A 144,179-nucleotide genomic window follows, 5' to 3' on the forward strand; every position below is an offset into this window, starting at 1 on the left:
AGGCCAAGAAGTTTGAGGATTGCTCTCTTTTCCTTTGCCCCTATATTCCTTCATTATACTAGATAATAGCTAGCTGACAGTTGGGTTTAATTTTGGGCAAAAACTCTGTGTAAAAGTCACTCAGATTTGGTCACAAAACATAGATCTATATTTAAAAAAAATAGAATTTGGAAGATTTTAACCAGTTCTATGGGTAGAGGAGAAACATATCAAAGCAAAATGTCCCTCGTCTCAGCACCATTGTCCAACTCATCACAGAAAAAATATTTCTGTGTTAAACGGCAGCAACAAATACAGTATGGCCCAAGCAGCACCAGAGCTACGGCCCAAGCAGCACCACAGCTTTTTTCTACCCCCAAAGAAATAGGACATGCTGGTAGAAGGAACCTGGGGATTATTACTGTTGCTCAAAGTAGCAGTAACTCCACTGTGTGCTTTGCAAATTCCTCCCCTAAAAAAGTCACAGAGGGTTAAGATTTGGGAGGGAAGGACTATGCCAGCACATTGATAAGCCTGATCATGCTGCTATGACTGGTGGGACGTGAGAGCCCTTCCATGAAGGTGGCCAGGAGCTGCAAAGCTGGGGACTAGTGTCCCTCAGTTCTCTATTTCTGCAGGCTTTGGGTGCATGTAGTAGGAGTCAGAATTCAACTACTAGTTGTCCCCTCCTCATCATTCTGCTCAAGCCTGATCTAGCCTCGCAGTGACTCTACATCTTCTTTATTGTTTCAAACTATTCTGCGATTTGCTCAATACACTATCAACAAGACTCTTTAGAAAAAGATACCATCTACACTGTTGGAGGATATACATTTTATTCTGTTTCCTGCTGAGAGGCACTCCTTTATCTACTGCCATCTCATGCTACAAAATCAGCCCATTTAATCAACTGGATGAGGAGTATTAGCTAGGAAGGATGGTCTTCCGGTCAAAGCAAAGGAGAAGGAATCCAGTGAACTGGTTTTATTCCAGTGTTGTGTAGCTGACTTGTTTTATGTTGTGGGGCAAGATGATTTATTTCACTGCGCCTCTTTCTGCATGAGGAAAATGAGAATGACTTATCTGACACAAATGCTATGAGAAAAGTTGATTGAAATTCAGTTTCATTTGAAAGGACAAAAGAGTTGGGTTTTTTTAATAATAATGTCAATTTAACTGAGAAATGTCCAATCTCAGAAAAATGGTCTTTTGGCCTTTTGGATTTCACTGAAAAAGGATAAACTTTGGAAGAATAATACATATGACAACTTTCATTTCCATCATTTTTATGAGGAAAATATTCCCTGGCTAGCTGCACTCAGGAAAGTTAATTCACACCTCTGCAGAGGATTCACACACAACTTAGCCCCCTAGCAGAAGACAGAAGAGATAAATAGGGTGCATGTGCGCCCCATGCCCAGGAATGAATTTCAACCTCAAGTTGGCAGGGAGTTTCTACATAAAGATAAAATTGTAATGGAGTGCTGACCTTAACATAGGTGCAGTGCTTGTGCGTTTCTCTGTGCAGGTGGACTACTCTAAGTGTTCTGTGATCCACACGCCTATTCACTTGAAATGTAGTGTGCTTTATAGAGTTTGGAAGTAGGGCTAAGGATCTAAATTTGGGGTCATTTGAGCAAGGGATTCCTTAAGTAGAACTCCTGCCTCAAAACGATAGCTTGGCTAGGGCAAGGCATTCACTGTGCAATACTGACCTGGGGTTTGGATTTATGGAACGGCTTATGATAAACTGCTGCGCTGTAGAGACTGAAGTGGACATGTACCACAAACCTAGGGTTCAAGCGGAGCAAGAGGAGAAGAAGGACTGTTGTAGTCACCTAAGACAGTGATTATGGAAGACATGCTATGGCCATTGAACCTAAGTCAACCACGCACTGTCAGCCTTACCCTTAGCAGTGTTCATCAAATATGACATGGGGTTGAGCCTTGTACCCTCCTTGCATTTTTCAGGGTTCCCACTTGAATTTTTGTCTTATACTTTCTGGATGATGAGAAATCATTCAGAGTGATCTAAAACCCACACAGATTCTGATGATACGTCTCAGAGTACTACTACTGCCCACTCCCACATGGCTTCTCCGAGATTTTCCAGGGAGTGTCAAGTGGGAGTGTGGTACATGTGCTTGAGGAGATTGGAGCAATGTGTGTATGGCTGGATGTGAGCGGATGGCCAGAGCCATGGGTGTGATGAAGAGACTATCAGAGGAACTGGGACCCTGCTGGAGCATGGTGGGGGTCGCTGAGCAGTTGGAGAACCATGGGTGGTGGAGAAATGGTACAAAATACAGTTGCACTGAGAAATATAGGGCCAAGTTGAGCACCTAGTCCAGAGAAGAGCCACACGCGTGATCAGAGGTCAGGAAAACAGACCTTACGACGACAGGCTGAGAGCCATGGGACTCTTCAGCCTGGAAAAGCGCAGGCTCAGGGGCAATCTGATGGCCACCTATAAGTTTATCAGGGGTATCCACCAGGATCTGGGGGAACATTTGTTCAGCAGAGCTCCCCAAGGGATGACAAAGTTGAATGGTTACAAACTCATGCAAGACCGTTTTGGGCTGGACGTAAGGAAGAACTTCTTTACTGTCCGAGCCCCCAAGGTCTGGAATAGCCTGCTGCTGGAGGTGGTTCAAGCACCTACTCTGAACGCCTTCAAGAGACATTTGGATGTTTATCTTGCTGGGATCCTATGCCCCCAGCTGACTTTCTACCCCTGGGGCAGGGGGCTGGACTCGATGATCTTCCGAGGTCCCTTCCAGCCTTAATGTCTATGAAATCTATGAAACCTTTTCTTTGCTACTAAAGAACACAGGTTTAACTCAGGCGCAGCAGAGAAGAGCTATCTGTAACTGGCCTAAATGCAAACTCTGGAGAACATCTGCAGACAACCTACAAAATTTGGCCCTGCAATGAGCTGAACGCGAGCCTTTGAAGTATAGCTCTCTTCAGGCAAGAGTAACAGATCTGTCAAGATGCTCTAACAAACCCCTCCCTTAGTGCCACCTAGCACAATGAAGGGAGCTGGCTAGAGTTCGAATCTGTGGACTGTAACACAAGTAGTAGCACATTTCTTTAGAATTTCCCTGTATCTGTTTACTATGGTATTCCCCTTTCTCATGCACTCCCAAGGGCTATTTGGCAGCTCCCAAAGGCAGAGATAAGGCTGAGTTTTGAGGGTAGTATATATCTTTAACTTACTTGTCCTTGGTTTCAGGAGATTGAGGTTCTCCCCATTCCAGAAGGGAACAAAGCACTACAGAGGAGCCTTTACTCCTTTAGGTTAGTATTATGATCTCTTTTCTAAAACCTTGCGGTCCATGCCAATAACCTGACTCAGCAGTTCTGTCTGTCAAAAACAAGGGAAAAAAACACCAAGCAAAGGAAAAGAACCACACCTTGTTACAGCCTCTCTTAAAAATACCAGGAATGGATCTAAATGATGGCTTTTGGGAGCAGTTTTGCATAGGCATCCAGAAGCGTTCCTCCTATTTACTTGAATACGGTGCCAGTTAATTACCTTTGTCTGAATTACAGCCTTCCCATTCACCTAAATGGGCAAGTCAGGGGGCCCGTTATACTCTGGGAAAGAGATTCCTGAAACATCAAACTTTAGCATTATACTGAATAATAATAATAGTAGTAACAACAATAATATTCCCAAAGTAGCAATTGTATGGTCTGTTCCAACGTGTTGTGAGAAAAATACGTGCAACATTTTTCCTGTTTCAAATACTCTGATTGTTTTAAGAAACTTATTTTTTCATTCCTCTGGCCTGGGATTAGAGAAAAGAGGATGCCTCCTAATGGCCTGTTGGCCTTTATCTGAGCAGATGATGACAGGACTTCAAGAGCCTGCTCCTACCCCCCCATGCTTCCCTAGTGTTATATCTGGAATTTCTATTCCTGGAAACTTTCAAGAGCAGGTTAGACAGACAATTGGCTGGGATAATTTTAGTCAGAGATGATCTTGCCTTGAGCAGGGGGCTGGACTAGATGATCTCATGAGGTCCCTTCTAGCCCTATTTTTCTATAATCTTATATCCCGGAGGAACTGACCTGAGGACACCGCTTCCATTTTGCACGAACTTTCCAAGTTTCAGGATTTTATTTACATTCTGCAGGGGAACAAAACCCAAATGCTTGCGCAAAAATGGAAATGAGCCTTTTCAGAGCAGAGCCTGAACTTGGTGATCTGGAAAGGGATCTGAGCATATGCAGGGAGGCTTCTTGCGGAGGGCAATGGGTCTGGCATCGGGGAGGCATCCCTGGGAAATACTGTAGTTCTGGGTTGACAATTCATTCTTTGGAAAGTTTTCTTCCGGCAGCTGGTTGAAAATGGGAACGTTCGACCAGTGCTAAAGAGTCCTATAGCAGGGGCCATGGGTAGATCCAGGGCAGATGTGAGGGGGGTGCGCACACTGCCCCTTGGCTGTATGGTGCAAGTGCAATGAACTCTCTGAGCTCCCAGCTGGTCAAGCAGGTTCCTGCCAAAGCCACTATTTTCATGCATCTCCAGAGCCCAGTGGGTGAGCACTGCCACCATTTGTCTCTTCTCCCACCCCCCTCTCTGCCCCATGCTGAATTTGGGGGCAGGGGAAAAGGGGGTAAGCAGTGCCCACTCCCTGGGTACCGGAGCTGCACAAAAGCTGTGGATCCAGCACGAGTCCATACTGACTAGCTGGGAGCTCAGCTCATTACATTTTCCATGCCCTGCCCAAGGTAAGTGTCACTGCACCAACTCCCCATGATCCACGGATTTACTCCAGCAGGGACCAGGATCTGGCTATGCATGCTTAACTCGACACATTTTGCCCTGTCTGGTGTGCAAACAGAGGGACAAGTGCTTCCCTTTAACAAACAGAAATCTGACCTAACCGCTGACATCACTATTTTTTCTAGTATTGCTATACTTACAGAATCTGGCACAGTGAATTCAGATTCAGACCAGGCATCGGATTGGGCTCACAGCCAGCACGCACTAAATTGTCTGTGCTTACATTTTGATGCTCTGTATTCCTAACACGTGCTCCAAGCACCTTATTTTGATCTTGCCCTGGAACGCTAAACATTTTTTTTAGTATACACTGGAGTGGGTGACTTAGTGAGACTGTTTCTCCTGACAACATGTTGCTATCTTTGGCGCCCTCTTTTGTCCATGTTTCTTATTCTCTGCAGGAGTTTTGGGACATGCATCACCTGCTGCAAAATTCTCCTCTTTTGGAGCTAACCTATGCATCAGGAGAAATAAATCCAGACTGCAAATGCATGGGACTTGCCTCCGGTTGACATTTGCTTCCTGAGAAAAACAATAATCCAAAAAACTATTAGAATAATAACAGTCTTGGCAAGGACGAAAGGCATCAGCATTATTACTTCCCCTTAGACTAAACATACAAAATTAAGAGCAATTATCTATGAATTGCTGCACAGAAGATTATACTTAATTAACATCCAAGCAGACCTTTTCCAGAGCATTACTTGTTTTTCCTTCTTTACCTTGCTGTTATGGGACGAGCATTTCACTGCCTGCTCTTTACCTGCTGTATGTAGAGCTCACCAGCTCTTGGGGGCACTGCATAACATGCCAGTTTACATCCCTCAGTACAACCAGAATCCTCTACGTAATTTAGGAGGCCTCAGGAGATTGAGTTGCTCAAGAAAGAGTCCAAAATAATTTTATAGTAGCATACATTTATACCCCCTCATATGGCCCTGAAGACTCTTCAAACTCATTACAGGCCTAATTTTACCTTGTGCCCTGAGCACACAAACAAGTTACATGGCTGGGTACAGACATTCAAAAAACCCGAGGGAGAATCGATCTAACCTGCATGGGTTTCTCTAAACTGCGGAGATTGGATTGGGAGCAAACAGAGCGCACGTTCGCACTGGGGCTGCGGGGCACACAAATGCCAGAACCGGACGAGGCCAGAAGGCAGGGGGTGCCTCCCCCACACCGCTCAGTGCAGCTCCTTTCCCCAGCTCTGCCCCTGCCCAGGGGTGGCTGGCAGCAGCAGGGGGGGTTGGGGGGGGGAGAGAAGGAGGGTGCCCCCCCACTGTGCTTGCTTGGGTGGAGTGGGGCAGGGCCAGGCCATGGGGCAGGGGCCTGTGCTCCCCCCCCCAGCATCTGGGGGGGGGGGGGACTTAGGCCAGGCCCACAGGGTGGGGGACTCTGCTCCCTCAATCCCCCACCACTGTGTGGTTCAGCTGACACTGGCAGCCAGGAGGAAAGGCTGAGAGCCGCGCTGAGGGAGAGAGGGAGGCACAGGCCCCCAGTCCTGGCACCCCCAGACCCTAGCAAGCACAGCTGAAGGGGGAGGCCTCCGCTCCCCACCCCCCGCCTCCCTCTCCAGTGCTGCCCAGCTCAGCTGACACAGGACAACTGGCTTTATGTTAAAGAAAACTTACTGAGGGCACAAGAATGAACCATCCTGATGCAAAGGAAGACTAGCAAGTGTGGCAGAAGACCAACTTTGCTTAACAGGGAACTCTTAAGTGAGCTAAAATACCAAAAGGAAGCTTACAATATGTGGAAAACTGAACAAACAACTAGGGAGGAGTATAAGAGTATTGCCTGACCATGCAGGGATGAAATCAGGAAGGCCAAAGTGCAAGTAGAGTTGCAGCTAGCAAGGGACATGAAGGGTAACAAGAAGAGTTTCTAGAAGTATGTCAGCAACAAGAGGAAGACCAGGGAAAGTGCTGGTCCCTTACTAAATGGGAGAAGCAACCTAGTCGCACATGATGTAGAAAAGGCTGAAGTGCTCAATGCCTTTTTCTAGGACTGTCCAAAATGGTACCGTTCTGTTCTGACTTGCATTTCGACGGAACAGCGTTTTGTTTCGAATATTCTTTAGATTCGAAACTGCTGTTGCATTTCATTTTGTCAAAACAGTTTCGCCGTTTCGACGCTTCGCCTATAGGCTATAATGGGGAAGCTTGAAACAGCCTATACCTTTGTCATTTCTGGCCTGATTTGCAGAAATGGTAGTTCCTTTTGAGGGCATGAAGCATGCCAAGTTTCAAGGAGACAGGCGCAGGAGTTTTAGGGAAACTGTGCCTCAAAGTCTTGAAAGCAAACAACTCATGTCACATGTATGTGTTAAGCCACAGCTGGGTCAAATCTGCAGGCGTCCTAGTCCCTGCTGAGGCCACGAAGCCTGCCAAGCTACAAGGAGATAGGTATGGGGGCTTCTGGATTCTGAGGCCCTGCACCTGTGGCTGCTGACGGGCAAAATTCGTGACATGGGTGCTTGCAGGACTGTGTCTGTCTTGGGGCACAGGAGGGTGAAAACTGCAGGCCAGCTAGGCCCTGCTGAGGCCACGAAGCCTGCCAGCTGTGGAGGAGATCAGTGCAGGGGGAGTGTGGGTTCCGGGGCCCTGCACCTCTAGCTGCTGACAGGCAAAACTTGTGACATGGGTGGGTGACACTGTGTGTGTGTTAAGGTGCACCACCACTCACCTGGCACCAAGGCAGAAAGCAGGGCAGTTCAAACAATGCTGCTTTATGCAGTTTTTCCATCCCTCCCCAGAGCACTGGGATTGGAAGAGACTTCAGGGAAGGATGACAGTCACTGGTCAGCTGCACAGTCAATATGGGAGCACTCCTTCCCCCCTCCCTCTCCTTACTGTAGTTTCTGTTTCCCTGCAGGCAAGCCCAGCTTGAGCTTCAAAACTCGAAACGTTTCGAAATTTTCAAAATGTTTTGACTTGCCTCATTTTGTTTCAAGGCTGTTTCGAAGCTCTCTGTTTCATTTTGATGTTGTTGTTTCGAGCTTGAAACAAGTTGAAACAGTGTCGAAATGAAACTGCTGGCGGAATTTCACACAGTCCTACCTTTTTCACTTCAGTCTTCACAGGCAAGGTCAGCTCCTAGACTATCGCACTTGGCACAGTTTGGGGGAAGGTATTTAGAAAAGCTAGACGTGTACAAGTCCATGGGGCTAGATGGGATGCATCCAAGAGTGCTAAGGGAGTTGGCTGATGTGATTGCAGAGCCACTGGCCATCATCTTTGAAAATACATGGTGATCGGAAGATGTCCCAAACGATTGGAAAAAGGCAAATATAGTGCCCATCTTTAAGAAAGGGAAGAAGGAGGATCCAGGGAACTACAGACCAGGCAGCCTCACCTAGCCCCTGGAAAATTCATGGAGCAGATTCTCAAGGAATCTATTTCTAAGCACTTGGAGGAGAAGGAGGTGATTAGGAACAGCCTCATGGATTCACCAGGGGCAAGTCATACCTGACCAACCTGATTGCCTTCTATGACGAGGTGACTGGCTCTGTGGACATGGGGAGACCAGTGGATGTGGTGTACCTTGATTTTAGCAAGGCTTTTGATACATTCTCCCACAACCTGCTGACAGGCGAGCTAAGGAAATACAGGTTGGATGAATGTACTGTAAGGCGGATAAAAAACTTCCTGGATCACTGGGCTCAGAGGGTAGTAAGTCAATGGCTTGACATCTAGTTGGCAGCTGGCATCAAATGGAGTGCCCCAGGGGTTGGTTCTGGTGCTGGTCATCAATGAAATGAAATATGGGATGGAGTGCACCCTCAGCAAGTCTTGTAGCAGAAGGCTAATGGCATACTGGGCTATGTTGGTAGGAGGGTTGGCAGCAGATGGAGGGAAGTGATTATTTCTTCTATTTGGCACTGGTGAGGCTATATCTGGAGTACTGTGTTTAGTTTTAGGACTTTCACTACAGAAAGATGTAGACTAATTTGAGAGAGTTCAGCTGAGGGCAATGAAAATGATTTGGGGGCTGGGGCACATGACTTCTGAGAAGGGGCTGAGAGAACTGGGCTTATTTAGTTTAAAGAAGAGAACACTGAGAGCGTATTTAATAGCAGCCTTCAACTACCCAAAGAGAGGTTCGAAAGAGGATGGAGCTAAACTGTTGGTGACAGATGACAGAATGAGGAGCAATGGTCTCAAGCTGCAGCAAGGGAAGTTTAGGTTAGATATTGTATTAAAACACTGGAAAGTCCATAGAGGTGGTAGATTCTCCGTCCTTGGAAGTTTTTAAGACCCAGGTAGGCAAAGACTTGGCTGGGGTGATCTAGTTGGGGATGGTTCTGCTTTGATCAGGGGGTTGGACTAGATGTGACCTCCTGAGGTCCCTTCCAACTCTCATTTCTGTGATCCTATGATTCTACAACAAGCAGGAGACAGAGCGGAGAGCCGCGCGGGGCTGTCAGCCAAGCCAGGCAGCTCTGGAGGCACCGGGGAGAGTGCAGATCCCCAACCTGCAGCCCAGCCCAGGCCCCCCCAGACCTGACAAACATAGCTGGGGCAGGGCTGTGTGGTGGGGGCCTCCGCTCTCTCATCCCCATCCTGGTGCTGCCACTAGCCGACACAGGCAGGACACAGTGGTAGGAAGCAAAAGCTTTGCTGTCTTGGCTGTATGACAGCCCAGGAGTGGGGCCAGCTAGGTGCTTGGCTGGAGCACCCTAGCAGAGTTCCCTGCCTCCATGCGAGGTGGGCGGAGGGGGGGAGGGAGTGGGCAGGCCCACAATGGCCCTTGAAACTCTGGTGGACAACAACCTAAAATGAATCAATAGGGGATCTGGTGCAGAAATTTGATAGACCACCTAACCTAAACTGATTAAGTTTATCTATCTGGGTCTGTCTTGCACTGGGTTCTGCCATTTTCAAACCAAGCTGTGCGCCCCAAACTTCTGTTCTGTTACAGGTTTACACCAGTTTCCAATCACTTATATTGGTTGATGTGTAATGTCTATACCTGGCCTGCGAGGTCAGCTGGGCTGTGAATTTATAGCACATCAGCTACCCTAAAGCAACTGTCCCTGCGCACTTTCTTACCCAGAGGTGGAATGAGAGACAGTTCGACCCTTTGAGGAGCAAGCTGCTTTTCTCTGGGGGTAAAAGCATACACATGGGTAGATTAGCTAAGGCACTTTCAGTTCACACTGTCCCTGAGTTTGTGCTTATGTGTTTGTGTGCCTGTGCCATGGTATTCACCTATGAAATGAATCTGTTTTTGGGGGTGGAACATGGGAGTTCTTTAACAAGCTCAAGCAACATCATGCAACAGGTTACAAAAGCAAGTGGGAGAAATACTGCATCCTTTTGAAGTGAATGTGGCAATTAAGATAGAATGGAATAAAATTCTCATCACAGACTGTAAACTCCTTGGGTAGGGCCCTTCTTTACACTATACATGTGCATGGTGCCTATCACAATGGAGCCCTGATCTGTGCTGGACTTCTAGTTCTAATGTAATAGAGTTAATGACAGTACTGAGCAGACACTGTGCCATGTACAGAGAAACACCTTGTTAACGAGCTTGTGGGTAATTTTGTGCACCTGGCAGCCCCGGAGGCCATACTTGTGATCTGTCTGCCTGTCTTATATGTTACAATAAATAAAACAAATGGATCTTTTTATCCGCTCTTGGATGCAAAATTCAAGTCTGTATCACCTGGACTCCTTCCCCCTCCCACAACTAAAGAGCACAGGAAGAATATGAAAAATCAGTAATTCAGAAAATTAAAAAGCAAAAACACATGCTTCAATTGCAAAGTTTGCAACATTTCTCTAAGTGCTGTGGGTGCTAACCTAAGCAATCGAAGAAAGTGACTCGATAGAAAACACAAGACGGACGGCTTATTTAAAGCACCCAAAGCAGCCGTTTCCAGGCAGCAGCAGCAAATGTGACCAGAGGTTGGAAGAAATAAAATTCACTGCCAACAAGCCTACTCAGAAGGTTTTAAAAAAAATCACTCTGAATTTTGCAGTGTTTTTGCTTTTTTCAGCTCCCTTTTTCTGGACTCCAGCCTTTGGAGTTTGTTGCAATTATTATTAATATAATCCTTCCTTCAGGTCAGCATAGTTTGGAATATTCCAAACTTCATTAAGATCTCTGCTTGTGTTTTGTTTCTGCTCTTTCTGCATGTGTTAACGTGTCTGTTTTCCTAGATGGCAGAGATCCACATTGCCATGATAGATGAGGTGCCAAGAAAAAGCCAGAACTTGTTGTACAGTTTAGATACCAACCTCCCCCGCACAGCACACACACCTAAAAAAGCCAATTACACAGTAGGATTTTTTAACCATTTGCATAAAATGATCTCCTGTTTTGTGAGACTGGGCTGCAGTCTTGCAAATGGGCAGAAGATGGCGAGCTAAGATCAGATTTCTGATTTGCAATGCTGCAACAGGATCACAGAACACGAAATGGGAAGTGACCTGCTGGGTCAATGAGTGAAGTCCCCTTGCTATTACAGGGCACTGCATTATATGATCTCTGTCCTAAACGTATTGAAGACCATTTTGAAGCAGGTCTTTGAGGTGGTTCCAAGTCCTCTCTGCTCCAGCTGAAAGGCTGTTCCAGAACCGGATTGCTTTAAGAGTTAGATGCTTTCTTCTAATTTCTGGGCTAAATTTATTCATGAGCAGTTTATGCCCATTTGTTCTTGTGCCAACATCCTCATTTATCTCCCTTATGCTTATCTCCCCCCATGTATTAGAGAACAATCTATCCCTGTTCAGCTTTAATTTTGCTAAGCTAAACAAGCCAAGCTCTTATAGTTTCCTCTTGCAGCTTAGATTCACCAGTCCCCTGCTCATTACAGTTGTCCTTCTCTGCACCTGCTCCAGTTTGAACTTGCCTTTCATAATGATATTATTTTTTGCATATCTGAACTGGGATTACCTCTCCTGAACCATAACAGTAGCCTTTTTCATGGTTGCATCGCACTGGTAGTTGAGTCACCTTGTGTTTGACTAGAACACTCTGGTCCTTTCCCTTTCCCCCTTTCTGTTGTTCCCACCTAATGCGCTCTTAGCTTATGGCTGAAGGTCTTTGTTATTAGTTCTCAGCTGTGTGATTTTGCACTTTTCACAACTGAATTCTATCCCTTTTACACCCTTCCAGTCCTCAAAGTCATCCCGTTCTTCATGGATGCACCGTGATACTTGTTTGTATTGATGATGCCTCACAATCATTTGTCATCAGCAAATTTCAGAAGCACTTTCCTGCTACTTTTGCCAAGGCCATTAGTGAAACTATGAAACAAAATGAACTCCAAGACAGATCTCTGAGGAACTGCACCAGGACCTCTCCCAAGGCTGACACTTCCCCTCTGAACAATATTGGTTACCATCTCCCTTTTAGCCAGTTCCTTACTTGCCTCATGAATTTGCTGCTAATCCCTGTTTCCTCTGTCTTAAATAATGGTTCTCCATGGACACAGTGCGCGATGATTTAGTGACAGATCTCATCAATCTAGATTTCACTTTTCCTTGGTCTAGCAAGTCAGTGATTTCCACCCCCCAAGACAGATCTCAGGTTAGTTTGGTATGATCAAACTTTTGTAACCCCACATTGTATTTCACCCCATTTTATTCCACCCCACGTCTTTAATTATGCTTTCCTTAAAGAGTTCTTTGAGAGCCTGTACGCCATTGAGGTCTAGCTTCTAGGTCTGTTGTTGCCCAAATCACAGTCTCCCCCTTCTTAAAAACTAGCACTACACTTGCAATTCTCCAGTCATGCAGTAACAGCCAAGGCTTGAGGTAATTATTAAAATTCCTTGCTATCCGCCCAAGAGTTTCATGGGTTGGTTCTGCCCCCAAGTTTAATATAATCAGTGGTGGTGCCTGTCTCTTCCCGGCGGCAGGGCTGAGGTGGGTTAGACAGAAAATTTAGGGGGCTGCACTATACATTTTCTGTCCTTCCTTCCTTAGACAAAGGCAGGACACAGGCCCCAAGGGCCAGGCCAGGAGCGCCATGCTTCTGCAGGATGTGGCAGGGAGTGGGGCAGGCTCAGCTGTGCGGGGCGGATGGCAGTGGCCCAGAGGGGAGGCAGGGGACTTGGACAGGGGCAGCGCTGGGAGGGGTGGCTATGTAAGGGGTGGCTATGGTGGGGCTAAGGCAAGTTTTGGGGTGGCTACAACTTCCCCCAAGGTTCCCCCTAGCACCGCTCCTGAATATAATCCTCCTAATTGAAAACTAAAGTACTCCTTTGGATTTTGGACTACACCTAGATTATCTTTAACCTCTTTCCTATCTTTACCACAGAGCGAGAGCAGCCCCCTTTTCCCTTTGTGTACTTCTTACTTACAAAGCAAAAGAAGTGTTTGCTATTTGTTAAAGTGTCTTTTGGCACATCTAACACTGCTTGACTTTTGGATGTTCCCATGTTATCCCTATACTTCTTGACCTCTAAGACATAGCTTAATTTACTGGACAGTCCTATTTTCCAGTTCCTGAACATGCTCTGCTTATTTTTGGAGGTGGTTATTCCTCCAGCTAGGCAAGGAGCCCTTTCCTACAAGCTTTGTCCCTCTCTTGGATTCAGAATCCTGATAGTTTTGGTAGCTATGACTTGAAGAAATTCCAGGCCTCCTGCACGTTCGAGCCCATTTGCTTCTCAGTCCAGCTCTCCAGTAATTTAGGACCATTAGTAACAGTTGCCCTTAGCTCATCAAATTTTGCCCTGAGAATACCTGAGATCTTTAGTTACAAATCTAATTTTCTTTCTATTTCTAAGTAATTCAATTTAAATTGAATCAACTCATGATCACATATTCCAAGTTACTGGCTATATCTGGACCTTCTATAATGTCTTTGCTACTTATCCCCAAGCCCAGTCTAAAATGGCATCAGTCCTGTTTAGGTCAGCGACAATTTGCTGAAGACATGTTGGCTATCACATCGAGAAGTATCTAGGCCATCCTATTATCAGTAGCGTTTGCTCTCCACTCTGCAGCTGGGAAGTTAAAATCTCCCCTACTGACACAATTCCTGGTTGCATTTCTCTCTCTAATAACTTTACAGAGTTCTCAATCCATGTCCAACTCCAACCTTAGGAGACCACAGAAGCCTTGCAACTCCCCCCCAGGAGAATCTCTCTTAGCAGTCTTCCCCAAAGGGATTTTGACCCAAACAGGCTCTGTTTTATCTATCCTACCCCTTTTTATTTCCCCCTATAGTCTGCCACAGGGCTGTCCAACTCACAGCCTGTGAGGAGTTCATTTTCTCTGCCACTCTCCACGTGGTCTCAGTTGCAGCAGTAGCCAGGGGCTCCAGGCTTCCTCCCTCCCCTTCAGATCCCAATATCTGCCTCTGTCCCTGGAAGCAGGGTGGCACAGCATAGCTTGTGGGGTGGGGGAGCCTGTAGCCTGGGGTGGCTGCCAGGCACGTGCATCAGAGGAGCCCAGAGTTGGGGACCTGGGGGTAGAGGCTGGAGCAACCACACAGCACGGGTTACCGGGGGTCGGGAGTGCCATGGCATGTGGCCTTGAAGGTCTGTGGCTCCAACTGATGCAACCCACATAGCATGAGGCCCCCCAACCCCTTCAAAGTTGTCCAGGCCTGATCTATCACAATACTGATGTGCAGGGCTTCACCTTCCCCTTTATCTCAGTCTGTCCTGAACACTGCACTCCCTTCAGTACCTATGTCCAGTCATGATTGCTATTCCCTGAGATGGGGGCAACGTGATACAGATACACAAGGGATACACAAGGGATATGGGCTCACAGATACACAAGGGATATGGGCACAGTCTTTTCTTTTGCTGCTCCTTACACATGGACTAGTCTCTAGACCAGTGCTAGATGATTCTCCCCGGTGGTCCAGGTGCCAGTGACCCCAGGCACTTCATCCCTGCTCCCCCTTTGAGCATTACTGCCTGGGAAAGTGGGGAGAAAAACAGAAGCTAGAAGTCCTGCTGCTTCCTAGAGAAACCAGGAGCAGCACTCACTATTGTGAGCAGGCCCATGCAGTCCCTGTAGAGTGGAGGAATCTCCTTGCTTGTGGTTGTGCCAGGAGTTCACTGATAACAACAGCTGGATCCTAACACTTCTGCAGCACTCTTCATCTTTCATCACAAGGAAGGTCAGATGAGGAAACCGGGGCACAAGGAAACAAAATGCCTTGCCCAGGTCATCCAGGAGGAGAACACCAGATGAACAGGGAGCACTACCAGATGCCCTGTCTAATGCTGCACCCACCAGTCAGCAGGCCCCCATAGGTCACCAAAGGACACTGCTTAAGGATACCTTTTGATCTTGGCACCACACTTCAGCAGGGACCAAGGATCTTTCTTTTCCCTTTACTTCTTTAGTAGGGTTCGTAGGAATTTGTGTTGTGTTGTGTTTGTTGTGGGGCAGGGGAGGAACTTTGTGCGTTTTGGGGGAAGGGAGTGGCAACCACAGCCCTTCTATAGGATAGGGGGTGTGGGCTTGGAGGGGATTTTGGGGTGGCAGTGGGGAAATCCCTTGGGGATGAAGTGGGGTGAAGAGACCAGGGTAGGCAGGGAGTGGGGGTGAATGGGTAGAGCCGTCTCTGGATGTGAGTGGCTGGAAGGGTTTGGGCAGGGAGGCCATGGTTGGGTAGAGGGTGAGGATTGTAGTTTTCAGGATTTGGGGGGTGTTTGGGTCAGCGGGCTGTTTGATTTATTGTAAGCCCCCCTGAACCCATCAGAGAGGTTGGTGTATCCATCTCAAATAAATAGATAAGCAGTCCTTGGCTAAAGAAAGCCGGGGCCCTACACGTCTTTCCCATCTGGTCCTTGCACAGCAGCGAGATCAGAGCGGCTATACCTATGACCCTGTAACTTCCCCAACTAAAAGCAAAATGCAAAGCCACTCTCTTTAGCTGTTGCTCCTGTTTGTCCATATGCTAAACCCACATGCCTGAATCACTCCCACGGGCCTGCCTTGAGGGTGTCTATCCAGTAGGGCGCGCTCTGCCTTTATTTTTCAGGATCTCTGTTGGATGGCTCACACTGAAATTTCTACCTTTCAGACAAGGCTGTCACTGAAAGGCTTGTCATAGTGCTACGATGCCAAGGAAGTAGAGAGATCTCCAAGTAAATAACTACAACCATGCACACCAACTTGGTGTTTTCTTGTGGGGCTGTCTGGGGAATACCATCCCATAATGTGAGTTCACTATTTTGATCCATGGGCTGCCGTGCTGCCATTTAATTACACGTTAAACAGCTTTAAATCTTTTTATAGGATTTACTTTTCATAAACTGTAGAAAGTTCTAGCCTAATATGCTTAGGATTCAAATGTATGCAGATAATTGATGCTTCCTGTGGCTTCCAGATGGTCTAAAAGGAAAATTTTATATCCCCCTGATTACTACTGCAAGCAAACAGAGAAAGAGACTTAGGAAGGAAATAAAGCACTTCAACATGATACAAGTGTCTGCCTTCAAGGTGTAGGAATATATTGGGAAATCATATGGCCACTGGATCTAGACAGAGAGGGATGTCCTGGGTCATTTGCTCCATCTTGTCATCAATGTATCAATGCAACTCCATCGTTTTGGTCTACTTCCTTTCACCTGGGCCAGTGTAGTGTGCGACCCAGTCAAAAGTGGCCGGTCACATATGATTTTTTCACAATGAAAGAGAAAAATTGACATCACAATGGTGCTAAATTGCTGCCTGTGATGGGATTTCTACTCCCACTGGTCTCTCCCTGTTACAGGCCACACATCACTTAAACCAGTTGTGGGCTAATGGCCTTGAGTTGTGATCCTGCAGAAAAAGTCTCTCCTTAACTCTGCCTCAAGGAGCTATTGGCAGTGCCTATCACAACACCCACTGGGAGGGCTCCCAGCAAGTGGTCACTTCCTACCCCTTCCCTCAGGACTTCTTTCATTTCCAGACCCAGACCCTAAAACCAAAACAAATCCCTTCTGCAGCTGCTGAATGCTACCTACTCTGAGCTCCTCCAGCCCCAGCCAGCTGCAAGATGAAGACTGCATCTTTTCCCTATGGGAGCCTACTCCAGGCTTAATACTCCAACAGATACTAGTGATACTTCCTAGTTCTTTTGCAACTTCATCCCAGGATCTCCGAGCACTTTGCAGACATTAAGGAAGTCTTCCATTTAAGAGAACAGTGAAAGTAAAATCTCAGCGACAGATCATTTTTTGGACTCAGGCACATCCTTGCAGAATACATTACAGGCCCCTATAAGGTTGTATGATTCCCCCCTATGGTCTAATATATATCTCAAACTATGGGGCAGTTTCCACTGTTGGTTATACCGGTGATAACCCACTGAAGTCGTTGAGAAAGGCAGGCCCATATCCTATGTCACCTCTAAGGCACCATAATCTAAGTCTAAGACTTAAATGTCCAATATCTAAGTCTAAGACTAAACATATCTCACTTCGCTTGGGTCCCTGGAAAAACTTAGTACAAAAGGCAAGTGGATCCTCCCCTTCCTCATTGCTTCCTGTAACATAGTCTTAAGGCTAAGATGGGGCATGTTACAAAAATAAGTATGATAACAGTTTTTCTGGGACTCAGGAAGCATGGAGTAGGACCACCGATTCAGGGGTGAGGGGTGCCTCAGAGCTGAAATAGGATTTGCCTCAAGGACTTAAGGCTAAAGTCTTTTTGGCCCATAGCATTTCTCCTTTCACCAAACCATTCTTTTTTATACAGCTTTATAAATCAGGCCCAGGAGGAGCACTTACATTTGCATTTTTTTCCCTGGAGACAAAAACCAAGGTGGGAGGAATTAGCATCTCTCAGAAGCAGAGGCGCTTTTGCCATGTAATCCACCTGGGTGCCAAGCATCTCCTGATGTCTCAATTAGTTCCATTAATAGGGGTGAATGGAAGTGGTGTTAGAAGGTGAGTCAGGCCACGGAGAAGGATTCCCATCTGTTCCCAGTTGTTATGAAACCAGCCTTTCTGTGTGCATCAGTTAATTTGAGTCTCTCTCTTTTTTCACTAGAGACCTGTCTGAGGTCAGGAGCAAGGCCCCTGCCTTGTAATGTTTAAGCAAGTTCGCTGCTTACTTTTCTAGCTCCCGTGTGACTGAGCAGGAGCCATAGCACAGGACTTCATTAAGATGCTTCTTAATTAAAGAAGCTTGTAGGAGGAGGGTGACTGCTTTGCCAGAGCCTTTGGCCTCAGTCTAGCTCCCAATTTCTATTTGGCCTGTATTGCTGCTTGCCCTCTCTTTTCTCCAACCCTCTCATTTTGTGAGAAAGCAGGAGGCAGGGTCAGTAACTGCCTCTGCTGTTTCGCTGCCTCCTGAGAAAGCTGGGAAGCCCCAGCTCCAGGCTCCGACTGATCCTTTGAAGCACCAGGAGGACGGACAACCTCCACATCCCTCACTCTGTGCCAGAGACAGAGCAAGGAATTGCCCTGGCTGAGTAGTCTGGAGCAAAGCCATCAACCTCAAAGGCACTGCACCGGATCTACACCAACAGGTGCAACTGAGACTGGGATGCAAATGAACTCAAGGGTCGCCCATATTTGTGCAGATTTGCAAACCACAGCCCAGGTGCTGGGCTGGGCCCGCCAGCCCTTCCAGCTCTAATGTCACAAAGGGAGCGAAAAACAGCTGGGTCTGCCCTATTGACCATGTCCCTGAGCATGGGGTACTCCACAATGATCTCGGGTAATCAGCTTCTAGTGCCTTCTGCTGCAGGTCCCCAAATATATCATGTTCAGAGGCAAGGAGGAGCTATGGCTAGAGCATATTGTGGTCTTACACTCCAAGTCTGTGGAGTGGCTTAGCCAGTTCCTCTCACCTCAGAGCTGAAGTTGGACTGTCACAGAGCTGCTAAAGAACGGGCAGCAGGGTCAGAGGGTCTTTGGCATCTCTTTAGTGAGCCCATCCAGCCAAACCCAAAAGAGAGGTGGAAGGCGTGAGAGCCTGCCCACTGCTTATGTGTTGGTCAGGAAGACAGGGAATCTTTGGCCGGTTTAGTGTGTACTAAATTGGCCAGCTTTGTGCAGGGTGATCAAACCATAATGAAACAGCCCCACTACAAGCTTGTTTTCATAAAGGCATGTTAAGGGCCAACTGTCTTCCCAAATATATGCTGATAAGACTCTGATGCCTTGTCACAGAAACTTGGAAGAAAGATGGTGTGAGGTTTGGATGTTAAGCTAGAACTCAACAAGACCCGTGTTCAAGTCTTTCTTCTGTCGCAGACTACTTTTGTGGCACTTATTCGCACTTCATCTCCACTTCCTGTTTATGAAATGGGGATAACAGCTTTTCTTCCCAACCCCTTGTGCTGCTTCACGAAGATAAATACGTTATAGATTGTGGCCTTCATGCACTACAGTAACGGGAGCCACATTGATTCAACAGACAGAGGTTTTGCAGAGAGCCTTTTTCAAATGTTCAAGAGTGAAGAAATGTTCCTGGGAGTAGCCTATGCTCCTGTAAATCTGAAACACAAAATGCCATCAATCCCTGATTCCCTCATTATAAACTATCCCCTCATGAGCGTATTGTGGAGCTCACCAGTAGCCTTTACTGTTGTGCAGTGGTACTCAACCTTTTGGCCAGAAGAGTGGTGTGGGGTCATTCTGTGGGCTGGATCAGGCCCCGCACACCAGCCGTGGTCCCTGCTGCACCCTGGCCCGATGCCTGGATCAGGTCCTGCACTGCCTCTGCTCAGCCCTGTGTGCCCAATCTAGGGTGCAGGACTACGCTATCCTTACTGCAGGGCTTCTCACGGGCCCCGAAGTATGGCAGTAGGAGAGAGGCATTTAATACTGCCATTGCTCCCCCCGTCACCGAATTTGCAGGCCTGTGAGGACTCTGCAAGCCAGATGACATGGCTCCATTGGCTGGATCTGGCCTGTGGGCTGGGACTTGAGCCACCCTGCTATTGTGTATCGTTAAAGATGAGCTGTGCCAACTAATATCTAACCCTACTTTTTGTAAATTTTTCAAAAACCAAAAAACTGAATTTTTTCTGAAGCCTAGACCCCAGCCCAAGAGGTGATTTTAGGCACCATTGGTTCAGCTCCCGTATACAGTCCGATGTGTGTAAGTAGGTGCCAACTGAAATGTGCATACTCGCATAACTCAGTCATTACCGGACCAAGCCTCCACCTTCAATGCCATACTCCTGCTAGCAGTGTACTAAGGACATATATTACTGGATTTCTGGCCTGTTTATTCTTGCTGCCCAAACCTAGCCACATGGAGATGTGCAGGGAGCCTTACCTGTACTTGGCTTATGCTGCTTAAATTATTAGTAAAATTTGAACAAGGGTCTGGCACATTTCGGAAGGCACAAAATCTCAGTGAATTTGACTGGGGACGGAGCAAAGGACTGACTTGGGAAGAATTGCATTTTCTTCTGTTAGCTGGAAGGGATTCTTTCGGTCTCATTACTTGAGAAACTCATGTAATCAAGAGAAGCATCAGCAGTGGCATATGTTTTTTACAAAGCATATGCTAATCAGAATCTTTTAAATCATCAGTATGACTGTTTTAATAAAGAGATAATAAGCTGGCCTCACACTGACTTTCTGACTGTGTGAGGACAGCACGACTTAGAGAAGTCCATGAATTACTAGCCTGGATACTACAGATTGAAACCTGATGATAGTTATTTTTCTCTACTTCTCACTGTAAGAGTTATGGCTGTGGCTGCACCATTTTCACCTAATAACAGTTATTAGATGTTTAGGTTTCCTTAATTAAAGCTGGATCCTGGGGGTTTTATATAGGTTGCATAGCACCAATGTTAATGGGATAACTTATAGAGTAAAATACGACCCAGCATGAGCCTGGCCTTTAAATGATAAGTTACTGGGGTCTAAAGAGCTTCATATTATTTGCCTGTGAAGTGCCTTGGTGTTGTATAAACAATAATAAATATAATTTTTCCTTCTGCTCTTTAATTTTTGCTTTCCTTTCTGACTTGAGTCATGCTTAGGTAAAACAGCCTTTCTTTCTCCCTTTGCTCACTCTCCAAGAGCCAAGCAGACAACATTATGCACCTGATTTAGCTAATTAACTAAAGAGAAACCATGTTGTGCATGTAGTGTTTGCTTCCCACTGGCTTCTGACGTGCTGGGCCCATCAAAAGAGAACAGCAAACATGCGGAAAGCACTGAAAGGAGCCCTTTTGATTGTGTGGACTTTGTAGTAAGTGGCACTTTACATTCAGTAGATCAAGGTCTGGAAATAACACTGGCAGCAATTATGAATGTGCGGGATGTCACCTTGATGCAGGGGTATAGAAGTTACCAGGAGGACAAATTTACATAACTAATCAGTGACAAACAAGACAAAGTGATTGCTATTAGTGAGTTAACTTTTCCTACAGTTACCACCCTGTGGTATCCAAGATACAATATTTTCCCCTTGCTTTAGATATAAGCAGTGCCACTGTTTTTCAGAGGCAATTGTATGGTAACCAAAGAGAGTGCTAACTTTTTTCCTGACAGCATATGTCTTGTTAATGCACTTTGAATCACCGACTGTCAATCCTGGAATCCTTCCCTGGTGAAGAGCAGAGAAAGCAAAGTTGTTGCCTCTGCCAATGTGCGGGCAGATATTAAGCATGAAAACCAGTAGCAAAGACAAAAGTGTGCCGATGACCCTGCAGGCCCTCAAGAGGCACAAGCCAGGCCCCCCCAAGCAAACACCTTTTCATTTGCCTTCAGGTGTTTTGAGCATTTCAGGGTACCATTTTCAAGTTATAAGCCTACTTTTTAAAATAAATGATGCCTGAACTGTTCAGATATATATATTTTTTTAATTCCTGCTCCTGGGGCTCTAGACTCCTGAGACTTGCGCTACATGCATGAGCGAGCTACTGAACCGAGTGAGAACATGAAGACCCTCTGCCCTTAAGGTACAGAGCAGAGGCCAGAAAAGATCAGTGGGTGGAAAACTGGCGCGTCTGAGAGGAATCAAGGATATACGTGATTCCTTGGCTAGACGATGGGGTGCTGAGTACGCGCTGTTTGTTCTCTTTAGCTTACTCCTCCTACTAGGTAGGAATAACTTGTTACTTCAGGTTCACCTTCACTTCCTGTGCTGCTAGCACTCTACTTTGTACTTCTTTGCCTAGTCTGGGCACCTACCCTGAGCAGGATAAAGTCCTATAGCTAACATTTTGCTCTAACAAGGAAGCCTCATTGGGTACTAGAGCCAAATTCTGTGATCTTTTTTGCTTATAACAGGCTTTCCTTCAGAAGCATGTCCCTTACAATTACTGGGAAAGTTACCCTCTTGGACACCAGACGTGTTTGACTCCATGAATAGTTAATAAGCCATTTGGGGGCAAAATGGAGTCCTGATTCAGCAGCAGTCTTCAGCGCAAGGAGCAGGCCAGCCCCTCTGCAGCGAGACGGCTGGAAACACTTGGCTGTGCTGCAAGACCGGAGCAGAACTGAGCTGCGTGATCTAATGAGTCTCTGATCGCTAACACGGGGGCCAGGAAGCTTGCTTACTTCAAACTGCTGTATGTGAGCATGACCCTGAGAAGAAAAGGGAATAGGGAGACTGTTTGCTGCTTGCTTCTGATACAGCCAGGGGCACCAGGCCAGGGGGCCATTCTTTGGAAATGAATAGGATTACATCAGAGACCTGACTTGCATCATCAGTTTTTGGTCCTAACAGGAATGACCCTCAAGGCCCTCAGTGCTGGTTAACTCCAAAGGACAAAGAGCATAATTAGCACAGGCTATACTGAGAAACTACCTACCTACATGAATGAAACCCAGGAATAACAGGAGGGCATGGTGGGAAAGTTTCTATACCTACATTTAACATGGAAAATAAGCAAGGGAGATAGTTGGGCCCTTCCATGACCACTTTTCCCAAGGCTCAGTGACTGAACAGAAAGCCTGCCAGGCTCCAGTAGGCACGGTTCTCCAGGAGGTCCCTGCGCCAGGCTGGTCATTGTTCCACAGCAGAAATACAGAGTCTCTTTTGCAAAAAGTTGTGTTCCCCCACCCTGCACAGACACACAAATACACACCTCTTTTCAGTGTAGAAAATGGCTCGAGTTCTTTTGCTAACATTTTAAAAGAAAACAGAATCACCCCAAGGGTAAAAAGCTTCAGTTTGAAAGGTGACCATCCCAGGAAGCGTGCCAAAAACATAAGCTTCAAGAACACACTTAAATCTATGTCTCTTGCCTGAATTTCAGCTATAAGTGAATAAGCACATACCTGTTTGTGATGTAGTATCTCTCCCAGATGTCCACAAAGGCATGCTCTGTTGGATGCTACCTTAGGATCATCTTTGTCTTGTGTTACATCTATTTCTGCTGTTGGGTCATCTTTCTCAAGCAGGATCTGTATAGCAAAATCCCTGATGTCCACAGAATCTCTAAGACCTGCAGAGGTGAAAAACCACACTCTATGTAGCTGGATGAATTATAGCAGCCTACAACACTAAAAGACATGCCCACCTCTATATTTACTGTAGAGAGGAGAAAAGTATTTAACCAAAATGAATGACTCGAGCTGTGACAGTACATGTTATCTCTGAGTCCTATTATATCCTTTAAAAATAGTCTTTATTATTTCATTCAACCCAGCAAACAAGTTCAACATCTAAAGATACACCCAATCCCCCAAAACTTACACAAAGACAGAGGTTCATCCCCTATCAACAGTGCTACTACAACCCAAATCAGTGTCCACAAAAGTCCCATGCTCCCTACCTCTCCCCCACTCAGTCTGCAACACCAAACACATATCTCCACTGATGTTAAGCGCCCATGTCTCCTCATCTCCACACAATAATTCATCCCCTCCTTTTCCCTACTCTTCTGCACAATTCAGTTCTCATTATGTTCTACTCATCTTTTAACTTTTATTCTAAATTTATTCTTAAGTGTTAGCTCATAGAACTTACACTTCAATATTCAAAAAGGGTTTTCAAATTTGCTGGTTTGGATGAAGGCGAAGATTCTTTTTTTTTAGCAATTTCCAAAAATGTCCATCAGATTTCCAACTAAGCATCATGTTGCCCCCTCCCCTGTAGAACACTGACTTAATAGGACAATGTTTCCATTACAAAAACTTCCCAAACTTTTTGAAACCAGTCAGTGATTGTCGGCGGTATCACTTGTTTTCAGGTTTTTGTAATTGTAATTCTTGCAACCACTAGAAGATGAGTGATTAATTGCCTATGGACGCACCTACATGTCACCCTACGGTGATGTAGCCACGCATTACATCACCATATGGTGCGCTATGGCGACATAGCAATCACACGGGTCTACACGTGATCACCAGCTATGTCGCTGTAATGGTGTGCTCCCCAATTACAGTGCACCGCTACAGCAACATAGCAGAGAAATCTAACGGCTGAGTAACCACCCTATTGCGCTGTGCTTTAGTACTTTCAAAAGGAAGTACTAAAGCAAAGGAAGTGCTAAAGCATGACACTGTAGCAACATCGCCATATGGCGATGTGTAGATGTGCCCTATGACACCTATACATTGCAAAGCTCTCAGGAAGGTTCAACAGGAACATTAAGGGGTTATCTTTTATTTCCCTCACCATGTCTCCAACCTTCTTTCAAAGCTATTTTATTTAATGTGTAAAAATGCTGGATGCTGTATTGACACAAGCAGGGATGTGCCCAAAGATGACTTAATGTGTGGCATGACAGGCAACTGCCCTACCTAGAAAAGGTGTTTTATCACCTGGTGGGCAGACTCCCCAGGCAACCAGGGAGCCAGCAAACAGGGACTGCCAACAGGGGAGTAATTTGCAGGCAGTTGCTGGAGACAAGAGGAGGGAGGAAGAAGGAGGAGAGAAGCCATGCCAGGCACCAGATCCTGCCCAGGAAAGGTAAGTGGTCCAGCTGCCTGTACATTTGGTTTAGCTGACTGTCTGTTTGTTTGGTGGGTGTGTGCTCGGAGAAGCTGGGAGTGAGTCCTGACTGCTGAGTGTTGATTATTGATTGCTGTGGGATTGCTGCCTGGGCCTGAGTCAGCCCAGGCCCAGAAGGGTATACAAGGAGACTTCCCAAGCAACCAGGGAGCCTGTGACCAGGGACTGCTAACAGGGGAGAAGTTCACAGGCTAGTTTGTGGGTAGGAGTACACACCATGTAGGAGTACACGGGAGCGTCTGACAGAGACTTCAGGTAAGTGAATGAGGAGGGGGGCTACTATGAGGGTGGGTCGGCAGTGCCCCTTGGCTGGGTTGGCAGTGCCCTAGCCCCCTGTCTGTGGGGTTGCCTGGTGGGACCCCTGAGGCCTGGGGGTAGTGTGGGGGCCAGGGGTTCCCTTGCCTGTCCCACATGTGCCTGGATTGAGGCCCTGGAGGGGCAGATGAGGGAACTCCAGGCAGAGGTGAGCAGGCTGCGGGGGATCAGGGCTGCAGAGGATGAGACTGATGCATACTTTCATTCTCTGCAGGACCTGACACCTAGCGCAGGACCGTCACCTGCAGAGCTAGAGAGCGTGCGGCTGTGACTACTTCTCCAATGCAACTGGGGAGCAGATACAAAGCCCTGGCTGTACTGGAGGATGATGTAGCAGAGGAAGCCACAGGAGAAGACACATCCGTAACGAACACCAGGGTGGCTGAGCGACAACCGAGCAGCTGGAGGGAGAGATGCTGGGTCATCGTGGTGGGTGACTCCCTCCTGAGAGGCACAGAGGGGCCTACCTAGCATGAGAGGTTTGCTGCCTACCTGGAGCCAGGATCTGGGACATCACTGTGAGGATTCCCGACCTCATCCAGCCCTCTGATTACTATCCCATGGTCCTCGTCCATGTGGGCACGAATGATGCAGCTAGGAGTAATCCAGACCGTGTCTTGAGTGACTACAGGGCTCTGGGGGCCAGGCTTAGGAAGTTGGGGGCACAGGTGGTCTTCTCGTCCATGCTTCCGGTCAGCGGTCGCTGTCAGCATCAGGACGCCTGCATCAGGGAAGTCAACCTGCGGCTCCAGAGTTGGTGCCATAATGTGGGTTTTGGCTTCTACAACCATGATCCGCACTTCCATGAGAGAGGCATCCTGGGATGAGATGCTCTTCTTCTCTCTTCTAAAGGTAAGAGTTGTTCTCTTACAGGTTGGCTGATCTCCAATGAAAGGCTCTAAACTAGGTTCGTTAGGGGATGGGGAAGCAGAGGATATGGCAACCTAGGATCAGTGAGTCATGAGCAATGCACTGGATCAGCCCAGGTAAGCACTAAGGGGCCCGATAGACATCAGGACAGGGGAGTACCAAGGGCACCCGTCAGGGGGCTCAAATGTCTCTGCAGTAATACACTAATGGGGAACAAGCAGGAGGAACTTGCACTCCTGCTTGCAAGCAACAACTTCAACTTGGTTGGACTAAATGAAACCTGGTGGGACCCTACTCACTATTGGGCAGTAGGCATTCAGGGTTACAGGTTGTACAGATGGGATAGGGTGGGGGAAAAAAGGGGGTGGGGGTTGCTCTCTATGTTAAGGAACAATATACATCCTCTATAATCAAGATGGGATCAGAGGAGGGCCAAACTAAGGTACTGTGGGTCAGGATACAAGGGGGTAGAGTCGGGAAAGGGACTTGGTAGTGGGGGTCTGCAATAGTCTGCCACACTAGGAGGATAAGTAGACCAGAAATTCTCCAGACAGCTCTCAAAGGCCATACGGTCGAGAGATATGGTTGTCATGGGTGACCTAAACTACCCAGACATCTGCTGGGAGGAGCAGTCAGCCAAATCTAACCGCTCACGACGTAGGTTCTTAACCTGCAAACAGGACCTCCACCTAACGCAGGAGGTATATGATCTCCCTAGCGGAAATGCCTTGCTGGACTTTATGTTAGCTACATGGGATGACTTAGTGGGGAATCTACAGGTACAAGGTAACCTAAGGGACAGTGACCATCAATTGACTGAATTCACCATCCAGCAAAGGATGGGTAAACTAACCAGCAGGGCTGAAGCGCTAGACTTCAGAAAGGCTAACTTCAGTGTGCTCAGGAGATTAGTTAGTGAGGTGTTAAAGCTCAAGAGCATTGGCGAAATGGGGGTCCAGGAAGGGTGGTCATTCCTCAAGGAAGTGATCCTATGAGCGCAAAAGGAGACAATCCCATTGTGCATAAAAGGGGGCAAATAGGCCAAGAAGCCCCCTTGGCTGAACAGGGAAGTCCAGGAAAACCTAAGGGCAAAGAAAGAGGTATACAGGCTGTGGAAACAGAGAGTAGCTACCAAGGAGGAGTATACCTCCCTGGCTCGCACTTGCAGGGAATCAGTTAGGAAGGCCAAAGCAGGATTAGAATTTAGGCTGGCGGCAAAAATTAAGGACAACAAAAACTCCTTCTTCAGGTATATGGGGAGCAAAGGAAGGCTCAGGGTAGCATAGGACCCCTACAGGACAAACTAGGGCAATTGGTGACAGAGATGGGGGACAAAGCTGAGCTTTTCAGTGAGGTCTTTGCATCTGTATTCCTAGACACAGACCAAGACAAATCTCCCAATTGGATCATAGACAGACACAGGAGGGACACCAGCCCACCATCTGTTAGTGCAGACTTAGTGAAGGGGCACTTGGAGGGGCTGGGTGTGTTCAAATCAGTGGGCCTGGATGAACTTCGTCCAAGGGTGCTGAAAGAAATTGGCCAGTGTCATAGCAAAGCCACTGGCACAGCTGTTTGAGCACTCATGGTGGTCTGGTCGGGTCCCAGAGGACTGGAAAAGGGCCTATATAGTCTCTATTTTCAGGAAGAGGAGAAGGGAGGAACCAGGAAACTATAGCCTCACTTCTATCCTTGGGAAAACTGTGGAAAAAAATCATTAAGGATAACATTTGTGGGAGCCCAGCAGGGGAAATAATACTGAAAGGACATCAGCACAGATTCATTGCAGGTAGATCCTGCCTGACTAACCTTGTTTCTTTTTATGACCACAAAATGCTTTTTTCTTTTAGGTCACAAAATGCTTCGATGCAGGAGTCGATGTAGATGTCATCTACCTTGACTTTGAGAAGGCATTCGATACGGTATCTCATTCTTTTCTCATAAATAAACTGACAGGCTCTGATGTAGATGATTACACAGTCAGGTGGGTGGCAAATTGGCTCAGGGGTCGCACCCAGAGAGCGGTGGTGGACAGGTTGATATCAACCTGGAAAGATGTGGGCAGTGGAGCCCTGCAAGGCTCGGTCCTTGGACTGGTGCTTTTCAATGTCTTCATCAGTGACTTGACCAAAGGCATAGAGGGCACCCTGTCCAAATTCGCAGATGATATGAAATTATGGGGCAAAGTTAATATACCAGAGGGTAGGGAACAGATCCAGGCAGATCTGGACAGGTTGGAAAAGTGGGCAGAACGAAATGGGATGCAGTTCAACAAAAACAAGTGCAAAGTGCTGCATCTGGGCAAAAAGAACACAACACACTTCCAGGCTGGGGGAATGACCTTCTCAGCAGCAGAGCAATGGGATCTTGGAGTCATAGTTAACTCCAAGATGAACACGAGTTGTCCATGTGACTAAGTGATCAACAAGGCTAAATGCACTTTATCATGCATTAGCAGATGCATGACAACAGGTCCAGTGAGGAGATGCTTCCCCTCTATGCGGCACTGGTTAGGCTGCCGTTGGACTACTGGGTCCAGTTTTGAGCGCCGCACTTCAAGAGGGATGTGGAGAATCTTGAGAGGATTCAGAGGGCGGCCACTCGTATGGTCAGAGACCTGCAGGCAAGGCTCTATGAGGAGAGACTGAGGGGCCTAGATCTCTTCAGCCTTCGCAAGAGAAGGCTGAGAGGTGATCTAGTGACTGCCAACAAATTCATCAGGAGAGGGCAGCAGGGAATAGGAGATGCTCTATTTACTAGGGCAGCCCCTGGGGCAACTAGGAACAATGGCCACAAATTGACAGAGAGCAGATTTAGGTTGGACATTAGAAAGAACTTCTTCACAGTAAGGGTTGCCAGAATCTGGAATGGGCTCCCAAGGGAGGTGGTGCTCTCCCCTACCCTGGGCGTCTTCAAGAGGAGACTGGACAAGCACCTAGCTGGGACAGTTTCCTGCCCAGGGCAGGGGTTGGACTCAATGACCTACTGAGGTCCCTTCTGACCCTAAAATCTATGAATCTATAAAATGTGAGTATCCACACATTAAAGCTTGTTAACTCATCCTAAGTGCCCTCTGAGCTTCTTACAGTTATGCCACTTTAGGTGAGGGTTAACTCTTGTGCCATGCTACCTAACTCATGTTAGGGTAACTTCAGTCTGCTCCATGAAGATAAAACAAGTAAACTGCAGCTCTCCTAGCTACCCCCCCCCCTCCCCCCAGCCAGGATAGGGATACACATGCTCCAGGAGGTGGGGGGAAGCACTTTAATTAGAGCGGCTCTCATGAGGTCCCTTCCAGCCCTAATGTCTATGAAATCTATGAAAGTGCTTGCAGTGTCACATGTATCAATGTCCCCGTGCTGAAAAATGGTAGTGGGCGCACTTTAACTAAAGCTTGTCAAACAAGCTTTATTTAAAGTGCCCCTGCCACCATTTTTCAGCATGGGGACCCTGATACATGTGACACTGGAGTCTGCTGGACAGCGGTAATTACTACATTCCAGCAGACTTGATTAATCAAGTCTGCTCCGATGTGCTGTAATTACTGCACGTGTATAGGCACCCCAGGTGTCCTGGCTCCTACCCATGCCCCTGCTCACTATCCCTCCAGTGGCAAATCAGAGCCACTAGAAGTCAAAAAAAGGTATTAAACCATAACGTGTGATTGCTCACAGCTTGTTTTAACTTTAACATATTACTTTACATAACATATTACATAACTTTAACACTTTAGCATTCCACAGATTTGATATGGTCTAAAGTATATTAATCTGAGTGACTGAGAAGGCTCGGGAGATCTGTGGCCCTGGCTTCAAGGTGTGTATGTGGGGGGATGGAGGAGTGGCAGCTCCACATGTCCCATAGGCCTTCATTACTGTAGGCCTATGGGCCTTCATTACCCCATATTCTATGGGGTCTTACAGCTAGAAACAGCATTTTGACTGTACCCAGCATGAGGATTATAACTGGAAGCAAATGAGACCCAGCGGTTGTGTCCATCTGAAACAGACTGGTGACTGCAGAGTGAGGTACTGGGCTAGTTTTTAAGAGAAACACCTTGGCTCAGCAAAAGAGAAGCCCAGCAAGATGAGTTTTATTGGGATTAGACCCCAGAGAATGCGTTTTGCTTAGTGATATCCAGGAAGTAAGGTTCAGGCCCCTACACTGAAGGTAATTATCTAGTAACTGCAGTGTATTTAAAAGTTTTCTGGATGTTGATGATCAGATCTCAACCAGAGGCAAAGGCTGGGAGCAAGAGCTAGCAAAAATCACTTTTGTTATGACCAGGCTTGTTCTCACTGGACCCTGTATACTTGAAGGGCTGAACAGCTCGCTTTTTAGACCTGGAACATCACGAAGGTAGAAACACGCTGTAGTTTAGGAGTGGTTGTCAGCTTCTGGCATGCCTGCTAGACTGAAGCTGTGGGAAGAGGCTGCTGCTATCTACCAAGATGTAGGTTTACTAAGAGATAGATTGGCCTTCTAATAGGTATATAGGAACATTAGACAGGGAGCGGCCTTGAGGGTCCAGTCCCATTCACTCGCTGGCAAGCATTTACCCCAAATCACCACTTGTTTTAACAAGCAACTGTAGGGGAGGTGCTGGCGCCACTCTATGTGGCACCAGTTAGACTTAATCTAGGGTGTTCTGTGTAGCTCTGGGCTCCACATTTAAGAATGATGTGGAGAAGATGGAGACGGTCCAGAGGTGGGAGCAAAAATGATATATATAGAGAGAGAGAATGTGACCACAGTCCATGATTCTTCATAAATTGGGCACATCTATCCTTTCCATTTGGACAATATACTCCAAAAAAACAGTCCTAACATGGCCACCAGTAGTCTGGGCCCTACATACCGAGGAGACTGCTTTATCCCGTATGCTCCATCATAACCCTAATGTCAGCTAAGAGCAAGCTCCTGCACATACCATCAATATACCAAGTTTGCTTTGTAAAAACATGTGGGAGGTTGTTCTCAGCTCTGGATTCCCCCCTCTTGAGACCTGCCAGAGCCAACCCTGGGCATCTTCTGGATATGCTGTAAGACCGTCTTATCTGGGCAGATGTTTAGCATGCAAGGCTAATTGGGGGATTGTTTAGGGAGTTTTGCTATATACATTTTAATATTTTATCTGCTTTTGTAAGTTAGTTTGTCTCTTAATGTTAGCTATTCTGAGCCTTTTTTGGGAAAGCGTGGTATATAAACCTCAGAAGCATATAAATAAATAAAATAGGCTTCACCCAGCTGAGCTATTTCTCATTGCAGGAGAAAGAAACAACAACACTGGTAACATATGAAAGTCAGTGTGACATCCATCTTACCTACACACTTGTGTTCAGCTTCATGATCTTCAATGAGTTTCTCATGCACAAAATGACTAAAATTCAACATGTTAGAATCATGCTTCACTTCATACTTTTTAGCAGGTTGTTTACCCAATACATTATATTCAAACTATTTCAATATTGACAGATTGGCTACAATCCAAATTTGATACACCACTATTAGCACATTTTTGCTGTTTCTGTGCTTACAAAAGAACCAGAATGTTCCCTGGCAGTCAAGTTTAATAAGTATGCAAATCATGATCTGTGCTTATAGTCAAGCTCTTTTTTGTGCATGATTCAGTATGCCAACTTGGCTCTCCGTTCCTGATAGGAGATAAACAGAGCCACAGGAATTAGGATGAGACAGAATTTCTTTTGCAAATGGTTGGGTTTTCAAAACTTATGCAGAATTCAATCTAATCCCCATTACTCTGCACTGTAGATTTGCTAGGGGAAACATTACCCCTTGCACTGCTAATCCACAGGTCAGCATGCCAGAAGATGTGAACCAAACATCTTTCTAATCCTAGGGTCACACTTAACTCTTAAGCTTAAATCCTCAAATAGCTAAGGGGCTGCTTTCTATTGTAATGAAAGAGCTGGAAAATATACCCTGTACTGTATAATGGTTCTGTACTAGCCATGAGCATGTGAAACAACTGCATTTATTTAGTGTGCACAGTTCAAGCAACAATACATCACTGCATATGATACAGTTCTTCACCCTGCTTTTCACTGAGAGGTGTCTAATTTTGTATAGTGGTGAATCCCACTGCACTGGTGACATAAAAGAAAGAATAGGCCCATGAGTAAGGCACATGGAAGATCTAAGTTTGGGGTTTGGCTCTGCCCCAGAAGTACTGTTCAACCGTGGAATAAGACTGCATATCTTCAGGTGCAATTTCAGCTCTCTGTACCTCAGTCTATAAGAAAATCTATAAAAAATGGGGCTAAGACTTCCTTCCCTCACTATCTTGTTGTGAGGATAAATGTTTAGTGCTTGAGAGGCACTCAGATACTACAGTAATGAAGGCCAGAGGAGTACATAAACAGACAAGATTATACTGAATGATAGTAGGAAACATCAAAGAAAAACTAAGACTCTCTTCATATTATAGGCATTTCTTCCCTTCAGTCTGAGCCAGTCCATCACATCTTACTTTCTCTTTGCTACCAGCATCTGACTCCACTCTAGTTACAGGAATAGTCGCTGTTTAAGTCGCATGGCACACATCTTTTATCTCAACTCAGACTCCTCCTTCCTTTGAGTCAGCAAAAAAGAGTTGGTGTCTTTTTTTGTGTGAATGTAAAAGGAGTTTTCTTGTTCTCTCCTGCTTTGAGTATCAGTGCATTTGATCTTGAGGTAGGTTGCAACAGTGGGTGATTTAGGAGACGATTTTTTTTTTTGCTGTGTTACAGATGATTTCTTTCAAATTTTTATTTTTATCTCCCCACTTGGAGAACTTTCATGTGCAATTTGCTCTCCATTGCCTATTTTTGTCTAGGGAAATTAAAATGAATGCACTGTTTCTCGCCCTCCACTGAGCTGACACGCACGTTACTGATATCTTCAGAACTTCTTTAAACTGTCTGGAGAGACCAGAATCCTATAATAGCTTTGGATGAAAAGTCCCATCTCCAAGTGACAATTATTATTATGAAGCTCCAGAAAATGGATTAAAAAGATACTACAGTGCAGACATGCCTGATAACTACTGAACTAGTGGGTACTACAAGTCAGATTGATGAAAAAGACCCTCTTTATACCTGGTTGTTTCTCGCAGGTATCCTGAGCCTTATGCAGAAGTACCTCTCTTTTCCCACCCACCTAGTTATTTTCCCTCTCCAGGGTATAAGCAATAGCTCAAATTAAACAGAAATAGTCACATTAACCCAGGGACATCTGGTTTTTGAATCACAGCCAGCTCCTTGTGAGCACACAGGTGTCTCCCCCAGGCACACTTACTAGGGCTGTGTGAAGCTTCAGGTGCTGATTTGATTTGGAGGAGATTCAGTTTGATTTGATGGCCAAATCTCCAAATCTGAATTGAATCGGGGGACCAATTAAAAGGTCCGAATCGATTTGAAGCTTCCTGAATCGATTTGGAAAAGATTCGGAGAGCTTTGGCAATTTGGGCAGTCCCCGCTGGCTGCAGCAGGGAGCTGGACCCGGACTTTGTGCTGGTAAGTAGGGGGTGGGGGTGAGGGCAGCGGAGGGCTGGAGAAGGGGGGAAGGGACCATGGGGGACCCCTGCCAGACCCCATCCCCCGCCTGCTCCCCCAGCCCCCCCAAGTGCTCCCTGACCCCTGCCCATTCTTCCAGTCTGTCTCAGCTCCTGGTTGTTTAAAAAAAAGCCCCTACTCACTGGGTGCTGCCAGGCAGGAGGGGTGACCTTGGCTGCCCCCCACTGGCCCACGCTGCTCTGCCATGAGTCCCCTAACCCCCACCTGCTCTCCCAACCTCCCCCCATCCCACCATGGCTGCCCTGCCTGCCCCAGCTCCCGGCCCTTTAAAAAAAACAAAAACCCTGAACTCACTGGCTGCTTCAGCAGCCTTGGGGCTTCTGGGGGCCCGTGGGAGAGCACCCCCCCACCCGCAGCACAGAGCAGTGGGGGGCAGTGGAGATCACCTCCCACCAGGCACGAGTTGGTGAGTGGAAGCTTGCTTTTTTCAAAGAGCCAGAAGCTGGGGCTGGGCAGAGCAGCCATTGAGAGCAGGCAGGGGATGTGGCCTGTGTGATTTGGAGATTCGGCTGATTAGGCAGTGGCTGAATCTCTGAATCAGGTTCAGCTGAATCAATTCAGTACAGTGATTCGAATCCCCAAATAGAATCACTGTCCCTCGAATTGGCCGAATCCGAATCCAAAGCGAATACTAGTCGCTTCGCACAGGCCTAACGCTTACTCTACCTATGCAGTTCAGAAGATAGCAGCATTTTTCTACACAAAAGTTTCCAACCATCTTGACCTCACAACTATTTACATTTATTTAAATCATTGCATTTCTACTAAGCAGCCCAGATGGAAAATTGTCCCTCTCTCTCTTAGGTGAAGCAAGGGTCTTTCTGCTAACCACACCAGAAAACGATCCCCATAATACCATCCCTTTCTCAATACAGTCTCAAGTGGTCTAGATCTGAACACCTCTAATTAGGTATTAGGAACCTGCCATTCTTCTAAAGGTTCAGGTTTCTTGAGAAGGCGAACTTTGTCCTGTTGAAACTGCCTCAACAATAGATATTGTGAACATGTGGAATGCAGCTTCCAGTTGTGCTACAGCTTTTTCAGGAGATGGGCAGTGGAATAATTGTCAGAAGGATGATGGAATGGAGGAAAGAAGTATGGGACTACAAGGACATGGTGGTAAGGAGAAGAAGGATGGTCCAAGGTTTAGTCTTCTAGCTTAGGAATCAGGAGATAGGTTCAGCAGTTTGCTTTGCCACAGACTTTCTTTGCAACTTCCAGGAAGTCATTCAATCTCTCTGCACCTTCTTTAAGTGGGCCTAAAAGAACTTTCCTACGTACCTGTTCATACCTTACAGACTAAGAGGTGGCCAGATACTATTGGAGCCATAAAAGTATCTTACATAAAAAAAAAGACGGGAGAGAAGAATTGTTAGAGAAGATAATGAAAGAGAGGGCAAATGCGAGAGAAAAATTATGAACTGCCTCTGTGCAGAGATTCCTATTGTACTTCTGTAAATTTGGATTAATCCCATCACCCCTTACAAAGTGAGATCCATTGGAATGGGACAAAGAAAAGTACATCTTTGGTAGTAGATAGTATGGGCACTATCTACCAAAGCAAAGAGAACAGATGGGTTAGAATCTCCACTATCGAAGCGAGTCAAGGGGAAGAGGCCAACAACTTGGTATATCAAGATTTAGACAACAGAACAAGATACTCTGTAGGGAAGAATACCACGCTTTATGGACCAGGAATGGCATAGGGATCACCAGATTTACTATAGCTATTTTAGAGTCTTTGAATCTGGAAGGAAGTGCCAACGCTAGTGATGAGAAATGTCATCCAGGACATCAGGCAAGAACCACAGTGCACATAAGAGTTACTCAGAACACTGCTATTCTGGTGCATAATCCAAATGTATGGTAGGACACGTGGGGGCAGTTACTATATCAACGTTTCTCATAAAGAGAAAGAGCTAAATGGTGAATCAGACTGTTATGCTATAACACCCTGCTTGTTGAGATCTCTGAAATGTAAATTAACATCTAACCTGTGCTAAAAACAATGCATTTGCAATGGAAATCTCAGTAAGCCTTGAAGTCCTCCCCTGAAGGGCACAGTCCTGGCTGGCAGGCATTTCTTTAAGCATCAAGCAGAAGCAGAATTTAGACAACTAAATGGAGCGAAGAATAATCTCAAACGATGCACTGGCTTTATGCAAAAAAATTCTTAGGCCAAATTTTTGCAGAGCTTGTTGATGATATGCTGTCAGCAAGCATAGATATGTATATGGCGGGATGGGCTGAAAGAGTCTTTTTTATGAGCATATGGAGAAGCAGGAAAGTCTCACAGGAGAACACTATGGATGTTCCTCTATTTTCCTGCAGTACCACTGGGAGCAAAATTTTAGCTCTTCCATTTTCCATTTTGGATGCTAACATAATCAGGGAACTACAGACTGCAAGCTCCTTGGGGCAAGGACTGTCATGGCTTCTGTTTGGAGAGCACCTAGCACAATGGGGGTCCACACTGGTTGTGGCCTGTAGGAGCTACTGCTGTATACATGTTAAAGAATAATACTTTTGAGTGAGGATTGCATAGTCCATAGCTATTTTAACACTACCTTGGGGAAAACTTCTCTTGACCTGACAGCAAAACGGATTACCCTGCATTATGAATGAGGATCTATATTCCAATAGGTAATTTAACTTGTAAAATTGTTAAACATTTTATGACTCAGAGGAATATACCATGCAATGGCAGAAACAGTTAATATTAATATATATTAAAAAATCAATGTTTTACAAGTGATACCACAGTATAAGAGATTTATAGATTTTCTGGCTGGAAGAAACTTCACCTACTAAATGGTGTATCACACCCATAACTTCTACTTTCCTTTCCAAAGGCATCCAGTTTGGATTTAAATTTCAAATGAAGAAGAATCCACCTCATGCCTCTCTCAGTTGCTCTAACAGTTAACTACCCTCAGTGTTAAAAAATTTCCTCTTCCACAAAATGGATATTGTTATGCCTTTTTCTCCTAGATTAAAGACCTGTCTCCTACCAGAAATCTCTATCCCATGTTGGTACTTACAGACTATGATCAAGTGATCCTTTAACCTTCTCTCAGATAAAACTAAGTCTTAAGTCTTAAGTCTCTCATAATAAGGCATGGTTCCCAGACATTGGATTATTCCTGTATCTCTTGTCTAAGCCCATTTCAATTTTTCTATATCTTTTTTGAGTGGGGATGGAGACTTGGAGGACAGCATATCAGTAATTGTCTCACCACTGACATTCACAGAGAAAATAACAATGCTTAATATTTTCGGCTAGAGTTCAAACACTTAGTAACAGCATTTCATTAAGAGCTCACGTCTATCTCGTATCTGATGCTATCCAAGTCTTTGTCACGGTCACTACATTCTAGCTTATAGCCAAATAGACCTTGTAAACACATCTGTGTCCCTACTTGTATAACTTTACACATGGCTAGGTTAAAACACATGTTCACAGAGGCCCACCTCACTATGCAATGCAGGTTGGCTGGTAGAATTGGCCTGTCTCAATCATTGTTTCATGCTCCAAACATCTGTGTCACTTGCATATTTTTCCAGTAACTATGTTCTTCCATATCTTTAATAAACACACTGAGTAGCACCAAGCCAACAACAAAACACTGCAGGTCCCCACTAGAAATACCTTCACTGAATGACATTCCCCATTTACTTTGACAATGGTGCTGCTCCAAGTCCAAGAACAGCAGCTCTCCTCTGTTGGGTGCAACAGGCTAAGGTGAACTGTCACTGAGTGCTGACCACTCAGGCAGCATTCACTGGCCATGTCTACATGGGAATGTACTAAATGACTGTGCACTAACCACTGTTACTGAGCAGTATCGTTTTTTTTCAGATGCTATTGAGCAGTAGCAACAAGCTCCTGTGCAGTTTAGCAGTGCATCACAGTTAGTGCCCGCCAATGCTACTGTGCGGTAGCTTATTGTTACTGCACAGTAGTGTCTCGTGTAGATGTGCCCAGTGAGTGTCAACCCCACTCGCTCCCTCCTCCCTTGGAGGGGTGGGGGAGAGCAAAGCACTGTGGGATGCTGGATGTACAAGATAGCACCAGTAGCACTACACATAATTGCACAGATGTTATATGTGCTGCTACAAAGCCTAGCACTACGGAGAAGTCCCTGTTTCAAACAGGAACATTTCTGTAGCACTTCCACCATTTTGTAGTGCCATTTTGTCTATCCAAGGCCCCGGAGAGATTTCAGAAGAGAGCAACAAGAAAAGATTAAAGGTTTTGAAAACACGACTGGAGGACAGGTTGGAAGTATTAGGTATTTAGGTATTCTGGAGAAATTAAGACTGAAGGGGAGGATTTGGAAACACTGTTCAAATATAAAAAGGGTTGTAATAAAGAGGAAGGTGATCAACTGTTGTGTCCATAGATGACAGGATAAGAAGTAATGGGCTTAAATTGCAAGAAAGCAGACATAGGTTGACAATTACGAACAATTTCCAAATATAAGTGTCGTTGAACACTGGAATAGATTACCTGGAGAGGTTGTGGAGTCTCCATTGGGGACGTTTATAAGAGTGAGTTAGACAAACACTTGGCTGGGATGCTTTAGAGAAGCACGATCCTGCCCTGAACAGGGGTTTGGACTAGATAATTTCCTGAGGTCCCTTCTAGTCATATTTCCTAGGATTGCATGAATCTGTGAAGCTGGCCTTTTTCAAGTAGCAAGAACACATATAATTGGTTGCGACTATATTCTGTTTATGTGCAAGAAATGAAATTTAGTCATGATCACTTGCATGTCGGCAATCATCAGTTTTAGTTCACTGATCAACTGCTCCTTATCCCTCAGAATGAGAACTTATATAGGACTACCACAGACTGGCTGGGAAAACGTTTTTATATCAGAATGTGATCACATCTAGTTCTGAGGAACTTCAAAAATGTTTTAGTACTAGCTGATGGGACATCAGCCTATAATTCCCCAGGCTGAAAACCTCTGTGATAATACAGTTCCTTTGCCTACTCATGTTGATATTTAAGGAATACTCATCCATTTCCCTTATCTTACTGGGTGGTCTATAGCACATCCTCATTCTTCGTTCTAATTCATGAGGTAAGTACATTAACCCACTAGACTTCCAAGTGCTGTACTTCCATACTGCTCATTTCTCTAAAAGCAGGTAATGGTAATTTAATATGGATATATTCTTCTGCCCGCTCCGTTTAGCTGAATGGGGGGGGTAAACAATGCCTTTAGCATTCCAATAAGGTGGCATTACCCTCCCTCCCCACCAGCTTTCAGTTACACGAGTTACATCACATTTGCTTTCATAAATTAATCATTCTAATTCCAGATTTCTAGCACCGGATGCAGGTCACCAAATAAAATATTCTCCTTATATCCCTCGGTTCTCTATGTTCATGCCAGTTACAAGGTCAAGTACATGTGACAGGCTAGCTACCTAAGAGACTCTCCCCCATACATGATATTTGAAGGCCTTCCTGGCTTTTCTTGCTAGCATGTTAAGCAGATGATCTCTCACCAAGCCGGAGATGGTCTGAGGCCTATATTCACCATGGCTCAGCATTTCACAAAATCCTATGTGTTACTTGATTTATCTTTTCCTGCCTTTCTTCAGTCGTGTGACAGGAGGAATCTCAAGAACGATCACCTGAACTCTCAGATCTCTTCCAAGGTCTCAGAAGTCCTGATCTGCACAGTGTCTTGTGAGTTATATGGGCCAAGGTGAATCATAAAATCCCTGGATCACTGCTACAGTTACCAGGATGGCCACCTAGTCCTTCCAAGATACGTATTATCTTTGCCCCAAGAAGGTAGCACATGGCTTTACTGTTCTTTTATGCCTCGCAGTGCTCTTAAAATCTCATCTCCACTGAAATTATCTGTGTCCTTTGAATAGTCATCAACCTCTTATGGGCCTTCTCAACCATTACCGCTGTTAGTTTCTGTTCTAATAATATGGGGAAATGGGAGCATCTTTCAACACAACTTAATAAATGCTGACTTGTTAACAGCCACCATAATAGGGAATAATCAGAGTAACAACTAGGGACTACAATAAGTAATACCTCTCCTTGGAGAAAAAAGGATAGGATTTAGGGGAAAATAAAAAAAATGATGGGTCATGTCTTATACTTGTATATGCATATAAGGATGGTATTATTCAGTAAGGTCTTGATTAAGTAAAGTGTTTAGCATGTATTTAGCTTTAAGCACAAATGTGGTTCCTGCAGCAGCTAAAGGAACAAGTCATGCTTAACATTAAATATGTGTCTAAGCAGGAAAATAAAAATACTGATCAGCTAAAACCTTAATAATAAGGTTTTATTGTAGAAACAGTCTGAGGAATAGGCTGTGTGAAAAAGAATAAAAAAACCAAGGGGAGAAAACATACTGGCCAGGCACAAATGTTCATTTGTATGGTGTAAAATTTCCCACCACTAGAAATGATTCTGGAAGATGGAGCAGTATAAATGTTCAGTCTGCAACCACCCCCTCTCCCCTACTGCTTGTACCTTCCTGAAACCGGAGTGATCCCAGTCTTGGGAAAGCATAGGCAATGCGGGGAGGGAAGGAAGCAAGCAGGAAGCAGAACCACTCTGTGCGCTTGGCTCCTGGGGCACTTTTACATGTGCTTCAGGGCTGGAGGGGGAGCTGCTCTAATTAAAACACCGCACTGTCTTGTGTATCAGTGTCCCTGCACTTCAAAATGGTGGTGGGGGCACTTGAATGGTGGTGGGAGTGCTTGTTTGACAAGCTTTAGTTCAAGCACCCAGTGCCATTTTGAAGTTCAGGGAGACTGATACATGAGATGTGGCAGGCTGTGGCGCGGTAATTACCATCCTCCAGCAGACTCAATGAATCAAGTCTACTCCGATGCATTGTAATTGCAGTGGTTCAGAACGGCCTCTTCACTTGTGTACAGGCTCCCCTGGTGCCTGGCTGTGTTATAAGCAGATGGGAGCAACTGGTAACTGCTCCTCCCCTGCCCTCCTGGTCTGTGAGATACAGGACAACACCTGCCCTTCTCCAGACCAGGGTTTGCCCTGTCTCTGGGAGGTGCAGGAGCCTTTTCCTTAGCTCCAATCCTTCTGATCCCCAGAAGCTGAGGAAAAGTGTGCAGAAGTTCAGTGTCCTGGGAGAAACTCTCCCAGGCCAGGAGTCATTTATACATCATTAATATTGGTTATTTTTCTCCCAGGGTGACTGTTTTGCTCTGGGAGAAAAAGCTTGAACTTCTGCACACTTTTGTTCTCCCAGGAGAACAGTGATTAACCCAGTAGAAACTGAATGTCTGCATATGGCCGTTGTCTGCTTGACTAGGAGCACGTTAAAAAATAAAGTCTGATACAAGATTTAGTGTTAAAGCCCCCATTATCTAAAGGGATGTTGTATACTCCAGAAGTGTCACATGACAGTAAATCCTCACACTGAAAGCATGATTGGGAAAAGTTTGTTAGAAAATATTTTCACTTACAGCCTATGCAGTTAAAACCAGAGAGGTTCTTCTCTGGCCTGTGTAAAAGGATCTTTTTCCTGATCTGTAGAATGAACAGCTGCTATGTCCTCATCTTAGCGCTTCTTAGCTCTTCAAAGCCTTGGAACATATTGTGTCATCCATCAATAAGGACCCAGAGCCTAGCCAGAGAAAACGCAGCTGTCTCTAGCCCAGTGGCCATAAAATCATTCTTTAATGATTCCAGTTTCTTGTGCCCAAGTTGAATTACCTTGGCCAAACATGTGACATTCTACCCCTTGAGGGAAATATTTTTATGCTCTTGTCAATGGCAGCCCAAATCTGACAGTGGCATAGATATTCCCCATGCCTCCCTGAGCCAATTGCAGAAAACAAAAACACTGCTGCTACTCCGACTGGAGGAGGGTTAAGTTTGGTAGACTGTATAGTTACTAAAGGGATCTCAATACTGTTCATAAGGTTTGTTCCATGCTTCCTGTCAGATTCTTCAGGACAAAAGGGTCCCCAGGAACTGTAAAACTGGTTTTTAAGTCAAGTGTCTGGTACAGAGTCAGCCAGAGCAGAATGAATAGTCTTTCTAGCTTGGACTGCCAGGGCAAGTGATACCAGGCCCACATAAAACCCCCTAATGCAACTACATCTATATGTAATGAATCTGTGCTATTGAGCAATAGGGATTTAATACACATGGCTATGCAATCAATTGTGCAGAACAGCTTTCCCCTATGGAATAAATTCAGGAATTACCATAACTTACTGCACATTTATTTTTCAAAAAGCACTGGATGCATAAACTATTGGAAACAAGCACAGTGCAACTGTTTCCAGGTATTGTGTCACCTACACATGCTTTATAACGCTACTATTTTGTGCCTACCCACCATCTCCCACTCAGTCATCTCAATGCACTTCAAAAGCATTAATGAACTTAGCATGACAAAACTCCTTGTGGCACTCACGTATTATTATTCTCTCACTATCTTTTTCTAGTTATGTTAGGAATGGGGAAATAGAGACAAACAGACCCAACATCCATTTCTGCCACCACCTTTTTTTAAAGTCAAGGAACTCCTTAGTCCTCAGTCATTTTGAATTTTTGCTGGCAGAACAAGGTTATGTTTATTAAGAACTGGAAGAAAGATCAGCTTTCATATGATTAGCTCTATTGGGCACATCTACACAAAATGTTTACTGTGCAGTTGACTAATTAACTGCTCAGTAAACATCTCAGCGTTTACATGTGTGCCCCTATTAAGCTAATGAACTCCCAGCAGCCCACTGAGCTAATAAACTCTGCAGCAGGTTAGGACTTGTACTTACAAGTCCTAACCTGCTGGAGAGCTTTTTCATGCACAGCAGCACACGTGTAGATGCTGCCCTGGCTGGTTGGGGCACAGGGTGCTTCAGTGTGGGGTTAGCTGGCAGGCAGCCTTGTGCATCAGCCAGCTGCCCTGCAGCACTTGGAGCCTCGTTGGAGCAGCCCTGGGCTGGCAGACTGTCTCCCCAGGTCCTCTGGCAGTACGCTGTGTATAAATAAACTCTGGAGCAATGTGCTCCAGAGTTTTAGCTCCTGGGTGCACATTCAAACAGCATTCCCAGGAGCAAAAAACTCTGGAGCAATAAGCTCCAGAATTTATTTGTGCACCTTAGTCACATAGGTCGACATGCTCATTAAGGTCAAGAGACCAAAGACCCCCTGAAAAAAAGAGACCAAATACCCCCTGCTTTTGCACAGTTCTGGAGCCCAGGTGAATGTAATTGGTGATCAGGAGAAACAGTCTGTGCATTCAAGTCTATGGCATCAATTTATCCCTACATCCCATGACTAAGACAGGACACTGTACAGCTCAGAGCCACCATCATATTCCTTATCATTACTGAGAATGGGAAACTGGGCTTTGGCCTGAACTACTTACTGCAGCACAAACAGGTTGGTGGAGTGGCTGATGGGCTGTGACAATACTTGCACTGTTCTACTTTTCAGGGGATGTGTTTTCCTAAGCAACTATAAGGACTCATTAATATTTTCTCTGTCAGTGCTTAACCTGCAAATAACACTTTTCTGCTGAAAAAGTTCTCCAGTAAGAGCTATAGTTGCAGATTTTTCTAGATGATATATTCACCTCAGTACGCTTTCCCATGCCTCCCCCCAAAAACAGTACAAAATAGCAAAAAAATCTTCCCAGCTAATTTGTAGAAGTACATTATATTCACTAGGTGCTGCCTAACAATTAGTGTCACTTGGCATGCCACTGCTTCCTTTTTCTTCCAGGAGCAAATTCAATAGCTGTGTCAACAGAACAGGGGGTGTTTGGCAGCTATATGACCTAGATACAGGCTCAGTTCAAGTATATTTTCAGCCCTGCTAACTTGGCTTATCTCTAGGTCAAGATAAGCATCCAGCTGCAGTGGCGATGAGCAGTTGGGGTCTCTTGCTTCATTAAGGTGAAGCATCCAGAGGCCAACTACAAGAAAACTGTCCATGGCTACTACCCCATGGAGGGAAGAAAGGAGAAGAGCATCTTGATGAGAAATGGGTTCTGAAAATGAAGTGTCCCAACAGCAGAGGGGATGCTCATATCAATGCAGCAGAGGTCTAGGAACAAGGAGGTTTGTATTCTCTTCCCAGATATGCTGCAGACCCTGATCTCCAATATGGATCGCCTTAGGGCAAAATAGAGGAGGAGCCACCTTTGGCTAGCAAAGCTTAGAGCAGCCTTAGGGCTCCCCTATGGTTCTTTGGCAGCAACCAACTGTTACTCTAGCTAAGGATCTGGCAGAAAGCAGTGGCCTCCATTTTATCCTGCCTTTTTTACACCATCAGTGGGTTGAACTTAGTGGAGTGGAAAGAAATGGGCAGTGCTGGTTTTGTGTGATCAGTGGGAATGGTTGGCTGCCTCCCTGGGCAGATCCAGGATTGCAGCACGAGGGTGCAGTGAGGGAGAGTGTGGGCGAGGGACACGCTCGCTGTGCACGTGCCACACAGTCAAAGAGGGTGTGGCTGCATGCCCTCACCACAGTCCTGAATGCCAGTGAGCTCTCTGAGCTCACCATATCTCATAAATTTCATAGACCCTAGGGCTGGAAGAGACCTTGCGAGATCATTGGGTCCAGTCCCCTGCCCAAAGGGTAGGAAGTCAGCTGGAGTCATCCCCCTTTGGGTAGGGGGCTGGATCCAATGATCTTGCAAGGTTCCTTCCAGCCCTAATGTCGATGAAATCTATGACATGTGGTGAGCTCAGGGAGCTTACTGGCATTTGAGGTGGGGGGAGAGGGAGAACTATTTCAGACTCTGGAGACTCGGACGGTAAAGAGGTTTTTCCTTATGTCCAGTCTAAAACAGTCTTCCAGCAGTTTGTGACTGTTAGACCTTTTCTTCCCTTGGGGTGTCCTGTTGAACAGACGTTTTTCCAGTTCCTGATGCACACCTCTTATGTACTTATAGGCTGCCACCAAGTCCCCCCTGAGCCTTTGCTTGTCTAGACTGAAGAGTCCCATGCCTCTCCGCCTCTCCTCATAAGGCCTGCTCTCTTGACCTCTAATCATGCGTGTGGCTCTCCTCTGGGCTCTCTCAAGCTTCTCCACATCTTTTCTAAAGTGTGGAGCCCAGAACTGGATGCACTGCTCCAGCTGTGGCCTCAGCAAGGCCGAGTATAATGGGAGGATGACTTCTTGGGTCTGGCTTGAGACGCATCAGTAGATACAAGCCAGAGTTTTATTTGCTTTGCCAGCTCTGGCATCTCATTGATGGCTCAGATTCATCTTGTGATCAGTCATGACCGCCCCCCCAAGTCTCTTTCAGTCATGGTGCTAGTGAGTGTAGCACTGCCAAGCCTATAAGTATGTTGTGGGTTCTTTCTCCCGAGGTGGAGCACCTTGCATTTCTCTGTGTTGAATGTCATCAGGTTTTGATCTGCCCACCTTGCGAGCCTGTCCAGGTCAGCCTGAATCATTAGCCTATCTTCCAGCATGACCGTACGTCCCCATAATTTGGTGCCATCTGTGAACTTAGCCAGTCCACTTCTGACACCAGAATCCAGATCATTTATGAATATATTAAAGAGTAGTGGTCCAAGTACTGAGCCCTGGGGGATGCCACTGGTCACCATGCACCATGTTTACTTGGTTCCATCAACTATCACTCTCTGGGTCTGACCACGGAGCCAGTTCCCCAGCCATCAGACCATAAAGTTGTTGAGGCTGCAGTTCCCCAATTTTACCATGAGGACATTATGGGGGGCCAAGTCAAAGGCTTTTTTGAAATCCAAGTAAATGACATCAGCCTCATCTCTCTTGTCCAAGTGATGTGTCACCTGGTCATAGAAGGAAATGAGGTTGGTAGGGCAAGACCTACCCACAGTGAAGCCATGTTGGCTATCTCTCAGAATGTTGTCTTCTGTTAGCCTGTTGTTGATGGATTCTTTGATAATTTTTTCCAAAATCTTTCCAGGGATTGAGATAAAACGGATTGGCCTGTGGCTCCCTGGATCTTTTTTTATTCCTTGTTTGAAGATAGGCACCACATTGGCCCTCTTTCAATCTTCTGGGACCTCTCCTGACCACCATGAGTTCTCAAATATTCTCAACATTGGTCATACTATGATGTCAGCCAACTCTTTTAGCACTCTTGGGTGCATTAGCACTCTTGGGTACATGTCAGCACAGCTTCTCCCACAGCTCTGCACGTGCAGTGAGTTCTTAGGTCGCCAGCAGGTTGGGGCAGGCCCTGGCCAGAACCCTTGCTTTTGCAGGGGCCTGGAGCAGGGGGCTGAGCACTGATGTTGTTTGCCCTCCCTTCCTCCCACTCACCCCGTGGGCACTGACAGAGAAACTGCCAGGTTAGGCACTCATTAATGAGTCCTTATATTTGCTCGGGTGAACACATCCCTTCAAAAGTAGAACAATGCAAATATTTTCATAGCCCACCAGCCACTCCATAAGCCTGTTTGCACTGCAGTAAGCAATTCAGGCCAAAGCCTGGTTTCCCATTCTCAAAATGATAAGCAACATGATGGTGACCCTGAGCTGCACAACATCCTGTCTTACTCATGGAAGGTAGGGATGTGGATGCCATAGGCCTGAATGCAGACTGTTTCTCCTGATCACCAATTACATTTACCTGGGCCTTTGGCAACATGTAGGGGGTGCATGTGGGTGCACGTGCACCCCCTGAGATTGGCCACTGCCAACACTGCCGGTGAGCAGTTGCCGATTGGTGCTGGCCACCGCCGAAGCTGCTGGTAGCGTCTGCGGATGGTCGCTGATCACCGGTCAGTGCTCAGCCCCCTCCCCGTCACCACTGACACTGTTGTGGCTGCCTGTGGAAGCTTCCTACGCTGCTGCCACACCCCCACGGCTGCCACCTGCGGGCAGTCGCCGTGCCCCCCAAGCCTCATGAGGCACATGACGTTTATGACCTGGCCTCTAGAGGTATGCGAATGCAGGGCTCCAGCAACAGCCTGCCGCAACCAGCTGGTGAGCTCAGAGCTCAAGGCTTGTGCAGATCTCTGGGAGGATCTATGCTGACACTCCAGGGAGCTCAGAACTCACTGTGCATGCTTTTTACAACTGAAGGGGGTGTAACCACACTGCCACACTCCCCCTGGATCTGGGACTGGGCAGTTTCGTGGATGCTCCGCATTGTGTTGGAAGCAAAGAGCAACCAAAACCGACATTTAGCCCTTTCATGTATAGTTTTGTTTAGAGGTAGTTGATATAAAATTAAGTCTCAAGTGCTTAAAGTTAGAAACCTAAGTAAAAATGACTAGACCATGGAGAGCCATTCTCCATTGGCTCTCATCATGAAGATGTTTATTGATTCAAGTATGACAACTCAAAGGAACAAAGATAGCTGTGCATATGAATAATTGCAGATTCAGGAACACATGGAAGAGAAATGGTAAAAGGGAAGCACAAGAAACATCTTGGGACCATAGGTGGAGGGGAGGAGCTAAACTTGACGGGAGGAGATATACATATTCTCACCAACTGGAAGCTGATAATGAACATTCTGTCTATCAGCAGGCATTCTCTTTCTAATGCAAGCGGTTGGGTAGATGTAGGAATCACAGGTTGTAATTCTAGCACTTGTGTAATGGAAGATGTCAGGCTAGGTGATCAGGTCCCTTTTGGCCTCAAAGTATGAGTCTCATCCATACTAGCTTCTCCATGTCTTTTCCCTTTGCAGCATGGGTTACATAGCGGGAAGCGACACAGGGTGCAGACAGAAGCACAGTGCTCCACTGCAACTTGAGAACACTTTGCAGGAAGCAATCTGAGTTATGATGCCCTGGACCAAACAGAAGTTCACTGTTGGTTCCAGGGGGAGGGGACTCTAGCTGCTTGCTAGGAGCCTGTAGCTAGTTTCCCCTAGCAATGGCCCCACCTCTCTCTCAGCCTGTCCCATTTTCAGAATGGGATTGGGGGAAAGGAGGAAAAGGACCTCCTTCTAGGGGCTCTCCAGCCCTTTCTGGAGGGTGTGGTGGGTGAATTGGAGCCCCCCGCCCACAATTTGGGGAGGCTCTGATACACCCACCCCACCCTCCAGCAGGGGCTGAAAACCCCCCAAACTGAGCTTCCTCCACTCTCTTTCCCTCACTCCTATTCAGAAAACAGTGTCAGGCTGTGAGGCAGCACAGACACAAGTTACAGAAGATGCTCTGTTTTGAAACGTATTCATCTGAACCCTCGTGCAATGAGGGTTCAGGTTTTTGGCCTATCACCCATTTTTGATGCAGTCTGTAGCTGTGCACTTGTGTTTGGCCACAGCTATAGACAGCTTTCTGTGGCCAGATCAGGCAAAAATTGTCACTTCTGTCTGAACCCAGAGAGCCTCGAATGCCTTCATTCTAGAGTGTAAAACAGCTGCTGGGGTTTTTTAACCATCCTTGATATAGCACTTTCTTTGCTCTAACACCCTTGCGCCATCCTCCATTTCTTGTTTAAAAGGATTTTAAATAATGTAACAGCTGTATTCTATTAGCACTAAGCAGTCCAGGATGTGTTTTGTTCCCCAGTAATATACACCTTGGGGCAATAACGGCCCAACCCAGCAACACTTTTAAGTACATACTTTGCTTTAAGCTTCACTCCAATGGGATGACACAGGTGCTTAAAAGCCCACATGTGTTTGCAAGCTTTGATGGGCCCAGTCCAAAGAGGTACACTGCTGCTCATGCCTCCTCATACACCTGACACACGGATCAATCAAGCCATAAATCAAATGATGTTGGGGATCAATGGCTTGCATTTTGTCTTGCCAACTTCTTTTGTTAAAACCAGCATTGTTTTTGAACACTTAAACATGGAGAAAAACTACATGAAAATGGTAAACGTTTGCTTTCCTCTCATTCATAAATTAGCATTTGAATCCTGATGTATGTCACATTAGTGTTATGCCTTTGCACCTAAACTGAAGCACATTTGCAGAACCCTGGAAAGAGCGGTGTATTTGTGAAGTGCTGACACATACGTCTTCCGTCCAGCTATGTGAAAGCACCATTATAATTAACTCCAGGGATTCTCTTTGTTCCTGTTAAATTATGATTTATTTCTTTTCCTCTTACAACCTGAAAAAGGCTCCAGGGTTTAACTGTTGTCCCAAACCTTCTATTCCATTCCACGTGCAGTACAAATAAAAATAATAATAATAAAAAACCCTTTGATCCTCTGCCAAGACTTGTATAAATAGCAGTTCATAAAATAACATGTTTCTGCTAGTTTGTGCAAAGAGGAGGAAAAAACAACTCAATAAATCTTCAAATGTTTATATTCTGGCTGCGACATGTCCATGAAAAGAAATCTATAGATAACTGAAGCTTTCACTGTTTTATAACGTAGTCTGAAAACGATAGATCTGCCAAGCTCAGAAAATTTGCCTGACAAACTATTTAGCTTTTTTTAATGAGGATGTTTTTAAAAGTTCCTTAGAAGTTAATCAGGCTGGTGAACCTAGGGTGAGTGCTGGAAGAGTTATTGCTGAATATCTGAATCGATAGCAAAGAGAGGGCATTTTTATGCTGGATCGGCACTGCTTTCCAGACTCCCACCAGAATAAGCTTCACCCCCACCTCCTCCCCATTTCCGCTCTGGATGCCTCCCCCTGGCACAACAGCCACCTCTTTGCACCTCTGCTCTCCAAATCACTGTCTCCATCATGCTTAAGACAGGCAATGGAACTTGGCGCTGAACTCTGAATCAATGTTGTTGGTGTCAGTCTGCTGTCCAGTGGGCTTTGTGGGTGGCTAGCGGAGCAGGGGCTTACGTGGGATGTAAGTGCCTCTTGGGTCCAATCTGGACTTTGGCAGAGTTAGGAACGTAGGCTGCTTGTACATGCCATGGGGGTTTCATTTGGTTTTCTTCTCCCTAAATTGAAATGGTGGGTTTTTAAAAACACAACTTCAATTTAGGGAGAATTAAACCGAACTAAACCATCGTGGTGAGTACACAAGAGTGGGGGCCTAATCCTTACCTGCCTCTTTGGCAGTGGGGGGTTGCTGCTGGCAGGCTGAGTGGTCCCCAAGCTGTGCAGGGCTCCGCCAGATGGTACCCATGCTCTGGCACCCAGCCTAGGCAGTCCAGGGGGGTGCCACAGCCATGGAGGGAAACACTACCACTCCCCCACCCCTACCCCCCCGCAATTGTAGAGGGAAGTACCAGGCCCCTGCACAGCTCAGGAGGCAGGCAGGTTCTGGGGTGAAAAAAAAAATCACACTCACCATTTTGTTTTTTTCCTTCAGTGAAGCCTGCCTGCATGGCATGCCGCCAGGTCCCACAGCCCCTAAGCTGTGCGGGGCTTGTTAAACCCAAAGCACATCAGCTTCCAGCACCCTGGGCACTGTTGCATGTTGTTAGGTAGCAAACTAAAACACCTCGGAGGTGTTTTGTCTTGCTACGTACCAAAGTCATTTAAAGTGGAATACGCTGCTGAGCATGCAAACAGCAATGCCATTAAAGCGGTGCAAATGGGCTTTTAAGCCACTTTAAAGGCCAATTTTGTGGCGTGTACAAAGGCCTCTAGGTGCTTGATCTGGATTGCTTCTGAGTATGCACCTAAGTCTAGGTGCCTGGGGATCTTGGGAGGTCCAGACGGAGGCACCTGATGATTCTAACAGCCTAATCAGTTTTTAGATGACCATCAGGTGACCATCAGGTGACCAGATTGTTTTTTGGGATTCAGGGGCCCAAGTTCCACCTAAGTCCTGTATAGGTACCTCTAAGATGATTCAGATCTGGCCTTTAATCTACCACATGTAACATTTCTCTATTTGTGAACTGGAGAATATTATTACTCTACCTCTCCAAAGTCAGTTAATGACTGTGAAGTGCTCATGTAGCATGGGGACAGCATCTTACAGGTCTCTATATTAGTAAATGTTACATGATGATTGCAGTAGAGCAGTAATGAAGAGTGTGTTGCATCGACAACAGCATAACCACACACTCCAGTCAACTCCCTCATTAATTAGCTCTTGATGTAGCTATTCCTGTTCTGCAGCAGCTATAACCACTTCACACACATTTATGGAGAAATATAAAAGAAAAAGGTCAACTCCAAAGGGACTAAAGCAGCACAGGTAAGCTAAAGGCAGAATTAACAAGCAAAGGGATGTGAACATGCTCCCCCAGCCACCTAAATTGTGTATTTTTGTACTGCATGTCATTGCAGCGTGTCTGTCTGTGCGTCTCTCTTTAACAGGCTCAGCAACAACGCAATGACACACTATCATCATCAGGTGATTTGCCATTTGCTGGAGTGCATATCATTGAATGACAAAGCAGAGGGTTGCAGAGAACATCTGCAGAGTGTCATGGTGTAAGTTACTGCTAATGTGCGCTTCAGCTCATTTGGTCTTCTGTTTAGAGTGCGTGCCTACAGTGCACGCTGTAAATAAGGAGTCTACTTATGCACAGAGAACAAGGGACCTGATAAATTGCAAACATACATAATTTATGTTTAAGTAACTTAAGAAACTTCATCAGATTCTTCCCCCGCATATATGAGGTGTCTGAATGTGCTCTTGAACACCTTCCTCTTGTAAATAAGCACCTTGAAGCAAAATTCCCTGCTGTCTCATCTTGGTTTTTAGAGGTCTGCACAGGCTAAACTTTCTCAAACTTGAAGAAAAAGGCTTTGTGCCCAAAAGCCGGTCAAACTTCTCTCCCAACTATACAGTTGATCCAATAAAAATATCTTGCCTCTATACATTTCCTCTACACACAAAATATCTTGCCTCTACACACAAATACTCTTGCCTCTATACATTTCCTGGACCATCACAGCTACAACCACCAGAGGAAAAGCTGGGCAGCAGTGGGGCTAAGGGTAATGCCACCTGCCGTGCTGCTGGCAGGGATGGTGCAGCCACCTGCCAGCTGTAGCAGTGGCAGATCCACTCCCCAACTGCACCAGCTATTTTTGCATCCCCTGCCAAAGTTGCATCCCCTGGGACTGCGGCAGTCATCCCCTCTCAGTGACATTGCTGACAATTCTCCAACTCCTACTACAACCCTGGTTAAGAGATTTAGGGTATAAATAGATGTCACCAAATGAAGCGGATTAGCTGTGCTGGGAGGTGACCTGGAACAGCTGATCTGCTTCACTGGGTTAAACGGTTGATCCTGTGGGACAACAGTGATGTATTTCCCCCCTTACAGAGATGCACCCTGAGGTATCTGATTGGCAGGCTTACCCCAGGGATTGACTGCACCAGTGTGAACAGGTACCTGGGGAATCCCAAATAGGGGAACAGGCAGGAGGTCTTAGGCTTCAGGACCCAATCCTGCATGATGTGGGATTAGGAATTCCTGAGCAGCACAGGATTGGGACCCTGAAGTCCCAGGAGCACTTGCTTGGGGCAGCTGGAGAGCGCAGGCAGCATCTGTCTGACTGCACTCTCCCACCAAACAGACATCTGCCACGATAAAGCAGCATGAACTGATACTGTCTACGTCATGGCCACTAATGTTGGGCACTTTGGTGTGACAAGGGGTGTGGATGTCTGCTTGGCGTTTGCACCACTATAAAAAGTTTTAATACAGCACAAAGGTGATGTCCATCTCCACACTTAAAGCAGCAAAAACACACACACACAAAGGAAAACAACCTTGTGTAATGCCATTCTAAGGATTAAATGTAGTCAAGGCAAAGGCCTGAACTAGTTCAAAAGTTTCAACAATCAAAATATTTTGACATTTAGGCATTTTTTTTGAATTTCAGAATTAAAAAAAAAAATAAAGTAAAAATTCCCTGGATTTTTTTGGTTATTGTTTGCCCACCACTTCCATAACCAGATGATAAGCCTCAGTACAGACACTTATTAGGGAACCCGGATGGACTAGGTCATTAATAGACTACTAGGTGTAGAATCCAGTATCCCTACCTGGCATCTGCATTGAGAGTCTGCTCAAGTTTATCAGAAGCCTCTTGAATAGATTTGAAGCTTTCAATCCTATTCCTTTTATATCTCATGAACCACTAACTCATGCCAGCTTCAGTGGCACTAGGGTGGCAGAGACAATGGAAAACCTTCACATTGTTCCAGTCTTAGTGGAAGCCCACTGGCCTGGCAGTGTGGGTGGAGCTTGCCTTGGTCCTCCCTGTCTGTTCTGTTGGATAGCAGTGGACTCTTAATCCTTATTTTCATAGAATCATAAAAATTAAGGGTTGGAAGAGACCTTGAAAGATCGAGTCCAGCCCCCTGCTCTGGGCAGGAACACTGTTGAGATTGAACGATCCTGCAAGGTGTCTGTCTAGTCTCTTGAAGACGTCCAAGGTTGGGGACTGCACCAACTCCTTGGGAAGCCTGTTCCAGATTCTGGTCACCCTTACCGTAAAGAAGCTCTTCCTTGCATCCAGCCTGAAACCATCCGCTAACAGTTTATGGCCATTGCTCCTTGTGCTCCCCTAGGATGCCCAGTGAACAGTATTTCTCCCAGCTCCCAATATTCACCCTTTATATACCTTGGGCGCTTAAGTGGCACGTCATGCTAGGTAGACTCCATCCTGTTCTACGAATGAGAAAATTTCACTTGTGATGGACAGAAGCCTCCGGCGTATTTGTCATGCTGGCTAGCAGTTCAATAACTGCTTTATCAAATAGAAATTAAATTCTATTTTGAGGTTCCGTTTGTGTGTGACCTAAATTAATATCTGCAGTTTAATTATCTGTCCAAGTATGGGTGTGTGAGAGAATTTAATGCCTGTGGAAGCTGCCTAGCTCACAGCAGTGGAAACAACAACCCTCCTCTCCACAGGATGGACAACAGCAGAGCAAGCCGCCCCATGCACAGCTGCCAGCCTGGCCTACGGGGCCCATCTTGTCAATAATCTGCTGAAGTTTATTCACTTATTGCCTCTCAGCTGAGGCTGCCAATAAACAGGTCTAATTCTGATTCTAGTGCCCATACTGTGACTGCGTAAGGGAATGAGATGAACATTTCAGCCCTCATCTCAGTTAAATTCCAATTTAAAGTCTAGCTCCATTCTGTCCTGCATATATATGGTCACAACCACTGACTATAGGAAAGAAAAGCAGCACCTTCTTTCTATAGAGAACCACTCCCCCTTAGTAGTCTGGGTCAGATCTGTTCACTAGAGGGAGGTAAGAATAACTTTAATCCTGTTCCCCCTGCAGAGCTTCATTCAAAAGGGAGCTGAATTTTTTTCCCCCTTTTTTATCATTATCTGTGCTGTACTTAGTGCATAGCATCCCGGCTGAGTGTATTTTCTCCTTGCTTCCTTGTGTTCCTGCCACTGAAACTTCCATCTCTTGCTGTACCTAGGGCTGTTGGGAATAGCTTGACTAAGCTGTTTCTTTTTTGGACGTGTCAGGATGATGAAATTGAAAGCTTTTTCAGGAATACACCGGTTTTAAAGAAGGCTTCCTTAGGCCCTGGAGGAAATGTTTGGTTAAAATGAGACAGCGCAAAAAATTAACCCAGCATCACAAATAGCTAGTGCTAGTGATGCTCTCATAAGAGACCCAAGTTCAAGTCCCTGCTCAGTCCGATTCACATCAAAAGATTGAACCTGAATTTCCCACATCACAGGCCTGTGCTTAGATCACTAGGTTTTTGCTGTGCTGAGTTGGGAAACTGTCTGTTGGTGTCTATTTCTCTGGGAAAAACATCAAAAATTCTTCAGTCAGAATAGGAAAATTTTTGAAATCTCCAAAAAAGCTTTGTGGGATAGGAGAAACCCACCCAGCTTTAGCAGGATCTAGCTGTTACCTCATCTCACACTTAAGCTGTACTTTTTGGAACAGCTGATTCTTTTCTGTGATGAGTCTGTACAGCACCTAACGCCACGAGGAAAGACTGAGAAAGACATTATATCATCGGTTGATTTATCTGACTTATCTGTAGTGAAAAGACAAAACTACTGAGTTTAAAATCCTGAAAACACAATACAAAGTGCCTGGTCCACTGTGACTTCTGCCTTTTCTTCTGAAACTTCAGTCCCAGTTGTTTTGGGGTCTTTTTCACATTTAGATCACTGATATAGGATCTCACCAACCTGCCTTCTGCTTCCAGTTGGTCACTGTCATAGCAGTCGTGGCTTTAGAGACAGACATTATACATAAACCAGTTTAAGTGATCGGAAACTGGTTTAAACCTGTAACAGAACAGATCTTCAGTGTACATAAACCAGTTTGAAAATGGCTGAAACTGGTTTGAGATAAACCTGGTTGAATGTAGTATCAGACTTAACTGATTTGGGTCAAATCAGTTTATGCAATGTCTGTCCCAGACCCCTTCTGGTTTAAGATAAACCAGGCACCCCCAGCATCCTGGCATACTCTCTGGGCCGGGTGGGGCTCTCTGCTCTACAGCTGGGCTGGCCCTCCCCGCTGCTCCCTGGCTGCAGCTCTGACAGAGACTGCCCGCTGCTCCCCCCTCCCCCTCACCACTCCCTGCTAAGCAGGAATTCCCCCCTCCCCTCTGCCTTGCTGAGGAGGTGCCTGTGTATTAGATGGCAGACCACATGCTGGCTATGGTTCGTGCTGAGTCAACAGGTAGAATCAACAGGCAGAATCAACAGGTAGCTGGTAATGTCCCTCTGTTGTTTTCTTAATGGTGTGATAAACACTGAGTTAGGGGTGACAAACACTGTTATCAATTCCCTTCTGGGGCCTGGTCATGCCCCCTCAGTGCTGTGGAAGGGACAGGAGGACTGTCAGCAACCCCTGCAGGCTCTGGGTGAGTTGTGCTCAGTCCCCGGCCTCTGCTAGCAGGTGGCACTCAGGGCCTGTGGGACTGGACTGCATCTTCTAGGTGCAGCAGGGGACTCTGGATAGAAATAGCCCTGTCCACCCAGCACTGTGTGGCAGGCCCTGGGTGAGCTGTGTTGAGGCCCTGGCAGCTCTGGCCACTGCATGGTGCTGGGCAGGTGAGGCCGTTTCTGCCCAGCAGCCGCAAGGCTCTGAGAGTGGCTCATTCAGCCCCTGCTTGTGGGGGATGGAGCTTGGCCATGGGCCTCTGCTCTCTCCTATCCCACCCCTCCATCAGGGATCCTGAGAGCTGGGGGGGGGGGTTGGTGTACCAGGAGCCCTGATGGCTGGGTGGCGCTGTGGAGAGCCATGGCCAGACTCCATCCCCCACCCCTTCAACTGTAGATGCAGCTGGCTGGTGTCAGCTTCAGATGGGGGTCGGGGGGAGAGGCAGGCAGGTGGACCAGGGCCAGAGAGTGTGCATGCATGTGTGCATGCACGTGTGTATGCGTGCCTATGGGTGCGTGTGCAGCCCTCAACAGCTCACCCAAACTTGTGAAGTGGCTCTCCAGCCCAAATAATTGCCTTGCCCCATCCTACATACTCTTCCTCCTTAGTACATTTTCCTTCCTTCAGATGTGTCTGGCTATCCTATGTCTTATTAGTTGCCTTGTTTCAGTGAGGTTCTGCATCAATAATAGTGGTTCTTGAACTGTTGTCCATAGAGTGCTTGTGGTTGGGGTGAGGAGCGCTAGCTCCTCACAATCTTGTTCCCTCCATATTGCTATTATATGCTGAATTAGATTACAGGGCAGCTAGAGATACTCCAAGTGCTTTCCTAATGTTACTCGTCCATGTGAGAGGTTGCTGTAGTTGCCACAAGGAAGTTACTAAGGCCTTGGGTAGACAAACATGTATTTCAGTGTAATTTAAATTGGCTTTGACTACTAATGTAAATCATTGGTGCCCAAACTCCCAGCCCTGTGGGCTGGATGAATGTTGCAGGGTCAGTTCACAGACAACTTCCTATGTAGCATCAATGCAAGGAGTTGGTCTCTGGGTGTGATCCAATGTATTGGCCAGACTTGCTCCCATGTGCCCAGATCTAGCCATGGATTGGATCAACCCTGCACACTGGATTCAGACATGTGCAACACTGACCTCGCACACCCGGATCTGACTGCTCACAGTTTTCTTGTTTTGGGCCTTGCTTTGGCTGTCCACCACTTTATCATACCAGTGTGAACAAATAATCTTTCTGGGGCTGTAATTCTGAATTGGGTGCATTCAACCCTATTGTAGTAAGTTTGACAATGGAAGCATGAACAAGATGATCCCTCTAGTAACATTTAGCCCATGTCTGAACAGGTTTACAACCCTTAGCTGTTCCCATGCATCTCTTGCAAGAGCTTCTCCATATTTTAAAACGTTGAGCCACACGGCTGATCTACATCAGCTGCTGTGAATCACTGTAGTCCCAATGGAGCTAAGACAGTTTACACTGGCTGACAATCTGGCCCTTGATTTCCTCCTCTTATCAGAGACTATACAGGTAGATCCTATTGCACCTCTGTGAAAAGAAGGATCAGAACTCTATCACTATGCAAGTACTTTTATTATCCCCATCCCTGTAATACTAGAGTGCCTATTGCAGAGCTACTGTCTGCATGCTATATAAAGCCACCACCACTTCTATGAGATCTCCTGTGTTTCCAGGATACAAGTTAAGTCTTTGTAGCATGGTATCAGACAAATGTCTGAACGTAACCCTGGAAAGGGTCCTGCTTTTCTATTTTAAGAACTATGTGAACATGGCCAGAATATTGCAGATGTTTTCCATTGCAATTTAGCACTACACAGACCAAGGGTATTTTTCTAGACCATACTATTAAAGCTAGGGCTTGAAGAACCTGCTTCCCAGTGACTGGCTAAATTGGGGGAGATGTGGAGAAGACAATGGAGTAGCTAGAGCAGGGGTGGGCAAAATATGACCCACGGGCCAGATTTGACTCACAAACACATTTTATCAGGTTCACAACAGGTCCCTTGGCCCTGCCTGGCCCAGGCAATGGGGCTGGGGCAGCACGGTACGGCAGCCAGACTCCATTTCCCAGCAGCCCCAGCAGTGGCTTCTGGCTGCTGCTGCTGGACCAGGCCCTGCTGTCTGGGCACCCTGGTCTCTCCACTGGCACCCAATGCCAGGGGATGGGACCTGCATGGGCAGGGTGCATGGCCAGGCAGCTGGGATGGGGCCATAGGCAGGAGGGGTGCTGTGTCAAGGAGCAGGATGGGAAGGCAGGGATGGGGATCAGGATTGGGATTGCAAGGCAGTGACAGCATGGGGTTGGGGCTTGAGGTAGAGCCGTGATGCACTGCGTGCCCACCCCTGTGACAGGCACTGGTTCTATGGGCAAGCCTGGCCATGCCCGCTGTCCTGATCCCAGACACAACTCCCTGCCTGCAGCTCCATCCCGTCCACCTAGCTGTGTCCCCTGCCCATGTAAGTCCCAGCTGAGCTCCAGGGAGACCCTGGGATCACCGGACAATAATAGCATGGACCTGGGGCCCAGGGCAGAGCTGCAATCTGCTCCTGGCATGCCCTTGCTTGTGAAGCTGGCACCTGTCTCAGAGGTGTGCGGGCAGCAGATCGCAGCTCTGCTCCAGGCCCTGGCCCCATGCTGTATGCACTCTGCTATCCCAATCCTGGCCCTGGCCCTGCCCACCTGTTCTGCTTTTGGATGCTGCTGTCAACTTAAGTGGCCCTCCAGCTAAAATAACTGCCCACCCCTGAGCTAGAGGCTACTATGTGGGAAGCAAAAGCAACAAAAATGAAGGAAGGTAGGAGAGATGTATAAAAGAGGAAAAAAATAGAAAACAATGCAGAAAATGATGTACCATGGTATGTTATTGGAAAGGACAGATAGAGTGGAGCAGAGTGCAAGAAAGAAAAAAAATTATGAAAAAAGCAAGAAAAAACGCAGCAAGTTCTGTTACTACAGCTTGCTGACAATATATGGCAGTGATATCTGGTCCAGTTTTATAACCTTATATCTCAAGGGATAGGGCCTGGAAGAATGTGATGACATGGGTGTTTTTCATCCATGGCTCTACAAAGGTTATTGACTCTCTAAACGAGTGGTGCTTAGGCTTTTGGCCCCATGAGCTAGACCAGGCCCTGTACCATGGCCAGGGTTGGGCTCCAGGGGCCCCACACTGCCCCTGCCTGGCTAGGAGACTGGGCTCCAGGGGCCCTGCACTGCCTCTGCCTGGCCAGGAACAGGCCTTAGGGGCTCATGCTGCCCCTATCCGGCCCCCATGCATCCGGATTGGGCCCTGTACTGCCCTGCTCATGTGATCTAGCAAGCAGGCCATGGACCGTGGGGAGGTGCACAGGCCAGATAACATGGTGCCCGGGGCCAGATCTGGCCTGTGGGACAGGGGCTGAGCATCGCTGCTCTAAACCTCTGGTGAATTTGTTACACCATGTCTTAAACAGCTTAGCACCCCTGGCTTAGACATGGAGAGAGGTCCTAGCATCTAGCGTTGCTGTTACCGCTCTCAGTGGAACTTCCAAGTTCAAGGTTACGATTCATCCACATCCAGATCAGACCTATCCCTTTCCACCACCAGACAAACCAGGCAGCAATCTGTAAGCATAGCCTAGAGAGGTCTCTGTTTCAGAAACACTTTCTCCACAGACCTGTGCAGGTTCATCTCAGGAATTCCCTTAGCATTTTATTCCTTGCTTGCATCCTTTATGTGGTCCATTATGAAGCTGTCTAACTCACTCCGCTAATACTATTGCAATGAAAAAACATCTGTTCATGCATAAGTTGTTAAGTTAACTAAGTCAGCGAGTCCATATCAATAACTAAGGATCTACTGATTCTTCCCAGGCAGTGGTACTTACTCAAAAAATCACCCCAATCATTAAAAACTCAGAAAACTAAGAGTTCTGGTTATATTTCTTAGATGCCCGTTCCTTGGATTAAATATAATTCCTCTAGTTTCTTGTAAAGTCCAATATTTTTTTTGCCTCAGAGTTAATACATTCTGGGAAATGCAAACTGTATGTGCATGTTTTTGTTAATGTACAACAGATACATTTGCAGAAACAAGTCATCACTCTGTGCAAGGCATGACAAACACCCTTCAGAAACGCAGTTCTGGCAGAGGAAAAGGATAATAAGCACATCCTCATCTATTAGCCCAGGCCAGGAGCAATGCTGTTGGCAAAATTTAGCTTGGAAGCTAGAGAGTCTCACCTACTCTTTCCCTCCAGGGCTGAATTTTAACACTTACACGTGTGCAAATCTGCCTTCCCGGCAAATGCCCTGAGGGTCTGGTTCCAAGTCTTTACAACGATGTCGTTTGCCCAAGATAGCATTTCTTGTTTATGTTTCAGAGAAGAAATTTTCTCTCCAATCAGTTCACTGACATGCATGTCCCCAGTGCAAAATTTCCAACATTTACAATACTGTACTGTACATCTCTGCCTCTCCAGGGTATTGCTCTCTCCTTTGCGATGAAATAGGTCTGTCTCAATGGGAAAATTCCCAGCCTTAAGTTATATACAGCAGGTCTTTTTTATGAAAACGCAGTGGAGAAATATAGTCACAATTCATCGTACCCTCCGCATTTTTTATTATTCATACAAATGTGAGTCGCTAATCAGCATCCATCTGAAATCACCATAAACTTCCTGACTAGCTTCTTTGTCTATTCCTCCAGGCAACCAGCCCAGCTGGTTCCCATAGGTACTAGCAAAATAAATCCCTCAGAGACAGATTTAACATTTGATTCTCGCAAGGAAAAGCTTCTAGTATTACAGCCCCATAAAACATCAATCAGTGGCTGGCAGCATTCCTTTCTTCTGCTGTTTCGGGCTTGAAGTTTTACATGATCTGCATTCTCTTTGGCTGGTAGAAACCTAATTGAAATATTGATCAAAATAAAAACAACTTCCAAAAATTTGCACTATTGCCACAGGCCACAATTTAACTGCATCTTATTCCACTTGGTGACAGCCAAAACTCATGCAAGTGAAGACTGCAGTAATAGTTCGCATAGACTGCAAGCTCTGTACCCAGCTATTTCCATAATCTCACTTCAGATGAGTAGAGGGCTAGATACTCAGCTGCTGTAAACTAGGATAGAGCCATCGACTGTAAAAGAAGTAGACTTTACCCACAACACTTTCACTTTTATACTCTACTTGGGCCATTTTCCTTTATTTTACTTACTGCTACATTTCCTTACTCTGAGATTTTACTTCTGGCCTGAAGACCTGGAGTGTTTAACCTGATGTAGCATACATAGGTTTTGTACCAACATAAATTACACAAGGATTCAGAGCAGACAGGCGTGCAATTCTCCCAGGGTAGCTGCATATCACAGACCTTCATCACTGTTAATGGCCTGTTTATCTTGAAACAACTGGCTAGCATGTGGTAAGCTCTGGACACATACTACTTAAACCAGAGTATCATACACTAGAGTAGTTATGTTTCAGATCAGGCAAACTTACTTCAGCATAGCAGTTTATATTATCTGCCCATTCCTCTATTAGACCAGTGTAAATGGATCTTATGTCTAGGCCGTGAGGGTGCCTGTACACATGCTCAGGGGTGGGAGGGAGTGTTTTAGTTAGAGTAGTTCCCATGTATTAAGCCCCTGCACATTTAAATGTCTGTGGGATGCTTTAACTAAAGCTCATTTGACGAGCTTTAGTTAAAGTGCCTCAGCGGCCAGTTTGAAACCCATGGGGACTTGCACATACAATGCTGAGGTGATGCTAGAGCGTTCCAAGTAAAACACGTCAAAGCATGTGTATAGGCACCCTTGTAGTCAAGGTCTGTCTGAAATGTAGACTCTGAGGTAGCCTACGCACGAGCAGGGAGGCTGTTCCGATATGCTGTAATTCCAGTGCATTGGAGCAGGCTTCATTAATCCAGTCTGCCGGAGTGTTGCAATTACTGTGCTCCAGCACCATCCCGCGTCCCGTGTATTAGCATCCTTGTGCTTCAAAATGGTGGCAGGGCACTTTATATAAAGCTCGTTGAATAAACACTCCACCACCATTCTGAAGTGCGGAGATGCTGATACATGAAATGCTTCAAGCACTTTAATAAGAGTGGCTCTAATTAAAGAATTTGAGCCAGGAGCAGCACTTAATTGCATTTAAATACTTTATGTTCCTTTTTCATATCTTTGGCTAAAAGATTTGAAAGCAGAAGGAGTGACCACAGAGCTGAGGAACACGCTGCCTGGGTTTGTTCCTGTCGGTTGACTTTGAGAACGAACAGGTCCGAATGTGGCACCTAGAGGATGACTGACAGGTGGAGGGTAAACAACATTTCCTTCACACCGGAGCCTGCTGCTGTTTCAGACGCTCATGGCATGTCTATTGTATGCAGTGTCAGCTCCAGATGAGAGACTACAACTTAATGAAATGGCAGCCACTGCACCCAAATCCCATGACAACACACACACACATATACATATACACATTAACATACATATGCATATGCATACATATACATATACATATACAAGCAATTGCTGCGCTGAGACTCCTGACTGGGAGCTGACAAGTCACTCGACACGCAGGCTGGCACTCATTCATTTCTGGCAAAACCAGGGAAAGAAAATTCGAAACTTAAAGTGAGTGTTTTTAAATTGCTGCTTCTATTCAACTCAGTGCCAGGGTCTGGGTAAGAAGCAGCAGTTGTGTTTACCCCTGGCCCATGAACAGAAACAGTATGGCGAGGGGAAGTCAGGAGTACAGGGTTTTTGATATTCTGGTTGATAGTATTAGGCAGTCAAAGAAAAACCCATGCAAGACCTAGCCACTAATTAGGTTCCACTTAAGCAAGTGGTTCATGGTGGGGTACTGGTTTGGCTGTCCAGTGGGGAATTTCATGCTAAACAACCAGATACAGGCACATCTACACGCCCCTCCATATTAGGCTGGAGACCTCCATCCTGAGGTTTGCCGTAATCACTCCATGTCTCCTACCTCCCAAAACAAGTAGCAAAGCCACCTCAGCATGGTGCTGGACACCAACCATCTCCCTGCGAAAAAGAGATATGTCTCAACATGGAGGTGTGTGGTGGTTTAGACAAGCCCTGAGAAGCCTGGCCAGGTTGGCTTGTGCCCTATTTTGTTACTTTTAATTTCTTTTTGAAGAAGTCCTGGCTTGAAGCAAATATTGAATCTTCTCTCCCTTCATAAACACACGCTGTTCGGGTGAAACATCAGTTATTTTTCCTACCATCTTAAGTCAGAGCAGAATAAAGGGAATCTCAGGTCACTGTGGATATCAGGTAAGATGCTTTAGAGGCATTAACTTTATCCACTGAGTCTGAAGCATTATACGAAAAGTAATGAACTTGAGTACAAACCTTGCTCTGTTCATAAAAAAGCTGTAGGTTGAGTGGATCATGCACTGGGCTGGGAGTCAGGAGACCCGAGCGTTCTCCCTAGCTCTGTCACTGGGCCGCTGGGGATGTCGAGCAATTCACTTCGGCTTAGATTTTTAAAGGCATTGCTCTGCTCAGCGCTGCAGACCTAAATGACTTGGGCTACGTCCCATTCTCAAAGGTGACATAGGTACTTAGGGCCCTAATTTGCCTTAATGGGCCATAGGACTTAGGCTCTTAAGGTCCAGGGTTTAAAGGAACCCAGTTCTCACTGAAATCTTGGGAAGGAGGTGCCTGAATTTCTTTATAAATTTTGCTTTAAGTGCTCAAGCAATGCTGAAAATTAAACTTTACTAAGGCTTTACTAAGTGATTCTTGGGATCCTGTCAAGGGTGCCACAGGGTGCAACACAATGCTATCATAGTACCATTGTTAGGTATACAAAGCATGATTAACCCCAAGATTTCAAATAGGAATCCACAGTGTTAAAAACATTCTGACCTGTTGTGGTCTTTGAGTTCTTTGCAACAGAAGAATTGCTGTCTTAAATTTTCTGTAGTCAAGTAACAAGTGAAAACAAATAGCTGGCATTTTCTAAGCAGCGCCTTGAGTTTAAAACAATTGTGAACCACCATGAGTGACTGGTGCCTCCTGAATCTGGGGGGACACTTGCAGAAGCCACTGATGGTGGCACCAGCCCTACCGACAGCAACAGTGTCAGCCGTTGGGGGGGGGTGGCAGCACCGGCCCTGTCAGGGGAGCCACGTGCACCCCCGTGCACCCTCTACCAATCACCCATGTGAACCACTGATCTAAGGTTATGTCTATGCAGTACACTTACCAAGTGCTAGCCTGGTGTCCGAAAGCATGCTGTGCTCTGCTGGTGGGCTGATCCTGAACCAGAAGCAGTAGCTGCATACACATGGCACTAGGGGTGGGTTATTAGCAGAGTGAGGGGAGCTTATTGGCCCTGCTCAAAGCACTGTGGGGAAACGGTTATATTGCTTCTGGCTTGGGGTATGGTTTGCCTGGAGTAACACAGCATGTTTGAGGACATCGCTCCTCACCACAAGCCACAGTAACTTTACCTTGTAGACAGTAACATATCCAGGAATGAGGCAAGGGAGTTGCCTCTCCTCCCCCAACGCTGGCTGTGCCATGCAGATACAGTGTGCCCAGAGCTCACTCCATATGCGCAGCGAGCTCTGAGCTCACCAGGTGATCAGGCAGGGTCTGGACGGGGTCATTGCTGTTGCATTGCTCCAGAGCCCAGGGGCAAACATGCTGCTGTTTGCCCTTCCCCGTGCTCTCCGTCCCCTTTGAATTCAGCAGCGGAGGGAAGGTGGAGAAAGAGCTCGCATGCACAGCACAGCCAGAACAAGGGGGGAAGGGGCACCTCATCATCACACCCCCTCTGGGTCCCCCTCGCCCCTCCACCTGTAGACACGGCTGAGTCCCTTTGGCTGTGCTCTAATGCTCTCTGTCACAAAGTCCAGGCACCTCTGACAGTCTCCCTTAGCTTTTGCATACTGCTTTTCACCTTAGCATTCATTTGGATGGGAAGCTCTTCTGCAATGTGTTTGTACAGTGCTGAGCAGAAAAGGACCCTGGCTCTCATCTTCCGCACAACTGGAATGCAAATAAATGCCCAGCAATGTGCATTTCAATATTAATATGAAAATCTGGGGGTTTGTTTCATTCTCTCTCAATAATGGTTTAACTAAAATGTTCAGTCATTGGCACAGGATATTGAAAATACCTTAGACATATCATAGATATTTTTCTGCACACAGTTGGGGAATCATTGGGGAACCATCTCTCTCCTCCAGCCCATTGTACAAAGGGGATGTCATTTCACTTATTTAATTCACAGGTCCATTTCTTGGCATCATACACATGATTTTTAAACTAGCAAAGAAACAAAATAGCTTGATTTCCCCATAATCACTTTGCTACAGGAAAAGAAACATATGAGATGAAAGAATCTTTGCTCTGTTATTGAATTTAGAAGGATGTAGAAAATAGGCCAATGGTTCTCCCTGAAAAGCTAAGAAAGTCTCTAGGAGTCTAATTAGTAGGAAAAATATGCCCTTTCATTGACTTTTCAGTCAGAAGAAATGCAAAAACAAGGGCTGTCTATTCGAGATCATAAACGGGACAGAGTCATTTTATACTCATATCCCTTGGAGCATTCTGGATTATACACAGTGCTTCCAGACTTTGCCAAATCTACATATTTTTGGCCTTTAGCAAGATAAATTATGAGATGGTGACAATTGTACTTGTTACCCTTAAGTAAAAAAAAAAAAAAAAAATCTAATCTTCCTTATAACAGCAATTTAATTTTAGACCTGAAAGTTAGACTGTAGGTTAAAGGAATGCAGAAGGCGTCTGTGGATGAAACTGGCTGCTCGAACAGATTTGTGCTTTTCCTCTGATTATAAAAGATACCTAGAAAGAGGCTCTTTGATAACACAAGAAGCAAAGTGGGTTTCTGTCACAAACCATGACACAGCAATAGAAACCTGGTACATACTAAATCTTCATGCTACATGACATACAATGGATGATTTATAGCCTATGCTGACTGGGTAGAATGAATCTGAAGAAACGAAATAGCATCATCTAGAGAAACAAACCCAGGGCTGGGAATACAACTCTTAGTTCTGCCTTTTCTGCATGGCTGATCATAGTGAGTATACCTGCATTGTGGCAGCACCATGCACCCTGAGCATGCCTGGCTCACCCGCTCCCATTCTCCAAACCTGGAAGTGTAGCAAGGGAAACTGCTTTGGGGTTCCTGCTCTGGGGTTATGTTAACCAAGGCGTGGGGAAAATACGGCCCATGGGCTGCATCCAGCCCACCAAGCACTTTCATCCAGTCCATGGGCCCCCCCAACAAATTGTACCTCACCCAGCCCTTCTGCCCATGAAGGTGGGAGAAGGTACTCATGTATACATGCAGCCCTAAAAAACACACCCTGTTACCCGGCTCCCACCCTCGTGGGCAGAAGCTAGCCAGCACGCAACTTCCATGAGGGGCTGCTGCTGCTGCTGCTGGAGCCCCTGGGGACATGCTTGCTTCCCGAGTCTCCTGCTTGCTCCCAGCACCAGGTGGGGAAGTAGCTGGGGCATGGCCTGGCATGTGGGGTGGGCATGGGAGCAGAGTGGAGCCTGCGCTCAGGGGGGTAGCAGCTGTGTAGAGCTGGGATGGGCAGTGCATGGGTGTGAGGAGGGTGGGGGGTGTGGGGACCCCCACACTCCTCCCATGGTGCGCAGCCCTGGCAGGCAGTGGTAGCAACAGCGGGCAGGGGCGCTCAGGACGCAGGTGCTTGGCGGGGCACAGCTCTGGCCAGTGCTGCACATCATAGTGAGGGGTGCAGCTTCCCCCTGGCAGTCTGTATTGCTGGCTCTCCCCACCACTCACGTGCAACCCCTGTACTCACCAGGCACAGCGGGGGAAGCCCCACGTGCTGGAGCCAGGTGCCTTCCCTGCTGGGGAGGGAAGCCCCAGGCACCATCCTTTGTGGGGTGAAGAAGGCAGCTTGCTCCAGAGCCTGAAGCTTTTCTCCGGTGCTGCGCAGCCCTGGCAGGGAAGGCATCAGGCTCCAAAATGTGGGCCTTCCTGACCTGTGCCTGGTGAGTGCAGGGGCTGCGTGTGAGTGGTGGGGAGTGCCGGCAACACAGATGGCCCTGAGAGGCTGCACCCCATGCTGCAATGTGCAGTGCTGGCCAGACACATGCCCTGTTTAGCACCAGCACGCTGAATACCCTGCCTGCTGCTGCTATGTCATGGGTGGAGTGTGGGGGTCCACACACCCCCAACCTCCCTCACACCCACACCCTGCTCCCACAACCCCCCCACATATACACAAGCCACCAACATATCTAATGCCCCCCCACAGAACTGTACCCCCACAAACCTCCCACATCCTACCACACACATACACCACACATCCACACTCAACCATACACACACACACCCCCTACCATACACCCCCACCCCCACAATATACAATACTAAGAATTTATTCTTGAGTTATTATGCAATCATCTCTATATACACTATGCAAACACAAATCGTGAAAAAAATATTTCTGTAATCAAATTGGGCCCGCACTGTTCAATTTCTTTATCAGCGATTTGGACGACGGGGTGAAAAGCAACCTGTTCAAATTTGCTGATGATACCAAAATATGGGGAGAGGTGGGCATGTTAGCAGGGAGGGAGAGACTGAAGAAAGACCTGGATAGGTTGCAGGGGTGGGCTAACAAAAACAGGATGCATTTCAATACGGACAAGTGCAGGGTGCTGCACTTGGGCAGTAGTAACCGGCAGCACACTTATAAGATGGGAAACTCCCTTCTTGAGATCATGGAGGCAGAAAGGGATCTTGGAGTCATTATTGACTCCAAGATGAACATGGGCTGACAATGCGAGGTCACAGTCGGCAGGGCTAACTGGACCCTATCGTGCATCCACAGGTGCATCTCAAGTAGGGCCAAGGAAGTGATCCTCCCCCTCTACGCGACACTGGTCAGGCCACAGCCGGAGTACTGTGTCCAGTTCTGGGCACCCCACTTCAGGAGGGATGTGGACAACATTGAGAGGGTCCAGAGGAGGGCCACCCACATGATCTGGGGACAGCAGGGCAGACCCTACAATGAGAGATTACGGGACCTGAACCTGTTCAGCCTTCACAAGAGAAAGCTGAGGGAGGACCTGGTGACCATCTATAAACTCACTGGGGGGACCAGAAGGGTTTGGGGGAGACCTTGTTTCCCCTAGCGCCCCCCGGGATAACAAGGAATAACGGCCACAAGTTGTTGGAGAGTAGGTTTAGATTAGACATCCGTAAGAACTACTTCACTGTCAGGGTGGCTAGGATCTGGAACCAACTTCCAAGGGAAGTAGTGCTGGCTCCTACCCTGGGGGTCTTTAAGAAGCGGCTCGATGCCTACCTGGCTGGGGTCATTTGAGCCCAGTTTTCTTCCTGCCCAGCCAGGGGGTCAGACTTGAAGATCTACAAGGTCCCTTCCGACCCGACTTCTATGACTCTATGAAATTAAAATATGTAACGGTAGGTCTTTGGCTTTTAAGGTATGATTTGTTTTTGTTCTGGTTCTAAGACAGCAGCCCCCCCCCCCCCCCGAGGACCGGCCTGTCCTATCCTGCAGAACCTGTGGGCACAGGTGGCCCTGCAGCCAAGGGGCCATGCCCTGCTCGCCCCCCACCACCTGTGCCATGTTTAAAGGGCTTAATACAGGCAGGGAGCCCCTTCCCAGCCAAGCAGGGGAGGAGTTTCCAGCTCTGCCCCTGCCACAGCCCAGGCCCTGGCCCCACCCCCGGCCCTGGTCCCGGAGAGGGGACCCAGCATGCGCTGCCCCCACTCCGTGCCCCCTGCAGTTCAGCCCAAGTGCATGCAGCCCGGCCCCGACTATTTTATTTCAGTGAGTTTATATCACAATTAACCACAATTTTGTTTTTTTGATGGATCAGGGGGCCCCAAAACCATATCTTGCAGGGGGCCCCCAAAAATTGTGGGCCGGTCGTGATCCCCCATCCCAAAAGGAGTATTTCCAGGGGTCAAGGGGAAGGACTTCTGGTGGCAAAGGTCAGGGGTTAGTGGGCAGGACTTCTGGTCACAAGATGGGGGCAAGGGGCGGGGCAACTGTCAAGGGGCAGGATTACCCAGGCAGCCCTCAGCAGCTCACCAAAACTCGTTAAGAGGCCCTCCACCTGAAATAATTGCGCCCCCTCCCATCCTAACCAGATACTTAGGATGCTGCAGATTTAAGGATGCTGGAAATTAAGGGCCAGATTCTGTTGCACCTATTAGGCACCTAAGTTGACTTAGGCACCTAAACGTGATTATTCCACCCTGCTCAAACCCTTGAAAAACAGTTTCCCTAACTGAACACACTACAATACTGTTTTTATTTTGTATGTAAATAATACTGTTCCCACTGATTTCCCTACGTGTACCCACACGGGACATTACTTAGGCAAGTAGGTCCACTGAAAACCATACAGCTACTTGTGCGAGTAACTGCTATTCAGTGCAAGTCAAAATTGCTGATCTAGGTTCAAGCTCATAAAACGGGTCAATGAACAATAAACCAGGATTGGATTTCAGGCCTGCTGTGTCTTGCTCTGTGCAGATCATGCAACATGTAAAGGAAACATATGGATATAAGGGAGTCCCTATAAACATGTTTACTAACCAGATACAACATGCAAAGCCTAGCACCGTATAGATATAGCTGCTGTGGCAGGGGTCCATTTACTTCTGACATGTGGAAGACTGAGAGGACCATTCAAGAGCACAGAAACTGTTTAAAGGGACGCTACTGAATTTCTCTGTACTACATGGTGCCATATGCTACTGCGCAGGTCCATCTGGCAGACTATTCAATCGCCACAACCTCATTGGCAAAAAAGAGGCAATGAGAGTTAATTATCACAGGGGGATGTAAGGAGGCCGCACCACTTTGCAAAATGTACGTGGCCGCCAACATTTCCTTCAAATCACCTCTGAGTCCTCTTCCCTCTCTCTCAGAAAGGGCACTTGCAAATTGCCTGGCAGACCCCCTTCTCTGTGGCTTACAGACACTCACATGGCTTTTAAAGGGAAGACACAGCTGTGGCCAGGGGAGCAGAGAAACAGTTACTGAAAACCAACAGCTTCCCCGCAAGAGGTTTTCTCTTTTTATGGTTACGGACAATGATCACACTGAAGGAGTCCCACTGGGGAAACGATGCGTGGGAAATGACAGGGCAGTTCACTCCTCTCTCACCACCGAAGAGCTCTGCGCTTGGCTTCAGAGCCCTGCTTCGTTATCCATCCCAGTGCCCCAAGGATCTGGAGCCCCAGGACTGCCCTTTGTTGTGGCTGTTTTAGTCTTAATCAAGATCAATAAAGACTATTACAAATCAAGGTCAAGGGAAAGAAAAGCCAATCAACAAGGCCAATAAAAGTGTGTGTGTGTGTGTGTGTGTGTGTGTGTGTGTGTGTGTGTGTGTGCGCGCGCGTGTCTGTGTGTGTGTACTTGCAAGGTCAGATCCAGGATTTGGATAAAGAGGATGCAGGTGGTGTGGTGCATCGTCCTATAACAACACAATGCACATTTTTCTTCAGTTACAAACCAACCTGCCCCGATGCCTAGGTCTGTATCATTCAGCACAAGCAAACACATCACCTAGGCCCCCACTTGCTCACAATCCTCTCACACCCCATTTCATCCCCATGGCCCCCCCCCACCTACTCCTCCCCCCCCGCACACTCCTATAATATCCCAGCCCCTCCACCTCACAGGTCCCCTCCCCTGAAAGCTGCTTGGTGCCTGTGACCATACACTCAGCCCCACATGGTCCCTGGGAGCCCCTTCTGTTCAGGTCCCTTCCCAAACTCTCTCCCAAGCCATTCACAGCCCTCAGCCACAGACCACGTGGGGGCAAGGCTGCAACAGCCTTTTATCCCCTCCAAAGCATACTCATGGCTGGCCTCCACTGCCCTCCTCCCTTGGCACACAAACTGCTGGGGTCAGGGGAGGATTCATTTCAGCCACTGGCAGTGCCCCTACCTGGGGAGACCAACCCCTCTGAATCCTCCCATACCCGGCTTTATACTGCTTTGGTTGTGCCACTCTTCCAGCTTCCCACTGCCTTTGCCATCTGCTGCAATGAACAACCCATGAAAGGGTCATGGCAGTAACTTACCTCTCTGCCTTATCTTTGCCAATCCCCACTGCCTCTGACCACTGTACCTGCTTTCAGCCCTGCCCTTCCCCTCCTTATCTCTGATCCGTTGCAGGTTAAAATCCCCTAAGAACAAAGCCATCCAGCACAGGTTTCCAGATAGTAGCTCACCTTTACTGGATGTGCTGGGGGTGAGCAGAGAAACATTACCAAGAATAGATAACGGATAGGATAATTGAAGAAGAAAGGTGAGCTTGATCAGTGGAAGATCACAGGTTGTTAACACCCATGGAGTGGAGAGATTAGCACAGAGGTGGACAAATCCAGCCAGTGGCTGGACTCCATTTCCCAGCAGCCCCTGCCCACGTCACTCCAGGTGGGGCCATGACTGCGCGGGCAGGGATTCCACAGAGACTGGCACAAGCAGTGCTAGCAGGGCACACAGCTGGGCAGGGAGCTGCTCGGGGGCTGGGACCAGGATTTGGTGGTGGCGGCAGCATGGTTTGGAGCCGGGGCACAGCCACAATGAAATACCCTGACCCCATGGTGTCACGGCCCTGCCACTCCTGGGGTCTTCATAGAAACTGGCTGGAGAGACATGGGCAGGGGCTGCTGGAAAATAGAGTCCACCATGGGGTCAATCCGGCCCGTAGAGCAGACTTTGCCCACTCTAGATTAGTAGGAATCACATAGAAAATCACAAGCCATAAAGTCAGTTGACTCCCTCAGTTTTCAGTGTATTTCTGTATGTTTTTGTTTCTTGCTGGAAGCTTGCAGTGCACAAGCCCATAGCCAACCCTGGGGAGCAAACAACTAAATGGACTCAAACTGCTTCCACAATAAAACTGAAATTATACCTGGATGAATTATTCAAATATTTGTTTCTATTTCCAGGGCTTTTACAGGCTCCTTGCTTAAATACAATATGAAAATTGCCTGAAAATGAGTTGCCATTAGATCTACCTTGCCAAGTGGTGTTTTGCCTATAATTACAGTCCATTGTGAAAAGAAATAACACAGTAGCCCATGATTTGGGCTTTTACCTATTTTGAGATGCTTCAAATATTGATAAAGGGGTTTTTGTGCAGCAAGCTGAAAATGGCTAGGAACTGTTAAATGCAGAGAATAATCTGAAGACAGAATTCAACAGGGTTTGTTGGTTATTTTGTACCCCTAAAGTTTCTAGAAACATAGCTATAGATCCATAGAAACTTAGGGTTGGAAGGGACCTCAGGAGGTCATCTAGTCCAACCCCCTGCTCAAAGCAGGATCAGCCCCAACTAGATCATCCCAGCCAAAGCTTTGTCTGCCCAGCTCTTAAAAATCTCTGAAGATGGAGATGTTACAACCTCTCTGGGTAATCTATTCCAGTGTTTTTCTACCCACCTAGTGAGAAAGTTTTTCCTATGATCTAATCTAAACTTCCCTTGCTGCAACTTGAGACCTTTGCTCCTTGTTCTGTCATCTGCCACCACTGAGAACAGTCTAGTTCCTCCCTCTTTGTACCACCCTTCAGGTAGTTGAAGGCTACTATTAAATCACCCCCTCAGTGTTTTCTCCAGACCAAATAAACCCAGTTCCCTCAGCCTCTCCTCAGAAGTCATGTGCACCAGCCCTTGAACTATTTTTATTACCCTCTGCTGGACTCTCTCCAGTTTGTCCACATCCTTTCTGTAGTGTGGGGCCCAAAGCTAAACACAGTACTGCAGACGAGGCTTCACCAGTGCTGAACAGAGGGGAAGAATCACTTCCCTCGATTTGCTGGCAACACTCCTACCAATGCAGCCCAGTATGACGTTAGCTTTCTTGGCAACAAGGGCACATTGTTGGTTCATATTCAGCTTATTGTCCACTGTAACCCCCAGGTCCTTTTCTGCAGAGCTGCTGCCCAGCCAGTCAGCCCCTAGCCTGCACTGGTGCATGGGATTGTTCTGTCCTAAGTGCAGGGCTTTGCACTTGTCCTTGTTGAACCTCATGAGATTTCTTTTGTTCCAATCCTCCAATTTTTCAAGGTCATTCTGAATCCTAGCCCTACCCACCATTGTCTCTACTGCTGCCCCCAGCTTCTGTGACCTTGCTGAGGGTGCACTCCACCCCATCTTTCAGGCTAACTGTGTCTCTCTGATCATGCTGAATGAATGGCCTGTGGTCTTAGTGTACCTGCTCCATGATTTTTCCAGGGACTGAGGGGAGGCTGACCAGTCTATAGTTCCCTGGATCCTCCTCCTTCCTTTTCTTGAAGATGAGCACTGGATTTGCCGTTTTCCAATCATCCAGGACCCTTCCCAACTGCTATGAGTTTTCAAAGATAATGGCCAGTGCTTTGCAATCACATCTATCAACTTCCTCAGCACTCTCGCGTGCACTGCATCTGGCCCCATGGACTTGTACATGCCCAAACTTTTCTAAATAGTCCCTATCCTGTTATTGTACCACTGAGGGCTGCTCAGCTCCTCCCCAGACAGTGCTGCCAAGTGCAGCAGTCTGGGAGCTGACCTTGCCTGTGAAAACTGCGGCAAAAAAGGCATTTAAAAAAAACATTTAAAAGCTTGTGTCAAGGCTGATTTTCAATAGATCGCAGCGAGGTAGCTGCTCTGCTATGTACAAAACCCTGACCAAGGATCAGGTTGCTTACGAATGATTTAGCATGAGGTTCCACATGAACACGTGGTGCACTATAGGTGACAGGCAGCTCCCTTCTGCCTACACTGTGGTCCTGATAAGGTGCCCATCAAACAGGACACAGCTGAGGCAAATACAAATTCCCCAAGTAACGTGTCTCACTATGACATTGTTGCAGAAGAGTTTAAGAATGGAGGCTATAAAATATTAGGGCTGTGCAAAACAGCTATGTTTCATTTCGGTTTCGGATTTGGCCATGTCAGAGGACAGTGATTTGTTTCGGTGTTTTGGATCACTGTTCCGTTTTGATTCGGTCAAATCTGTCTTGGAGTTTCAACAATGTTTCAGTGCTGATTCAGTGATTTGGGTCAGCTGGGGAGAGGCAGGCACAGCCAGGCTGCTGCAGGTTCTCCCATGGCTCCTCTAGCTGTGCCTGCCTCTCCCTGGGTGGGGGGAGCCACAGGAGAAGCTCCCATGGCTGCCCTGCCTGGCCCCATCTCCTGCCTGGCCCCAGCCTCCTGGCACTAAAAAAAAAAAAAAAAAAAGCCCCGCACTCACCGGCTGTAGCAGCAGCAATTGGGGCCTCTGGGGGCTCATGGCAGAGGCCCTCCCCCCCCCCCATGCAGCACAGGGCAGGATAGCTCCCCCACATCAAGCACCCACGGTGCAGCTGCCCCTGGTGCGGGTGCAGCATGGCATAGCAGGGCGCTGCGCACTTTCTGGGAGATGGGACTGCTTGGGCTGAGCAGTGCTGGACTCTGGCTGACACGTGGAGTGACCCCAGCTCCCAGACAGCATGTGGTGTCCTGCCATACCACACTGCACCTGCGCGATGCAACAGCTGCTGCATGGGTGCCAAGGCGGGGGGAGTGGGCAATCCATGGGGGATTCTTCCACGGCTCCTCCAGCTGTGCCTGCCTCTCACCTGGCAGGGAGAGCCATGGGAGAAGTTCCCATGGCTGCCCTGCCCAGCCCCATTCCCCACCCGGCCCCAGCCTCCTGGCACTTTAAAAGGGGGGCTGTGGGGCTGTGCTGGATTATTCCCGGGGGGCACCTCCAAAACATCCAAAACATTTCTGAAACATTTTGGATTGTTTCATTTCATTTCGGAGCCTTCCGTTTAGTTTTGGATTTGGTGTTTCAGGTATCAAAATGGGCTAAAACAGCTCTGAAATGAAATGGCTGCTGAAATTTTGCACAGCCCTATAAAATATCGTGGTTGTGTTTCCGTGTGTGTGTGTGTGTGTGTGCGTGTGTGTGTGTGTAAATGCAGCCTTCTAGCTTCAGCCTCTTTCTAGAATCAGACCCCAGCACTTTGTAAGCAGAAAAAATATAAATGAACTTGTCCTACACTTTTACATTTACTTAAATATAAATTAAATGCAATTAAACTGCTTTTCCTGGTGACAGAGTATTATAAGCTCCTTAAGCAAGCTCAGATACTTTATTTGAATAGGAAGAGATAGACAGGAAAAATCAGGTTGTGAAGAGCTGGGCCTGCCAAAGCAAGCAAATCTATGAACAAAACCTAGTACAAATACAACTGAATAGATTCAGATTTTCCCCCTGACACTGAGCAGGTCTGGGAGATTCACATTACTGTCCCCATGGTCAGACCTTCCCAATTCCTGTGTTTTCCATTAGCAGATCATATCTGGATAGTCTGAGCACCTGGGTTGAGTCACCAGATGTGAACACCAGACTCACATGACCTTTTCACTCTCTTAGACAAGTCCTTCAGGACACATCTGCACTGCAGCAGCCATATATCCCTGGCAGCATGGGCAACTGGTGCAGCCTTAGTCGGGGGGGCACATGCCCCACCAGCAACTAGTTAGCGACCAGTCAGCAACTGAGGGGGTGCCCCGCGGCTGATCGCTGCGGCCAACCACTGCAGCCACTTCCAGAAGCACCATGGTGGCCCACTTCTGGGAGCGCCACAGTGGCCCACTTCCCAGCTGGCACTTGCAGGGGAGGCACCAGTGCTCCCTAAGCAGTGAGCACAGTTCATTAGGAGGTGCACCAGTGCTTTCAGGGGGTGCATGTGCACCCCCATGCACCCCCTATGCATCGCCACTGCCTGGCGGAGGCATGACTAGACCTGCCCGATCTACTATTCTTGTATATATGCTCTAAACCACTATTGCCAAACACATCCCCAGGCCCCAGGCCAGATCCATGGGGCCACTGGCTGCAACAGTGGCAGGGCCAGTGGAGCTGTGGCAAGTGAAGCAACCACAACCCTTGCCCACCTCCATGCCCCTAGCTCTGCCTTAGCTTCAGCTTCCAATTGGTTGCTGGATCCGATGAAAAAACTCTGCGGTCCACGTCTTTGACTCCCTTGCTCTAATCTGAGAAACGTGGCAGGAAGGCAGCTCTGGGGCTACCTATGTGGACTTAGGTCCTATTTCACCCTGATCAAGTCCCTGAAAAAGCCCAAGCACCTCTGCTTTAGTAACATGCTGTGTTTGGGCGATCTTTTGTTCCTTAAAGCGAAATTCCAAAAGCAATAAGGAGGACACACCCAATTTGAGGTTACTGTTTTTTGAAGGATTTGTACAAGATGGATTGAGATTGCATTTAGATACCTCACAGATGAAACAGGAGCTAATCCTCATGCCTCAGTTTTCCTATCTCTAAAATGGAGATAGTCATATTTGCTTTCTTCTGCCCTTTTCTTTTCTCAGCTATTTACCCTGTCATCTTGCAGGGACAGAGACTGCCTACTAAGTGAAGCTATAGCATCTAGCAGCCAACCTAATGTCAGCTGTGTCATTAGGCATTAATGTAATAGCAACAACACAATATTTAACTCTGCATTTCCCACTTGTGCATATTTGGGATATTTTTGAGTTGAAGCATTGATGTGATTTTTGTTGTCAGGTTTTTTTTTTCTGTCCCATACCCTTCTTTTCATCTTTAGTTATCTAAAAAGAGTGTTTTTGTGATGTAAAGTTATAGATCAACTTTATGTGAAACTGTTCTGAAAAACCTCTCTCTTCCAGAAGTATCTTGGTTATCTGTGATTAAAAACCCAGGTTATATATCCCTTGTACAACAGATCTTATTGTGGAGTTATTGCTTAATTATTCTTTTTCAATAGTTGCATAGAACTGTATTTAAGCTGTCAGCTTTGTTTCATTGCTCATGGGGTGATTTTTGCTAGCAACTCTGAATAGGCAAACTTGGGAAATTTTTTTGAATGCAGCAGATTTATACTGCTTTTTAAAGGGGTTACTATCCAGATCTTTTATCCTGCTGGAATGTGTGGCAGCTTTGATCTACTCTGTATTTCAATGCTTTTGTCTAATTAAAGCTGGGCCCCCAGTTCATTAGGACACTTAAGTATCACATACATTTTTACAGTTCGTTGAACCAGAGTTCTGTGTTCCATCCCTGATCCCCATCCAAATATTTTAAAGGTTTGGGGCTTAATGTTACTACTAAAATCATAACTGACAAATTGGTAATAAAAATAGAATGGGTTTGAAATCCATCCCCTTGCAGCTGAAACAATAAAATCTTGGAGGTTGCAGCAACGGGCACTCATTGAAGAATGGGTTCTGCCAGGTTTTGAGGAGCTGTCACCTGCCCCTCTCTTGGTAAAGAGGGAAAGCAACAGATGAATCATTGAGGGATGTGGCAGATACTAAATGAATACTTGTCACCTGTCCTGTCTACCGGAATGTGCAATGGGTCTGATTTTTCATGGAAGTTTCTACTTGATTTTACATTCAGAGACCAATATCAGAAAAACAAACCAACCAACCAACCTAGTAAACTGGAAGACTAAGGCTATTTGAGTGCATAGAAAGAAAGTACATTTAAAGGATAAATTAAGTTTCAAAGAGAGAATTCCACATTCTGATAAAACTTAGAAATACAGTATAACGCCACACATTAAAACCACAGAAAGATAGGGAGGAGAGAGGGATTCCTTTGTCATGTTGCATCTATATATCAGGTTGCTTCTTTTATTACAGGCTTTACCCTTCCTGCCTAATTAAGCTGTTTTACACCCTGTTTTGTGACCTCTAATCCATTACCATGGACAGGTTTGTGGTGTCACAAGCACTACCTCTCAACACCAAGTGGCAGCGCAATGAAGTGCCTACAATGTTCACCTGGGATCTGAGAGAGAAGAGTTTAATGTCCAGCTCTACAGCAGATGTCCTGTATAACCTGCAAGTCACTTAGCCTGTCTGTATCTCTGTTCCCCATCAGTAAAACTGGGCTAATAACAACTTCCTGCTTCAGTAGGATGTTGCCAGGAGAACCACATTAAAGAGTAGGAGGGGTGCAGATGCCTAGTGATGAGGGCTGTGTTTACCTGAGATGGGTGACTCAATGACATATATAGAGAGGGAATGGTGGGAGTAAAAGGTAAGCATCACTTTACACTCAAGAGGAAACTGGACCAGCATCTAGGATGGTTTGGGAATAGCAACTTCTGCATCTGATGACCCTTGAAGTCCCTTCCTATCCTACCATTCTATCTTGTAGCTAGAGTAAGGCTTGGCTATACTCAAGATCGAGTTTGGAAAGGGTCAGATCTTGCCTTTACAACTTGCTCTGATCACTATAACAGGCCAAACTAACATTCTGGAGCAGATCCCCTCAGATCCCAATCTTGCCAGCTCCTCATGCAGTGGGAACTCCCATTGGTTTAACATATTGGTAGGACTAGACCCTTTTACTGGCCAATGAAGGGGAGGAACACAGAGAGGTTTCAATGATATGGTGCTATGGGACAAATGCTTAGACAGACATAATTCAAACAGGCTGGAAGAGGATGAAGCTGGAGAGGAAGGAGGACCAGCAAGTTTGTAAGAGGTCAGTGGTGGCAGGCAATTAGAAATGTCTGAAGAAGAGGACACGGATGAGAAAGCAATTTAGCTTCTCTGCCATTGAAGCTTGAGGAGAGATCCATCCTCAGTGTGCTGGGCAGAAAGTCACAAGAGGTGTTGTGGACAGTGGGCTGGTGTGGACAAGTGAAAAAGGAGATGAAAACCCAGACAGTTCTGCTGTTCCATAGGAATTAAGACCAAGTAAAAAAAAAAACTTTCATAATCACTATGCTTGCCCTGCAGCTTTGACACTCAGGCCGAGGAAGCCTATGGCAAATCTACTTGCACTTATTGTGTAATGAGCAAGTGAAGACAATCAAGGAAAGGTGCCTCAGTACCACCCTAATGATTTATCCTTAATGCTTCAAGTAGAGGCTAGAATGCCTGTCTAGATGCCAAATAAAAAGAACAACAAATGCACTCGCGCCTTTGCTGCAAACATAATTAATCTGTCTGCTTTTCTTGCAGCAGACATCTAATTAAACGAGGCAAGAGCACAGTGACAGAGAGCACTTTTAAAATATGTATCATGGATACTTATAAGCAATGGCACGAAGTTCATCACACTGCTGTAGACAGCTGTAACATTGTGTACAGCATCATCAGGTTGTTTTCTTGCTGCCTATTTGCCAAGTCCTTTGCCAGTCCAAAGTCCTTTGGCTACCCACCGCTCACCCAAAGTCCCCAGTCATTCTGATTGCCTGCTAAGGAAATTAGAGAACCCCAGGTTTTCTTGATTGCATCCCACAACTCAGTTATCCTACCCATGCCAGCCCACACCCACTGGAACTACTGGTGAGGTCAGAAGTGAATGTCAATCCACTTTTTCCAGCCAAGAGGCTGGAAATTAAGCTGCCATCACCTTTCCTTCCCCTTTTGATGACCCTTCTGTCTTTTCCTTTCTTCTTCTTCCTTTTAAAAACTGTTTTCAAGTCTACCAGTCATACTAGGCAGCAATAACATTTCATCAGCAACCAACCAAGCCAGCGGCTCAAACACAGGCCCGGCACAAGCCAAAATCCCCAGAGTTTCAGACTCAGAATTTCAGGATTTCACCCTAAAAATGAAGTCCCAACATCATCTAAAACTAGGGGCAGCCAATCCATAGCACTGAAGCAGTTTAAATGTGGCTCTTGAAAGAGCAGTCGTGAAATTAAGATAGACAATAATAAATGAATGTGTAGAAAGAAACTATTTTTGGTTTTCCTCAGTTTTTGCTTACTATTTATTCTAGGACATCATTTAACAGCAAATTATTGGAGCTGAGGCACTACATGCTGATCACTCACTCTGAAGCATGTATAACTTGAAAGTTTTGTTTCTTATAGCCCTTGGTAGGTCAAGATTTGGGTGTGCAGCCACAAGGCCTAGGGAGTTGGATTGTCCCTGCTGTACTCAGTCAAGGATGATTCACCTGTGCCCCTGCCCTCCAAGCACTTATCCCTCAGCTGTTCCTTTTGCTCTGGATCTCACCACAAAAGGCTCCAGACTTAATCTATTACATTTTCACAGACCTGATCACATAGTTAAAAGATGAAGGAAAACATACTTTGAGGCCATTTGTCCATTAGGGGTTTAAATAGCTAAAGCAGTTGAGTTTACCATCATCTACTGAGTATATTTTCACCATTTTTTCCATCACATTCACTGAAAAAGATGACGATATGGGAAGCTCAGGAAAAGTTCTGAAAGGAAAGAAGCTTTCTGGGATACTGTATATATTTCAGTAGAACTGCCTTAAAAAAAAAAAAAAAAAGGATTTCTGCAAAAAAAGTAATGGAAGTTTTCTTTGAGCTTTTATCAAAAAAATGTGCAGTTTTGGCCCAGCTCTTCTGATTTGTTAAAACACTAGCTTCTAAGCATCCAATATGATGCCATAATTCTTTAAAAAAACATAGACATCAAAATGGAAATGAGCTTGCTAGTATGGGGGTATAGAAAGCCAATGGATTGTATACTGAGGAACATCAATGAAGAGGCATTTAATTAATCATGGAAGTGATAGGCCCTTTTCTGTTGATCTCATGGTTTCATTGAAATTAATGAAAATTTTGCCATGGACTTGAATGGGGCCAGGATTTTACACCCCTCTTTTCCCAAGCTTGTGTTACACCAGAATGATCTACAGGTTTTTTGAGAATTCAGAAATGAGCAGCCAAAACGATGCAAGGTGTCGATTTATGGGACAGATTAAAAGAACAATGGCTATACATCTTGCTTGAGAAGCAGCTAACTGGAAGTTAGACTACTTGCCTATAAGGACTGAAGAATGCAATGACAACAAAAGGAGAAAAACTTTTTAGGGTGATCCAGAGGGTAATAACCAGCAGAAAGAGCAAAGAATCTCAGAAAATAAATATTTAAAAGCAGTATCAGGGAACTGTTCTGAACAGTGACATCTGTCAGACTGCAACAGTCTCTCCAGGGATACAGAACAAACTTTTTTACCTGAGTTATTTTAAAATGGACTGGATGATGCACTAGAGAATATAGAGCACAGCTCTGTACTGGGCATGGACAAAACGACCTCACCAGGGTTTATTTTTCTTCCGATTGATGGAAGCATTTTAATCAAAGAATATTGATCCCAGGTCAAAGGGAGCCTCTCCAATGACTGCAGTAGGCTATGAATCAGGTCCATTCTGGGTAATATATTTCAGAGCTGAGCTGTTCCCAACATCTAACAAGGTACCAGTGCAGCAAGGAATAAACTCACAGACAGAGAACATAAGTAATCACATGGGCTTTCCCAGGACTGTTACTGGGATTCCCATGATTACTCACCAACCTGAGGACTTTGCTAGACCAGGGCCTCTCTGTTTTAATCAGGGTCTAAGTAGGTGATATGAATGTAAGATCTGCTTGCTATAGCTTCTAGGCCTCTTATGCAGAATACCCAGCTGCTTCTATTCCCAGTTCTGTGAACTTGCAGGAATTATAACTAAAGAGCACTGATGTGACTGGTTTGGGACCAGTATGGTGGGACCAGTATGTCAAGGAGGTAAGCTGTTCAAGTGAATGACAATTGGATACTGAACTTCACAAAGGTCCTTGGACACTGAATTCATATAGTCAATTAAAATTGAACATAGCAAAGTTTATGGGAATTACTATGTTGATAAAAAAAGGGGGCAGGGTTTGGGTGATTTATGGTCCAGCCAAAGCTCCTGATCCGGAAGAGATAATTATACTTCTATAACCGACCAGGGAATGGAGGGTCCATTATGTGGATGAATGAAGGTAGCAAAAGCAAGTTGGCAGTCTGACTTGTTTGAGAGAGTAACTTCAACTCTGCCTTTTCTTTAAGCATTTTTTCCTTGCATTGTAACATAGGAATGTGTCTTATATTTCATACTCTCCTTATGAAAGGAATGGAGGAGGGAAGGAATGAAAGGAAAGAGAAGGATGAGACTTTCACACTGATGACAGTGTGAGGATACCTGGTGAGGAAGTAAGGCAGAATTTAAGTACCCAGACTCATTGTTTTTATTCCTGCCACAGCTGCCCTCCAACCCTGGAGGTGCCCAAACTCCATTTTCTGCACTGGTTTTTATTTTATTTCCTAGGCACTTGACAATTCTGCTTCTGCACACAGGAAGAAGTGCCCCAGCTCTGACAGGTGTCAAGCTACTCAGCCCTATCTCACACCTAAGCCTCATCAGGATTCAGAAATTAGGTGTTTTTTTCTGTTCAAGTTCCCCGAGGAGTTCAATCTAGTCGGTATTCTCTGCCCCCTTGTTTCGGTTTGGTACCGCATGCATGCAACAGGCCAAATAAAAAGCTAAAGCATAAAGCATGCATGCACGTTTCACATGCATGCTTTATGGACAATTATGCAGCTAAGTTGTGCTGTTTGTGTTCTTTGGCTTAGATGGGTTTGCAAGTGCAAAGAACTGCACACAAGGATTTAAAATTTGTCCATTAATTATTAAATAGGCAAGCAGAGTGGAATGTTTCTGTCAGATATTGGAAACTATAAAGCAAGCCGTAAGGGATGTCAATGAAAGCCAAGCTGTTATCAGGAAGAAAAAAAAAAGGAGAAAAAAAAAAGCCTCCGTTTATTCCTCTGAGACACAATTAAAACCTTAGAGCAAAGTTTCTGAAGAGGCCCACGTTCTTCCTTCTGTTTCATGTACCAAACTGAAAACGAGAGATGAATTTGCAACATACAGGAATCCTTTCATCCCAACTTAGCTATTTGGTTCAAAGTTTAAGAATAATGAATCCTTGGGCTCCAGTCCCCTTTTCTCACCAGAGTAAACCAAAAACATTTCCACAGACATGATTGGAGTGAGCGTGGTGAAAAACTAGTTTTGGGGAGGAAAAGTCATTTCTTAGGGGTATCTAAATCTACAAATGTGGGCTCATCATGGTTAAGAGGTTGCTGAGCCAGCTGGGGTTAAGGTGGGCACGGGACAGGTTGCTGCCACCTGCCTGGAGGGAATGCCCCTTCTTTCACAATAGAGGCAATTCATTTTTGCTGTCAGCTTGGACTTGGCCAATTTTTCCCCCTGAATGCAGACACGCGGTGGAACAAAGCTATGCGAGATGACTTGTGACATTTAAGAATAAGCAGATCCTTCAGGTTAGGCTATGAAATAAGATATCTGAAAATAAAAAAGCCAGCTTTATAGGGCAGATTCCTTCCTTTTTCTATCTCTAAATTTAAAAGAAAAGAAAAAAAAAACAAGCTGTAGGACCAAAGCGTGTCAAGATTTGGACAACCCATGAAAAAAATGGAAAGCGCCTTTCTTCATCTGAAAGGGTTTCTTTTTGTCAAGGGAAATGCACTTTTATTTAATCTGTTTAACCAGATCAACACTCACTGTAGCTAAAGCAACGAAAACACCAAACCTAGGAGCTTAAAGCTGAAAGTCTTAAGACAATCTTCCTTTCTCTTTGATAAGACTGATGCATCCTATCTTGGCTTAAAATAATCATCATTATGTTTCTAAACAGTCTAGTACCAGAAAGTTTAAAATTCCTTGGATGGAGATGAAGTTTCCTGTTCATTGTTGGAGCTAATCTTTTTTTGTTAAGGCAAGTTAATGTGATATTGATTCTGTGGGGGGAGAAATAAGCTGTCATATTATAATAGAGGCAAAAGGTGAAAGGTTAGGCTGGAGGGATTAATTTTTTCATTCAATCTCCTAATATTCTCCACAGTTTTCTAACTGCCAAACACCTGAGGCTTTTTCCATAACAGGAAATGTTTCACATTTGACTCCTCTGATCTCCAAGACATGTTCTTCCTGAACACACATGTAACTGGACAGTAATGTTATGCCTTGCCTTGAAGTGTTACTGTTTAAGTAGTAGCTTTGATTGTATCAGCCAATACTTTGCTTTTGAATGACCTCACTCATACATTATAAATCAGGAGTTTGAAAGCAGAGGAAGACCGCTGCGTGCATAATCTTTAACTGTTCAGCTGCTAAAGAGCTTTCCACAGAGAGTGATAAATCCTGTCCCCCTGCTTGTTGTTTGCAAAAAGAAGCTGCCATCATGCTTGGTTTCAGATGCATGTGTCATGGTCAAAACACACAGCAGATTAATGGGTTTCCATGCATTTTGGAAGAGTCTGTACTTTACTTTCCATCAGCTTTGCGCCCTCCTAATAAAAATTAACCTGTTTATTCCAAAGCAGTGCACTTGTCTAATCGGATCTCACCTTGACAGCCAGTCTGATGAGAGCTCAGACAAGTATTAGATCAAACCGCATGTTGTGTGTTGGTTGTTATAGGCAGCAGTGTTTCTCTCAAAGCCCTTCCTAGGGAAGGCAGAAGAAATGAGTTTGTTCGTTCCCTAGTTTTCTGGGTGTTGCACACGCAGACAGAAGAGTCTCTTATGCAGATCACATGACATCATTTGCACCTGATGCTTCCCTTTTTACCCCTCAAAGGAAAAGACCTGATATGTCAGTCTCAAAACCTGCAGGAGGAAGATGAGTTTTCAGTTTGGGTGCGGCTCATCAACAATCTGGAGAAGACGAACACCTTTCTCATGGATTTTCTTAACAGGATGGAATGACGTAAACTGAAAGACGGTATTGCTAAGTGTATGCGGGGTTAAATCAAGACAATTCTGGGACCCCTGACAGTTGTTAAAGTAAAGGCACGATAGGATCCGATGTGGGATCCCGACGATCATGCTTCCTGCCAAACCACATGTGCATGGCAAGAGGCATGATCGTGGGATCCTATATCAGAACCCATTGTACCATACTGCCAGTACAGAGGGAGCTGTGAAAGGCTTGAAAGACTCTCATGTGCTCCAGAAGCTGAGCAGTGGTTGTATATTCAACCAAAGGTGTGACACGAACCAGCCACACAGTAGTTTTTTCACATATTTTGTGTATCCCAGGTACGCAGAGGGTGTGCCCTTCCAGCCAAATGGAGAGGAAGTGATGACAAGCTAGGGTGCTGAGGGAGGGACATCACCGCCCTACTTGCGGATCCCTCCATTTCCCTATAGAGACAACCCCATGACTGTACACTTAACTATATACAGTTCTATTATTACAAATATAATTAAAACATTTACATGCCAAAAATAATTGAATAGCTGCTGTACAAAATAACTTTCATAATCTCCAACTCAAGAAATAAGTTACCCGACCCAATGAATCCAATAATATTCACCCCAGTTGGTAAAGTCCAGTACTTAAAAATATGTACACAACTGCCCCAAAGATTTCTTCAAGCTCTCAAGCCCATCAACATCACGGTTAACACTAAAACAATAAGAACAATATTATTTCTAAAATATAAAGCACAACATAAACTCAGAACCTCAACAACATAGAAGTCTAATTATGAATTCGTTCCCTGAGCCTGGAGAATGGGGATCCCCTCACCCACCCCCAACAGGGTCTCGGGACCCACCCACTGGGAGGGGTCTTCCACCCAGCTCTAGTGAGGCCACTTTTAATACCTCCCATCCTTTTCAGGGCCCTGGTGCTCCAATAACTCACTGCCCTTCTGATGGTCTGGCTTGTCCCAGCATGATGCTCCCTGCCGGGGTCTCTTCTCCCACGCTGCCTCTGGACTCCCCTTGTGGCCTGGTGCCCCAGCCTGGGCACCCAAGCCTTGCAATGTCACCTGCTTCGGTCCTCACAGCCCTCTGCAGATTTGCTTGTGCTACTCTATGCCCCGCGTGGGGTTGCTGGGCTCCCAACCACCCACCTCACACTGGGGTGGCCTTCCCCATTTTCTGTGCCCTGCTCAGCAACAGGGCTCTTTTAGCTCACCAGGGCTCTATGCAGGGCTCCAGCCTTCTGGTCTCACACTGGGTGGCTAACTCTAGCAGCTTTCACTCCTCACTGCTCCTGGATCTTGCCCAGGACCTGTGCACAGTGGATGCCAGCCACTTGCTGGGGTCTGCAGGCTTGCTGCACTCCTAGGGTGTGGACTCCATGTGTCGGACTATGCACTGTGACAAGCCCAAGGGTCTCATACCCTCCCAGGGATGCTCTGTGTAGTGGGTCCCTGAACCATGACGACCCTGAGGATCTCACACCCCCCCAGGAGATCTTCGGGAGCTCAGGGCTATTCCCTGCTGGGGCAACTTATCCCCAGCTTTTCTTTCTCCGATCTTCCTTCTTCAACTTCCCCATCGCATCTCCCCGTGTGCCGGACATGCTGCTCCTTTTATACACTTCAGGGCTCCATCCCCCAAGTTCTCCAGACCTGACAGGGCTCAGTTTCAAACCAGGTCTGGACTGCTCCTTACCCCCTCACTTCAGGGAAAGGGCGTGGCCTTGCTTACGACTCGTGAATGGGCTCCACCAATTGGAATTGCAGAATATCAAGCCCAGGACCCATCTAGAGCTCAAAAGGTAAGCCTGCTACATTTGTATAATAGCTTTGTGGCTTATTCCTCATTTCATCACAACATTCTCTGACTAAATGTGTGATCATGTCACTACTTAAGAGACAATTAACCAGTTAATCACATCTTAAGTGTAATGTCTGTCAGGAGTCTAGATACACGTCCTATGTCCCTACAATTCTATACCTACATCATAGTTGGACCACTTCTCGGGAGGGTTTCAGAGTGATCCATGAGGCAGCTCACCTCTTTTGGGCCAAGAACAGACATCACACTTTTAATGGTATAAGTGATCAGAAACCTGTCTGTACCCATAACAGAGCAGAAGTTTGGCACATAGACTGATTTAAAACTGGTGGAGCCCGGTCTAAGATCCTCCTCCACCACAGGGCAAATGAGCAAAGGAGCGTTCTGTTTGCTACTAACCTAAACTACGGGGCTTACAGAAAACTGCGTAATTTAGATTGATTCTGCCTCAGGCTTTTTTGAATATCTGTACCTAGCCTTGGAGTTACTGTTTCAGGCCCACCTTTCTCAGGTCCCATCATAATCTGTCCCTGTATCAACACAAACTGACAGTGCTGAAGAATTAGTAAATTCTGGGCCCCAATCCTTTCTTTCTGGTAGGAGATAGCTTTGTAAGATTATTGCCGTTTCATTTTCTGAAGAGAATAAGGAAGAAATTCCCCATGGCTGTTAGTATAATCTCCTCATTTTGGTAGCTCAGGGAATTAATTTATTAAGGAAAACAGCATTGTGAAAAAAATTTCCTTTTTACTAAATTGTTCATAAGGTTCTGATGTTCTTTTCATTTTATCAGCTAGTTGTAAGGCTGTACCTTTCTGACCTCATGCCTTTGAGGTAAGAGGGAGGGCACATAGGCCTTTTTAATATGTACAGACATGGATGATGATGAGGATGAAACTGGTATCAAATAGACAGAGGGGGAAAGAGACAGAGCGAGCTAGGCCCTGCTGAGGTAAGCCACTGGAAAGACACTTTTTTAGTACTGCACTTGATTCTGAATTTCCATCATCTAGATTCACTAGATTTACTGTAACTTGTGCTATGCAGGTTGCAATAGGGGCTTAAGCCAAAGTCCTGTTACTAGATAGACTGTGATGGCCAGAACCAGAGGGATTAATAAGCAATAAATATGTGCTTCTTGGAGGCATTTGGTATTTTGCCTAACTGGTAATATTAGCTAATATAAAGCTTATAAGTTCGTAACCCGCAAATGTAACTTGTCTGCCATAAGTTTAACTGTTTAAATTAACTGTTTGTATTAATCGTGGAACTGACTGGGCCCCAAAGGCGAAGCTGTAGCTGCAAGATTAGCTGACCTAATGGTTTTTGCTCAGGGTTCAGCCTTGGCGATAAAAACTGGAACCAACTGCCTGGCATACCCAACACATTCCAGGAAAGCATGTCCCAAGAAAGCATATTCATGGAAACCTAAAAGGATTGGGCTTAATAATGTCAATTTCAAACCTAAAGATGCTGCACTGTAATTTGTTTATTGGATAAAACCGAGTATAGGTAGTAACCTTTTATGATAATTTTTAACTCCTTTCAATCCCATAGGGTAACAGCTATCGGGCAAGATTGTGAGTGGCTCTAAAACCAACAGATTAGCATAAGACTAGGTATAAAAAGCATGTGTGTCAGGTGACCAGCAGGAGGGAGGGAACAGAACAGTCATTTCTGTTCCAAGCCCAGACTCTGGAGTCCTGGTGGGAGTGAGGATCAGATCCTGATCAAGGGATATTCCCCGGTAATCCTTTCAACAGCGTTGATCGGGGATGCCTGATTTCACTGGAATCACTTGATGCACACCTGGCATCGAGGGACTATCGATAAGTTGCCAACCCATGTCTGTCTATCTGTTGTTTTGAACAGCCCAGTGGCTGATACCCTCACAGTGCCCAGTTGCCCTGTGATAGAATTGATACATTCACAGTGCCCAGCTGGTCTGTGACAATAGACCCAGGCCCTGGACAGCTGTAGGAACCGGGACCACAGCAGTGAAGGTTTAGCACACCAGGGATAGATTAGGGTATTAGGATGCCGCCATACTCAAAAGGCAGGACAGGAGGATGGAGACCCTGTCCTCAGGGCACCGAAGGAGAAGAAGGAGCCGTGGGGAGTGACAACACAGCGAGAGGAGAACCCCAGTGATCAAGTGCCAGCTCAGAAGAGATGGGGTGAGCTGGGAAATGCTTACCTGGTGGGGAGTGGATGGCAGGGACTGTCAGGACCTACAGGGGCCAGGGGAGCACCCCAGGGAAGCCCTGAGATCACTGCTGCTTACCCTCTGGGGCTTATGTGAAGAGCTGGAGATTAGGGTGGAGCGGTGTCTTCCCTGCTTCTTGAGTTACTAGACAATTAAGGGAGTGGCGTCCTCCCAGCTTCTTAGTTGATTAGGTTATTGGGAACAGCAATTAAAACTGTATCCAAATTCAATAAAGCTTTGTACCTTGTTAATCAACTCCTGAGTGGTCTGTGGTGCTTTAGCCCCTCGGGGTTGACCTCTCACCATATTTTCCTATCTTCAAAGTCATGGCAGGAGAGACCCTGAGGGGAGATAGTGAACTTGGAAGACACATGCCCACAAACCGGTGCACTGGCTGGGAACCTGGCCTGATGGGGGAAGAACCAGAGAGCTGTGGATGCCATGGATGTTCAAACACTGAATGACTGGCAACAGGCGTACAATATCACTTTACAACCGCTGCAGGGCCAGCAAGCGTAGCTGGAGGAGATAGTCTGAGAGTGGACCCTAGAAGCCGAGGCAAGGATCTGGCTGTTCTCCTGGCAGCAGGACTTATGTGAGAAAATCGAGGTCCAACAGGCATCCCAAAGGAGGGAGGGGGAAGGCAACCAGTTCCTCAGGATAACACCCCAAGACAGCGTAGAGGCATACCTGGAGGACTCAAGAGGACAGCCACACCTGTAAAATGGGACCTAAGCAGCTGGGTGATACAAATAGGGCCCCTTCTCATTGGCCTCACCCAAGCTGCTTACCAGGCGCTCACCCGAACTGAGGCCCGAGACTACAGAAAATTAAAGGACACGATACTATACTGCCTCAAAATATCTCCTGAGACCTACCACCAGAATTTCTGGGCCCAAAAGGGGATGGAGAGGTTACGCCCATGCCTGTTTGCCCAGAACCTTAGGGACCTGGCAGAGCGGTGGCTCCAGCCCATAACACAGTCCATAGAAGAGGCGGTGGACCTCATAGTCCTAGAGCCGTTCTTGACCAACCTCAGGGGCAACACCCAGGGCTGGGTAAGGCAGCACCAGCTAAAAACTGTGGAGGAGGCCCTGCGTCTGGTGGAGGATTATATTGCCATGGAGGCAGATGGGGAAGGCCCCAGGAAGGATCACCCCAGAGGGACCAGGACCAGAATATGCCCAGATGGCCCAAAAAAGGAAAGAAAGGAGAGGCACCCAGAGTTATGAACTGTGAGTCCTGGGGCTGGGACGCCAAGGAGATAACGTGCTATCGGTGTGGAGAAAAGGGGCATGTATCCAGATTCTGCCCACACAAACTCCAAACCGAGATGATGCAAGACAGTCCACACAATGAAAAAATGGACTGTAGCTTCAGCCAGCATAAAGGCCCAGGGCGACAGAACAAGCCCGTGGTCGAAGTCAAGGTAGGTAACAATCTTCCCTGCAGTTGTTGACACGGGCTGTTCCCAGTCCATGATTTGTGTGGATCTTGTCCCCACACAACTGGGGAGCCCTGAGACACTGGTGAGCATGGTCTGTATGCATGGGGCCTTATATACCTATGAGCGCTGGTGGCTCCAGGTATCAGTGAAGGGCCACACAGAGGAAATCATAATGGGACTAGCGGAGGCTCTCCTCTGCCCCATGCTCCTGGGGGTTGACTGGCCACACCTAAAGGAAGCGGTCGCATGGGTTCTAAGGAGGAATGGAGGGGAGTGGCAGAATGACCCAGAAACAGTGTGCTTTGGGGCCCCCAAAAATGAGGACAGAGGTGACCTTGACATGGAGCAGATCATTGGAAATGGATACTTTTATGAGGAACAAAAACAGGACCCACTTTTTCACAACATCTGGCAGACCCAAGCAGGAAGGTGAGGTGATGGACGCCAAAAAGGTGTGTTGGAGACCTCATTTCAAGGTAAGAATGGGCATCCTATACAGTGTGGAGGATAAGGAAGATGGTCATGAGAGACAGCAAGTCCTAGTCCCATGGAAGTATTGGGGTGACCTGCTATGTGTGGCCCATACTTTCCCGACAGGGGGACACTTGGGGAGGGACAAGACAGAAGTCCAGTTGAAGCAGCTGGTCTCCTAGCCTGGCCTGTCTAAACTGGTGGACAGATATTGCACTGAATGCCTCGAGTGCCAGAAGGCCGGGGGGACAAGACCTGCCAAGAGCCTGCTGGTGCGTTTGCCAGCCACGGGGTGATCTTTTGATAGGACTGCATTGGATGTAGCAGGACCATTCTCCTGCAGCTGGTCTGGCCACCAGTTCTTTCTGGTAATCATCAATTACGCTACTCGATTCCCCAATGTGGTTCCCCTGCACTCAGTCACCATGCCCGCGACAGCTTGCGCCCTCATGAAGAGGATCTCATGGGTCAGAATCCCCCAGGAGATCCTCACCAATGAAGGTAAGAACTTGATGTCCAAGATCCTGCGAGGGATATGTAGCATCTTGAAAATCAAGCAGCTCAGGATGTCCCTCTACCATCCTCAGATGGATGGCCTGGTGGAGTGCTTCAAGAGAACACTGAAGGAGATGATAAGGGCCTGCATACAGGGCAATCCCAGGGGATGGGATGCCATGATATCCCCCCTCCTCTCCTCAATCAGAGAGGTACCTCAGGCCTCCAAAGGCTACGCCCCATTCAAGCTGGTCTATGGGCACAGCCCGTGCGGGCTCCTGGACCTGATATGTGAAGGGTGGGAAGCAGGAATGGAGGATGTGGCCTGGCCCCAAGCTGTGGTAGATTTCTGTGAAAGACTGAGAAAAGCCCAGGCCATAGGGCAAGAGAAACTGGGATGAAGCCAAGGAAGACAGAAACAGCATTACATACCGCAGAACGAGTGTTGCAGGAAGGGGACTGGGTGTTAGTGCTACTACCCGACAGCCCACACAAGCTGTTATCTGGGTGGCAGGAACCATTCCAGGTGATGAGGCATATGGGGCCCGTCAACTATGAAGTGCTCCAGACAGAGCCAACTCAGAGAAAGTAAATTTATCATATCAACCTGTTGAGAACGTGGCACCATAGGGAGGGATGGATGATGCAAGCCCCGGTTGAGCTAAGGGCAATAGATGGGCACAGAGAGTTCCAAGGGACAGAGGGACCCCTGGCCAGACCTGAGGTTGATAACCATCTTGACCCTGAGCAGCAAGAGACCCTAGGAACCCTAATAATGGAGTTCCAGGATTTTTCCATGAGGCCCCAGGAGATGCCCGGGGAGTGGAACACCGTATCCAGACTCCACCTGGACAGATTATGCATGCCAACTGGAGGAGACTACATTAATACCTGTGGCCCACAGTCAGACAAGAGATCAACCTGATGAAGACCATGGGCATCATCGAGGAGTCCAGAAGCCCCTGGAGGAGTCAAGTGGTAGTGGTCCCGAAGACCAATGGATCCATAAAACTGTGCATTGATTACCATAAAGTGAACAAAGTTGTGACATTCAACACCTTCCTGATGCCCCAGGTGGACAACATGCTGGAGAAGGTCAGCCAAGACAAGTACATCTCGACCCTGGATTCGACAAGGGCTATTGGCAAGTCCTGATGGCTCCAGCTGATAAAGAGAAAATGGCCTTTGGAATATTGTGGGGCCCATTTCAATTCAAGTGGATGGCATTTGGACTACATGGGGTGGCCACCTCATTCCAATGCTTGATGGATCGATTGCTAGCAGCCCATCAGGAAGACACTGCCGCATACATCGATGACATCATCATTTTCTCCAAGGACCAGGAGACACATTGTGGACACCTGCAGAAAATACTGGAGGAACTCTGGCAAGCCAAATTGACAGTGAACCTGTGGAAATGCACGTTAGGTAAGAGGGAGACCCAATACCTAGGTTTAATGGTGGGCCAAGACAGGATAAGGCCCATGGCAGACAAAGTGGCAGTGATCAAATAGCACCCCATGGCCCGGACATTGAAGCAGCTATGGTCCTTCCTGGGCTTCACCAATTACCATAGGTGCTTCTTTAGAGACTTCTCAGAGAAAACCGCACTGCTGATGGAACTGACCAAGGGTCACCGGAACCCGATCAAGTGGAACCCCAGGGCCAGGTGAAGGTGGCCTTATGCCAGCACCCAGTCCTATACACACCAGACTTTGGAAAACTTTTTCTGCAGACAGACGCTTTGGGCATCGCCTTGGGAGCAATCCTCTTCCAAGAGGAAGGGGGGGAAGAAAGGCCGATGACCTTCGTCAAAAAGCTTTCACCAGCAGAAACCTGATATTTCACAATTGAAAGGGAGTGTCTAGCCATCCGATGACGGGTGGAAGTCTTTTGTTATTATTTGATAGGGTGAGATTTTGTACTAATCATGGACCACGCACCCCTCCATTGGCTATGGATGGCCAAACTAGATAATACCAGACTGATGAGGTGGTCCCTTGCCTTGCAATCCTTCTATTTTACAGTGAGATATCGAGTGGGGAAGAACAGCAGGAATGTTGACTTCCTGTCTTGTGCCGAAGACACGCCAGATGCTGGTGGGAGGGTGATGGAGACAACGCACCTGGGTGAAGGTTGAGAAGATGGAACAACTTTGAGTTTCTAAAACAAGGCAGGGAGGTGTGTAATGGGCTCAGGCTGAAGCCATGTTACTGGATAGACCTGGGACGCAGACAGCCGGAGGAACCAGGACCACAGCGGTGAAGGTTTAGCACACTAGGGATTGATTAGGGTAATTAGGATGCTGCCATGCTCAAAAGGCAGGATGGGAGGACAGAGACCCCACCCTCAGGGCACTGGAGGAAAAGAAGGAGCCATGGGGAGTGGCAGCGCAGCGAGAGAAGAACCCCAGCAATCAAGCACTGGATCAGAGGAGACGGGATGAGCTGGGGAACACTTAGCCGGCGGAGAGTGGATGGAAAGGACCCACAGGAGTCAGGGGATCACTCCAGGGAAGCCGTGAGATCACGTAAGCCCCAGAGGGTAAGCAGCAGTGAAGAGATGGCAATTGGGGCAGAGCGGTGTCCTCCCTGCTTCTTGAGTTAATTAGACAATTAAGGGAGTGGTGTCCTCCCTGCTTCTTAGTTGATTAGGTAATTGGAAATGGCAGTTAGCAACTGTAGCCAAATTCAATAAAGCTTTGCACCTTGTTAATCAACTCCTGGGTGGCATCTAACCATATTCCATATTTTCCCATCTTCAAAGTCATGGCAGGCGAGACCCTGAAGGGAGAAAGCAAACTCGGCAGACACAAGCCCACAAAGGCAATAAGATTACATCATACTGGTTCCTTCACGTATACATTGCATGTAAATTAAACCAACTATTTTAATAAAGACAATAATATATTCAGAAATACGTAAATGTGAACATTATTTTTTTCTCCCCCCACATTTAAAATTTTTGCTCTCCACAGCAGCTTCAGGGGACAGGGGAAGAGAATGGAAAGCAGCCAAGAGGAACATCTCAGCATTTGAATTTCTTATTGTAGACAGGTATGTAGAGTGGCTGCACTTCTCAGAGCACAGCTGTCCTCTGCCAACACCCCAGGAAGTAAAAACATCATGATACCCTCACTGCAGGGATCCTTTTTCTTGGCAGAAGGATTGTTAAAGCAAAGCAGGGCAGGAACAACTTTCAAAGAAGGAGGGGGGAAGAGAAGGAGCAGGGTTGCTTCTGGGTATTGTACACACCTGCAAAAAATTCACAAGTAAATTCTCACAGACAATGACCAAAGAGAAATATGAGCATCTGCTTGCAGAACGATGGGGAGACAAAGTCCTCCCTTGCTGTTTTGATGTAGCAGCATCTGCCACAATCTTGTAGAGAACATCCAGGAACAGTGCAGATCCCACAGGCCCCTCTTTCATTTCCTCTTATTCGGCAATTTTGCCACAAATACTTTGCTTCAAACTATACTTCCCACTGCTCCACCAGCCATTCGTACAGCAGTAAACAGTCTCCCTGCAGTGATGTCATCATTCACACTAAGCAAGCGGATGCAGTGAAGCCATGAGGGGGTGTTTTGAGAGAATCAAAAAAGCCAAATGGCAACCTCAGAAATTGCCTGCAAGAAGCTGGATTCCTTGAGGAAATTAGTTTCCTGAAGAAGTGGAGAAATAAGATGGGCCCTGTGTTCCACTTTTATGCAAAAAGAAGAATTAAAAAATGCTTCAAACACTGAAGTTTTTCTGGGACTGCAGGTAGAGCAGGGAATGGACTGGAAGAAATTCAGAGGTCAACTCCAGGTCTATCAATGAATCATCTGGGCTAAGCACAGACAGTTAAAAAGACCGAGACTGAATTGATTCAGTCTTTGCAGGTTAGTCTAAAATGCAGAGATTAAATCGAATAACAACTGAACGCACTTTCATTTTTGATTCAGGAAATGCAGTCACGTGCCTGCAGTGGCTCAGGTCAGAAGCCGGGGGGGTGGGGGCAGGGGGGCGGGAGCTAAAGCATGGCTCTCTGGCATGTAGCCAGCATGGGCTGTGTATTCACTTCCTCTTCCTGGTGCCCCCAAGATCTCTGGAATTTGCAGTCCAGAATCACTGTAGCAGGACTCTGCAGAGGTGCTCATTACTTCCTCTTCCTGCTTCCAGGTGTCTCTAGGATTTGTAGTCTACAATTCTAGCCAACAGTAAGTTTCAGTAAGTTTAACATGGCAGGGCAGCTCTGTACTTGGAGGAAGTGAGGTTTAAGCCCCCTCCCTGGCTCCAGACCCCAGCTGGGGTTTGCCTGGGCAGGGGAGAAGTCCCTGCCTTCCCCGTCCCAACCCTCCTCTGCTGGAGCAGACAGCCCAGCCCAGCCCAGGGCTGGAAAACATGCTGAGATGCTGGGGACTCTGACTAACTGAACTTCTGTTCTGTCACAGGTTTAAAACAGTTTCTGATTACTTAAACCGGTTTCTGTGCAACTTCTGTTCCTAGCCCTGATGACCTTGGACAAGACTCTTGATGTCTGTACCATTTACCCCTGAGGATACACGCTCAAATCAAGCCTGAGTTCTGATATATAGGGACCAAGCATTCGAAACCCCTATGGAGGTCAACTCTGAAAAATCAGAACACTTATATTTACAAGCGTGCTGGAGTCTCCCTTGTCTCATAGATATCTGCTATTGATTATATTATCCACCTCTTCATCTTTAAGATGCATCTTTGCTATGAGACCTGTAAGACTCAGGCTGGCAATCATAGCCAGTCAGGTTGTTAAGCTGGGTCCATCCTTTTCCCTTCACCCCTTTGCTCCAACTAACTTTCTGCCATTTTCCTTCACCCTTACCAACCCTCCCAATTAAAATAATAAAAATTAAATCCAACAGTGTACAAAGATGGGACACTTCTTTAACAAGATTGTTCACTTATATATCACATCATGATTTCCCTCTTTGTCCAGCTTTGTGCTTAAAGACCACAAGAGCTACATCTCTCATGCCTGTCTGGACATAGGTTTGGACTATGGAGCCCCCAGTTCCAAACTGGATTTTTAGATGGCATCACAATCTGTGCGTTGACACCACAAACTATTATTTAAGTGCCATGCAGAGGAAACAGATACCTAAGTTCAGGCACTAGATGATTTCTCTCTCAGAAATTCTGCTATGCTTTTTTGCAAAGCATTTTGGTATCCTTGAATAACATGCCCAATACAGTGCATCTGTACATAAAATATTTACAAAGCCACCTCAAAACACATTTCCTTTATACTACTCCACAGACCAGGTAGCAAGGATTAAATAGCTTTATTGCTGGAAAAAACATGCTGAAATGTTAGTCTTCCCATTACGAATGCATATTTGCAACATCTTTTGATGGCTAAGGAACATGATGATTGCATCTAAGCTATACTTTCTCTGCCATTTACCTGTGACACTGTTTACATCTCCTTCACAGGATAAATAAAATATTTTGTCAGGCTGACAGAAGAGGATTCATATTCTATTGGGTTCTATTGGTAATTTGAAAAATGAAAATCCACCATGTATAGATTTTTTTTAAACAGATCTATATTTTATCTTTTTGTGTCAGGTGCAAGACAGATAAATGGCTTCTGAAACTTTTTGCCAGTGTCAATTTTGTTTTCAGAGTTTGAAGGATTTTTGAGCCAGATCCTCAGACCTCATACCATGGTGAAAAGGAAACAAAATCTTTTCTTTGATTCTCTTAATTGGAAGATTTGCTGGAAACAATACTGGGGTGTTTAGAGTATCTTGTATTCTGTGGACTCTCAGCTGGCAAAACAGGTTTTAGAGACCTGCTCCCGCTAATGTAAATTAGAGCAGCCATAAAGCTACTCTAACTTAAGGTGCAAATGAGACCAGCCCATACCTTGCCCAAGGAACAAAATGATAGACTGGTAGCTGACAGCTTCATCACGGCTAAGTACAGACAGTCAGAAAGCCCGAGGTTGAATTGATTCAGTGTTTGCAGGTTAGTCTAAGCTGCAAAGATTAAACTGAGAAAGAACTGGACACTAGGGCTTTGCGAAATTTCGCCGGCTGTTTCGTTTCGACACTGTTTAAACTAATTTCGAGGCTGAAACAGGAAAATTGGAATGAAACAAAGGCCATCGAAATAGCCTCGAAACAAAACGAGGTTAGTCAAAACATTTTGAAAGTTGAAATGTTTCGACCATAGGCTAGGAATGGGAAGTCAGTCCAGCTAGGCTGACTTCCCATCCCCAGCGCAAGAACCAGCAGGGGAGGGGAAGTCAGCCCAGCTGGGTTGACTTCCCATCCCCAGAGAAATCTTGAAACAGCGTCAAAACAACTTTTCTGTTTCAACGGAACGGAATGGAACAGCTGTTTCAAATCAGAATGAAATTCAAAATGGAACACTGTTCTGTCGAACCGGCGAAACTCACGGCAAAATGGAACAGTGCTGTTTCTCACAGCCACTAGCGGACACACATTTACCTTTGATTCAGGAAATGCAGCCACATGCAAGCAGTGGCTCAGGCCAGAAGCCAGGGGGCGCAAGAGCACTTCTCACTGGCACTTACTTTTCCTGCTGCCCCAAAGGTCTCTGGGATTTGCAGTCCAGCATCACAGAAGCAGGACTCTGCAGGGTTGCTCATCACTTCCTCTTCCTGCTTCCAGGTGCCTCTGGGATTTACAGTCCACAGCTGCAGCCAGCAGTAACTTTCAGTAAGTTTAGCAGGGCAGGGCAGATCTGTACCCAGGGGAAGGGGGATTTAAATCCCCTCCCTGGCCCCAACCAGGGTTTGTCTGGGGGGCAGTCCCTGCCTTTCCCCCCCACCCCTGCCACCCCTCCCCAAACCCTTCTATGCTGGAGCAGACAGCACAACCCAACCCAGGGATTGAAATGCTGGGGGACTCTGATTTAACTTGAACCAGGAAGGGGTCTGGGACAGAAGTTTTATAAACCAGTTTGATCCAAATCAGTTAAGTCTGATACTACATTCAACTAGGTTTATCTTAAACCAGTTTCAGACATTTTGAAATCAGTTTATGTGCACTGAGTTTCTGCTCTGTTACAGATTTAAACCAGTTTCTGATCATTTAAACTGGTTTATGTGTAACTTCTCTTTCTAGCCCAAATTTCAGCTTCATTAGTTAAAATACCTTGTATATATGAATACCTTCAGAACTTCAAAGACCATTTTTTCTAATGGATTTAAAACATGAACCTGTTCTATTGGTAACCCTTACTTGTATTACAAGGGCTCACTGAAATATCACCTCTGAATCTGTGGTTCTGAGGAAAACACTTGGGAGGATATTACCGAAGCCAGAAACACCTGGAAACAAAAATACAATCTAGAGTCCAGGAATTTGAAGTTCATCCTCCCTCACATGTATATATGGCAGAGCTACTATTTACTGGCGTTATTTATAGTAACAATTTGTTTTGGCAAATAAAATACTTAAACATTTCGTCCCCTCTGTCCAAACCATTCTTTTGTACAGAAGTCTGGTCGTTACTAGTTAGTAATGGTTATTTTCCAAGTATAAGATAAGGTGGACATCAGTACAATCCAAATCACTTAAATACAATGCTTGCTTTGATATAGTAATGCATATTCCATAGTGTTTACTCTATGTGAATTGGAAAGCATACAGGGAACCATTAAGGCCTCTTCTCGACTATTCTCGCTTAAAGTATTTCACTCTGTCATTCCTGCATCAAGGAGGTATCTTCTACCTCACTGGGAGCTAAAACAAAAAGGATCCAATCTTTCCTTAAAAGGGAGAGGGAATCCGTTACATCCCTGGATAAACTATTCTAATTGTCTTTGGTGTTAAACCGGGACTCCCCGACCAAGGGACCGGGACTCCCTGACCAAGATTCCAGACGGACTAGGAAGAAATGCCGACAGGCCTAAGGTCAGGGAGGACCGGGTTAGAGAGCTTCTGGAGAGGTTGGATGTGTTCAAATCAGCAGGTGCAGATGCTCTCCACCCCAGGGTATTGAGGGGTTATTGTGGGGCCCCTGGAATGGCTTTATGAGCACTTGTGGTGCTCTGGCCAGGTGCCAGATGACTGGAAGAAAGCCAACATGGTCCCCATCTTCAAAAAAGAGAAGAGGGAAGACCTGGGCAACTATAGGCCCATTAGTCTTACTTCAATCCTGGGGAAACTCTTTGAGAAGATCATCAAGGAGCACATCTGTGATGGGCCAGCAGCAAGGATGATGCTTAAGGGCAGCCAGCGTGGTTTCATTAGGGGCAGGTCCTATCAGACCAACCTGATTGCCTTCTACGATCAGGACACAAAATCACTGGATGCAGGTGTTGCGGTGGATGTAGTCCTTCTGGACTTCAGCAAGGCCTTTGACACTGTCTCCCACCCAATTTTCATCAAAAAGCTAGGTGACTGCAGCATTGATGCCTACACAGTCAGATGGATTGCAAATTGGCTGAAGGGTCGTACTCAGAGGGTAGTGTTGGACAGGTCTTTTTTGACCTGGAAGGAAGTGGGCAGTGGAGTCCCCCAGGGCTTGGTCCTTGGGCCCGCACTGTTCAATTTCGCTATTAGTGACTTGGACGAGGGGGTAAAAAGCAGTCTGTTTAAATTTGCTAATGATACCAAGATTTGGGGTGAGGTGGGCATGCTAGTAGGGAAGGACAGATTACAGCAGGACCTGGACAGGTTACAGGGGTGGGCTAATGAAAATAGGATGGGATTCAATACTGACAAGTACAGGGTGCTGCACCTGGGCAGTAGAAACCAGCAGCACACTTACAAGCTGGGAAACTCCCTTCTCAAGAACACGGTAGCAGAAAGAGATCTTGGAGTTATTACTGACTCCAAGATGAACATGGGCTGACAATGCAAGGTCACGGTCAGTAGGGCTAACCGTACCTTGTCCTGCATCCACAGATGCATCTCAAGCAGGGCCAAGGAGGTGATCCTCCCCCTCTATGCGACACTGGTCAGGCCGCAGCTGGAGTACTATGTTCAATTCTGGGCGCTGCACTTCAGGAGGGATGTGGACAGCATGGAGAGGGTCCAAAGGAGGGCCACCCGCATGATCCGGGGACAGCAGGGCAAGCCCTATGAAGAGAGGCTATGGGACCTTAACCTGTTCAGCCTTTGCAAGAGAAGGCTGAGGGGTGACCTGGTGGCCACCTATAAACTCACTAAGGGGGACCAGCAGGGTTTGAGAGAGACCCTGTTCCCCCCAGCCCCCCCCCCCGGGGTAACAAGGAATAACGGCCACAAATTGTTAGAGAGTAGGTTTTTATACTAGACATCCGAAGGCACTACTTCACAGTCAGGGCGGCTAGGATCTGGAACCAACTTCCAAGGGAAGTGGTGCTGGCTTCTACCCTGGGGGTCTTTAAGAGGAGGCTTGACATCTACCTGGCTGGGCTCATTTGAGCCTGGTTTTCTGTCTTGCCCGGGCAGGGGGTCAGACTTGATGATCTACAAAGTCCCTTCTGACCCTACTTCTGTGAATCTATGAATCTATGAACATTGTCACTCTAGCCTGATCTTCTCTCTCTTCAGCCCAGTATAGTTACACTGTTGTCTGCTAGATTAAGGAATCTTTCACTACCAGAAATCTCCTCTCCATGTAGTACTTGTAGACCATGAGGCGGTCATCTCTTAACCTACTGCAACTGAAGATATCATTCTTTCATTCTTAAGATGATAGAGAAAACACCGGGCTCTGAGCTGAAATATCATCTTGACTCAACCTGTCTTCTAAGTTGTATTTGCAAGTGGTAGAGACAGGGAGCACATAAAATTCACCTCCTTGCAGGGGACCAGCACAAGGTCCATACATCACTTAAATCCCATTTAAGCTCTAAAGATTTGTGCGTGCAAAATTATATCCATTTGCAGGCTTTCACTGTTTCCAAATACCAGGGGGTTATAATTCCTCACCTACAGTAGGCGACATGAAAAAGAGTATGTTGGTTTTTAAAACGGAGAAAACCATTAAGCGAATATTTCCTTTCTTTCATCTGATCTGATTTAGAAATTATTTCTACCTTGGCCATGTAACAGAATAGACTAACAGAATTATTTCCAAAGGGAGTTCAAAGCTTGGTTTTAACTGTATGAAGAAATGGGTTAAAATCAATAAGATTCAACTTTAATTGATTTCCTATAGGGAAGTGTCTGCCTTATAATATCTGAAAGCCATTAGTCAATGCCTCTTTGAAGTATTAAATTTATTATGAAAACCCTGAAGATATTCTAGCTTAAATCCATGGAAGCTTATGTGCTTACTGGATTCTAGCTGTATATTAAATATAACACCTTTCATCGAATGGAACAGAACCACATTTTCACACCATTATCATTACTCTGGATCTTACTTTGGTCCTGCCTGTACACACAAAAAGTATCTATAAAATACTCCTTTGTATTATTCCCACTTAGAATAATTTACCAGGTAATAATTAATAGAAACAAGGGGATCTTCTCTAAGTGCTCAGGGTTTGGATAATGGCATTTCTTTTTTCTTTCATGTTTAGAGCCTTTTTGTGGATGAGCTGAATATCTAACCTCTGTCTGGGGTATGTATTAGTGCAATGGACATTTTAGGAACTTGACTCCAAGACTTAATTGCTTCGTTAAGGGGAAGCCCAACATAATGTTTTCTGGACCTCATCAGATGAAGAAAGTATGCAAGAGTTCTCCACCACTTATATTAAAACACAGTGGTATAATTTGCTACAAACTAAAAGGGGACTTTCTCAGTGACTATTTGTTACCTATTTTCTACCATAGTAAGAGAGAAACTACTTATTTTATGACCCTTGGCTACATTCATTGATTCAGTTCATTGAGTATAACTAGCCCAGAAAGCTACATCAGTCTGAGTTCTTAAAGGGCTTCACTATGACTTGGTGATTAAGTGCAACTACTATGATTGCAGCTGAAGGTTGCTGATGTGTGATCTTGGCTCCTTGGGGGAGGCATGTGTGTTAGAGCGCAGGGGAGGGTTAATGCAATGTCAAGCTCGAGGAGGATGGGAGGCGGAGGTGAGACTAGGAGAGCTCTCACACCAAGATCGCAGTTTAGGCAAAAGGAAGCAAAGGCAGGGCATTAATCTCACCGGAAGGCATCTGGCTAAAAAACAGAAGGAGGATCAGGCAGAAGCACAGCTTTTCTAAGGGGGAGTAAATTATTGGTGTGCCCCTCAAATTCATGGACATTGCCAGACAATAATATCAGAGTTAGTTAAAAATATGGAGAGAAATTGCATGCACATATTTCCCTCAGTATTCCTAGTGAACACCTGGTGTAAAGCAATTGGGCTACAATGAAATCAATAGAGTACTGTTGATTTACACCACCTAAAGACCTGGCCCACTATCTGTAACATCAAGGCTAATACAACTTCATTACTTTACCACATTACTGTAGAGAAAGCAGTTTGGTATGCTCAGACAGAAAGTGCTGTAGGAATATAGGCAGAAGATGCATTGTTAGTGAATAATAGATCTCTGCTTCATAAGTCATAACAGGATAAATCCGGAGACATTTTTTTCTAGCATTGATCGAGCACGCCTCATTCCATTACTAGGCAAAATAATTTATTCCCAAGAAAGAAAATTGCTGCAATATCAATTTCTGGCTGAGGTCATGGTTCTCCACGCCAATTAGATGGCCTTTTCTGTTATGAAAACAAAACAGTGATTTTTCTATTTATCCTTGTAGAAATTAAGCAACATTATTATTTTCCAATTCAGGATCTTAATGACCATAATTAGTGAAACTGGGAATTACGCTAATACCCTGCATTACGTTGACACCTTTAATCATTCAGGGAGTTTATCATCAAGTCTTCCTTAACATGTTTTCCCCTAAGGGGAAAAAATATATCGTTGAAAATGGTACGACATAAGAAAAGTTATGTGATGGGGAGTGAGATTTAAAACATGCAACACACCTAGTCAACCAAAGTACTCATCCATGTAATATATCCTTCTCTCTCTCTCTTATTCCAGTCCCTCTGTCCCATGAATGTTGCAATGTAACAGCAATGAGGATAGATATTTGGCTGGTGCAAATCCATGTAGCTGCACTAAAATCCATGAAGCTACATAGATTGATCTCACTTGAGGATTAGGCAGAAAATGAGCATCTTAAAGGTAAGACCATTCATAACTAGTTATTCCCCTTTCAAAGGGTTGTTCAATTTGACCATAACTGTGGTCTTTATAGCCATTATGCATGAATGCTTTGAGGAAAAGGCTGGTCAGAAGCATGAATGCCATGTGCTCCCAGAGGCTGGGGGGGCACAGTGAGCTCTCGCAAGTGCTGGCGGCACTGTCAGCATTGGGAGCATGGTGAAGGAAAATGGAGAGCTGCTGCAGGCAGCCACAGCATTGTCGGCAGCAGGAGGCGGGTGGGGTGGCGAGTGCTGACCAGTGGTCAGTGACCACCCGCAGACACCACTGACAGCATTGACGGTGGCCAGTGGTGATCATGGACCACCCGCAGATGCCACCCGCAGTGGCCGCCGATACTGTTGCAGGGTGTGCACCGCCATGCTCAGCAGGTGCACGTGCACCCGCGTGTACCCCCTATGCATCACCAATGTTCAGAAGTAAAATTCACGCCATGAAGAGGCCAGCAGAAAGCCTATACACTATGTAAGCACCATTTAATCTTCTTTATACTGAGATTTTCAGTAGGCCTTATAGTGACTCACAGCGGGGGATTGCACATGAGCAGATTATTCACTGTTTGTGGTTGTGATTCATATTCTCTTGGTTATATAGTTTGTCATCCAGTCAGGAAACAGAAGCAGGATCATGTGATCGAGTGACCATTCACACAACAAAAAGGAGAGTATCAGTGGACAGTTCACAAACAACTAGCAGTCTAGAAATCAGACAGTGTAAATGAGAGGATCACATAGGGAACAAATTTGTTTAAAGCAAGAAGTGTACTCACAAATAATCCGGTGGCAGGACTAGATTTGTCACATCATTTATGAAGAAGAGTTTGCTCAGTTTTGCTTGGGTGGAGATTTTCTATTGTATTAATTCCCTCTCTTTTTCTCACTGTATGAACACAAATTTGAAAATAATTGCTTGTTCCCTTTCTTCCCAATTCTCTTTCTAAGCACAAAAAACTGAAAAAAACAGGAAACACAAAGGCCTGATCTCATAAGGAGCCTCAGCACGGGCTGGGGACCAAACATAGTGGGTTAAAAAAAAAGAAGATAAAAGTCAAACTTTTAATGAAACATGTAGTCAATACTTTATATTCAGAAAGTCTTGTCTAGTTCTAATCAAAGTAGAAAGTCACCAACTAAAATTTTAAAAGGTTAGTTCAAGTAATATTTAATTACCTTTTGGGGCACTTTTTCCTTTTTTTACCTCTTTTAAAATTAATTTTAGGTAAATTTAAAAGCAAAGCATCTTTTCAAGATGATAAATCAAAACATTTTATTTCAAACATAGTACCTTCCAAAAATGTTCTCTTCTTTTCATTTATTTTTTGAAACTAAAACTATTTACTGGGTTCAACAGAAATCTGTGAACACTTTTGGTTAACCTGAATCTGCACTTGCCTGTGGTGAAACTATGTCAGAAAAATTCCACCCAGCTCTAATTCAAAGGCTTTTTAAATGGCATACAGGAGCTAGACCAAATACATACAGCAACAGCCCCTGAAAAAAAGAAAGAGACTGAAGACAACTTATTTATTTTTAGTGACCCCGTGGCCTAGCTATGCCCAGGGCAACATCACAGATTTTTTTCAAACAAGCCATGGTGGACGTAAGCGAGTATCAGCTTTTTATCCCAAGTGTTTTCAAAAAATCGTATGTTGACTTCAGTACTTTTTTTTTGGTTAACCAACCTAGAAGCTAACTGGATGCTTCTAGCCTTCAGCTTTACGTACTTGAACTTCATAAAGTTTCTTAGGGATTTTTGTCCATCCTCTACATGGAAGCTGTAATGCGCCACCATGCCCAAGTGGCAAGAGGTGGTGAGGACTTGTACTCCTATCATAAGGGAACAAGCAAACATGTCACCTCCGCAATTGGTCCCCAGCAAACCATTGCCCTCCTTGCTGTATAAGGACTACCGATTCAGACAACTCCATGAAAATGAAGGTGGTGGCTATAGGAGGAAAAAAAGTGTGTGTGCAGACTACTATGAGGAAAATTGCACACCTCTTATGAGGAGCATTAGCTTTCTCTCTGCTGTGTGCCTTGGGAAGAGGGCATATATAAATGTAATGCAAAAAAAGTATTGATTTGGCCATTAGTGTTATAATAGATTCTGTGCTGTCCCAGGAAAGGTTAATGGTACTGCCAAAAAGACAAACATGCTGTTGTATTCAAACCTATTCCTGAATGCAATGAAAACACATTTTAAAGGTAATACCCCTAGCCCACAACAGAGCCTGGAGGAGGTTAACTATTAATGTAGCATGGGACGTAATTACTGGAAACAGACTTTGCATTCTGCTGGGGGCCGAGCTTAGCTGAACACTGTTCAAATAGCTTATTTGCTGATGTGCCAAAGGCAACATCATAGCACCTTCATTAGTCACCCCCTTTTGTCTTCTGGTGCACAGATTAGTCCCCAGTGCTGAGCAGCCTCCTTAAGGCGAGATTTAGCAGCCAAAGTGGAGTGAAACAGGAGCGTCCATGCAACTGAAAGGAAGTCAGAAATACACAGAGCCAATGTGATGCAATCCCGCCTTGTGGTCTCTCCCATGATTCATAGTTTCATAGTAGCTAGGGTCAGGAGGGACCTGAACAGATCATCTAGCCTGACCCCCTGCCACAGGCAGGAATGAATGCTGGGGTCACAAGACCCCAGACAGGTGATTGTCCAACCTCCTCTTGAATTTGCCCAAGGTAGGGGCGAGGACCACTTCCTGGGAAGTTGGTTCCAGATTTTGGCCACCCTAACTGTAAAATATTGCCTTCTGATCTCTAACCTATTCTCCATCAGCTTATTACCATTGTTCCTTGTCACCCCAGGTGGTGCTGGGGAGAAAAGGGCTCTGCCTATTTGCTGTTGATCCCCACTGATGAGCTTGTAGGCAGCCACCAAATCCCCCCTCAGCCTCCTCTTGCTGAGGCTGAACAGGTTCAGGTCCTTCAGTCTCTCCTCGTAGGGCCTGTCCTGCTGCCCTCTCACCAAGCGGGTGAATATAAATGTAATGCAACCCTCTGAACCCTCTCCAGGCTGGCCACATCCCTTTTGAAGTGCGGTGCCCAGTACTGGACGCAGTACTCCAACTGCGGCCTGACCAAAGTCGCATAGAGGGGGAGTATCACCTCTCTGGACCGGCTTGAGATGCACCTTTGGATGCATGACAAGGTATGGCTGGCCTTGCTGGCTCATGTTCATCTTGGAGTCAATAATGACTCCAAGATCCCTTTCTGCCTCTGTGCTTTCAAGAGGGGAACTCCCCAGCCTGTATGTATGCTGTGGATTCCTTCTCCCAAGGTGCAGCACCCTGCATTTGTCTACGTTGAACCCCATCCTATTCTCATGTGCCCACTTTTGTAGTCTGTCTATTCTGTGGAGGTCACATTTATTTTTGTGGAGGCCTGTGTTCAAGCACAGTATTTGCTACGCATAGTTGTGTAACTTGGGGTGGTGGGGGGAGGAGTTGGATCTGAAGACTGCCTGGGCCACCAATTTATCAGGGGAACCAGAAGGGTAGTCCTCTGGGAGCCCATGCCATAGCAACAAGAGCCAGGGTGCAGGGAGTCTGCACTACAGCAACAGTAGCTGTGGTCTGTGAGTCTCTAGGGTCAGGTAAAATTTATTCAGCAGCTCTTCCCCCCCATAATCTGGCATTTCTGCCTAGGTATAACCAGCTATTTTGGTGCCCTTGTAAGGGATCAGGTCACAGGCAGTCTGGCCCAGAGGTTAGGTCACTGATGCAAGGCAGGGACAGGATTCAGGAGCCAAATTACCAGACACAGGAAAATCCACAAGACAAGGTCCATGAGCAGAGCCAAAACAGACAGGAAACAAATCCAAAGGGAAGTCTAAAGCCAGAGACTTGGAACAGAGTGGAACCAGGGTCAGGAAACAGAAGGCTTACCAAAGCAGGCCAAGGTCAGAACTGTTGGCTGCCCTGCAGTCTGCTGCCACAGCCAGGACTAAATGGGTAGGCTGCACTCCCAGCAGCCAAGCAGGAAGCCAGCCAGTTAATTAACTGGGACAGAGCTTGTCAATTAAAGATGCAAGGCAGGTGTGGCTACCTAGGTAATTAGCTCAGGGAGGGCTGTTTCTTAGGGCCCCCTGACATGCCTCTGGAAATGGCAGCATTTTGCAATCTTCGTTGTCAGCTGGAAGCACTGCTTGCAAATATTATACTCTGCTCTCCATCATGGTTCCTGTAAACACCTTTCAAAAGCTGCTGTATAAGTCCTTGAGGGGACTTAGCATTTTCTCAAACATTGTACTGGGTCTGGGAGGCACTAGACAGCAGTGCAAAGAATTCTGATTAAGCAGCATTTTACCATCCACTTTCCTGTACTGTAAATAAGGGGCAAGGTGATGGAGAGCCACACTCAATGCCTATCCAAGCCATTACATCAGCTATTCTTCACATCCCTGTCATCATTCAACTCAAGGCCATGACGCCAATCATACAGGACTCAAATCCCCCGATGAACCTATCAGTGGAATTCACTTCTTGCTGCTCAGATCCCCCAATATTTTCAGCTTGCAAGCCCTGAAGATGTTTACAAGCTGTCATTTTTCCTCCTAACCAGCATTCCTCTTTTGATGCAATAAACAAGTAATTGTATAGGCTCTGTGCTGTTTGCTGTGCTTTAAACTTTTTCTCCCCCTGCCTCAGCTTTGCCATTAAGTAAAGTTTACCTGAGAGCTGAGGAGGGAAGGAAATAGCCCCCCAAAGCAAATCTGAGAGGACAGCAAGATATTATTTGCTGAGAGCAGCAATTTGAGTAGATTTGACAGTAGGTGCACTGATTTAGGCTTTAAGGAAAAGTGAGCTGCCTGGCAATTAACCATCTCCAGCAAATACCGCAGACACAATCCTTGCAAATCACATTGGGCAGGGGTGGCACATGGCAGATCAGGGAGGGGGCAGGCAACACAGCAGTGCAGCAGCTAATAGGGCAGGGAGCAGAAAGCAGAGCAGGAGATTGAGCAGGGAGCACAGGGCAAGAAGAGGAAGGCAGAGCAGCAGATTGGGTGGGGAAAGGGGATCGCAGTGGCTTGGGACTGGTTCAGGGTTAGTTGGTGGCATGCCTGCCAAAAGGTTGGCCCCTGCTGGCATAGGGCATTGCTTACACTACATCCCTACTAATGTTAGAGGTGTCTGCTGCCAGGCACCCCACACACACACTGCCCCTCAGACACATCCACCTGGAAATGCTGCCCTGTGGAGATCTCAGACATCACCACATTGGAGAGCTGTAGCAGGATGGGGATGCCTCCAAAATAGCTTCGTTGCCTCAGCTTGGCACATGTGAGCGGGGGTGGATGGGCAGGATATGCTCTGGAGGGAGTATCTCCAGCTGTGCTGGGGCTGTGGCCTAAGCATATGCATATCATGTCATGGAGTTGTCTCATTATCAGCACAGCTTTTCCACCCAACACTGCATATGGCCCAGGGATGTTCATACAGCTGGGAAGGGGTACGAGAGGGCAAAACCATCCATTTCAATGAAGCCAGGATTTCACTTGGGATATCTAAGAGGAGTGCAGGTTACAGTGTCAGGGTGTTCATAAGGACATTGAATGTATTGTAGCGCTTTCCGGGGAGAAAACAGTATTTGAAAACCTTTAAAAATGGAAACTAATGTATTTATTGAACTTCTGACTTCTAAATGTCCAGGCTTCATTAGGATGTCCTAGGTAAAGGCAGTCAAACCACCACTTTTAATAGGTTGAACGCCTGTGAATAGCAAACACCCAACTCCTGTGTTTTCACATCTTAGGAATTTCTCATTCATCTGTGTTCTCTAGGCTTTCATTCCTGTGCTGCTTAATAATAGCCTCTTTTTTTAAAAATCTTTGCGTCCATAATTCTTTAAGAATATTTACTCAATTACTCTGGAATTAGCACATGTCAATCACAGCTGGAACGTGCTCCTAGCAGCTTTGCACAGATGTGGCTTTGAACAAGGACATTCAGGGATTCTCTGCCTAGAAAGAAAGTAAAGCAAATCTTCTTTTTAATTAGAGATGACCCACAAATGGAAGCTGAATTCTTTTGAAACTAATGGAGTACAGATTTGAATGCCTAGATGAGAAACCACTCCCTTCTTTTTGCTCGTCTCTGTCATGGATCCTAATAAAACAGAGCTGGTCAAAAAGTTTTCAAAGACTTTTTTTTCTGATGCAAAAAGGCTTCTTGATTCAATGCAAATTTTCATAAGAAGGTTTCCATTTGTATCAATATTTTAATATTCTCCTTGCAAATTGAAAGCCCCAAATCTGTGGAGTTTGGAGGGGGGTATTTTTTTTTTTTAACTTCTAAAAATGATTTAATCAAACCATTTTCATTATCAATGAAATATTTTTGCCAAAAAACTACAAAGTTTCCCAGATGACTCTAAAAAAACACATGTAAAGGATAAGTCTCTTGTCTGATTCAGATAACAGAGCACCTGAGAACAGATGACCTTGCTAGATTTCTTTTACAAGGGTCCTAATTTATAGAGGAAGGGTGATAACTATGTAAGTCATTACAGTAGCTTAGGACTTGGGAGGCTGGTCTTTAAGCCCCTGCTCTACTGTTGGCTTGCTGTGCTACCTGACCATGTCACTTAGTACAGGTCTCTACATATTGCTCCATTAACTGACAGCCAATAAGGCTTATTTTCCAAAGGGTAAATCCATAGTGTGGCTTGGGTGTTGTCATGTCTTGCTCTGAAGTGTTCTGTCACCCCGTGGTATTCACAAGTCTAAGACAGATGCCCAGCCCTCTCCAGACAATTTATAGGGTGAATTATGATAGCGTCAGAATGATGTTGTAGCCATGATGATCCAGAAATTGTGAGAGGCAAGGATTTCTTTGATGCCTTTTATTGGACTTCTAGGTAGTTGGGATAGATTTAAACAAGCTTTTGAATGTAAGACATTCTTCCACAGGTCTCACCATGATGGATGCCTGTACATGAGCATGGAGCTGATCCGACATGAACGCTGCGTGCCTCCAGAGGCTGGGGGGGAATGGCAAGCTCCTGCAGGTGGTGGTGGTGCTGTTGGTGGTGGGAGCGTGGTGGCAGTGAGCAGGGGGCAGTAGTGGGGGGGAGGGTGGGTGGCGAGCATCTACTGTCAGTTGGCAACCACCCACAGACGCCGCCGGCAGTCTCGGCAGCGGCCAGCAGCAATCACAGAACATCCACAGACACCACCAGCCTTGTCAGTGGTAAAAAGGGGAGGTGCCAAGCAGTGATTGCACTGTGTTGGTGGCACCTTTTCATAGGGGGTGCACGTGCACCCATGTGCACCCCCTATATGTCACCAATGTGATCTGACATGCTGTAATTACAGCGCATCAAAGACTCAATTAATTAAGTCTGCTAGACTGTGGCAACTACTGTGCTCCGGCAGTCTCTCACATCTCGTGTATCAGCATCCCCGCACTTGAAAATAGTGGTGGGGGTGCTTGCACTAAAGTACAAGATCTGTGGCACTTTAATTACAGCAGATCTCAGAGCTGCTTGAATTAAAACACTGCCTTCCCATGCCCAAAGCACATGTAGAAGTGCCCAACGAGCCAGGCACAGGCACATAGTAAAGAACCTAACTCATAGAGTGCGTTGCACCCTCCCATACATTGATCCAAAACAAATCAGCGAGCATTGTGAGTACCTGCCTAAGCTCTCCAGGTAGAAATGCTGATGACACAGGTAGGGTGTAAACTCCACCTGTCAAAGGGAGTTGCCCTAGTCAGTTGGCTAGAGACTCTAGCGCTCAGTTTCTTCCTCTCTAGCTCAGTGCACAATGAATGGAAGAGTTGATATGAGACTCACTGGGCACATCTACCTGAGACATTTATGTCAGAGATGACCAATTAGTCCTGCAGTAAAACATCAATATTTGGAGTACTGTGTCCAATTCTGGGTGCTGCACTTCAAGAGGGATGTGGCCAGCACTGAGAGGGTCCAGAGGAGGGCTACTCGCATGGTCAAGGGGCAGCGGGGCAGGCCCTATGAAGAGAGGCTAAAGGGCCTGAACCTATTCAGCCTCCACAAGAGAAGGATGGGAGGGGATCTAGTAGCCTTTTACAAACTCACCAGGGGGGACCAGCAGGAACTGGGGGAGGCTCTGTTCCCCCTGGGCACCACCCGGGGTTACTAGGAATAATGGCCACAAATTATTAGAGAGAAGGTTCAGGCCGGACATCAGGAGATATTACTTTACAGTGAGGGCTGCCAGCCTCTGGAATGGGCTCCCAAGGGAGGTGGTACTCTCTCTTACCCTGGGGGGTCTTCAAGAGGAGGCTGGACAGATATTTGGATGGGATGATATGATCCCAGCATCCATTTCTGCCCAGGGCAGGGGGTCGGACTTGATGATCTGGTTAGGTCCCTTCTGACCCTAAGCACTATGATACTATGAGTGTTTACACGTGTGATACTATTAGGCCAAATAAACCAATTTACTCCACCACAGGATAGTACTTGTATATAAAAATACTATCCTGGTGCAGAATACTTACTCTGCAGCAGCGCACATGTAGGGGCTGGCTGGGGCACGAGGATGCTTCAGTGTGAGGGCTGTGTGTCAGCTAGCCTGGCACTGGAGCACCCTTATGACCCAGCCAGCCCCTCTGTTGTGTGTTGAGCCAGGTTGGAGCAGCCCCAGGTTGGCAGGGTGACCCCCCGCATTGCCAGCTGGGGCTCATCCAACCCAGCTCAACATACTGCAGTCCTGGGCTCATGTTCAAACTCAACACGTGAGAGCAATAAACTCCAGCACAATATGTACCAGAGTTTATTCCTGTGCATTAATTTCACATGTAGACACGTCCACTGAAACCCAACAGGATTTCTCTGAAGGGTAAATCCATAAGATGGCATGCAATAGGGAGCATGACTCCCTTAGAGCACTGTGTTGATCAACACCTACATACATAAAAATCTGGGTCTTAGTATCTCTGCTTACATCTGAAAATCAGGAATAATAGTGCCCTTCTACATCATGGGGCTCTTGGAAAGGTAAGTATTTTACAAATTCTGAAAGGCCTAAATACTGCATTAATGGAGCCTGAGATATATACAACTCATTTGAACTGCTCCAGTTTGGTACAGGGATGTAGCAATATAAAAAGCCTCCATATTAAGATATCCCCAGGTTGAGCTTACAGGCACCCTAAAGGCATTTGGATTTTCAGAGGCTAAGTGGGCAGTGCTATTCTATTGAAAATCTAATCAAAAGCAGCTAAAACAAAATCCTAATTCCTCCCCCTCCAAACCCTCTCTGTCACCTCCATCCTCAGTCACTGTGAACAGCCCTCACTGGGTGTCATCTCCAACACCGATCTCTTACTGGATCCTCATATCCAGGCTACATCTAATCATGCCAGGTTTTTTTGCATAACATCTCATATACATGCCTTTCCTATCCATCCACACAACTAAAACACTTGTTAAAGCCCTCACTATATCCAGTCTCAATTATTGGAAAAACATTTTTGGCCCTTAACAAATGCAATCATGCCCCGTTCATATCCACCCAGAATTACTGCCTGATGGGATCATTCTTCTGACCCATTGCTTTGGCCATATCAACCTCTTTCAATGTCCACCAATGGGCTCCCTCTTTTCTCTCTCCAAAGCAAAGGTTCTTATCTTTACTCGAAAGGGCCTTCATAGTCTTTCTCCATCCGATATAATCTTTCACCTCTCACTGAATATTAAGATGCCAGCTCCTTCCTCTGATTGGCCCACAACACCTGTTTCCATTGCCCTTTCATTACGTTTTCAAACAAACACCCTTGTGCTTTCTCTAAGGTAGTCACTTGTGTTTGGGAAGAGCTTCAAGTAATTGTCTGTATCATTAACCTCTTCCAAAATCCTCAGTTTCCATAGTGCCTTCAAAAAAGCTTCAGCTTCCAAGAGATCCTTCCATCCATAGATGGAAGGAACCCGTCAAGAATTTGTGCTCACCTGAACATCACAGAGTAATATATTTCACTCAGTTAACCTAGTCTTGAACCCAATAACTTGCCTTTGATTATATCATTGCTTATGCTTGGCTAACATATGTCTTCCAGAAAAGCATCTTGTTTTCCTTGGAAGAGTTTGTTCTAGGGGCTAATCACCCTTACTGAAAAAAACCTCTTTTTTTTGCCTTATTTTCTATTTGAAGTTGTCTGGCATCAGCTTCCTGTCACTGGTTTTTGTTATGCCGTTCTCTGTTGGATTAAAAACCTCGCATTTTCTCTCCATGAATGTACTCATACACTCTAATCAAGTCACCTCTCAGTGTCCTTTCTGATAAGCTACACAAATCATGCTCTCAGAGTCTCTCACTGTAAGGCATTTTCCCTATCCTTGCAATTATTAAAGGGTTTTTTTTCCTGCATCTTCTCCATATTTTCAATATCCTTTTAAAACTCAGGACCAAAACAGCATGCTGTATTCCAGTACTGTATGTAGCATTATATGCAGCATTCCAGTATCGTATAAAAGGGTAAAAATCACATCCCTGCTCCTTTATATATCCAAGGATTACATTAGCTCTTTTTGTTGCAGCATTACACTGTGAACTCACATTAAACTGTATGTCCACCGTGATGTTTAAATCCTTCTCTCTAAGTCACTGATTTACAGCCTGCAGTCCATCGTGCAGCATGCATGATTTCATTCATTGTCCCTAGATTTCTAATTTTCCACATGGCTTATTAAAACACAATTTGTTTGAATAGGTCCAGGTTACCAAGTAATACACATCACTCTGTAGGATCTCTTCTCTTTATTTACCACTGACAATTCTTGCATCCATTTTTATCAGGAGGGACTTCATATTTACAACCTAGTAATTGCTTAAACTCTTGAATAGTGTTGGACCAAGCACAAATAGAAAATACTTCATCATGGTCATGTGATATAAGCACATCATCTGTCTTCTTTCCAAAAAAAAAAAAAAAGAGTAGAAATAGTTAGTGAACATTTCTGCCCTTTCTGCATCATTATTAATAATGTTGCCCTCTTCATCTAATAATAGACCTCATACTATTGCTGCAATTTATTTTGGCCCCACCATACTTTAAAAAAAAATCCAACTTTGACACTTTCCTTAATCTTGCTGCCTTCTGGATTTTTTCTTGTGTGTCTTTTCTTTCTGTATGTATTTTTAAACCTTATAACTTCTCTTTTATATCAATGCCTTGTTCTTTCTGTTCTTCTATTTGATTTATTAAAAAATATAATAATTATAACATATATGATGCAATATAATATCATATGATGTAATATGGTATAGTATGATATGGTGCAATATAATACATGATGTGATATGATACGATACAATGCAGTGCGATATGATACAATGCAGCTATATACATTTCTAATGGCTACCTTTTATTCACCACTGACCCAAGATAGGCTTTAGCTAAAATTATTAATTTGACAGCACTTATCTTGACTGCATGCTGACCAATAGTGTCTCATTGATTCCAGGTACTGTCTGCTTTAATTCATCCGTTGCTTCCTGTTATATACTTAGATTGTAAACTTTTGAGTCAGGGGTTGCCTATTATGTCTGATTGAACATTATCTAGCAAAGGAATAGTTATTGAATATGTGGAAAAGCAGTGTCTGGTCCATGAGTAGGCACTAATGTGCTTTAACAGCAGCAATTAAAAATAACATCAAAATCCAACTTGAGCTGAAATTCTACCCATTTGGCCCAAGTTGGATTTTGATGTTGTTGTTGTTATTACTACTACCTGACTCCCAGTTGTCTTTCCTACCTGGTGCAGGAGGGCTGGACCTGTTGATCTCCCAAGGTCTCTTCCAGCCTCACAATCTATGAATCTATGAATGTGTATGCATTTCTGTCTCCCATTGGCAATGTGTAGAGGGTGCATGCAGGTGCACGTACACCCCCTGAGATTGGCCGTGCACCCCCTGAGATTGGCTGCTGCCACCGCTGCCAGCAGTGTCTGCGGGCAGTTGCCGCTTGCTCCCCGCTTCACTGTCAACGCTGCCAGTGGTGTCTGTGGGAGGTCACCGTTGGCACTTGCCACCGCCCCCCCGCTCCCCACCGACACTGGTGCAGCCACCTGCGGACGGTCCCCACTCAGCCCACCCTTGCTGCCAACATCACCACAGCCGCCTGCAGGCAATACTTGCTTGCTGCCACCATGTCCCCGCCGCCACCACCGCCACCTGCGGGCAATCGCCGTGCCCCCACCAGCTGCAGGAGGCACAAGGTGTTCATATTGTCTCCCATTCTCTAAATAACACTTCAGAGCATGCCATTGTCAGCAGCTATGACTAATGTAATTATCAAATGCTAAAAAAAGTTGTATTTGTATCATCAAAGCAGATCAAAGTTATTATTCATCTCAAAGCAAGCCACGTAGGTTTGGTAATAAGTAAGTTATTGCTTAACATTCAACTGGTGCAAATAGGATTGCAATCAAAGGAAGAGTATTACGTTGGTTTTTTACATGATGTTCAAGTATTTTCAATGTGTTCCCTTATGGCTTTGAGCCCATGAAAGATGGCAGATAGAAGCCAACTGCCAGGAGAACATTAGTACGTGGTCATCTGTTGCTACCATGCATTAGAGCAGTGGTGCAGAGTGAATACTGATTACTTCATCAAACTCCCTTACAGGCACACAACCAGCCTAAGAATAAAAATTCTAATAAATAAAACCCAATCAGCAGTGATTCATGGAAATATTGAGTGACACTGCTACTGGCAACAACACTGACAGGCCCCACCACATCAGCTGGGAACCTAGCTGAAAGAACACTAGAGCAATACAGTCCTTGTCCAGGGAAACTGCATCTCCATGGGTGCACACATGCAGGAGCATGCGCTTCCCATGAGACAAATAGCAATGGTACATATTTGTGCTGCTGCCATTTGTCTCCAGGCACACCCCTACACACGTGCTCCAGCCTGCAGCAAAGTGAGCCATGTGTGGTAGGGGAGACTGGGTAAGGCTAGCAGCCTTACCTGGGGTCCTGCAGGCCTCCTGAGACAGCAGCAGTGTCTAGCCAGCTGCTCCAAGCATGGCTCTGGCCTGCCAGGCTCCCTTTCTGGTAGTGCAGGCTAGTGCCGTATACAGTACACCACTTTTTTCAGCAGCAGATTTTTCTGACACTGGGATCTCTTGGTATCAAAAAATCCCTGCCGCACTGCAAATGAATAGCACAGTGAACGCTTGCACATGTTCCGTGTTTGGTTTGTGGCTCCTCAAACCGCCCGTGCATGCTCATCAGGACATGTCTCATAAGACCTTCCACAGCTACTCCCATTCAACGCTCTAAATGTGTGTAGTGAATGTGAAACAGGCCAAACTCCTGGCCTTGACTTGACGGGGTTCTATTGTTTTTAGTGGAGCAATGTCAGTTTATAGCAGGAGAAAATTTAGCTCGGTCTCTTGTGGTAAAGACAGAGGACTGGGACTCAGAAAATCTGGTTTCTAGCTCTGTGCTCCAGTTCCCATCTGACAGACGTGTGGTGAACATGTGTTCATTAATACTGGTGCTCAGGTGCAGGAGTAATAAGTGCAAAAGAAAAGCTAAGAAATATACAGATTACTCTCTAGCCCATAAAATCAGGTTAGCACCAGCCATGCAAAACTTCTGATGTGAAATGCTACTGACTTATACAGACAGACAGCAATGCCAGCTGTATTTTTTGGTAAACTTTATTTTAGCACTTCTGCAGCAAACATACTTTAGTTTTGATCTTTGTCCTCAGCCTTAATGGGAATTGTGCACGTGGACTAAAGGCAGGATACAGCTTTGACAGCACTGAGGTAATGGAAATGACATTACTGATAACCCGTAAATTTGCTATTCCTGAAAAATTAACAAAAATGTGGTGACAGCCCCAAAGTGATGAGAAAAGAGGTTTCAGCTCTAATGAGCAAGTGAATGTCAAATTATATATTGCTATTAGGAGAAAGGTAAACACGACAAATGAGGTTCAAAATTTGTTGTGTGGGGGTGTTGTTTGTCCTTTGCGGGTGAAGACAACTGCATCCAGCAGCTGGTTTGCTATGGGAATTTATGGATATAAAAGCACCATCACCTGCAACCCTGATCCCCAACCCCAAACCAGCACACATTTCCCCTGTAATATGTGCCCCAACTCCATTAGGCAGAAAACTCAATCTTGAGTCATCCCTCTCCCAAAGTAGAGTGTCACTGGGTCAGTCATGGTTTTAAATATTACTGCAGTTTCTTGAACTAGGTTTCTAATATATAAATCTACAGTGAATAAGCAGTGTTGCTAGTGTGTCAGTGGGTCTCGTCTCAGTAGATATATGTGTGTAATCATCAGTTTGATAAATGGTGCCAATGGAATATGGAGGTCTTGATTCTCAGGTCTGCAAAGGGACTGAACAGACCTATATCTTGAAAGAGTCCCTTGATTACGGGCAAGCTTCCTGTATAAATAACCTCTATACCATTGCCCTAGTTCACACCATAAGAATATGGCCAGGGAATACCTACACCTACTGATCCCCAGGTGATAGTAGAGATGTTGGTGGCCAATAGTCACCATTTTGGCAGCCCTGAGAGTACTCTAATCTACACCAGAGACCAGGCTGACATCCTTCAAGCCCCAAACGCAAATTGCTAGATATGCCTTTTTTGCAGTTCTTGCTGGGCCCAGCCACTTGAGCACTGATTAAACTCTAATCCACTCCCTGTAGTAATTGGTGTTGCCCATAGAGGGGGGACACATGAACTAACTTGTGCTAAATAAATTTTGATCTATTGAGGTCCCTTCCGACCCTAACATCTATGAATCTATGAATCTATGAAATAAGAACTGCCTTGGCACATGACACTTGGCTTATTTGAGACTTGTGGCTGCTTTGGTAAACCAGACTCAAATCATTCTTGGTATAAACTGAAAGCACCACTTCCCTTGGAAGTTGGTTCCAGATCTTAGCCGCCCTGACTGTGAAGTAATGCCTTCTAATGTCTAGTCTAAACCTACCCTCTAACAACTTATGGCCGTTATTCCTTGTTACTCCGGGAGGCGCTTGGGGCAACACGGTCTCTATCAATCCCCTCTGGTCCCCCCTAGTAAGTTTATATATGGCCACCAGGTCCCCCCTCAGCCTTCTCTTGTGGAGGTTGAACAAGTTAAGGTCCCGTAGCCTCTCCTTACAGGGCCTGCCCTGCTGACCCTGGATCATGCAGGTGACCCGCCTCTGGACCTTCTCAATGCTACCCACATCCCTCCTGAAGTGCGGCGCCCAGAACTGGATACAGTACTCCAGCTGCGGCCTGACCAATGTCGCATACAGGGGGAGGATCACCTCCTTGGCCCTGCTTGTGATGCATCTGTGGATGCACGACAAGGTATGGTTAGGGACTGACCATGTCCTTGCATTGTCGGCCAATGTTCATCTTGGAGTCGATAATGACTCCAAGATCTCTTTCTGCCACCGTGCTTTTGAGAAGGGAGTTTCCCAGCCAATAGGTGTGCTGCTGGTTCCTACTGCCTAAGTGCAGCACCCTGCACTTGTCAGTATTGAATACCATCCTATTTTCATTTGCTCACCCCTGTAACTTGTCCAGGTCCTGCTGTAATCTGTCCTTCTCTTCTAGTGTGCCCACCTCACCCCAAATCTTGGTGTCATCTGCGAAGTGGTGCTGGCTCCTACTTTGGGGGTCTTTAAGAGGAGGCTTGATGTCTACCTGGCTGGGGTCATCTGAGCCCAGTTTTCTCTCCTGCCCAGGGCAGGGGGTCGGACTAGAAGATCTACAAAGTCCCTTCCGACCCTACTGCTATGAATCTATGAATAGGGCTAATTGAAGCATACACCAAAGCTATTTAGACTTATTATTTAGACTTATTTAGCCCAATCAGGCAACCCTTTGAAGGACACATGTATTCAAAATACACCTAATGATCAGGAGTTCCTTTCTTAGTTAACTCCAAGGATACACTAAAAATGAGCCATTACACTGAATCAGTTTCTTATTAACATTTTTCCACACACATCTTTCAGCAGAGATTTATTCTCGTTCTTCTTTACTTTGCAAATAAGTAGGAGAGAGTTTAAATAATTTGCTCTTCCTATTGTCTGACTCAAAGGAAAGGAGCAAACTGAACAGTTAAGCAATACCTAAAGCTCAATTAAGAATGCTGTCTTCTACAAAACAAAATCGTAGCTTAGGTTACACTTCCAGAAAGAACTGCTTGTTATTCAGCTTCCAAATAAAAGAGCAATTGAATATTCTTCCCTAGCAACTCTGATGGAATACTTAATTTGCGACAAGAAGTGAGCTGCTTAGAACAAGGAGGTGCAATCATCCAATTCCTAATACTGCAAAATATGGTGCTGTATCATGGAAGAGTGGCATTCACTCCCAAAGTAGTCCACCCTCCCCTGTGACCTCTTTTTCTGGAGATTTATGAGGAATCTCTTCATTCCTTGCAGAAGCAATGGTATTAGGAAGCAGAAGTCCAGACCTTGATCAGTTTGTGTAAAGGAATATGTGATTTGCTGGTCTCAATGACAAAGGACTGGGTTTAGAGGGTGCTCCCTACATCACAGTGGCAGAGAGCTGTCTTGCCACCAAAGCCACCACTCTTTAGCATGTCAGAAAACCAGGTCTTGAGCACCATGCAATGGGCTCTCTTACGTTGTCCTCCCCACCTTATTTCTAGGGTTGGCATGTGTAGAGCAGGAGTGGGTAGGTGGGCTTATTGGTGTATAGGATGATTGAGATCTCTGCTGCTGCTGCAGTGTAGACATACCAATAGACTCACAGAAGCCCCCTACTAGTCTTACATAGGCTGGCTCTTCACAATCTAGATTGAGCGATCTGCAGATTCAGGATGGAACCCCCGTTCATTCCTCAGGGAATTCCCACCTTCATAACAGGAGATGTTGATAGCAATAGGAAATCACTGCCCTTCTAAATCTTTTATTTCCCCTGCAGAATAGGAAATAGTCTGGCCCAAAGTTATTCTGGTCCAAAGTGTATAAAATCTGGTGAGAAATGTTATGCGTATAAACGACTCATTTAGGGATTGCAGCTTCCAAATTAGACCTTCCTAGGTTCCAACTGCTGGGAGCTGTAAGGAGGGAGGGCCAGGGGTGCCTTGATTTTGATATGCTCTACTTAAATACTCTTTCCCTTAGCATCTACTCCATGCCACTCTGTGAGAAAGAATACTTCTTCTCTTGTATGCTTCATTTCCCCCTCTACACATCATTAACGTGGCAGAGCCGGGCAATTACTTTACCGTTGATGCTTGCCAGGTCCTCATCCTGGGTGTGTTGGTGTGCTGCACACCTGAGGATGTAGTCAGCAGTCTGTGATGCATCACTACACTCACATATTGGACTGTCCTTTAAGCCAGTCTTATAGGCTGTGGCATTAAAGTGTCCAGCTCCAGAGTGAATCCTGTTTAGTTTAATCTATAAATTGCAGGGGGGCTCATCCTTGGTGGATAGGATGTTGGGTTGCTTATGAAGCACTTGAGATTGGGGGGGGGGACAGGACACAGGCTTTCACGTGGTGTCCCCTGTTAGTAGCTATAAGCGAACCAACTGCATCAAACTACTTTCCACTTACTTATCTACCATCATAAACCTATTGTCATGATGCAACCTGGCCTTCTTCAAAGAAAGGTTACCGGACTAGATGGACCTGTGGTGTGGCACAGTCTGTTCACATGACTATCCCTACATATTTGTTTTTGCTTAACGTTTTCTCAGCGGCTAAAAATTCAGTGCAACGTTTCAAAACAAGTGTGGCCATCACCATTGCAGCCATTACAAGAGATTTTTTAGGTGAGTGAAAGTGGAAATATCCCAGTAACCAGATTCTAGTCTCTGGAAAGAACAGTGAAGTGGTTTCAGTTCCACACCTATGTTATATAATACAAGGGCCTTGTTACACATTAATTTTAGATGGCTCCTGGAGCTCCTAAACCCCTGGATTGTCCGCATATTAACACCTGAAACTACTTTTAAGTACACTTCAGGTGCCTTAGTTATGCTACTCCAAGGTAGGTTTCTCTCTGATCTATGTTACCCAGTTTTATTCCAACAATGTGTGGCCACACTCCACCTATGAGCTGCTCAAGTTGCAATCCTTCCACATCCCAGGATGCAATGTCCTGTCCCCTACCCTCCTGTTCTGTGTAGACAAACTTTCCACCCCCTGAATTCTATTGTGCAGAGGACAGTTCTGGCACCAAACCAATACCCCCTCCCACCCCCAGGGATGTGACACTATGCAAACAGCCTACAGAGCACATGGCAGCTAGCCAGGCCACAGGGCATGGACAGATCTGGGAGTGGGGTCTAGGGGGGCAGGGGGAACAAGTTAGGGAGCCAGATCTGGTCTCAATGAGCTGGGGCTTCCTTCCCAGGGCAGGACAGTAGCTCCCCCAAATGTGTCTTCTCTCACTGTCCCCACCTCACAGGCCACCCCCCCCACCCCCCGGAGCACAACCAGCATCCATTACACCCCAATCCCAAATCCCAGTTTACTGAAACATGAGACCTTCTTTAATTTACTTCCTCTTTATTTCTTCTTAATTTTTTTTTTAACTTTTTATATTATCCTTCAGGGGCTGGCTGACTGCATTTCACCACCCTTCCCTCACCCCCATTTCCTTTCCATCACCTATTTCATTACCCACCCCTATCCCATTAGCTCTCTGCCTCTCAGTTTCATATTCCCACTTCCCCCCAGCGCATCTCTTACATGCCCCCACCTAGAGCAGGGATAAAAGCCTGTCCTGGCTCCCCAGCCCTGTAGTGGCAGGTCACAGCTGTGCAGGTGGGGGACAGTGAGGGAAGGTTTTTAGCCTTGGGGTGTGAGTGCTCCAAACCTGACCTACCACTAATACCAATCAACATTTGAGCAGCTCAAGTGCAACATATAAGAAATCCCTAAGACAGACTCAAATGAATTCATTGCAGCCCAAATTTATTTCCTATATTAGAAAACCTTCATGAGTAAACTGGAAAAAAGTATTATGGGTTCTTTATTGACTCTGTCCTGTTTTGTAGATTTTCTTTTTCTTTCTTTCATCATCTATTTATCTATAATTACATATTACATAAACAAAAGTACTAACAGAGATGAAAAGGATACCCAGAAATCTATTCCAGGGAAAAAAGGTACAATGGGATTCCTAGCCCCACCCACACACCGAGTCTCAAAACAAAGACAAAGCAAGGCACCACACGTACATGTGTAGGTCTTTTTAATACATTCCTGCCTTTTTTGCTTTTGTTTTCCGATCAGCACTGAAATAATACCAGTGCTGACATTTCCAATGTCATAATTAAGCTTCAGTGTTAATATCTCATTGATATGATTGGGGCCATTCACACATTTCTGAGCTATTTTTTCAAGCTGTCTACAGATTCACACTGTTCACAGCCAGAAAGGCTAATAATTATTGTGTTTTTTTAATGAGCACTTGGATTCTGTAGCATAAGATAACATTTTTATAAAAACACATGAGCTCACCGTGGTGCTGTATCTTGCTCCAAGGCTACACCCATCTCTGGAAGTCTGGGTGCTTGATTAGGTGAGCGTAAAGGAGACAAAGCCTGAGAATGTGGTTTCCAATAATAGCTGACAAGCTCAAAAGTTTGGCCAGGGAGCTGTCTGAACAGTTGGATGCTAACCTACACTGGTCCAAACTGGGGTTAATATTTTACTAACTAGGAAAAAAATACAAGGAAGCCCAGCAGAGCTGGATACATGGGTATCACAAGCATTACAGTACTATATGCTTAATATCTGGGACTGTCATGGGCAGTAAAAGAAGTCCTGTACTTTTGAGCCCCCAACTGCCATGACTATTTCTGTTACCTCCTACATCTCTGTAATAGAGGACAGTTTGTTCTGAGTGCAGATTTGACCTACTCCTTCACAAGTGTTATTTACTATGTAATATGGGTGAGAAATACTATGGACATGTAAGCATCTTTCTTAAACTCAACACGTTACCTTTCTGACTCCTGTCCAAATTATGTGTGAGAGCCCATTCGTGTCTCTGTGGCAGTGGTGCTTAAGCTTTTGGTCCCATGTGACAGATGAGTGGCGTGGGACTAATCCGCAGGCCAGATCAAGCCCGGTGCACCAGGATCAGGCCCTGGGCTGCCCCTGCCTGGCCTGGATGCCAAGTAGTTTGTAAAATAATGAAACTATGGTTAATCCGTAGGGTATGTTCTCATGGACTGAAGAGTTCGTGCGTGGACATGGCCTGAGTTTTATTTCACCAGATCTCCAGGTGAGCTGGTATTAATACAGGTCCACAGGCAGTCCCCCTGCTCCCATGGATGGCAGAGTGAATTACTGTACAGTGACACGTCTCTGATGCTAGAACATGTTCACTTTAATTTGTAATGAATTGTACTTCTAAGACCTCTAGAAGTCACCATGATATACTTGTTATCAGTAATTGGGGCTTTTGTTTTTCTCTATCCACAGAATAAAAAGCTAGCAATCCCACAGTGCTGCAACAGAGCTAGAGAGCAGCAGCATCTATCCCCAAGCCTACTGGACCCATGGGCAGATGCGTTGTAGCATTGCTTTAATATTTGTGTGGTATTCACCAAGACAGCAAAGGGGTGTGCTATCATAGCTTATTCCTTGTAGAGACGTCCAGGCTACATTGGGTCACACTAAGTTCACTATAATTACAGAGCAATCAGGCTCCATTTTACCTTGGAGTGTGTAATTAATGCTCTTATAATTGGAAGATTGGAAACTAACTAACTGGATTATAACTGTTTTATATGTTATCCCTTGGGGGTCTGGGGGTATAAGAAACATTTGGATCTGTCTGGCTGTATTTACCACACTTTATTTACATGGTAGGTTTTCCCATAGCGAACTTTCAGGTGACATGAATTAGCTGCAATTACAAATATCAGAAGTATAACTGCTGTGCAACTAGAGGGATGCCTATGTAACAATATAGTATGTAACTAGAGTATTTGCTGTAAAACAAATAACGGTTCTATTGTATTAGATGTTGTGCAGATACGTAAAAAGGCATCATTATAGCCCCAAAGAGCGTACCATCTATTTTTAGATGTGAAGCAACATATAAAGATAGAAAAAGAGTAGGAGGGAAGAAGGTGCCATGATACTGTATTTTCTTGCATTGCACATGCTGCCAAATAAGGTAGACATCTTGTTTTGGGAAAGCAGAATGGAGAAAAAAAAGATTTTTCCAGAGTTGTGGCTGAAAGCTGACTGCACAGAGGACACTGCTGGCTGGCTTCTTCAGGAAAAAAATCTGAAGCTCTAACCGTGCTGTAGTGGCTGCCAAATTGGCTACTTAGCCAAAAGCTACTACCAGTTTGACAGCTGTTGTGACAGGGTTAAAACTGGATTCCATCCCTGAAGAATGCTAGCTGGAGAGAAGCAGAGTCTTTAGCAGCCATTACAGCATCTCTGTGCTCCTATTCAAGTGCAGAAAGCAGTTTCTCTGCTTCAGACGTGCACCTCAATTTTAGAGGACCAATTTTTGTGGGGAAGGTGTATAAGGAATGTGAGCAAATATGGTAAAAGTACTAAGATACTGGCCATTAGGGCTGTGCGAAGCCTTGGTCCCTGCTTTGATTCAGTGGAGATTCGGCCCGATTCGGTGGCCAAATCTCTGAATCCAAATGGAATCAGAGGACCCTTTAATCTCTCCGAATTGAATTGGAACACTCTGAACCGATTCAGAGAGATTTGGAAAGATTTGGAGATTCAGACATACAGACAGCTTTGATTGGTTTTTCTACATACCTCTAGGTAGCAGGGGCTTGTGAATGCTGCGATGGTGGGGTGCATGGAGCGCCCCACAGGGCAGGGGGCTCCCCAGCGTGCTCAGCAGTAGGCCCAGGAGTGGACCAGAAGCACTTCTGTGCCCCCCCTGGCTCAGTGACTGGTGACTCCTGGGTCTGGGGGGGCACCTGGGGTCCTGCTGCAGCTGATCGCTGAGCCGGGGAGGAATGGGTGTGGGTCCCAGTGCGTTCTTCAGCAAACCCAGAATTGAACTGGAAGTATTTCCGGTCCATTTCTGGGTTCACCACCAAGCACATGGAGGGTGCCCCCCATGCTCCTGTGGGATGCTCCATGTGCCCCAGCATTGCAGCGATCACAAGCCATGCCTACTACCTCAAGGTATATAGAAAAAACTTTTAAAGCTGTGTCTGTGTCCGAATTGCTGATTCTCTGAATCAGCATTGAATCTTCAGATTCAGATTCAGCCAAATCGAATCAGGGACAGTGATCTGAATCAACAAATTGAATCACTGTCCCTGATTTGGGCCAAATCCAAATCGAATAGGGCCTGCTTTGTGCACCCCTACTGGCCATTCATGTGCAAACAACCTGATGGTTCGGAAACATTCAAAAGTTTTCTATTTAAACTGTTAGGCTAAAGAATCCTATCAAACCACAGCCTCCTGGCATTTCTTAACCTGTGTGTTTAATCAAGACATCACAATAAAGGAAAACCCTGCAGCAAACATCAATAATCTACAGAGCGAATACTTATCTTTGGAAGTATATAATATGTTGAAATTGAAGAAATGGCTAGAAAAGAAGAGCATAACCGTGGAACTTGTGATTGATGGTTATGTTGGCTTCTCTGGGAAGGGAGTGCGTGGGATGGTAAAGTTCAGGGCTGTATATGACAGATCACTTTCAGGATTAGTTCATTCCTAAACAAATTATTCACTTTTATAGATAAACATGCATTTCTGTTGGCTTAACAGCAAACCCAGGTGGTATTTTTCCCTTTGATTCACTACACCCATAAGACTATTCATGGAAAACAAAATAATTAGGCTAATAAACTGTTCTAATCCAATCATACAAACATTATACATGAAAATGTTACAGGCACAGCTGATCTTGTTTGTGTTCTCAGAATATTTTCCACCAGTGTTCCATCAACATTGGCACACGCAGAACAAGATCGCAAGTACTTGGAAGAGAGAGTTATTCTATATAAATGGCACCTTTCGTGGCAGAAATATAGATTGGCAAATAACACATAAATAACTATCATCAGAAATTATGGAACCAAGCACTTTCTGGATCACAGTTCTGCTGAAGGGAGGGTGGAATATGGTCCACAGATTCAGAAAGCATCTTGACACCCATCTTGCTGGGGTCATCTGATCCCAGCAGTCTTTTCCTACCCAAGAGCAGCGGGGCTGGACCCAATGATCTGTAAGGTCCCTTCCAGCCCCTAGCATCTATGAAACTATGAAAGTAATTAAGTTGTCAATGATGACGGCTTATAGCATTAAATGAGGTTTGCAGACATTTTTGATTTTCTTGGTATGTCCCTAAATCAGCAACAGATTTGTTTCACACCTTTATCCTGGTCATCAGAAATCAGAAGCCAGTTTAGAGCTTGTTTCAATTCTCACTGACATCCCATTGGATGAGGGCCAGAAGGCGCACACTTTCAGCCTCATTCCCCCCTAAAAGTCAGTGTCAGCTGAGGTGGACAGCAGAGAAAACAGAAGACAACCTTATTTCCACTGTGGCAGGATCCTTGGATGAAATCATGGCTCCACAAAAGTCAAAGGGAGTATTGCCATGCCTTCAGTGATGCTAGGATTCCATCAGCCAGCAGAGCCAGAGATGGGCACCACAGCCCAGTATCAGCCACTTTGGACAGTACCTGGGGTAGGGGCAGGCATCTAATTAAATCATGTGAATGGAATTACTCATTTGCTAAATCCCACTGAATGTAATAGTAAAAGCACCATATGGGCCAATTAAGAAGTGCCTTCTGTTTGTACAGGAACAACCTACCCTGAGCTGTTTACACTTAATTAAAGGGCGTGTGTAGATGAAATGAGGGGCATGTGTGCACGACACTTCAAAGTGGGTTAAATGCTTTAATGGTGTTGGTGTTTGCACGCATCGGTGGTGTACTGTGCATTAATTCCAGCCACTGTAGCACATTCGGCAGCGTAATACACCTTAAATGACTTTGGGGCACAGCAAACTAAAACACCTCTGAGGAGTTTTAGTTTGCTGCCCTACAGTCCTGAAGTGAAGCTCCGTGCGGCTCAGGGGCTCTGCGGGCAGCCCATGCAGGCAGCCTGGCAACAGCCCGGGAAAGAAGGCTACCCAAAGAAAAAAAAAAGCCGTGAGTCTGTTCTTCTCTCCCCACCCCAGAGCCTGCTTGCATGAGCTGCACAGGGGCCCAGTCCTTCCCTCCACGGCTGTGTGCCCCCTGGGACCGCCCAAGCTGAGTGCCTATGGATGGGTGCCACCTGGGGCAGGGGAACCGCTGCCATGGAGGGAAGCACCAGCCTCGTCCCCCGCCCCCTGCAGATCTCCAGCAGATTGCCCTCCCCTCCCCACCACTGGAGAGACAGGTAAGACACGGGTGTATATGACACGGGTTTACTTCACCCTAAATTGAAGCGGTGTTTTAAAAAACCCACTGCTTCAATTTAGGGCCCCCATTTTGTCTGCACATGCCCAAAGATTATCTTTCAGAAACTTTTGCTCCTATTAGCAGCCTTGAAAGTGGCTGGACCTAGTTTCAAGACTGCTTATAGCACAGCATGGAGAAAAGTTGAGCTGGGCTAGGAAGATTACCTGTCTGCCATATGTTGGGTGATTTCCTGATTGCTAGTGTGCCCACTATAGGTAGCTTGGACTACAGTACAAACACCAAAGAGCTGCAACTCCAAGTAGAGTGTGGACAAACAGACAAACTAGATTTTGCAGATTTCATAGACATTAAGGCTGGAAGGGACCTTGAAGATCATCAAGTCCAGACCCCTGCCCCCAGGGCAGGAAGTCAGCTAAGGTCAAAGGATCCCAGCAAGATAAGCATCCAATAATTTCTTGAATGAGTCCAGAGTAGGTGCCTGCACCACTTCTGGAGGGAGTCTATTCCAGGCCTTCGGGACTCCGACAGTAAAGAAGTTTTTCCTTATGTCCAGCCTAAAATGGTCATGGAGGAGTTTATGACCGTTGGTCCTTGTTATCCTTTGGAGCGCTCTGGTGAACATACATTCCCTCAGATCCTGATGCACACCCTTTACATACTTATAGGCAGCCACCAGGTCATCCCTGAGCCTGCGCTTCTCCAGGCTGAAGAGTCCCATGGCTCTCAGCCTCTCATCATAAGGCCTATTCTCTTGCCCTCCGATCATGCATTTGGCTCTCTCCTGGACTCTCTCAAGCTTCTCGACATCCTTCTTGAATTGTGGAGCCTAGAATTGGAGGCAGTACTCCAGCCGAGTACAGTGGGAAGATGACATCCTGAGATTTACTTGAGAAGCATCTATGGATGCAAGCCAGAGTTTTGTTTGCTTTACCACTTGCGACATCACAATGGCGGCTCATGTTCATCATGTGGTCAATCATGACCCCCAAGTCTCTTTCAGCCATGGTGCTAGCAATCATAGCGCTGCCAAGCCTATAAGGGTGCTGCGGGTTTTTTTCCCTGAGGTGGAGTACCATGCATTTGTCAGTATTGAACGTCATCAGGTTTATATCCGCTCGCTTACTAAGCTTATCCAAGTCAGCCTGGATCACTAGCCTATTCTCAGGTGTGGACACTATGCCCCAAAGCTTAGTGTCATCGGCAAACTTGGCCAGTGCGCTTCTGACACCAATGTCCACATCGCTGATAAAGATGTTAAAGAGAACCGGTCCAAGGACAGAGCCTTGGGGAACACCACTGGTCTCGGAACACCATAATGATTCACTTCCATCAACTACTACTCTCTGGGCCCGACCTTGGAGCCAATTTCCCAGCCATTGGACTGTGGTGTAGCCGAGGCCAAAATTGGCCACTTTTTCCATGAGGAGATCATGGGACACCAGATCAAAGGCTTTTTAAAAATCCAGATATATGATGCCAATCTCTTCTCCCTTGTCCAGATAACACATCACCTGGTCATAGAAGGAGACAAGATTGGTCAGGCACGACCTACCTATGACAAACCCAGGCTGGCTATCCCTCAGGACGTTGCCATCAGCCAGCTTATCAAGAATGGTCTCTTTGATAATTTTCTTCAGAATCTTACCGGGGATTGAGGTCAAACTGATTGGCCTGTAATTCCCAGGATCTACTTTCCGCCTTTCTTGAAGATGGGTACCACATTGGCCTTCTTCCAGTCTTCAGGTACTTCACCTGAGTGCCACAAGTTTTCAAAGATTTTTGCCAATGGTTGGGCTATTACACCTGCTAGCTCCTTGAGTACTCTATGGTGTAATCTGTCAGGACCAGCTGACTTGAAGATGTCCAGCCTCTCAAGGTGTTCCTTTACAAGGTCTAAACCTATGCTGGGTATAAATATGCCCTCACCCTGGCCATCCTGCATCATGCTAGGCAGGGCAATCCCTTTGGGCTGATGAAAGACTGACATGAAGTACACTTTAAGCAGGTTGGCTTTTTCCTGGGTGTCAGTTATCAGTTGTCCCATTTGGTTCAGCAGGGTCCAATGTTACCCTTGCTTTTTTTTCTGACTCCCCACGTATCTGAAAAAGGACTTTTTATTATCCTTGATATGTGAAACCAGATGGAGCTCAGTTGCAGCCTTGGCTTTCCTGATCCACTCCCTGCAGGCACAGATCAGAGATAAATACTTCTCCTTGGTGGTGATTCCAGCCTTCCATCCTTTATGAGCCTCTCTTTTTAGGCAAAGGAGGTCCTCAAGTTCCCTGCTGAGCCAAGGGGGTTGCTGTGCCCTTTTGCTATCCTTCCTCTGAAATGGGATGGACAACTCTCGTGCTGTCAGGATCGCTCCCTTGAGGAGCAACCAGTCCTCTTGGACTCCTCTTCCTGTTGAGTCATGGTCCCTTAGGGCCTCGACAATGAGTCTCCTGAGCTTGTCAAAGTCAGCTTTCCTGAAGTTGAGGACTTTTGTATTGCTGACTGACTTGCCAGCTTTGCAATGGATAGTAAAGGTGATCAGCTCATGGTTGCTATCACCCAGCTTTCCATCGATTCTTAGGTCACTGACTAGATCATCCCCTTTGGCCAGTACCAGGACCAGCAACATGTTACCTCTCGTCAGCCCATAGACTTCTTGAGTCAGGTAGAGCTTGCCCACACATGTGAGGAAGCTTTGCAACCGATCAGATTTGGCCAAGTGCTCTTCCCATGAGATGTCCAAGTAGTTAAAGTCTCCCATGACAACCATGCCCTGACAGCATGCAGCCTCAGGCAGTTCCCTGGTGAATTCCTTGTCTAGCTCTTGTTTCTGGTTAGGAGGTCTGTAGTAGACTTCTACCATGATGTCCCCCGTACCACGTTCCCCATGTATTTTAACCCAGAGGGACTCCAGTTGTCCTCCCTGGGTGTCAATGTCAATTTGCAGGGGCGTGTAGCTTTCCTTGACATAGACAGCTACAACCCCACCCCTTTTTTCTGCATGATCTCTCCTGCATAGGGTACAGCCATCTATACCTGTGGCCCAGTAATAGGTGGAGTTCCACCAGGTCCCCATTATCCCTATGAGATCGTAGTCTTTCTTGCTTAGCATAGTTGGTAGGGTCGGAAGGGACCTGAGCAGATCATCAAGTCCAACCCCTTGCCATGGCAGAAAAGAGTACTGGGGACAGACGACCCTGGCAAAGTGTTCATCCAGCCTCCTTTTAAAGATCCCCAGGGTAGGAGCCAGCACGATTTCACTTGGAAGTTGGTTCTAGATCCTAGCCGCCCTGACAGTGAAGTAGTGCCTCCTGATGTCTAGCCTGAATCTACCCTCTGCCAGCTTTTGACAGTTATTTCTTGTCTCTCCTGGTAGTGTTCAGGGGATCAGAGACTCTCCCAATGCCTGCTGGTCCCCCCTGACTATTTTGTAAATAGCCACTAGATCCCGCCTCAGCCTTCTCTTGTGGAGGCTAAACAGATTCAGGTCCTGTAGCCTCTCCTCGTAGGGCCTGCCCTGCTGACCCCTGATCATGTGGCCCTCCTCTGGACCCTCTCTATGTTGTCCACATCCCTCCTGAAGTGCAGCACCCAGAACTGGATGCAGTACTCCAACTGCGGCCTGACCAGTGTCGTATAGACGGGGAGGATCACCTCCTTGGACCTGCTTGAGATGCATCTGTGGATGCATGACAAGGTACGGTTGGCTTTCCTGACACCGCTTCCCCACACTGTTGGCCCATGTTCATTTTGGCATCAATAATACCAGTTCCTCCTGTTTGTTCCTCAAGCTCCTGGCATTGGTGTACAGACATGTAAGTGTCCCATTGGAAGCCCAGGCTTCCTTGCACTCCCTGGCGGACACCGTTCCAGGGCTGGGGTAGGTGTGGGTTCCCTTGTGTGCCCTAACCTGGTGGTTTTGCAAAAGTTGCCCAGTAGGCTTACATTGGCAGTTATCCACCCATCCCCTGGTGGGCTTAGTTTAAAGCCTGGTTGAGCAGGCTAGCCAGTCTGGCTGAGAAGATCCTCCTCCCCAGTGGAGTGATGTGCAGGCCACCTCTTCCCAGCAGACCACTGCCTCCCTCACCAAAGAGTGGACTGTGATCATGGAAGCCAAGTCCTTCACATTGACACCAGCACCACAGTCTCTGGTTGACTACCTCAATCCTCTTCTCCCTCCTCAGCCCATAGCCCGAAACCAGAAGTATCAAGGACAATACCACTTGTACCCCCAACCCTTTAAGCCTCTCTCCCAAAGCCCTGTAGTGCCTCACAACCCGGCTGAGATTGCTCTGAGCCATGTCATTTGTGCCCACATGGATAAGGAGCATAGGGTAGTGGTCAGTGGGCCGGATGAGTTTTAGAATCCTCTCAGCCACGTCCTAGATATGGGCTCCCGGGAAGCAGCATGCCTCCCGGGCTAAGGGGTTAGGGAGGCAGATTGCCCCCTCAGTCCCCCTCAGGAGGGAGTCTTCCACAAAAACCACTCTATGAGTGACCTTAGGGAGAGCAGGGATGGTAGCTGTGGGTGAGCCTGCATTACCAGCAGGAGCTGGCAGCTCTTCAGACTCTACTGCTGCTGCAAAAGGTTCATACCTGTTGCAAAGCTCCAGAAGGGAGGGGACCTTGGTGCAGCGGGCCTTGGGGCTGTTGACCACCTTGGTCCAACCCCCTGGCTGGGCAGTATGGGAAATCCCCAAGTCCTCTGTTTTCCTGGAAGGTGACCTCGGTCTACCCTCTGCCTCCAGGGGGTGAAAGGCCTGGCAGTAGGAGTCTGTCTCCTGCTCACCATCCCTGATAGCATGCAGTCTCTGGACTGCAGCCTGGAGCTCCTGTATCTGGCACCCCAGGGACTCCAAAGTGGAGCAAAACTCACAAGGGGAGGTAGCCATGCTCCCGGTCCCATGTGCCTGGAAACATTCCAGGGAGCCCTCACAGCTGAGAGCCAGAGGTGGAGTGGGTTCCATCTGGGTGGAGACCTCTGAGGTGTCAGAGGGGAAGGCCGCAGACTCTGAGGGGACCCTCGGGGTGCAGCGTGTGCCCATCCACATCATGCTGCTGGGAGTCCAGCTACTGATGGGACAACTTACTCTGGGGGCTCACTGGCAGGGCCGTGGACCCTCCCACTCATCCTCCTAAACTATGGTGAGATAAAAGGGGTAGGGATGGACTGCCCAACAATAACTGCCCAATTTACCTGGCAGTAAGTAATAGCTAAGCTGTGGTAGTTAACTCATCAGTGAAACACAGCTAAGCTACCTTGGTTTAGCTTTCACTTTTGTTCAGGTACATGAACAGAGTTACCGAGAGCAGCCAACACGCAGCAAGTCCCTTCTCCCTTTTCATTCACTCTAACTCATTCATTTGTCCGTATCATTAGCCTTCATTTACTTACAAAGTGCACAGTCCCCTCTCTTCCACTAATTCACTGAAGCACTGGCAAGCCAAATGGTTTCCAATTCAACTGATATTTTGGGACATTTAAATAGAACAACTAATTCTGGGGTCATCTACAGCAAGATAAGTCATCTGGGGTAGGATCTGTGGCTATCCTATCAAACAAGATGAAAATAGCATTAACTAATAACCTTCTCTGAAATATCATCAATTTGATTTTGTAAGTGGAAAGAGGCAAGAAATTTAAATGGCATTTTAATATATCAGTTTTATACAGAGTAAAAAACAAGTTAACTACTGCATTTGTCATTAAAATTATCTCTGTAAACCAATCTCATAAATTCAGTCCCTAAATAAAAATACCTAGAATATTTTATGTTTTATCTCTTTTACAGTGTGCCATGATCCACCAAAGAAAAATTCTAAAGCTGCTCCAATGGAGGATTTGTATGATTTATAGCATAATCTCCTTTCTTCCGATTTTTGTGATACAGAAAGTGATAGTTTAATAATACACTTATCTAGACAAAGAATAAAAACAAAAACACATCTGATATAAAAGAAGAGTCTATTGCAAGCAAGCATTGTGCATGATCTGGATGGAAGGAGAAAATCTATTTGCAGTTGAATGAAATTCATTTGACTCGAGATGTTTTCTTACTGGTTTTATCATCTCTTTATTTCAGCTCTGAAGAGTTTAAAATTTACTTGTGCAAAGCTACTTCTTCCATCTTAAGACAAATGTTTTAATCACTCTAAGTCTGTTCTGGGTTGCCAAGAAAATTTTCAAAAAAGGGCATTTCTGACATCCCTCTATACCTGCAATTTTGGTTTCTAATAAAATACTCAGGTAAATTTGAAAAATGCCACAGAAGGGAGACATTGCCCAGGAGAGCTACAGCATGTTTTCCTTTCATGAGACAGAAGTAGGGTATCCAGATTCTTTCATATAAAAAAAAGACACTTTTGGATGATTATTAGGGCTGTGTGAAGTTTCAGGTGCTGATTCGATTCGGAGGAGATTCGGCCCGATTCGGCGGCAAAATCACTGAATCTGAATTGAATCAGGAGATTAATTATAAGGTCTGAATTGATTTGAAGCTCCCCGAATCAATTCAGAAAAGATTCAGAAAGCTTAGGAGATTTGGGCAGTCACCATTTACTGCTACAGGGAGCTGGACCCGGGCTCCGTGCTGGTAAGTAGGGGATGGGGGTGGGAGGCTGGAGAAGGGGGGAGGGGACAATGGGGGGACCCCTGCCAAACCCCATCCCCTGCCTGTTCCCCCAGTTGCCCTGAGTGCCCTCTGCCCACTGTCCCAGCCCCACCTGCCATGGCTGCCATGCCCAGCCCCAGCTCCCAGCTCTTTAAAAAAAAGCCCCTACTCACTGGCTGCTTCCAGGTGGGGGGACCATCCCCACTGTCCCCCACAGCTTTGCAGGCATGAAGCAGTGGGGGCAGCAGGAATCCCCCCCCCACACACACACACACACACCTGGCAGCAGCCAGTGAGTGGGGGGTGGGTTTAAAGAGCCGGGAACTGGGGCCGGAAGAGCGGGCAGGGGATGGAGACTTGTGACAGACAGCGTTGGGCAGTGAGAGGACAGCGGGGATTGCCCCCCAAACTGGTAGCATCTAGTGAGTGCTGGGATTTTTTTTTCAAAGAGCCTGGAGCTGGGGCTGGGTGGGGCAGCCATTGACTGGCTGGAGGAGCAGGCAGGGGATGGGGCTGATTTGGAGAGTTGGCCAATTCAACAGCAGCTGAATCTCTGAATCAGATTTGGCCAAATCGATTCAGGACAGTGATTTGAATAACCAAATCAATCACTGTTCCCCGGATTGGCTGAATCCGAATCCAAAGCAAATACTGGCCACTTTGCACAGGCCTAATGATTATCCTCTGCACAACTGGAAGACTAAAGTATTTTGTACTTGTAGTTTGGGATTGAAACACCTGATCTAAGTGAGAATTTTTGCATATCACAACCACCTCAGTGTATGATAGAATAACTGATAGAGACCTGGTCAAAAGTTTGGTAGACAAAGAATATACTTGAAGTAATGACTACCTGGGGTTGTATTAAGTATGGACTTGTTAAGGACAAAACACCACAATGAAGTATGAGACAGAGAAATCAAAGGTGGAAAGGAGAATATTTATTAAAGGATAAACTGGACTTTTGGACAGGGACTTGTATAAGAAGTGGTTCACAGCTCCCAGAAAGAGCAGACGGAGGTAGCTGTGACCTGGTCACAATTCTTTCCTTGCCTTAATTTGAGCATGTGTATTGGGGGAAGGGAGAGGAACAGAGAAAGTAGCAACTAGATGCTGGAAGGCCTATGGAGTGTGTGGAGACTAAAGGGTCAAACACTTCCAATTCACACCTACAGTCAATTAGGTACCATATTTATCTGAATCCAAGATGACCCTGAATTTAAGATGACCCCCAGTAACTAAATTCTATGCATGAAAAATGTATAAATTTGTTATAATTTCCCATATATATGATCTAATTATTGGACGATTGTCTTAAATTTGTTCTCCCCACTGCTGCAGCAGGGAAAACTGTGGCAAGTAGGCAGATGATAGGGCTGTGTGAGGCTTTGGACTGTGCTTCGGATCGGCATCAGAAGCAGCATGTCTGGATAAAAACACTGGCTTCGTTAGACTTTCCAAAATGATTCGGAGCTTCCAAACCGCTTCGGAAAAGCTTTGGAGCCGCCTTGGAGATCCGGCCATAGCGTATAATGGGGAATCAATGAAATGTCTATAACTTTCTTGTTTTTTGTCTGATTTGAATGAAACCTGCAGGGTTGGTAGCCTCTGCCGAGAGCATGAAGCCTGCCATGTTTCAAGAAGATTGGTGTAGGAGTTCAGGGGAGAACTGCACCCCAATTTCTTGAAAACAAAACTCATGTCATATGTATGTGTTATGCCACGGGGGGGTGAAAACTGTAGGGGTGGTGCGCTTCCAGAAGTGGACCGGAAGTGCCTCTGGTCCACTTCCAGGTCTGCTGCTGTGTGCGCTGGAGAGCCCCCCATGCTCCTGTGGGACACTCCAGGAGCCTCAGCATAGCAGCATTCACAAGCTGCCTATTACCTAGAGGTATGTAGAAAAAATATTTAAAGATGTGTCTATGTCTGAATCTTTCAAAATCTATCCAAATCAATTTGAAGGGTTCTGATTCAATTCAGAGAGATTAAAGGATCCTCTGATTTGATTTGGATTTGGAGATTGGCCACCAAATCAGGCTGAATATTCACCTAATTGAATCAGGGACTGAAGCGTTGCACAGCCCTAGTAATAATTCTTATGGCCCCAACTATACATTTAGTACCTTGCTATTATTAATAATAGGCAGGAGCCATCCACTAGGCAATTGGAGCTTTTCAGAGGGATGGAAAGAATTGACTTTCAGTTGCTTTACAGGCAGCAAGGGAGTGAAAGATGTTTGGTGGCTCTAAGACACAATGTTTTCTTAGTTGTAGTTTTCTCCCATAGACTGGAGACAACAAGGCCACATCATTGTCCTAGTCCAGTCCCTCCCAGACCATCATGTTCTATTTGTTTGTGAAGAAGTGAACACCAGATCACAGCCCACCAGTTGAAACAAAAGCAATTGAATGTGAGTGCAAGGATCCAGGGAAATGAAGGTGGAGAAAAAACCCACCACCCACCACCCCGTAGTTCCATTCCCACTTTGCTCCAGGTCTTCTCCTGCCTTTGACCCCACCAAGCTCCATTCTAGTGGCAGCACCAAAGCAAAACACCATAGACCTGAAGGAAAGGCACCTTTCCTTGGAACACGGTGCAAGAGGAGGAAGGATTGTACTCTTGGGTACAGCAATAACCAGCCACCAGCCCCACATCAGGGCTCCACATCAGTGGCAATTCCTTATTATGCGCTGGAACTGGCACTGAACTTTTTGACAGCATACACATTTGATGAACCTGGTAAGTTCCACAGAATGCCTTGGTTTGGAGAAACTTCATCCACGCTGGTAGGACTCTAATGGAAATCTCTGCCATTTCCTGCTAGTTCAACTGGCTGACTGTGGAGGCTACCATATTGCCAGAGACTATAGTTGTATGGTTGTTTCACTGTGCACGCTATACTGTGGGGTTGGGACAGAGCCTACCCTAGGGGTGTGCAGGGCCCAGGGCATATCAGCCTGTGTGGGGCCTGTGTGTGTGTGGGGGGGGATGACTAGTGGCCAGAGCATGGAATGGAGGGGGGGGGGAGGGATTGATATGCTGCTGGAAAGCAAAGCCAGCTGGCCACACAGAGTGGTGGTGCCCTCGGCATGTGCCAATAGCGCTGTCCACGGGGCCTGTACAGCACTGTCTGCAGGGCCCCCCAAAGCGTGGGGCCTGGGGTAGTTGCCCTGATTCACCCCCTTCTCCCCCAAGGGACAGCTCTGGGCAGAGATCATAGGGTTTCCAGGCTTCCTAGTATGGAGCCGAGTGTATGAAAGTCCTGGAACTGATTCTAGGTCTTGCAGCTCCAGGCAGGCCAACCATGTGGACTGTCAGCAGAGAATACCAGGTCACCTATGACTGTGGGGCATCCTTGCCATAGAGTCTGTCCTAGGATTGAGGACCTCTTTCCTGGTTGGACTGGGTGCTGACAGCTCCAAGAATCAGTCAACCTGGGGAGCCAGCTTGTCTCAGAGCCTGAGAGTCTGAGTGAGGCAATCGGCTTGGAAGGGCTGTCAACCCTGGAAGACCTGGGAGCTGCTGACTGAAACAGACACGATGCTCTTCACTATCACAGCTGCTTTTGAGTCTCGGTGTAAGAAGGCTAGGAACTAGCGATCTACTGTATGCTCCTATACAAGTTCCTGGTGAAACACAGATGTACAATCCAGATTTAAATGGCTAATGTATAAACCACAACTCAAGATCAACTCAAGGGGGTCGGACTCGATGATCTATTGAGGTCCCTTCCAACCCTAACATCTATGAATCTATGAATCACTCCTGCTTATCACTGACCACAAGCTGTGGCCTCTACCTTTTCTCAGAAACTGAAAGAAGGCTGTTTGCCTTGGTTGTGGATGGACAGAGGTGATAACTCGAGCAGATTATAATTGTTTACCACCATCTGAACTCATTTATCTAAACTAGTTCAGCCTATTCATAAGATACACACTTACATCTTGCATGTAGTGGCTTATTTCTTCTGCTTAATGGGAGCTGATGCCTTACACAGAGAAAGGCCTTTTTTTGTGAATTGTGCAGAACATTCAAGACACAATTTGCCTGTAAGAAATTCTGGAGTTAATGTGACCTGACAACACAAAGTTTTGTTCTTCCTGACTAGTTTCCAAAGATTTACAAATATGAATGCTACAATTTATGACTAGTGCTGTTACAAAACAGTGTTGGGAAAATAAAAGCATTGTTTTATGCAGGAAACTCAAATGTATTTATCAAAGTAAGATCTTTTTATGCTAGAAAAACTTTGGTACTGCATGCAGCACTTTCCAGACCTAAGGCACTATTTCAATGACACAGAAAGTAGTTACATAAGCAGCTAGTTTCCCAGCAGAGCTCCGTGTGGGAGTTTGGGCTATGTGTGTGAGTGACTGAGTGAGTGATTGTGTGCGAGAAGGAGATGGGCCTGCTGCATTATGCATTCAGGTGATAGTAGGCATTTAGGCCAAAATTTCCACCCTTGGGTGCTTACATATGAAATGGAAGATCTACATTTAGGTACCGCATCTATTTTTTGTCAAGGATGCCAAGCGCCCATTGCTCCAATTACAGTAAAAATACAGCCCCCTGCTTTTTTAAATATGTTTACAACTTTGAATGATAAAATAATAGAACTTGGGGCTGTGAACTTCTACCCCGAACTCAGGTGAAACAGCTGTTCTACTCTCTGGGCCCTCCACCTTTCCACTATAATGCACTCTACTTAGATGCTGAGCATTGGGATTATGCATTTATCCAAATGCTGCATAAACAGGTGTAATTAATTATAGGAACAGCAAGGGCTAAGCTTTTTGCACCTCATTAAGAATTTTTACCTTGTTTCTCAGAGGGCCTTATGCTGTTAAATTGACAGGACTCAGTCAGTGCAAAGCTGCTTTAGAAGAGTTTCCCCAATCATGCATTAAACAAGGCACAATTACCTTACAGTGGGCACATCTATATGGTCATTAATGCACTGTAATTACAGCGTATTAAGTTAGTATCTGTCAGAACAGATACTAACTTAATGTACTGGAATCGGTGCTACCGTGCATTAGTGCAGATGAACGCTTTTTAGGTGATGCTTAATGCCCATTGGACTAAAGATACCATGCATTAGTGTAGATAAACACCTTTTAGATGATGCTTAATGCCCATCAGGATAATCTACTGCACGTTAGCATGGTTTTTGCCAGCCGCACTAATGCACAGTAGAATTAGTTCAATGGGCATTAAGCATCTCATGCAGATGCGTCCAGTGGGACTGAAGAGATTTTAAGTGGTTTACATATTCACCAACATGCGGATACAATGCTTGTTACAATGTAATTGGGGCTAACGAAACTGCAGTTAAGCAGGACTGGCAATTTTGCAAGATGATCAATTAGAGTCATATTTCAAGTGTATCTGCTCCACCATAAAGGAGAAGGAAAATTTGGACTTAGTCATTCACTTGCTTCTAACAGAAATGGTGACACAGAGAGGAGGTGAGTGCCAGACACTCCCACTAACCTCAGAGGAAATCACTGGAACCTTACAGGATCAGACCTTATTTGCAGTCCACTACTTCTTCCAAGTGGGGCAGGACAGCAGAGTGGTTAAGATACCTTGCTCTGCCTCCAGAGGCATCAAGCTCTGCTGGGGACTTATGCGAAAGGCTGTCCCCACTCAACTCAACTCAGCTGGAAAAGGGTACTTGGTATTTTGAGCTACAGAGCAAAATGGCTTCACATAATGTTATCACATCACTTTCTTCTGTGCCATTGGGTATAGAGACCGGTGTGCCTTAAACACACTCCTCCAGTGGGCCACTAGGCTTGAGAGACCCCTTCACCTTTAGGCTCCTTTTCAACAGTGCCCTGAACTATTAGGGTGCAGACAGAAGTTACATTTTTAGTGTGACTGGCCCCCTGAAAGTGCTCTACAGCCATGCTGTGACACATGTCTGGCTGCAGAGCACTTTTAAAGTGGCCAATTGCACAAGAAAATTAACCCTCCTCAAATGAGGTATCAGATGGAGGCATTCTGCTGCAGAGCACCTTAGGGAACGTGTGTTTCCTAGGGTTAATTTTTCTTCCATTTGGGGCTGGGATGATGCAGCTTAGCCCTGCCCCCAGGGTTGTTAGCAGGGAGGGAAGGGGGAGAAAAGAGGGGGAAGCCAGTAGCAGTGAGCTGCCCACTGGGCTTTGCTTGACCTGAGCTGGAGAGGTGGGGGGGACGTGGATCAGAACCCTCCCCCCTGCCTTGTGGGATAGACCAGCTCACCCCAGTATCCCAGCTGGGGAGACGGGGGTGGCACCGCAAGGTGGGGGGACCCAATCCACACTTACCCCGAGCTCACACTGGGGGCAAAGCCCAACAGGCAGCTCACTGCTGCTGGCTTCCCCATCCTCCTCCCCACTCCCTCCCTGACAGGCCCAGAGCTGGAAGGCTAGGGAGAGGGAAAGCTCCTCAGCTCACTGCTTGCCAGTAGTGAGGCTCAATTCCTTCCCCCCTCCCCCCGCCTCAATCCAACAGGCAAATATCTGTTGGCTCATGGGGTGCTTTAACTCATGGTGCTTTATGAAAAGCGACATGAGTTAGAGCGGAGGCCTGAATGTCTATCAGTGCCCTTAGAGAAAACTGAATGCTTGTCTTGTCAGATAAAACAATTCCTCGCCTTAGACAGAAGCGTAAGCAGCCCTAACAGTAACAGCCAAAACCTGGTAAGCCTAGATTTATTTTTATGGCCAGATTTTCCAAAGCACTAAGTGACTCCGGGCTATACAGCCAGATTTTCAGAGATGCTGGCATTTAAGTAGCAACAGGTGAAGAGCAGAGCTCAGAACCTGAAAACAGGCCACTGTTAGAAGTCAAACATTGGGCCCCTGGGGCTGAATATGTTGGCCAACCTATCTTCCCTCTAAAATCACCTCTTCAGCTAAATGACTGAAGTTTTCCACTTCCCTGCAGTTTGCAATTAGTGTTTCAGCCACAGCTTTGATTGCACCTCTTTGCCCATGCGACCAGCTAATTGCTTGCTAATATGTATGCCACGCTGCATGAAATCATAAGGGACTTGATTTTTATGAAAATTGTCATAATAATATCAACAAACTCTGAATTCACATCTCCCCTCCCAGCAGACAGTTTCTCAAGAAACAATATACATCCTATCTTCTACATGCATGACACCCCAGCTGTATCTCTGCACAGCTCTGTCATGTTCTGTCAAGTTCAAAGGACTCACAGCCCTGTTACTTTCAGGGATATCACTGCTATCCTGCCTCCTACCTCCTGTCTCCTTCCTACATGTGACCAGCATTTGATGTTTCCTCATTTCTTTTGATTCTGTGGCATCCTTATAACTACCCGCCTGTTTGGTATCTTCTCTGGTTCTGGACTGTGAGGATGGCAAATCATGACAGTAATTCAGCATACGCCTACATCTCCATCTAAACATGTGCTTAACTGCTGTCCTGAGGAGCAGTGCTTCCAGACTTGTTACCCTTAAGGGTGAGATCCCTTAAGGCGGGCATGTCAAATTCACCCCATGCCCTGGGATGGATCCTCACTACGAAACTCCTCATGGACTGCACCTGGACCCAATAATGGTGGAGCAAGTGGCAGAGATGGCAGGGCCAGTGGCAGAGGTGGTGGGGCCAATGACTGGCAAGTGACCTTGGGTGAAGTGGCTGCAAGGCAAATAGCAGTGGGCCAAGCAGCAGCAGAGCTGTGTCAGAACAGCCCTCACTCAACCCACCTGCAACCAAGGGTCAGGGCCAATGGGGCCCTGTTGCCCTGGATTCTGCAGCAGGTCCTGCTCCTTGCTGGCTCCACCCCTAAATTCCCCAGCCTGCCAAGAGCCTTGTGAGTTGAGGAAATCAAACATATACTTGACACCCCTGTCTTAAAGCACTGGACCTTCTAATTTGGACCCAGCAAAGTGCTTACACACTTGCTTAAGTGCTTCTTGAGGTCAAAGCTAGGTTGCTCAGCACGTCAGCAGAAAAGAATGAGTTCTAAGGGCTCCTATAGATGTTTAGGGAGCTGGCTCCAACATGCTGGATATCCAGCACATCAGAGCAGACTCAATCGAGTCTGCTGGAGGACAGAAGTAAACGCGCTCCAGCAGACTCTAGCATCGTGTGTATCAGTGTCCCCGTCCTGAAAAATGGCAGCAGGGCACTTTGAACGAAAGCTTGTTTGATGAGCTTTCGTTCAAAGTGCCCCACTGCCAGCATTCCCCCTAAGCTGCATGGCGTGCACGACTGCACAGGTGTGCTCATGCTACACTGCCAGGCATGCCTGCACAGCTGCACACACCGCACAGCCTAGAGGGAACGCTGCCCACCGCCATTTTTCAGCATGGAGGATGCTGATACACGTGATCCTCAGATGCTTTTAATTAGCGCAGCTAGCTAATTAAAATGCCTCCCTCCCCTCACACACCTCCTAGAGCACATGCAAAAATACCCTAAGAGATGAGTCTCACTGATTTCTTCCTCACTTCTTAGCGCTATTCTCCAATGAAAGCTTAAGTGAGAAACAATAACCCTGTTTGTCTGACACATCTGGTCTGCTTAGCGCCAAACCTCTGAAAGAGTGTTCCTACAAAGTAGGCCCATGCAAGGATCTTTGCATTACAGGAGGATCATCCCCTGGTGTAGAGGCTGTGTAGAGGCTCCCTTCCTGTGACTGATATAGGATGTGTGATTAGGGAAGAAGCAGATTGATAAGGACTTCTGTGTGCCCTGGAAATCCACCTGCTGGAACAGCCAGTGGCATTCAAAACCAGACAGACGCCTGGGCAAACATGGCCCATGCCCCAAAGACTTTAGCCATTGTGCAGTTCCTTTATCTGAAATACTAAAAAATTGATATACACTAATGAGCCACTAATTTGGGCGCCGCACTTCAAGAGGGACACGGAGAATCTGGAGAGGGTTCAGAGGAGCACCACTCACATGATTAGTGGCCTCCATGAAAGACCCTATGAGGGGGGGTTGAGGGATCTGGATCTCTTCAGCCTTCACAAGAGACGTCTGAGGGGAGACCTTGTAGCCGCCTATAAGTTTATCAAGGGAGGACACCAAGGAACTGGAGATGTGCTATTTACCAGAGCACCGATAGGAGTAACTAGAAATAATGGGTGCAAACTAGTGGAGAGTAGATTCAGGTTGGACATTAGAAAGAATTTTTTTACAGTTAGGGGTGCCAGAATCTGGAATGGGCTTCCAGGAGAGGTGGTGCTATCACCTAACTTGGAGGTCTTCAAGAGGAGGCTTGATTAGACACCTGGTTGGGGTCACCTGACCTCAGTCCTCTTTCCCACCAAGATGCCAGGGGCAGGGGGTCAAACATGATGATCTATGAATCTATGAGCTAAGCTCCACAACACCCCAGAGTAGGCAACACAATTAATGTGTTATGACGGGGAAACTGAAAGAGAGATTAAATAATTTGCATATGATCATATGACAAATCTGCAAAATAAACTAGGATTAGAAATGCCCTGATTTCATCTCTCCTAAGCCTTTACAACTCAACCACATTTCTCCTCTTTATAACTCTAATTTGGGGTAACAATCATTTTCTGAAATGGATGCATGAAACTATCTTTATCTATTTTCTTATAACAATACCTGATTACATCTTTACAACCCCCTGCTAATATTGCCGTCACAGCCTCATCCTCTTAGCAAGTGGCACTTAGAGTACCAGACAATCTGTTATTCCCCGCTAAGAATTGCCCTCCCTCAAACATCAGGAGCACTGATGGGTTGCAGCATTTTTGCCAAGTGTCTTTGCAACGCTACCATGAAGATGAAGATGGAGAGCTCTATACGAGCAGGTGTCAAAACAATTCCATCAGCCCATGGCACTGGATAAGTTAATTATTGTTTCTTAATTTCAAGAGACAAAACTTCATTTGTAATCACAAGAATGTCCATCATGAAGACAAATTTGGTTTGTGATTAGCAGTTGTCCTGAAAAAAACCTAACGTTTAACGGAAATGCAAAGATTTTTGTTTAAAGTAACCTAAGAATAAAATGAATGTGAGACTATGTAGGCTGGACTATTCCATACCTCCATACTGCTGCAGGCCCAGCAGCAAAGTTAGGCACTTTTTGTTATCCAACAGACCTGGGATTAATTTGACACATGCCTGCACTAGCTAGCCAGAATCCAGTTAATTCTCCTTTAAAAACTTCTACCACCAAGAAGCCACTTAACTTACTTTATTTCTACTTTATAATGGCAGGGAGCTGTTTCTGTTCAGCTGTTTTCTGACTGATGCAAATCTCCACCAAAAAAGATATGGTCAAACTATTTGACTCCTGCCCTGCTCCAGGGCATCAGTGGAGGGTCTATCCTACCCCGAGTCCCAAATTCCCACAGTGGGATGAAAGTTGCTCTGTGTAGCTCCCAATACAGAGCTGTGCTGACACAGGGTAGGTTAGCCAGTGTTGGTTGTAGGCATTAGCAATGTTGTCTGCTGCTGCAAGAAAACCCTGCCATCAGGTGCTGGCTAGGCAGTAAAACAGATTTGCCTGTGTTTTCAGAAGTGGATGGTGATTTTAGGTGTTCACCAGTTAAGGGAGCTGGGCTTTCAGAAAGGGCTGGGTGTGAATATTCATGTGAATATGGCCCATTAAGGTGTTTGGAATTAGACATTTGGAAACGGGTGTCTTCAAATACTACATGTAGGTGTTTGTGCATTTCTGAGTGCACATCCATTGGCACGCTCCTTTAGAAAACCTGCTCTGTTTTCCGGATAGATGTTCTGGTCATGGTAGAGGAGAATCCTTCAGTCCAAAGTGAATAGTAATGCAATGGTTAACATCACCATGAGACTGCAAGACTCTCTTGGAGTGAAGGAGATTTTTCTACCATCATCCTCATAGACTGTGATTG

The 144,179-nt window shown here is 46.1% G+C and overlaps 1 long non-coding RNA gene across 1 annotated transcript; it reads right to left on the reverse strand.

The window, feature by feature from the left end:
• Positions 1-22,948: 22,948 nt before the first annotated feature.
• LOC132248442 (uncharacterized) lies at positions 22,949-106,289 on the reverse strand. The gene is made up of 3 exons (XR_009459637.1): positions 106,201-106,289; positions 103,075-103,184; positions 22,949-23,110 (listed from the first exon to the last, which is right to left on the reverse strand). It is a non-coding gene; the product is annotated as an uncharacterized LOC132248442 (long non-coding RNA).
• Positions 106,290-144,179: the final 37,890 nt, after the last annotated feature.

Source organism: Alligator mississippiensis, chromosome 2 (genome assembly GCF_030867095.1).
Source record: "Alligator mississippiensis isolate rAllMis1 chromosome 2, rAllMis1, whole genome shotgun sequence".
NCBI classification, from domain to species: domain Eukaryota; kingdom Metazoa; phylum Chordata; order Crocodylia; family Alligatoridae; genus Alligator; species Alligator mississippiensis.